The sequence below is a fragment of the Lagenorhynchus albirostris genome, chromosome 6, assembly GCF_949774975.1.
Source record: "Lagenorhynchus albirostris chromosome 6, mLagAlb1.1, whole genome shotgun sequence".
Taxonomy (NCBI): domain Eukaryota; kingdom Metazoa; phylum Chordata; class Mammalia; order Artiodactyla; family Delphinidae; genus Lagenorhynchus; species Lagenorhynchus albirostris.
Window position 1 is genome coordinate 2,623,879 of NC_083100.1, and position 113,685 is coordinate 2,737,563.

Below are 113,685 nucleotides of genomic sequence, written 5' to 3' on the forward strand. Positions count from 1 at the left end.
CAAAACTGTGCACTTAAGGTTAAAATGGTAAAGTTTATTATGTATATCTTAACCACAGTTATTTTTTAAAAAAAAAAAAAAGCAAGCCTGATGCCACCCCACCCCAGAGATCCTGATGCAGGCGATCTGGGATGTGTCCTGGGCATCAGGATTTTTGAGGCTCCCAGGTGATTCGAATGCAGCCAGGCTGAGACACCTGCCCCAGCCAGCTTCAGCTGCACTGCCCCCCATCCCAATATCAGGGCCTTTGCAACCAGGGGTTAAGTGGCCTGAGCAGAGTGTCACTCCCTGCCGGCGCCTGGCTCTGATATTGCCCTGGGGATCCCATCTGTTCTCTAGAAAGACCTGAGGCCCCACTGGGTCAGAGGCATCCCACCCCTCCTCCTAACTGCCCGCTGGGCATGGGTCAATGCTCTCAACACCAGCAGGTACTGGAGGGAGCACTAACGCTCGCCCTGTTGTTTTCAGGACCCTGAGGTCAGGGAGCCTTGGTACCGTGCCCACAACATACAGTGGCCCAGTCAGGACTCAAACCCAGGACCGTCCAGCCGGGCAGCCGCTCTCCTCAGGTCTCACCTTCCCTCCAGGTCCTTTAAGCCCAAAACACCCACCGACAAAGGGCTGTGAGTGAATGGAACAGATGGAATTCATCAGATCACGTGACCGACCCCCTCCCAACAGGAACTCCCTGGTGCTGCCACAGCTCTGGGAGCACCAGCCCCGGACAGACACAGGGCCAGTGCCACCTTCAGGCAGAGTAGGGGGCTGTCCCCGCACCCCTCCAAGTCCCAGGGGCACCCTGGCATTTTCCCATCCCGTCACTTCCTCCTACCCCAAAATCCCCTGTCGCCTCCCGCTGCCATCTGACAGCTCAGGCCTGCCCCACAGCAGCTCACTTATCTGTGTCCCCAAAACAAAACACCCAATGTCCGCAAATGATCCCTCCTTGGAGTCTGGACCAGTCTTTCTGGAGGGCAACTTGGCATAAAATGTTCATAATCCTTGACCAGAAATTGCTCTTCTAAGCGTTTATTCTTGGGAAATAATCAGATGCGTGAGAGATGTTGCTACAGGGTTGCTCATTAAGCATAATGTTTACAGAAAAAAATGTCCAACAATAGCTTTCTGGCTCAGGAGGTCCGGGAAGGGGCAAGGACTCCTCTCTTAACCAGCCCCTCGTCCCCTCCCCCCTGCAGGGAGCCAGGACCTCCTCTGGAAACGCTGCAGGTGCTGGGGCAGCTAGAAGCCAGAGCCCCCAGCTGCGCGAGGGGAGGGCTCCTGCCCCGGGCTTGGGGTGCTGGTGCCGTCGGCAGCTCGACCCCCGGAGCCCAGCCCAGGACGGGGCAGCAGACAGCCACCCCGCAGGGTGGGAAACGGGCAGCTCTCCTGATCCTGGGCCCCTGGGCCTGTGTTTGGGGCGTCTGCTCTCAGGGCCTCGGGCCTCAACCCCCTTTCGGAGATCTCCTTTGCTGCTCCCCTCCCCCCCTGCCCTTGGCCTCCAAGGAGGAAGCAGGGCCACTCACTCCTCGCGTTTACCCAGGAGACCATGAGCGAGGGCAGCCCTCACCCTCGGCTTTGCCCTGGAAACACCTGACCGGCCCTGCTCTGCAGACCCTGCCTCTGCCCTTCAGAGTCCCCGCCGCCGCGGAGCCGAGGTGCCGACCCTCCGAAAGGAGGCGGATCCTGGAGTCCGCCAGGAGCCGGGGGCCAAGTCCTTCTGCCCAGCAACCAGTTCAGGGCGCAGCTCCTCCGGGCCTGCGTCTCCTGTGAAACGGGGCTGATGACCCCTGTCTGCAGGATTACTGTAAAGACACGAAATTCCTCAGGAAGTGCACTTGCTTCCCGGTCCAGAGAGAGCCTCAGAACAAAACGGGCATCAGTGCCACGGCCTGCTCCGTTCTCCACCCAACACCCGCCCGGGGCACCTACTGCGCTGCTGGCCCCTGGGGGTGGGGGGCGGGGTCCAGACGTGGGAGAAGCCTGAACCTGCGTCCCCAGGGAGCAAAAGGGGCAGATTCTCGGAGAATGACTCCCCCATCCCAGGCCAGCCCAGTCTGCCCCAGGCTGAGGGGCTCCCAGAACGCAGGACCCCAGTTTTCAAACCGGAGTGAGCTGGGACCCTCCCCACCCCGCAGGATTGCTCCCAACCACCCTGCCTCACCCTCCCTCCCTCCGGCCCCACCAGGTTGATTCTGTGCCCTGCGACTCAGGCTCTGTCGCTCTGACCCACAAACTCCTAAATGGTCCCCAGAACTCCGGAATGTTCCTTCTCTGGGCATCTGGGGCCCTTTACAATGCAGACTCCAACCTCCCACCTAGAACCCAACCGTCTCCACACACCCGGAGGCCCGTCCACGCCCTCAGCCAGGGGACCTGCCTCCCAGCTCAGCAGGTGCCTCCCCCATCCCCACCCACCCAGCTGGGCGGCGCCTGGGCTCCTTGCCAGCCTCCACCCGTGGTTCTGGGCCCCATCTCCTCTCACCTTGACTTGCAGCTGCGGGAGGAGGTGTCTTATCTCTCCTGGCAGAGGTGCAGCTTCTTCAAAAGCTGCTTCTGCTCACAAAGATATTTAGATTCCCTCACAAGAGCTCGCTCGGGACTTGACATTGAACAGACGGCCAGAAGTGACAGCCACCTCGGCTGGGCACTGAGCCTGGTGCAGGGTGAGCCAAAGTGGACACTTACCATGGAGCCTGTGGTCCAGTAGGTGGGGTGAATAGTGGTTCCCCAAAAAGAAAAGTCCACCTCCTAACCCCTGAAACCTACGAATGGGACGTTATTTGGGAAACGGGGTTTTGCCGATGTAATTAAGTAAACGATCTCCATTATCCTGCATTTAATGACAGATCTTTGGGTTTGAAAGGAAGAGGGAGATCTGAGACTCAGACACAGAGCAAGAAGGCCACGTGAGCAGACAAAGCCTGGAGGGATGCGGCCACAAGCTAAGAGCCACCAGAAGCTGGAAAAGACAGGAAGGGTCCTGCCCGAGAGCCTCCAGAGGGAGCGTGGCCCTGCCGACACGCTGATTTCAGACCTCTGTCCCCTAAACCGAGCACGAGTACGTGTCCGTTGGGTGAAGCCTCCCGTGTGTGCCACTTGTCACGGCAGCCACAGGAAACTCACACCCAGCCATGGACCAGAATCACAGATCACCCGCGGAGCGAGGGCCACGAGGGATGGAGTGGGGCCGGGGAGCAAGAGGACGTCTGCAGGAGTCAGGGAGGGTGAGAAGTTAGCCACAACGAGAGAGGACGCGTCGCAACCGAGGCACCGCACAGTTGGGCAAAGGCCCTTCTGGGGCCTGGGAGGGGAGGGGAGACCCTGTGGACCTGGTGATGCCGGGTCCTGTGCTGTGCCACAGGAGGTCAACAGGGTTTTACCAAGCAGTGTGGTGATCAGACCCAGGTTTGGACAGAGCCACGCTGGCTCCCATGTGTGGGAAATCGAGGGGAAAAGGGCGCAGGACTCCAGAGAGACCCGGGCAACCCCGTCCCCGCACCGGCTGAGGGGACAGAAGACGCTGGCCTTCATGGGGCCGCTGCCCCCGCGTCCGGCGCTGAACAGTCCTGTGCACCCCTGTGAGCTAAGAGTGTGTCCTGTGAGAGACAGTCAGGAGGCAAAACGAACACAGACCAGGCGTCCCCGGAAGCTGGTTCAAGTACCAGGAGCCTTTGGTTTGGTCTGGGGACACGGGGTGGCCAGGGCGTCAGGCCAAGCTGAGCTCGGAAGGCTGGCTGCACAGGACCCAGCAGCCTCTCTGCTCTGTTTCCCTCCTTGACCTGCCATGTGTGTCTCTTTGTGTCGCCAGGTGACAAAGCAGTGGCTTCAATAATCACCAGGTGTCGTCGTACGTCATCCCGCGTGGTTGCTGTGCGGCAGGAACCTGGCCCGGGCACGGCGGGAACGGCTTGGTTCTGATTCATGACTGAGGTCTCAGCCGGGAGACCCCGAGGCTGGGCTGGGCCATCTGAAGGGACACAGGCCGGTGCTGGCTGTTGGCTGCGGCTTAGCTGGGGCTGCGGAAGGAACACCCACGTGTGGCCTCCCCACGTGGTTAGGGCTCCTCACAACGTGGTGGCCGGATTCCACTGGGAGCATCCGGAGAGAAGGGGAGACAAAGAGGAGAGAGGGAGCGAGGGAGGGGGATGCATGTCGTACGACACCTCGGAAGCCGTGAGCATCATTCCCGCTGCGTTCTATTGGTCCAAGAAGTTACAAAGGTCCGCCCGTGTTCAAGATGCCAGCATGGACCCCACCTATCTCTCTGTGGAGGAACATCAATGTCACGTCCAAAGAAAGGATGTGAGATGGGATATATTTTGCTGCAGCTATTCTGAGTAATACAATCTCTTTCTCTCAATCTCTCTCTGTCTCTGCCTTTGTCTCTCACTGTTGCCCTGAACCTTGGTGTTTCTCTGTCCCTCTCTCTCCCTCTGTCTCTTTAGCACCCTCCCTGTCTCTCTCCCTGCCTGTCCTGTGCGTGCGCCCATCCCCTCTCTGCAGATGGACTTCCTCGGCCCGGCCGTCTCTCAGCTTCTGCCCCTGGCAGCCCTCAGTCTCACTGAGTCAGAAACTCCAGCCTGACCCTCGGTGACCAACAGTTCAGGCATCCACCTCCCCCTGGGTCTCTGGATTCATGTTCTGGGGACAGAACCCTGGCCAGCCACTCGGCCATGATCAGCTTCCTCTGGCCCAGGAGCCCCTGCTCCAAGCCTGGAGTCCAAGGACTCCACAGGCTGTGTCGACCGGCAGAGTCTGGCCACCTGGATAATTAAAAGCCTTTGCTGTGGTCTGTAGCTGAGGGGTTGTTGGCAAAAGCTCGGCCTCTGTGCACCGGTGCTGAATCAGATCTTGGAGTTTTGGGTGAAGTAGAAAAGAGCAGCTTTATTGCTTTGCCAGGCAGAGGGCCACATGCCCCTCAGAAACTGTGTGTGACCCAACCCAGGAGGATCTGATGAGGAGTTTATAGCAATGGTTCAAGGGCGGGGTTGCTGATAAGGATTAGGGTGTGTGCAGGGCCTGCGCTCCTTTCATCTGGCCTCAGGTGCTCTCCTCCTAATGAGCTGCTCTGGTTCCTTTAATCTGGCCTCAGGCGGCTTCTCGGGAATGAAGAATGCCAACATCTTCCATTTGTTGGGGGTTTTAGTTCTGTAAAGATCTCAAATACATTGTTATATGTGTCCCTTGAGGAAGGACCAGGACCCTGGCCCAAGGCTGCTCTACTGCTTCCTGGCCGCTCCTCCCTTGTCTCTGCATCCCCTCCCTTCCCTGATTAGCAACTGTTTGAATCTGCGCTTTAGAACTCAGGGAAGGTCATGGAGGCTGGAGTCTTGTCCCTACAAACAAGAAGCAGGGGATATGGAAAGGCATCCGTGCCCAGGAGCCCCACAGGGTCCTGCTCGGTTTCCGAGTTTCCCTCTGAACAGCACAGTGAGCTGACGATTTGTCAGGAGAGGCTCTTCTCGAACCAGTAAAGGAGGAAGGAATCTATTGGCCTGTTGTAGCAGAAGCTCTTGGTGCCCTGGAACCATTGCCAAGAGGTGAGAGAGAAGGACCTGGGAGTGACAGCCCTTACCTGAGGCAGGGCAAACGCTGACTGTAATTCCTACCTCAGAGCCCCCCACAGGATCCAGCTGAGGCCTGAAATCAGATTCCACCTGTTTCCACTCTTCCATGTCCCCCGTTGCCACTCCCTGCCCCCCTCCCCAGGCAGCCACTGCCTTAAGAAATCACTTGCACACAAATCCTTGCCTTAGGGTCTGCCCAGGGAACAAGGAGTTGGCGCATGTAACTGAGAAAGCTGGCAAGTGTGAAATCCAGGCTGGCAGCCTGGAAACTCAGACAAGAGCTGGTGTTGTCACCTTGAGCCCAAAATTTGTAGCGCAGCCGGGCAAGCTGGAAACTCAAGACAGGGTTTCTATGCTGCAGTCTTGAGTCAGAATTCCTTTTTCTCAGGGAAACCTGGTTTTGTTCTTAAGGCTTTCAACTGGCTGAGGCCCACCCGGATTATCCAGGGTAATCTCTTTAAAGTCAAGTCAGTGAATTGTAGATGCTAATTCCATTTATAAAATACCTTCACAGAAGCACCCAGACAGGTGTTTGGCCAATAACCTAGCCAAGATGACCCATAAAATTGAACCATCACACCTACCAAGTCATCTACAGAATGGGATGTCAAAGGTGGGGTGGTCTTCAGGCACAGCTGGATCCAGGAGCTCAAAGTCTGGCCCTAGGTCTCACCCACCTCCAGACTTGCTTTCCTCCGTGTGCAGTCTCCACTGTGACAGTTTCTTCTGTGTTGCATCACCACAGGCCTTCAAGCTCCTCGCTCAGTAACTGCAGGAGAAACCTCTCAGCCCACATCACATGTCCATCCCAAAGAGTATTCTGACTGTCCTGCTGGGCCACGTGCCGACACAAAGGCCGGTGCAAGCCCGTGGCTGGGTCCTCCGCCAGGGCACTGCGGTGAAGGAGGAGTTCCGCAGAGAACTGGAAAAAGGAGAGCCAGAAGGTGACCAAAGGAGCCAACACAGCACAGTAGCGCCTCTAAGCCGCGCTGCTCAAAGCGCCTTGCTTTGGTCACTTTCCTTCTCAGAACTTACGATGTTTGAAGACAACATGAATTTATCTTATTTTCTCACAGGTCGAAAGCCAGAAAACACATGCCATTCAACTGTCAGTGGACACGGAGATGGTCACCTTCATCCAGGTGACACCGCACCACCTGCTCTGCTTTTCCCTGCAGTGGTCGGTCACACCGGGGTCAGGACCAAGGGTGCATGCCCTGCACAAGGGCCCGATGAAAGGCTACTTCTGAGTCCATAAGGTAACGGAAGAACGTCCTAGGTTACAGTTAATAAAGGTCATTGTTACTGGATGTGAACAAAGCCGGCCTTCATTTCTTTATTTGGTGGCCCATTTGGTGAAGCACTTAAGAAACGCCCAGGCCAACATACACATATAATGGTTTTAATTACATCCTGTGAATTTATTCTTCCAGAGAGGAATATTTCTCAGGGAAATGTCCATAAAAGCAACTTTCACAGCAGTGTGATTGTGTGTGTTTCCTAGAGGAAGTCTGTTTAGTTTAAGTCCCACTCTGAGTACAACTTTTTACAAAGACAGGGGCCCGAGAAGGCTGCCAACAGCCCCAGAGATGGTGATGTCATGGCCTGGGACGCCAGGGATACTGGGCGTGAGGCCTGCCCCCCCATGAAAAGAAGGCAGAGTGGGTGAGGGCAGAGTGGTTCCCACTGACTCACTCTCTGGGCAACCTTTAGTGAGTTTGCAGGGTTATTTCCACACTCAAAATAAGCTTGACAGAATGGGCAAATATAGATACAACATCGTATGCAACAATTTGAAAGTACAGATTCTTTTCAAAATAACGCGAGAAGAACAAGTGTAGGCAAGTATGGTGGTTCCTCAACAAATTAAACAGAGAAATACCATATGATCCAGCAATTCCAATTCTGGGTATGTATCCCAAAAAAATGGAAAGCAAGTATGCAAATAGATATTTGCACACCCACACTCATAGCGGCATTATTCACGATAGCCAAAAGGTGAAGGCAGCCCAGGTATCCACTGACAAGTGAGTGGGTGAACAAAGTGGGGTCCATCCACAGCATGGAATGGTATCAGCCTTGAAAAGAAATGGAATTCTGACACAGGCTACGACATGGATGAACCTTGAAGACACCGTGCTGAGTGAAAGGAGCCACTCACAAAACGACAAATAGTGCCTGACTCCACTTATATGAGGTCCCTGGAAGATTCAGATTCATCGACACAGAAAGTAAAATGAGTGTCGCCAGCGCTGGAGGAGGAGGGGTGGGGAGTTAGTGTTTAATGGGGACAGAGTTTCCGTTCGGGAAGATGCAAGAGTTCTGGCGATGGATGGTGGTGACGGTTGCACAACAATGTGAATGTGCTTAACGTCACTGAATATACACTGAAAAATGGTTAAGATAGTGAATTTTATGTTATGTGTATTTTACCACAATAAGAATAAGAGGGGGGATAATGACATGTCACAATGCTGTTTGTTAAGCCCAATAAAGTGATAAATTGTGAAAAAAAGTTACATGGCACTCTACGAAATTGACTACATGCTAGGCCATATGCGGCCTCCACTCAGCTCCAAGGTGTGGCTGGTCCCATTCTCTCCTGTGATGCAATCAAACCAGAAACCAAGAACAAAAAGATAAAACGGGGGAGGGGGAAGTACGTGTCTGACAACAGGCCAAAGAAGAAATGACTATGGAATGAGAAAATATTTGCAGCTGAACCAAAATAAGTCCTCCATTCAATGCAATAGCATTCAGCTACCAAAATGATGGTTAAGAGAACAAAACGACAAGGGGGAAATACACTAAATTCTTCCTGAAGATAAGAAGTCCACATTGCGTAACAACACAAGCCACATTGTCTCAACAGTGTGAACATGCGGCTGATGTGTGCGTGTTGCATATGCATAAAAAATAGATGCGATTGTAAAGAAAAAGGAAATTTAAAGACGGGAAAACAGACACCGGCAACCAGCATATAAATCGTTAACTTTGGAAGATGGGATTATGAGTCATGTTTATTTCCTTCCTGATGCTGTTTTCTAACTGAACAAAAATTAAGTGAGCAGGAAACCGAAACAATGAATGTCACTGGGACAAAAGTAAGAGTAGCTGTGTGGGCGGAGCACAAGGAACCCCCAGCACCCAACTTTTGGTCCCCTGGGTGTTGATCCAGCCACTCAAGCAGGATCGATGGAAGGGCATTGGGTGGTCAGAGAACGACACGAGACCCCCGCTTCCATCCTCTGCCTTCCCAGGTGAGGGGTGCCACTGGCGGGACCCCTGGAGTCAATGAGGCCAGTTCTGCGGTCTTCAATGCCCCCCTAAGTCCTCTGGCTCTCCTCTCAGCCTGGAGCCCCAGCCGACGGTGCCAGACCCCGGGAAGCACCTCAGTACCCTAGAGCCTGCTAAACCAAGGGGCTCAGAACTTTCAGGAGGCCCTCCAGCCCCCAGTCAGAACCAGAGGTCCAAACGGAAGACGTCTCCTCCCCTGATCGGAGGGAAGGGAATTATAGATATCAACGAGACAATACATAATAATATATTCTCGAAATACTAGTGGTATAAATATGTGTAGCACACAACTTACAAACAACAAGATATACAATATTATAAATTCCACAGAGGTCCATAATCGATTCTCACAGAACGCTTTTGTGGATTTTTGCTGAACTTTTGTGTTCATAGTCAACCTATGGCTGTAACGGACAAACAAGTGTAGCTCTGACCTGAATGTCAGTTAACGTTTTCATTTATTTTAACAAGTAAGAGAAAAGAGATACAATTCCTGCAGAGGAACTTCGGTTGTTTGGCAATGAAACGAGTGATGACTTTGCTGAACTGAATAATCATTTTTGAACACTGGAATGAATTGCCTCCGTTTTTTGTGCTATTCACCATGTAATGGCTACAGATATGCACACTTTATTATCACTCTCACTCTATCAAAGTTGCCAGTTTCCATGGTGTAAATACTTCAACCTTGGCCAAAAGGGACTTAACTGAATTTGGATTCAGGGAGAGATGCAACACACAGTAGTATTCCACCATACAGATAGGCCCAAAGGCAGAGCTAAGAGTAGAAAGTGATAAAATAATTAAGAAGCGATGAGTTTTCAGTATCCACTATTTTTGTTTTTTAACACAACAGCTCGCAGAATTCCGGAAAGTTTAACAATCGCTTGTACGAGCAGCTCCAGCTCACCGTGCACCCCTCGACCTGTGCTCTGGCCCTCGGGGTGCCATTGTCTGGGGCATGTGGCCCTGGAGGTCTGGAGGTGCCCCTCAGGCAGGGCCCTACAAGGCTCCTTCTGGGGGGACAACGAGGGGAATGCTCACCCCAGAGACAATTCTTCTCTTTATAAACTGGGACCTTTCCATTCCGTTGCTAAGGAGTCTAATAAGAGTTTTATTTTAAAACCACAAATGGTTGTTCTGGCAGCTGTAAAAATAGGGGAAATACTGAGATGGGCGTGCAGTTTTACAGGCGATAGAAGAGAGGCTTGCGGAGGGCTGGAGGCTGGTCCACAAGCCCTGCCCGCGGAGCTGTGCTGCCAGCGGGACACAGAAGCCACTGCTAAGGGGACAGCTTCCTTCCACAGCACTGCGGGCTGCAAGAGGCACGTCCACGCGCTGACATGAGGTTCTGATTTTGCATCCATCCGAACGAGCTTAATGCCTGCCTAAAAGCCACGGCTTAAGAGCTTCCATTTGCAAGTTCTATTTTTAAATACATCCCAGTGTTTGTACTGAAACTGCCCCAAAGATGCTTTCCTTCAGAACCATAATCCCTGGAAATGGAAAACCCATCGGAAGAATGCAGCTCTGCTCCACTCCCTGGGTGCGTCCGGGTAAAGTGAGGAATGAGGTCACCTTCGAGGTGGGTCCAGCCACACTGGGGACAGGACGGGCGTGAGCCCCAGCGGCCGGGCGGCACTCAGGCTGCACGATGGTCCGTGGCACTTGTGCCTTTGTGGGCCCTTCTTTCACAAAAAATATTAAAAATTCTATTTTACAACCACATTGTTATAAAGGCAGATGTATTAATATTATATATTCAAACATTTACTCTGACCTAAAAGTTAATTTTTTTAATTATAAAAAGTTACAACGCTTTCCCGGGCCCCTCAAAGTGCTGCACCTGCTGTGCCCGGTGGGTTGGTGGGTCCTGCCAATGCGCCCAGTGGCTGTGGCCCTTGGGCTGATGGGCCAGGTATCAAGGTCTTGGCTCAGGTGTGCGGTTTGAGACGGGCAGGGGGTGACCGTCATCCTACAGACTCGGGCGGGGAGGCGTCCTTGCTGGGGCACCAGCCAAAACAACAAACGGGCTTTTAGAAATCACTGGCTCGCCCTTTCTTAGCTGTGTGCTCACCCAGATGACAGAACAAGGAACCCACCCCGGGGACCGGCAAGCGATGTGTTCTCAGCTCAAAGGCCAGCAGCCCTGGACCCGGCCTCCACGCTCTTCAACTCAGCCCAGGTTTGCTCACCTCAAAGGCAGCTGGACAACATGCCTGGGGCTTAGACCTGGCAGAGGCCTGAGACTTGCTAACACAGCCTCGGTTTTCTCATCTGTAAAATGGGTAGCTAAGGCCTGACTCCCAGCCCCAGAGAGGCTCACATGAGAAGGTGGGAGGGAAAGATCTCTGTAAACAATTCCATGCCAGGAGGGCTCTTTCTTTTTCCCTGTATCTCTAACAAAAGAGCGGAAGGGGCTTCCCTGACAGAGGGAATTCCAGGCCCTGACCAAGGTGCCAAGCCCTGGAAACCCGCAGGGCAGCTACAGCCAACCCAGAGAGCCAGTGCCAGGCACGCGATCACAGAAGACAGCTTTCCCCGGGGTTTAAATGAAAACTCTGGAACACCCTGGAAGGGTCTCAGGCTGCTTGAAAGTGAAACAGAAAAATTAGCAAATGCTCTTGTCCCGATCGGTCTCTGTCCTGAGAGGCACATCCTCCTGAAGCTGCCTGCCCGTCGCCCCCAGTTTCCTGGGGCCACGATGAAACCTCCTGAAAGGCGGTTTGTATTCAGGAGAGAACGATGACATCCACCCCTGGCTGGAGGAGGGCAAGGCGAGGCCTCTCCCGGCAAACTTTGAGCAGCGGAGGGGAATGGAGGCTGCAGGTCCATCGGGGGGCAGGAAGCACAGCCGGGCTCAGCCTGCAGGGGCTCCTGAAGACCACATCTGCTGACCTGGCAGAGTCGGCAGGTAGAGCAGGGAGAAGGGTGGGTGGAGATCTGGGCTAGTGGGATGGGTCATTCCTTGTGGTGGGCAAGGCCTGAAGAAGCAGAGGGAGCCTCCAGCGAACCCCCCAAGGCATCCCTGGGAAGTGGCCAACCAGCCTCTGCTTGCACACCTCCTGAGACGGGGAGCTCGCTATCCACACCACCTACGGACAGCTCTGTCTGAATGGAGACTTATTCCTTACACAGGGCCAAGGCCATCTCCCTGTATTTCGCATCCACAGGTCAGTGCTAGGGCCGCAGAGAACCTTTTATCTGAAGGTTCCTCCACCCACCGGACCTTTTATCTGAAGACAGTGGTCATCTCCCTGCTCCAGCTTTTTCTTCAGTCAGCCAAATATTCCTGTTTTTAATTTTGAGAAGTACTTCCAGAACGCCCTCTAAAAATACTGACCGACTTACACACCACATCCTCAACCACACCATGCATTTTTGTTTGTTTGTTTTGCGGTACGCGGGCCTCTCACTGTCGTGGCCTCTCCCGTTGCGGAGCACAGGCTCCGGACGCACAGGCTCGGCGGCCATGGCTCACGGGCCCAGCCGCTCCGCGGCATGTGGGATCTTCCCGGACCGGGGCACGAACCCGCGTCCCCCGCATCGGCAGGCGGACTCTCAGCCACTGCGCCGCCAGGGAGGCCCCACGCCGTGCATTATTGATCCTTCTAACCTCTGCCAGCTGAAAACTTGTGCCAGTGTGGTGCTCACGTTACAGTACGTGAGCACCAGTCGACACCAGTCGACACCAGTCGACACCAGTCGACACCAGTCGACACTTGTATAGCCCGTACTACGTGCCAATGATTGATCTTTGTACTTGATAACCAGTAACATATTTATCCTCTGACGACAAACTATGAAGCCGGTGCCATGTGGATTAACCCAATCAAACACATGGGCAAGTGAGGCAAAAGCTTAGGCCATGTGCCCAAAGCCACCAGCTAACAAAGGAGCCCTCCTCAGGCTGAGGGCTGGGCACCCTGACCTGCTGGGGTCTGAACCCGAGTCACTCTCTCCAGCCTGGACTCCCAAGCTCTCTGCCCCTTTATCCCTTGATGATAAGGCCAAACGCTGGTTTCTGGCTCCTTCCATGAATTGACTGCCTATTTTGTCACTTCCTTCCATCATTCAATTGGACCATAAGTATTTTTCTTATTAATGAGAAAGTCTTTGCCTCTTATGAATATTAACTCTTCGTTAGAGACACGGCAAGTATTTCTCCCAGTGAACCATTTTTCACTTTTGCTTGGCTATACAGAAATTTTTATTTCTTATACAGCCAAGTATATATAATTTTTTTCACTTAAGGCTTCTGAAAATGTCTTTTTTAGGAAGTTCTTCTTCACCTTAAAATATGTTTAGCACTTAGTACCCTCTCTTCTAAGTGCTTTATTCCGATACATTACACTGCCTCTCACAAAATAGAACTATCATAAATAACAAATGTATTAATAGTATAATAAATATATCAATAAATTATATAAACATTTATACATATTATCAATATAAAATATTCTCCAATTATTTTCTTCCGGTATTCTCATATGTTTTGAACTGTTTAATTTCTTGGAATTTATTTTTGTATGTAATAGTTTTGCCGTATGGAAAACCACACGTTCCAATGCCATTTATTTGGACACCAATCCGAAATACTTCTGCTTGGAAGTACATTTATCGGAAATCAGAATTCCTAGACTTATGTGTCTGGAGGGGGGTCCTGTGCTATTTCAGTGGTTCATGTCTTCCTACACCGGTTCCACTCTGTTACAATTACTAGAGCCTCATCGTATGTGATCAGCTTACACTTCTTCAATAACGTCACTGGGATTTGAATTTTTACTGTTCAATTTCCAGGTTTCGGGGAGAAAGGTCTGTTTGCGTCCCTGAGGCCTGCACCCTGCCCATGCTCTGCACCCCCCGGGAACGCAGACTCGCCGTTTCCCTGGCCCTTCCCTGTGCCGCGCCCTTGCCCGCACTCCTGGGCACCCCTCCTCCACCCCCCGGGCAGAGGAAGCTAAGGGTCCACACAGCAGAGCTGGACCCGGGCAGCCCGCCGTGCTGGCTGGAGTGCAGTCCCGTGTCGGGCTGTCCTCCACTTGCCCACCCTCGGGCCTCCTGTCCTGGGGGGAGCCGGCAGCCAGCCCTGCCTGGTCCCGCCCCTCCACACGCCCTGTGGCTCGCGACCAGGACGACAGCCGGAGCCCCGGGGAGACCTGTGCCCACCCAGCCCCGCCTGTCTGTCCCCTGGGCAGGGTGGGCACGTCTGCACTCTGGAAGCTGGGAGTCTGGGAGGGCGGGGCTGGCCCCTCACTGCCCAGGTCAGAGGGCTTCATGTGCTTTACGAAGACAGTGCCTCCCAGAACCGTCAGGGCCCTCAGCCCCAAGGGGCCCCATGCCCGGCTCTGGGACCATATCGCTCCTCGGTGCCCCCAGCCAGGAGGCCCGAGTCCCCTCAGTGGCCACGGGCCGAGGCAAAGCTGCCCCTTTTGTGTCCAGCTCTGGGTGTCCTCAGGCCAAGGCCTCTCCTAAGACCTCAGCTCAGACCACAGTCCGTTCTCTCACAGGAAAACGCTCGTAGCCAGCGATCCAAACACGGACGAGGGGACAGTCCTGGACTTAACTGTGCGTCTGCGGCACATTCTCTCCTCGAGCCAGGAAGGAGATGTGCGACCCTCCAGCAAGATGGGGACACGGCCCACCTGCCCTGAAGGATGAAGGAGCTGAGGAGCCCCCAGGAGCCCCTGTGTGAGCCAGAACGCTCTTGAGAAGCCCCCTGATGCCGAGGGGTTGTGGCGACCCCGTCCACAGGCAGCTACAGCTCAGAGATGGTGTGCGGGGACACCCAGGCCACACAGCCTCCAAGTCCCGAGCTCTCCCCAGGCCACTGGCCTCCTTCCCAACAGGTCTGCCTTTGCCTGTGGGGTTTAAGGGAAAGAAAAGAATCTGTCACCAGAGGAGACCACCTCGGCAAGGGCAGAATTCACCTGGAGAGGTGGGGTCCGGCAGGGAGAGGGACCTGCACTCCCCCGTGGGGCACCTTGGTTCTTCTCTGCCAGCGGAGGAGAAACATGGCTCAAGTCCTGGTTGGGGGGCTGGGGGAAAGGTCCAGGGGTCATGGGGGGCGCATCTCATCTGTAACCCTGGCGGCCAGTGAGACGTGCCCCCAGCCAGCACGCCACCCTCAGCCTTCAGATACTGACCCGTCTGCCCCTTACTGTTGATGATGAACCTTGTTTGGGCTTTGAAACACTGTGGCGTGATCCACGGACACCACAGAGACCAGTGATGGCAGCAAGTCACTATCTGGCCCGACCTTTGATTTTCAGGTCCATCGGGGGCTTTGAGTCTACAGTTCAGAGCAAGACCCAGGAACCAGCCCCCAGGACCGGCAGAGGAGGACGTCCTCCTCCACTTGGGGAAAAAGGCTGCACAAGCCTGAGACTTTTCTTGAGCTGGGAGCTGAGGCCACAGGACAAGCACGTGGCACAGAACCCAAAAGAGGGCAGAGCCCAAGCCAGAAGTGAGAAAGCCTGGAGCGGGGGCCGCCCTCCCGCGGGTGTTCTCCACAACCTCCCAGAAGACGCTGGACAGCTTTTCACCATGTATCCCTCGCGGTGTAGACCTGGGAAAGGGAGCAGCAGCCACTGCAGGGGCAACACCTCCTACTGGAACCTTCTCCCCCTCCCCCTCTGTGGGGCAGCGACAAGCACTGTCCGCTTCAGGGCACTGCAGACAGGGAAGTGTGCTGGGTCCGGAGCTGCAGCCCGGGGCGGGCAGGAGTGCTGGGGGGCCGCACCCCAGGGACAGAGAACCACAGAGGGCTGGGGTAAACGGAACAACAGAGGGCGCCCCTGCAGCCCTGAAAGCCAGGCCACAAGCGTCTGGCAACAGGAAATCCTGGAATAATGACTACGTAACACAACTAATTGGTAGAGCAAAAGAATAATCCATCCCGATGAGGCAGGATCTGATCTACGACTGTAAGGATATTCTGACATCAGGTGACCTGGAATATCACATCAGCAGGCCAAAGGAGAAAAAGGTACACTCTCCCTAACAGAAAAGAACGATGCAACATCCATTCGTGTTGATCACGCTTTGTGAGCCGGGAATAGGACGTGTTTTCAACGTGATAAAAAAGTACCTTAAAGCAGCGGTCAACCCGCTCTGAGCAGTGGCACCAGAGGGACCATCCGTCAAGTCGGTCACAAAATGAGGATGGGGCTTCCCTGGTGGCGCAGTGGTTGAGAGTCCGCCTGCCGATGCAGGGGACGCGGGTTCGTGCCCCGGTCCGGGAAGATCCCACATGCCACGGAGCGGCTGGGCCCGTGAGCCATGGCCACTGAGCCTGCGCTCCGCAACGGGAGAGGCCACAACAGTGAGAGGCCCGCGTACAGAAAAAAAAAAAAAAAAAAAAGAGGATGATTAGCATCGTTATTTGTTTAGCAACATCTTGGGTGAAAGGCAAAGTGGAAAATAATATTTACAACGCAAGACACAAAGGGCTTCTAGAAACAAATCAGAAGAAAAAGGCCAAGAGTCCACCAGAATCGAGGACAGCTGATCAGAAGACTCAGTTCACAGAAAGCAAACAGTCCTTAAACACACAGCCAGATGCCTTGAACCCATTCGAAAAAAGAGAAGTGCAAATTAAACCTCACTGAGATCTGCTTTCTCACCTGTCAGAGTAACAAAAGGCCAAACGTGTGACAATACGCCGCTGGAAAGGCTGTGGCGAAGCAGACACGCCTGCACCTGTACTGGCGGGAGACCAAACAGCACAGCCCACAACCATCGCCTTGAAGCTGAGGTGCCGACATTACGGTGCGTCTACCCAGCAACCCGGCAACCTCGTTTCTGGGTGTCCATCCGCGGACACACCTGCACACGTAAAAAACGAAGCAAAACAAGGTCGGTCACTGCGCAAGGCTGGAAACCACCCGAGGCCAGCGACAGGGAACTGGGCCGCACGCACCGGGCACGTCCTTGGGACACTCCGCACGGCTCTGCAGGGAATGACGACGGCCTCTAGGGACTGGCAGGGCGCAGTCCCCAGGATTTGGGAACATTTTAAAAACCAAGACGCAGAATGGCATATATATAGCGTTCTACCTTTCGCGATACTGTGTGTTGTGGGAGTATAAAAATATGTATTCATATTTCCCTAAAGAAACAGAGAGATAAAGGAGAATCTAATAAAAGAGGCTGCCTACAGGGGCAAGAAGAAACAGGGCAGACGGGGATGAGAAGGGGGAGACCGCTCGGTGCGGACCTTTTGCACCACTTATTGATCCATGTTAATATATAATCTATTTCTTAAAAAAGCACTTTAAATAAAAATATGGAAGGCATATTTTTAAAATTATAGTTATGCCATATATAAAAATGTGGAATGACTAAGAATACGGATACGTGAGAGCAGTGAACGGTCATTTTCTTTTTTAAAAAGACATTTACACTTAACACTGTCATCGGATGTCACGCCGGGCTCCGTGGGAACATGGCCCAGCCCTGCCGTCCACGCGGACCAGCCGGGCCTCGCCTCCACGGGCATCCCCTGAGGTCGCACTGTGCCGGCTTCACCACGGAACGCCCCGGGGCGGGGGGCGTCTCTGCGCGCCCAGCGCATCCTGACGGCGGTGCCAGGAGCCCCGGGGTTCCTCCTGCCGCTCTCCTCCAGGCAGGGTCTGCCTGGCCCCATCTTGCCGCGGCCCGGGGAGGTTCTCCGGGGCCTCTGTCCTGCCCGGTCAAGGCCATGCCAGCTGCACACAGCACAGACCCACCTCCTGCAGCTCCATCCAGATAGCTGGAAGGGCATCCAACAGGCCCCCTGTGATTCCCTTCAGGCAACATCAGCTCAGACGGGAGCGTTGGGGGAAGGCCCTGCAACAGTCATGAAGCCAAGACACACGTCCGCGTCTCGCCCCGGGCAAGCAGAGGCCCTGTCACCTGTCTGCAGTGTGGACGCGTCACGAACGCCCCCTGACCTGCGGCAGAGCTGTGGCGACAGTGGGACCCACAGGGCTCTCCTGTCGCTCAGAGGGGCCCCGTCACCCCTTCACGGCCAAGTGTCACCACTCCTAGATATCAAATAGGGAGAGGGAGAAGGTCATTTGTCATCCAAACCAGAACCCTCCTGCAGGCGGGGAAGGGATGTATTAATAATTATGCCTCAAGAAAAGGCACGGCTGCCACCTTCCTGAGCAGATCAGGGCTATGGCTCCGCTCCCGGGGGTGCGCGTCGCGCCCCAAGTACAGGAGGGCGCAAGAGGCACCGCGCACCCGGCGTTCAGGCCGGGGTCCAGCAAGCGAGGCCCGCGATCGCTGGCCGCCGTCACCCCGCAAAGTGCTGGCTTTGACGGGGACCGTAAACGGCAGACCTAAGTGTTTTTTGGTTTGTTACGTCACGGCGACAGCAACGCTAAGAGCCTTTTCCGAGAATTGAACGGGAAGTCCGAGAGTGCAGTGAGGAACAGGACAGATGCTGTGAATTAGCCGACAGGCTGTGGCTGAAAACCGGTGCGGGCTTAGCATCCTCTGAGCTGCGCTGACTCGCCGGCCGCGCGCCTGCGGGGTGTGCTGAGCCGGCGGGGCGGGGGCAGAGGGCGGGGCTGCCGGGGAACCTCGCACACCGAGCGCACCCACCACACTGGCTCACAAAGCCCTGGTTGCGCCTCGGCTGGCCGGCACAGCCTCCGTGACTCAGGCCTTGACTTCCTTCGGAACCCCGTTTTCGGGGTTTTTTTGGGGGGCGGGGGTCTGCACCACGAAGCTTGTGGGATCTTAGTTCCCCGACCGGGGACTGAACCCGCGCCCTCGGCAGTGCAAGTGCGGGGCCCTAACCACTGGACGGCCAGGGAAGTCCCTGAACCCCATTTTCCCACCAGAAAGACCAACTTGCTTGGTTTAAGAGGCCGATCATCAATCTGGAACTCAGCTCTAAACATGGACGTAAACACTAGTTTTACAGCTTAAAAAGCCATTTAAATGTCTTTTCTCTCACTGAATTAAAAAAATAAAAGTCCTTCCCAAACTCCTTTTATGAAAACACACGTAAGCGGCAGAAGGGGACTCTTCCAGGGGCCTCCTGCCCTCTTGCAGAGCTTGTGTGAACCGTACTCACCCAAACACTTTTTAGGAAAACATGAAGCCTTTCGATTAGTGAAGTGCATCACAGGATAGAGGTGAACACAGCCCCGCCACGGCAAGAGCACACCCCGGGAGTGGACGGGCCTGGGGCTTCCTCCCAGCTCGGGCGGTGGGCTCCTGGGGGCAGGGAGGGCATGAGGAGCGAGGCGCTCTGCCTCTGCCCCCCTGGGAGCAGGCAGAAGACCCCGGAGCTGGGAGGGCGTCTGGGTCTGTGCGGAAACCGGTCCTTCAGGGCAGCCGCCTGAGCACAGGGTCCTGCGTGCGGCCTCATCCTGAACCCGATTCTTGTGGGAACTCAAGCAGACTGGTCGTCCTAAGCCTGTGACTGGTGACACCAAGCTGGTAAAGGTCCAGCCACCTCTCCTCTCGCTCGTGTGCCCCAGGGCTGCGCAAGTCAGCAGAAGACACATCCCGGTCAGTTCAGGGCAGCTTGGAAAAGAAGTCTGGGAATATTTCAGGGGCACTTGTCAACAGACTGAGAATTCCAGACCCCCACCCCCCAATCCTAAACTGCACTTATATTGTCACTAAATAACATCATCTGTCTTTACAGATTCCAGTTATCATTTTTTAAGTTGCTTATTAAGAAAAACAAGCACGAATGTCAAAGTAGAAAGCCTGAATTTTAGTCTTGTTATTTTTTTCTAAGGTTTATGTATTTCCTTTAAATATAAATATGTCGGCTCAACTTTTAATTTCTTTTTTTTTTTTTCTGTGGCCGCACCACACGGCATGCGGGATCTTAGTTCCCCCCACCAGGGATTGAACCCGTGCCCCCTGCGGTGGAAGTGCAGAGTCTTAACCACTGGAACCGCCAGGGAAGTCGCTTAAATTAAAATTTCTGAAGTGTGACTCCAGTACGTCTTGAAAACTCACAAGCCAAAGCAGAGAAAAACATTTAATAACCCCACCTGTGTATTTTATCAAAATAATAAATCACAGGATTTAATTCGTTTGTGATAAGACACAGTAATAACTACATGCAGAGACTTCCTAAAACTTCCTGAACGGTCTTAAAATTTCTGATAAATGCTTACCTGCCATACATAAGACTTCAATTTATACAGAAAAGGGGTGTCACAATGAGTGAAAATATAAATTTCCCTGAACTTTCTTCAAAGAAAAACAAACTGCACACATTTGAAAACTAAAAAAAATCCAAATGCTTATAAATGCTTTTCTCCAGGTGTGAACTGAACCGCACAACCCATACACTGATAGAAAAAAAATCGGATTATTTTTAATGATTTATGTATAAAAGAAAAATAAATTTTATGGTACAATTTGAGAGACTACTTCATACAAAATTTTACTCACAATGTATGTAATTTTTTGCAACACAAAATCTCTAGTCTTATGTACAAATTCATTAAAGGCAGACGCCTTCACTTGAAGCAAAACAGGGTCCCTTTAGGATGGTGGCTGCCATCCAAGTCAGTGGAAAAGAGACTATGAGCATGTGAGGGCTGGGGACTGACACACCTGCCCGCCGGCAGTGCTGCATTAGTGGAGCCTCGCCAAACTGAATTTTACGGTAAACTACGGAAGGGAGAAGAAGACCAATGTTTCATGACGGCAGATCTTAATAAACTGACCTTGAACTTACTCAGCTTCGAAAGTCATAGAACTACCTTTGTAACAGATTTATTTTGGAAATTACACTAAGAAAAACTTAACCGTGCCATTTGTGCTAGTCTTTTAAAGAAACAAAACTTTCTCAGGCAAATTCTAACACTTAAAATGGCCCTCCTTGGGTTACATAATAAATACAGTATCTAGAAATAAAAGTATCAGGACCCAGACCTTAAGACCCGTAAGTATGTCTCCAAACAGTGAAATCCTTTATACACAAATTGAAGACTTTAGTAAGTATTTACAATATTATATGCAGTGAAAAACTAAATAAAAACCATGTTTAAAAAAAACTTTCGCTTTAAAAAAACAATTTCCAAAAAAACGCTAACATTAAAAAATTCTGCAAATCCACGTATCCTTTTAAGTCTTCCTTTTGCAGTTTTCCCTAAGCTACCTGTCTCTCAGGTGCACAGGTGCTTACACCTGTGCAAAGGAAAAGGCATGATGACGATGCCTTGGAGAGCAAGCCCCTCTTCTGGAGAGAACGAGGCAAGTGACACAAGCGTGCACGTGGCGAAAACCCAGGGGCAAAATGTTAAAGAAAGTGAGGAAAGGGCCTGTGACAATCTCATGTCCAGATGAGGTCCATGAAGGCCATACTCAAACCTCCTTTTTAAATGTATGAACTTTAAGGGCTGGAAATATAAGCAAAAGATAAAAGGGACCAGTAAGAAAATTACATAACGTGTATGCAATTACAAAGAGGTTAAAAATTAAAGTTCACGCGTACCTTATAAAGATATGGGCCGAAATTAACCCTTTTCAAGTGGAAATGAGCTAAAAATATAATTCATTCATCTTCAGGCTTCATTGTATTTATGAAGCTCCTATCAAAATGTACAGCCATCTCACTCAGCGCTTGACTCACAGAGGTCCTGACACTAGACTCAGAGTCTGAAATCGCGGACGCCTGCATCCCTGGCTGCGCCGGCACCACCCACCTGCTGGCGGATCTGGCTCAGAACTGAACAGCCTACGGGGGAGATACACAGAACAGGCTTGTAAAGACACTCTTCACACAGGCATTTGCAAGAGTTATTTATAACTAGCAGGTATTCTAGCGGAGGAAGGTAGGAACACATGGTCTTCACACACTGAATATGCCTCACGCTTGTAAAGCTCTGAAAATTAGTTGGATAACACTGTAAACTGTTCACTGTCTTCAAACGGAAACTTAAGGAGTAACGACGTGCAAACAGGATGGCCTTTAGTCTCCGAAACGTCTGCGCTTTCACCTTCTGGAACTCAGATGGATACTGTGCACCATTTTCTGAATTTTCTCTTCATTCCTCAGAATACTGGCCTTCACGGCGCAGATCCTGTCCTGCTGGTCTCTGACCAGCTGCTCCAGCTCCGCCAGCTCCGCCTCCAAGGGCTCCAGGGCACAGTCTGTGATGCTGACGGAAAGCAAAGCCAGGGGCTCATAAGTATCTTTCACATTTTACATTTGCTTCTTAATTAAAACAGTGGAAAACAACAAAAGGGGAATTAGTCATTGCATCCAAAGAAAAAGGGTAAAAACATAAACGTACTCTTTTAGAGTGAAAAATTAAAATACTTTCAAATTACAGTCACAAAGCTTTGGGGATTTTGATAAGATACATGAAAAATATGGTATCCAAACTGCAAAGTTTGCTGTCTGTTTTAATGTCTAAATCTCGTTTTTGAACACTGACTGCAGATCTTCTCTAACTGCTACAAAGAAATGCACGTTATGCTATGAACGAAAAAGAAAAAGAAACGTGTTTCCTTCGGGGGAGGAGGTAAGAAAGAGAGGGTCGAGGGGCCGTGGGCTCTCGGGAGCCCTCCCCCTGGGCTGCGGGCACACGTGGGCCCCGGGCCCCGCCCCGGCTCTCCCCCGCCCCGGCTCCCGCCCCCCCCCCCGGCCCCCACCTCTGCTCCTTCCGCAGGGCCTCAGCATGCTGCCGGTTCTCACTGTGCCACAGCTGCAACTCGTTCTGCATGGCGTCGACATCCTCCTGGATGTAGTCCATGATCTTGCCCAGGGGAAGTGCGCTCCTGCACAGGGTCTGGATGGACACACGGAGCTTCTCTATCTCCTTGGAGACTATGTCCTTCTCCTTCTTCCACGCCGACTCAAAGACGAGCAGTTTCTCCTACGGTCAGTGGGAAGAGAATGAAGAGAGAGCAACAGCCTCACTCCTAAGGCAGGACAGGGACTAATAAGGGCGGAAGGGGCGTGGGCGTGGGGACGGTGCCGGTTCGGGACCCACCGGGCTATGGGACACTGCTTCACGCCTGTGACCGCGAGACTAGGTCAGCAGTGGCCCGGGGTGCCAGGCCCTGTGTGAGCACGTCAGCAGCGCCCCGTAAGGCCCTGTCCCTGGAAGGCTGCCCGAGGGGCACATTTCTGTGGGGTAAGATTTTCATTTCCCAACTGGCCAGAAACTTACTGCCGCTCTTGTTACAAAAGCTCAGGCCGGGCCACTGATGATCTTCCCAAACCGTCTGGCGGGAAGGGGACCTGGCCCTGCATCTCACTCCTTCTGCACCACCCTCCCAGCTCGAACGACTCTGCAACCTGGCCTGCCAGGCCAGCGGAGGGCAGCTGCCAGCTGAGGAGAGGAGGGCCGCGAGGTGGAGAGAGGGAGGTGCGGTGTGCGGACGGAGGGTGCGGCCCTCGGCAGCACGGGGGCAGCAGGTGAGGTCGAGGAGGGCTGGCCTGGGCTGGCCGGTGCAGAGGCGACGGGGCCTGGGGCCCCGGCGGGCATCGAGGGTGCAGGGCTGGCGGGGGAGGGGCTAATGCACAGCAGGCGAAGGAGGTGACGATGGAGGCGACCAGGGAGCTCCATGCAGTTTTGGCCAGGAGTTCTTGGGCTCTTGGACAAGAAATATTTAATTCCCTTCATATGAGGTTTTACCACAGACGTCTCTGAACTGCAAAAACTGATGTAAGAATCAACAAGCAGTTTGGGTCGGGAAACCTTTCCTGGGGAAATGAACAAGGTTTAGCAAGTCCCCCCTGGGTACCCCCACTCCACACAGGCTGACTAAAGGTCCCTGCTTTACCCACTGACACTGAGTCAGATGCATTAGGTTATAATTAATCAACGTCTTGTTTTATCTTTAAACTTCTTGTATTAAGTTAGAGAACCACTTGTGTCACTTCTAATTCCGGTTTCAGACCGTAGGCCCCAGGAGGGCAGGAACCCTGCATCTGGTCCATATAAGTGCTCCTTAAATATTTGCCAAATGAATAGATGAAGTGAATAAGTAATTTCTGAGTCAAGATCCTAGCCTCACTACGTCCTGGCCTTTGGCAAACACACGCAAAGCCTTAACATAATGCCTGGCACACAGACAGTGTTAAGTACACAGGACTACAAATAAAAGGCCAAGCTCATAGAACTAATAAGTGAGCTCTGCAAGGCTGCGGGATACAAGATAAACATACGAAAATCAACTGTGTTTCTATTTACTGGCAGTGAACACACGGATACCAAAATTAAAAATACAATGCCATTTATAATTGCTCAAAAAAAAGGAATACTAGGTGTAAATCTAACCAAATATGTACAGAACTTGTATACTGAAAACTACACAATGTGGATGAAATAAATCAAAGGAGATCTAAAAAGAGAGAGAGCCATACCCTGTTCATCAACTGCAGGATTCAACATAGTAGATAGAGATGGCAATTCTCCCCAAGCTGATATGCAGGTTTAATACAGTTCTTACCAAAATCCCAAATTCTCTGTAGACATGGACAGGATTATCCTAAAACTTATATAGAAAGGCAAAGGAACTAGCATAGCTAAAACATTTTGAAAAAGAAGAAATAAGAGGGAAGAACCAGGCTACCCAATTTCAGGACTTCCCAGATAGCTACAGTAATCAAGACAGGGTGGTACTGGCAGGATGGACACACAGACCAATGGAACAGAACAGAGAACCCAGAAGCAGATCCTCACAAATCTGCCCAGCTGATTTCTGACGAGGGCGCACAGCAATCCAGCGGGGGAAACAGCCAGTCAACAGAAGGCACCGGAGCAACTGGACAGCCACAGGGAAAAGTGAACCTTGACCTAAGTCTCACATCTTGTACAAAAATTAACTCAAAATGGATCACAGACTTAAATGTAAAACAGAAAACTATAAAACTTCTACAAAAAAAGCTAGAAGAAAATCCTTGGGATTTAGGGCCAGGCAAAGAGTTCTGACTTGACACCGAAAGCACCATCAATTAAAGGAAAAACTGATAAACTGGACTTCATCAGAATTAAAAACTGTCGCTGGGCAAGAAACCCTGTTGAGAGCATGCAAGAAAGCCTAGAGAGTGAGAGGACATATGTTCAAACCACAGACCTGGTGAAGGACTAGTACCTAGAATGTAAAAACTCTCAAAAGTCAACAGCAAAAAAAGCAAACAATCAAATTAGAAAACGGACAAAAGAACAGACATTTCACCAAAGATGATATACAGAAGGCCAACGAGCACGTGAAAAGATGTTCAAAATCATTACCTATTAAGGAAATGGAAATTAGAACCACCATGAGATAACACTCCACACCTATCAGAACGTTTAAAACAAAAAACAGCGACCACGCCAAATGCTGGGAAGGGTGCAGAGAAACTGGATGCCCCATTCACGGCTGGTGGGAATGTAAAGTGGTGCAGCTGCTCTGGGAAACCAGTTGGCAGTTTCTTTAAAAGCTAAACGTGCAGCTACCATACGAGCCAGCAATTGTACTCCGGGGCACTGACCCCAGAGAAGGGAAGACATGTTCACACAGAAACCTGTATAGGTATGTTTACAGAAGCTGTATCCAAGGAGCCAAAAACTGGACACAACCCAGATGCCCTTCAAGGAGTGAGTAGTTAAATAAACTATGCTACATGTGTATCGTGGAATACTACTTGGCAATAAAAAAGGAACGAACTGTTGATTCGCACAACAACCTGGACGGACCTTGAGAGAGTTATGCTGAGTGAAAAAAGCCAGTCTCAAAACTTACATGCTGCGGGCTTCCCTAGTGGCGCATTGGTTAAGAATCTGTCTGCCAATGCAGGGGACACGGGTTCGAGCCCTGGTCCGGGAAGATCCAATATGCTGCAGAGCAACTAAGCCCACGCGTCATAATTACTGAGCCTGCGCTCTAGAGCCTGTGAGCCACAATTACTGAGCCCATGTGCTGCAACTACTGAAGCCCGCACGCCTAGAGCCCATGCTCTGCAACAAGAGAAGCCACCACAATGAGTAGCCTGCGCACCGCAACGAAGAGTAGCCCCCGCTCGCCACAACTAGAGAAAGCCCGCGCGCAGCAACGAACACCCAACACAGCCAAAAATAAATACAAATTTTAAAATTAAAAAAAAAACAACTTACATGCTGCATGATTCCATTTATATAACATTCTTAAAATGATAAAACTACAAAAACGGAGAACAGATTAGTGGTTGCCAGGGGTTCAGGACGGGGGGGGTGGAAGGTAGAGAATGGACTGTGGTTATACAAGGGCAACAAGAGGGATCCTTGTGATGCTGGAGATGTTGTATCTTGACTGTATCAAGGTCAGCATCCTGGGTGTCATACTGCACTCAGTTCCGTAAGATGTTATCAGTGGGAAAAACTGAGCAAAGTGTCCCTGGGATCTCTCTATTATTTCTTACAACTGCATTTGAATCTACAGTTATCGCAAAATAAGTTTAATTAAGGAAAAAAGGTAGTAGCTATAAAAATGCTTTTAAATTACAATGCTAAATGACTAAAATGAATCAATACAATGACAAACGACTTCCCAGGAAAAACTGTGTTGTCTTTATTATATTGACTACTTACTTAGTTGAGACATTTAAAATTCTATTTAAACCGACTCATAATGATTATTAAGTAATTCCTATGTATTTGGCATCACGTTGTCTCTAACACAAAACTGTTTAGGGCACAGAACTTAGGATGGAGACTAACAGGCACAACGTCTTGCCAAACTGGCAAGTCCCAACGTGGATGAAGACAATAAGGGGTCATCTGTCAAAATCCTTCATGTTTCTGTGGCACAGAACCAAGCAGGATTGGGAACAGTAATCTTTTTTTTTTTTTTTGGGGTACGCGGGCTTCTCACTGTTGCGGCCTCTCCCGTTGCGGAGCACAGGCTCCGGACGCGCAGGCTCAGCGGCCATGGCTCACGGGCCCAGCCGCTCCGCGGCATGTGGGATCTTCCCGGACCGGGGCACGAACCCGCGTCCCCCGCATCGGCAGGCGGACTCTCAGCCACTGCGCCACCAGGGAAGCCCGGGAACGCTAATCTTAAAGGTCATAATTCTAAGAGCCTCAGAATGTTAAACAAGACACATGTGGGCTTGGACTATGATGGTCGGGAGAGGCTTTGATTATTGCTGCAAAATATCAAAATTCTGGCATTTTTCAAACTTTCACTTAAAGTGGCAGGTGGGGTGGATAAGTCGAGCACTGATCATGTGCTTTGAAAGCACACTCCACTGACGACAGCCTCTGATTTACGCAGAGCTTCTACTGCTATATCAGCAACTTTCCAGACAAATACAACCATTATAAATCCTTGTTTTATAGACTTTTAATATGTACGGTAGAATTGGAGAATCCACCACCATACTCACCATACAGGAATTAGTCACATGAAATATACTTAATTTTTGAAAACAGAAGAGCAAAAAGTAACAAAACTGTATCATGACCCAGAATAGCACCTAAAACCGTCTAGAACACAAGAGGGCCTGTGGATGAGGCACAAGCGGTCTGGAGCGTGTGCTCTGCAGGGCCCCAGCCGGTCCCGGCCCGCCTCACCGCCTCCCATCTTTACGGCCCTGGGAGCTTGACGTGACCTCTCTGTACCTCGGTTTCCTCACCATAAAACAGAAGTAATAATAGTTACCCTGCAGGTCAGATTAAGTGGGGTAATATAAAATAAGCAGCTCAGTGCCTCGCACAGAGTAAGCCCTCAGTAAACGGTAACCATTACAAATTGATCCACCATGAGGGACGAAGCCGCAAGGCCTGCAGGGGGAGCAGGCGAGTCCCTGCTTCAGTGTGGGTGCCGCCGCTCCAGGCAAGGCGACAGGCTGACAGGTACGCTGCTGTACTGTCAACACCAACCGACAAGCTGTGTGCCCAGCTGCAGGCGGACAAGTTCTTTCACCAAAAAATCATTTGCCTTCCTTCCTGACACATCCCCTTCCCCATCGCCACTTCATAAATAACCCAAACCATGAAATTAGCCCTAAAAAATCTTTACCGAAAGACTGCAGTGCTGAGCTCGGAGATCTCCAGCTCCTGCGTGTGGCTTGCCACGGGATCAGCTGCTACAGGTGACACAGAGGGGCGGCAGCTGTGTGTCGCGGGCACACACACCCGCCCGCCCTCCCGCCTGGCCGGCCCTCCGCCTGCCGCAGGCTGCATGCAGACTGTTTGCTCAGCTGGTAGCGTCTGGCCGGCCACTTCGCACGCGCGCTTCAGAAAAAGTGACTTTCCAAGAGTTTTCAGGTGAAGAGTTACTCCTGGGACTTAATATTATTTGCGTTTACCACACACACACTTGTCCCCAGAACTGTGGGCATTTGTGTTTATAGTGCTTTTTAAATTTATAATGATTTATTATTATAAGTCATACACATAAAAACTGCTGACCTCCGAGATTTGTTTCTTTAAATTTCAATTACAATGCTTCAGGGCAAAAAAAGTACTATTGTTAAAATAATGCTTGAAAGCCTGACCCTTAGATTCTGCTAGAAGTCTCTCAGAAGCCGGATCTGTGGTGCGACACTGCCCTCCACTCTGCCGCTGATCTGCGGGGTCACGGACACTCCCGAGCAGAGCTCTACCCTACATGAAGCCAACCCGATAAACAAAGGCCTGATTAATTGAACGGGGGGGGGGTAATAAATCAAAGAGTGTGAGTATTTGCTTTAAGTAACATACTCTCCCACGACTTCAGGAAGCGATTTATATACAACCTGTCAAAAGTTCATTTTCCGAGGAATGCCTGCATCCAAGTTACATGAGAGAAGCAGAGACCCACGGAATAATGATTCCAAGCGTCCTGCTCATCCAGAAATATTCCATCACCAAACTTCTCTGTAAACCACACATTCATTTCTAGTGTGGGTCAAACTGGTATCTTGAACGCACAGTAAAACAGTCTGGAATCAAACCCTTTAACCTTTACACACACACACAGAAAAGCACCTAAGACATAAATAAACGGTTTAACAAAATGATAAAGGGACACCTGCAGCCATCATCTGGGTGAGGAAAGCAAACCCTGCCAGGGTCCCCAAAGCCCAAGGTCACTGTCAGTCTGCCGTCCCTGGTGTTCAAGTCCCAGGTCTGCATGACGGGCTCTGCTGTTTGCTGACCCGTGTGCCTGTCCTATGTGCACGGGACAAATGGAGTCACACATGTATCTGCATGTGTTGGACTCTGTTGCTCAACGCTGTACCTGAGAATCAACCATGTAATTACGAGCACACGCGTTCTGTTCATCTGCATTGCTGAATGGTTATGTCATCATATGAATACACCATGATTTATCCAACCACCCCACTGCTGGTGGACACTTGGGTGATTCTTGGTCTGGGGCCATGACAAACAAGGCCACTCGGAACAACCTTATACATTTGTCCTAATACACACAGGCACACGGGCACAGGATTCTCCACGGCATGCAACAGGAAATGGCACTGCTGGGTCAACGGGTACGTATGTCACACAGTTTTCCAAAGTGCTTGTACCAATTTACATCAAATATTTTTCACAAGCCAGTATTTTACTTCTGTGCATATACAAGAACATCGACTCCGACGGCATTTCCACAATCTGACAGCTGCAGGTGTAACTACTGAACACTGGCAGCAGAGAGAAAACCGCCGGTCCAAGTCAGGGACACGCTGTTAAAAAAAACCTCCCAGCTGGTAAAATCTGCTCGCTGCAGCCACTACGGATAAGAAATAAACACGAGCAGGAAGCTTTTAGAACGTATGTATGAGAAGCTATATAGTGTGAGGTTCACTGATGTCCCACCTGTGCGACTGTCCACATAATCTTGGGCAAGATAACTCTTGTGCCTCAGTTTCCTAACCTAGAAAATGGGGATGACACCTATCTCATAAATTACTGGGAGGATTAAATGAAGTGATGTATGCAACTCCTTAGGGATAGTAAGTGCTCTATCAATGTCAGCTGTTGTTATATTGTCTACGACTGAGACTATCCGATGGGTAAGCTTCTACAGGAGAAGAAATGCATATAAGGAACCACCTAGAACCTGGTGCAGAGAGAAATCAAAAGATCATTAACTGTTAGCTACTTCTACAAACATTAACGTCCTTGGAAAGGAACGAGGAACCCTCTCGGAAGGCCGGTGTGTAAGATAAGAGTACAGAGGCTTGGCGTGGGGTCACTGCGGCTGAAGCCAAGGGTTACTGCACGGAACAGAGAAGACGTACCTTCAGCCTGGCCTTTCAGACTGACGTGAAAATGGAAAGGATTTAAAAAATCATCTTGTCACGTGGAGGACTGACCATAAACCCTAACAAAGCAGGCAACAGGGAAATGCAGAGCTCAGATCCCCAGCCACAGTGATCCCTTCTCTACTTAAAGTAATGAAAGCAAGTTAGGAATGTGACATTACTGGCCTAAACCTGGTCCTTTCACACATTTTTATGGAAGGCTATTCTCATATATTTATGCTTTCAGAAAAATTTCAGAATATTCCCTGCCAAATTCCCAAACATCCATTGAATATTTACTGGAATTGCATTAAACTTACAAGTTGACTTGAGAGAAGTGACATCTCTATAATATTGAGTTTCCACCCAGAAACACAATGTCTCTCTCGACTTTTTCCAGACCTTTTATATTTCTTGGTAAAATTCTGTGGCTTCTCAATACAGTTACTATAAATTCTTATTAAATGCACACATGCCTTGGAAACTTACATTTTTGTTTCCAGTTCTGGATGGGGGACTTGATATACATTGTTTCCAACTGGTTATTGCTGACATATAGGAAAAGTACTGACTTCTGTGTATTTATTTTGTCACTGGCCACCTTATAAATTTTTTAAATAGTTTTAACTTTTAGGGGGTTGATTGACTCGGTAGACTGCTGTCATCTTCAAATGATGGTGACCCTGTCTCCTTTCCAGAATTCAACCTCATTTCTTTTTGTACCAGTTAGACCCTCCAGAATATCTCAGCCAGGTTTCACTTCACATCCTTGTTCCTGAATTCCACGGAAACACCTGCAGCCCCTCCCTGCTGTGTAGGTTGCTGACTGCTTGTTGCAGGAACTCTCCCTCCTGTGGCCAGAGGAACCTTCCTACCCCTCGTTCACTGCAAGCTTGTAGCAATAATGGATGTTGAATTTTATATGTGCCATTTATTCTTGAGAGACAACCCACTCACTAGTGATTTTATTTGGTTCAAGAATAATTTCTTGGTTAAATGTACCGTAAGTAAGCTAAGTTCAAAGGATGCTACAACGGCTGACTTGAATTTTTTTTGACTGAAACAACTGACTCTTTCCTGGATGTGGCAGCCCAAAAGAAGAAGAAACACTGACTATTAAAGAAAATGGACAAAAATATATTTATCCACTAGGGAATAGGGTTTCCATTCCTAGAGTGTATTCTAATTCACTATTAATCATATAATCAAATATATGCTTTAGAAAAAAATAAGATTAGGAATTCGTAACCATGAACCTTTATTTTTGTATTTCTTTATCTTTGTTTAAATCTCTAAAATTCATTCTAGCTAGAGATTTTTAGGATTCTGCAATTCTTTTAAGCTACAGCAAGTAGATTCTGCCCAAATAACAGAACTGAAACCGAACTAGGGAACAACTATAAAACAGAACAAAATGTCAGAGGCAACCATGCTCAGGAGATGAAGAAAGGCAGTGGACGGCTCAGAGCTGGACAGGAGGACGCTCGGGCAGCCAGCCCACTCTTGCTCCGCTCTCCACGTGGGGACAGTCTCCCAACCGCGGCACAGAGTAGGGGGCCACCAAGCTTTGGAGACTCCACCACAAGGCAGCGGCTGTGCTGACTCTGCAGGCAGGGAGCCCTTGGAGAGGTCCAGCACACCACCAGAGCAAAACAAGCCAGTGTGGATGCACTGGAGAAGGAAAGAGAAACAGCCTGACTTCACCCACGGTATCACTCCTCCCCGAGGTGGAGCAGCTTAGGGCCAAGAGAGACCACCATGGCTGACTTCCCCCGAGGGGGACAGTGAGAGCGCCGGGGTGGGCACTCCGCTTCCCCAGCTGTGCGGGAAGCTGCCAAGGAGGCTCCTTTCTCTCTCGCCCCATCCAGAGCCGTGGGCTGCATGCCTGGGGGCTCGGAGTGGCGGGGAGAGTGGCAGGTAGCTAAACTGATGCAGACCCTACTGCCCCCACTGCACACTCCACCAACAAGTCCGCCTATACGAGCCGCTGGGGACGCCTCACCTACGGAGCCCCAGCTGGCCCATGGGTGGCCCCCAGCGCTCAGCGTGCCTCACCCACACGCACTCCCACCCTGCGGCCACTCCTGTGTGTGATCCCCACGTGGTGAGAGCAAGCTCTGACGGACGGCTACTGAGCACGTGCAGAGAGCCAGCCTGAGTCTGTGGAGGGAGAGACCACAACCTTCAGCTTGAGCTCCACTCCTGGGAAAAGAAACAGAGGCTGTCATCACCCAGCCGGGAGCTACGGGGCAGAGAGAAGGCACAGAAGCTGAGGAATTCTGCTGGAGGAGGGAGCAAGAAACGGCAAGAAACATGGGGCGAGCGTACGCATAGGAGATGAGAAAGCCTCAGAATCCCTAGCAGGGCTGGTGGAAATAGTTATCACCCAACGTCAGTCAGTAAAGACTGGAGGAGATGGCTGCCACTTCAAACGTGAAGACAGCAACATAAGACTCAAGCAACAAGGGGCTTCCTGGTGGCGCAGTGGTTGAGAATCCACCTGCCAATGCAGGGGACGTGGGTTCAAGCTCTGGTCTGGAAAGATCCCACATGCTGCAGAGCAGCTAAGCCCATGCGCCGCAACTACTGAGCCTGCGATCTGGAGCCCGCAAGCCACAACTACTGAGCCCACATGCCACAGCTACTGAAGCCCACACGCCTAGAGCCCGAGCTCCACAACAAGAGAAGCCTCCGCAATGAGAAGCTGGCGCACCACAACAGAAGAGCAGCCCCCGCTCGCCACAGCTAGAGAAAGCCTGTGTGCAGCAACAAAGACCCAACACACCAAAAATAAGTAAATAAGATAAATAAATTTAAAAAAAAAGACTCAAGGAACATGAAAAATCAAGAAAACATGACACCACCAATACTCTTCCAGTAACCAATACCAAACACATGGAGAGCTCCAATTTACCTGATAAAGAACCCAAAATAGCTATTTTAAGGAAGTTCGATGAGCTGCAAGGAAACACAGACAGTTCAACAAATCAGGAAAATAACATAGGAAAAAAATGATGTTTAACAAAGAGATAGAAACAGAAGTTCTGGAGCTGAATAACACAACCAATGAAATGAAAAATGTGATGAGAGCATCAACAACAGAACGGTTCAAGCGGAAGAAGAATCTGTGACGTAGAAGACAAGACCTTCAAAATGACCCTGTCTGGGGGGAAAAGCATGAATGAAAAAGAGTGAAGAAAGCCTACATGATCAATGGGCACCATGAAGAGAAGCAATCTACAAACTACTGGAGTCCCAGAAGAAAAGAAGGAGAAAGGGGCAGAAAGCTTATTGAAAGAAATAACGGCTGAGAATTTCCCAGACCTGGAAGAAGATTTGGACATCCAAGTTCACGAAGCTCACAGTTCATCAAACAAACTTCACCTAAGGAGATCCTCTCCAAGACACACAATAATGAAACTGTCAAAAATCAAAGACAAGAAGAGACTCTTAAAGCAGCAAGAGAAAAGCAGCTTGCAACTTCCAGCTATCCCCATAAAGCAATCTGCAGATCTGCCAGCAGAAACCCTATAGGCCAGGAAAGAGGGGGACAAAATATTCAGAGAGATGAAGGAAAAAACTGCCAGCCAAGAATACTCTATCCAGCAAAGCTGTCCTTCAGAAATGAAGGAGAGATAAGACTTTCTTAGATAAACAAAAGCTGAGGGAGTTCATCACCACTAGATCTGCCTTATAAGAAATGCTGAAAGGAGTTCTTCAGGCTGAAACTAAAGGACACTAATAAGTAACATGAAAACATGAAAATATACAATACACTGGTGAAGATAAGTATATGTCAAATTCAAAATACTCTAATACTGGCCTCTTGCCTTCGAAGATGGCCCACACTCTGCCTACGGAGTGTGTATCTCCCTGAATAAACCTGCTTTTGCTTTAAAAATAAATAGATAAATAGGTGCATGTATAAATGCAATTAGTTTTCTTGAAATGTAGTATTAACCAAATTTAAAACATTTCATCTGAAACAAAATGCTGATCTTGAAGGAAGCAATCTCAAGATGGGACCTCATAGTTCTTATGTCATGACATATAGTTACTCTTAGATTTATGGCTGTTAAATAAGAAGCCATAAAGTCTCAAAAATAGCATATTTGTTAACTGTAGACAATCCCGTGTAAATCGTGCCTTCTAAAGTGTCACAGACAGAGAAGAAATGTCACAAAGCCTTATCCATGTTTAGCGTTTCTGCTAAAGCCAAACGAAACAACAACAACAACAAAACTCTAGTACTGTAATGTGATGGAGGTATTAACCACTTAACTCTAGTATAAAGGTTCGAGGAAAAAAGTATTAAAAATAACTAAAGCTACAATAATTTGTTAATAAATACACAATATAAAAAGAGGTAGATCACAATATCAAAAACATAAGGGGGAGTAAAAGGGTAGAGTTTTTGTATGCAATTGAAGTTAAGCTGTTATCAGTGTAAAACAGACTGTTATATCTGTAAGATGTTTTATGTAAGCCTCAGAAAAAAACAAAGCAAAAAAAAAGCAGAGCAAAAACCTACAGTAGATACACAAAAGATAAAGAGAAGAGACTCAAGGCACACCACTATGGAAAATCATGAATTCACAAAGGCAGGCAGGAAGAGAAGAAGAAAGGAACATGGGAATCAGAAAACAGCCAGAAAACAACAGGATGGCATTAGTAAGTCCTTACTTATTGTAATTACTCTACATGTAAATGGATTAAATTCTCCAAGCAAAAAGCACAGAGCGGACCCAGCAATTCCACTTCTGGGAACATATCTGAAGAAAATGAAAGCACCATGTCAAAGAGCCATCTGCAGCCCCACGTTTATTGTAGCTCTATTCACAATAGCAAAGACGTGGAAACAACCTAAGTGTCCATCAACAGATGAATGGATAAAGAAGTTGTGGGATGGATGGATAGATAGTTATACACAGTGGAATATTATTCACCCACACAAAGGGAAGAAATCCTACCATTTGCAACAACACAGGTAGACCCTGGGGCATTATGCTAAGGGAAATACATCAGGCAGAGAAAGACAAATACAGTATGATGGGGGTAAGGAGAGAAGGAACTGGAGGAAGGTGGTCAAAAGGTACGAACTTCCAGTTATAAGACAAGTAAGTACTGGGAATGTGATGTACAACACGATGGTTATAGCTAACACTGCTGTACAGTATATATGAAAGTTGTTAGGAGAATAGATCCTAAGAGTTCTCATCACAATGAAAAAATTCCTTTTTTTTTTATCTATAAGAGATGATGGATGTTAGCTAACTTGTTATGGCAACCATTCCACGATATATTTAAGTCAAATCATTACGCTGTACACCTTAAAAGTACACAGTGCTATATGTCGATTATATTTCAATAAAACTGGGAGCAAGAAGGCATAGAGTGGCTGGAAGGATAAAAAAAAAAAAACAAGACTCAAGTACCTGTTGCCTGCAAGAGACTCACTTCATCTTTAAAGATACACATAGGCTAAAAGTGAAGGGATAGAAAAAGATATTTCACAAAATTAGAAACCAAAAGAGAGCAGGGGTATCTATCCTTGTATCAGACAAAATAGAGTTCAAGCCAAAAACTCTAAGAAGAGACAAAAAAGGTCATTATATATACTGATAAAGGGGTCAATTCATCAAGAGTTTAAAACAACTATAAATATATATGCATATATATGCATTATAAATATATATGCACCCAACATCAGCACACCTAGGTATACTAAGCAAATACTAATAGGAGAGAGGAAGATAAACTCTTGGGCTCAAGCTGCCCCATCTGACCTAGAAGTTCCATGGAAACAGAATTCTGAAAAAGTATCAAGCCTCCTACTGAGTCCCGTCATCAAGGCAAGAAAACCAGTGGCCATTCTGTAAAGAGGACGGATGGCTCTGGGAGTACCCTTAGACGACCAGACCGGAGGCGCCAGCCTCAACAGATGGAGAAAACTGGTATCAAGCACTCAGAGGAACTTAAATCTAAGAAGACATTCCCAGGAAGGACCCTTGCTTTCCATCCAAGGCAACTCCATGGCATCTCCATGGCTATAGCATTCACATTTAAGCATCAACTAATACATCTTCAGGGACATCAAAGTTATTAATATCCTTTTATGTCATTTTTATTACATCTCACATTCCTCTCATCTTTTTACAAGTCTATATTTGTTATTTAGATTTCTCAGGAGCTCAAGATTAAAAAGGTGTGTGCAGGCATTTTTTGTAAAATATTGTTAGGATGATCTCACCTTGGGGAAGGGGGGAGAGCCATGGGGTAAGTGAGTAAGCTTGGAGTGGCTAGGCTCATGCAAGCCAGGGCCAACAAGAAACAGTCCCTGCTCCTGAAACAGCAACCTGGGCAGACGCACCGGCGAGGAACAGGCCCCACTCCCTGCATGTCAGCAAGAGGAAGAAGCTATAACTGGAGCACACAGGCCACCAGGCAGGAGGTAGTGCATGTTCCCTATTGGTTAGGACGATGCTTTTAGATCTGCCTCAAGTCCATAGCTCCATGGCCCCCCCCACCCAAATGAGCCAGGTCCAAGAAGGCCACTGCTACCACTCAGGGATGGAGGGAGTGGACAGGCTCCTTCCTCCCCGAGCACTGACCCCAGGTCTTCTAAGGGTTTAATGGGATCAGCCCTTGTGCACAGGAACCAGAAGTGGAGGCTAAGCAACTCCTACCTCATCCCTCCAGGGGTCAGCGACCACCTGGCGCAGAAGCTTGAAGGCACCGTCTCATTCCTGGCTGTGCATCAGAATCACCTGGGGAAGTTTTTAAACATACGCACACCAGGATCCTGCCCGAAGACTGACCTATGGGTGTGGGGCAGACCCAGCACCAACATTTAACAAGACCCTTTGGACAGGGCTAATGCACAGACTATTTGAGCAGATGTACCTTAAGGAAATTTCAAAGGATACAGGGTTCTAAAGTTCACTTGCTCTGTACTTTATAATCACCTCCCATGATGTAGGCAGTGGAAGCAAATGAATCTAGGTTTAAAAATACACTTTAGAAGTGCTTTTCTCTTTTCACTATCATCTCTGGAAATGCCCATTAGGATCCTTAAATTATTTTGCTTTTCCTTTCCATCCCTTTACTAACTGAATTTGCTACTTTAAATGTCTTGCTAAAATATTTATCATTTTCTATTGAGCCTACTGCTCCAATCTGTGCTTATAATTCTGGCTCCAGTTTTTTGTTTGTTTGTTTGTTTTGTTTTGTTTTGTTTTGTTTTTGCGGTACGCGGGCCTCTCACTGTTGTGGCCTCTCCCGTTGCGGAGCACAGGCTCCGGATGCGCAGGCTCAGCGGCCATGGCTCACGGGCCCAGCCGCTCCGCGGCATGTGGGATCTTCCCAGACTGGGGCATGAACCCACGTCCCCTGCATCGGCAGGCGGACTTTCAACCACTGCACCACCAGGGAAGCCCTGGCTCCGGTTTTATTTTTTCATATTTAGACTTCTAAATTCTTACCATATTTAATGGCTCTAAAAATACCAGATAAAATAATCACACCCAAATTAAGCATTAACCCCCAAAGGCAGTTACTGGGCTATGACCCCAGTGAATTTCACGGCTGCTGGCATGGGAAATGGAGAAGAAATCAACACTCAAACCTGTAACTGGAAGTACCCGGATATCAGAGGTCTTCAGCAGAAAATACATTCCAGAATTCGTGATCAGCATAAGCAGTGTGCCCAAGGCTAGGAGGAGCAAAGGAAATGCAAATAAAGGACGCTGGGTCCCAGACACCCTGAGGGCGCTGAGGACAGTGGCAAGAGTGCTGCAGGTGCCCTGCAGACACAGATGGCACAATTAGCTCTTCTTAAACCGGGACTCATTATTCTTCGCTCCTCCAGCACTCAAGTCAGTCCAAAAACACATTCTACAATTCCAGGTGGCCACCGATGCCATGAAGAGAATAGTCGGGTCGGACTCTCGTGGGTGAGGGGCTGGAGGGAGGACTGGTGTAGCCGGCAGGCAGGGAAGGCCTCTGAAGAGGCGACATGTGAGCGGGGACTTGAGCGGGGGTTTCTGTGACAGGTCCTGATACTGGCCACCGGCCGAGAGGCCAGAAGCCGCTGGCCCACAGCACAACCCAGGGGAGGAGGCGGCTTGCCCCGCAGGAAAGCAATCAGGAAAGCAAGCCGCTAATTACACCCTGACAACAGCCCCGCCCCACCTCCTACAGACAGAAGGAGCACAGAGGGGACAAACCTCAGCTCTGGGATCCCGCCAAGCTCCCACAGGGCAGCTGCACCCAGTGTCCCTCCCAGGGCTTCCCGGTGGGGGGGGGGGGGCAAGCTGACCCACGTGTGTAGGAGAAGGACCCCTACCCAGGCCTCACTACCCGCGACCTATGTGCCCCGCAGGCAAGAGCATGGGAACCTGTGACTGTCAGCAGCTGGGGACCAGGAAACCCTGTGAGCTCCGAGCTACTTGTTCTCAAGCTGTTGTCAGATAAGAAGTGAGCTCCTGCTTCTGATCGCAGCCCTGGGGAGAGGAGCCCCCGAGGGGACCAACCTCTGTCTGAGAGGAAGGAAGGGCACCCAGCCTCAAGGCTCCATGAAACCTCTGTGAACCAGATCAGTCCTCTGACTTAAACTGTCTAGGGCACAGGAAAAAAAACAAATTTTATAAAACCAACATAATCTTGATCGTAACACCTAATGACAATACACAGACACATTCGAACAAACACCCCAGGTTAATTTCACTTGAATAAAGATACAAACTTCTATTTTAAAATAGTAGTAAATTGAATATAGTTCTGCAGTGGACAAATAATAGTCTATGACCAAGCAAAGATTATTTTAGGAATGAAAGAATTGCTCAACATTAGGAATTCTATTAATATGTGATAATCTCAACAGTTGCCAAAAAGATATTTGATAGCATTTAACATCATTTCTGATTTGATGCCTGGAACAGGATATGGCAGGTGATCAATAAACGGCTGGTGAGTGAATGAACACTGACTTGGTTTTTCTTTGGCTGCGCTATGCGCCGTGCGGGATCTTAGCTCCCTGAGCAGGGATGAACCCATGCCCCTTGCAGTGGAATCGCAAAGTCTTAACCACGGGACCACCAGGGAAGTCCCGAATACTGACTTCTGAAACAAAATAATTTATAATCATAAAACAAGTTTATATTAAGGTTTTTTTAAGGGTAAATGAAAACTAGTAACAAGTGTCCAACTTAAGAAATTAAAAAAACAAAACAAAACAGAAAAAACTCAAAGAGTAGAAGGAAGGAAATAAAGAAAACTTGAAATATCAGCAAAAAGTAAAATCAAAGATACAAAGTGAAGATCAGCAAAGCCACAATTCGGTGGTTTTAAGAGAGTGACAAATTTCTGTAAAAAGTGATTTTAAAAAAAGGAAAAAGCACAAATAAGTAATATTATTAATTAAAAAAAAAACCTAAACAACAAATAGAGCAGATGTTTAAGAGTTCTATCAAAAGCTTTTTTGCGGGCTTTCCTGGTGGCGCAGTGGTTGGGAGTCTGCCTGCCAATGCCGGGGGCACAGGTTTGAGCCCTGGTCCAGGAAGATCCCACATGCCGCAGAACAGCTGGGACCGTGCACCACAACTACTGAGCCTGCGCGCCACAACTACTGAGTCCGTGTGCCACAACTACAGCAGCCCGTGTGCGTAGAGCCCGTGCTCCACAACAAGAGAAGCCACCGCAATGAGCCCGCGCACCGCAACAAAGAGTAGCCCCCGCTCGCCCCAACCAGAGAAAAGCCCGTGCGAAGCAACGAAGACCCAACGCAGCTGAAAAATAAATAAATAAAACAATAAAATAAATTTTTTAAAAAATGCTTTTTTGCAATAAGCTTGATAGTTTATTTATTTATTTATTTATTTATTGCGGCACGCGGGCCTCTCACCGTTGTGGCCTCTCCCGCTGCGGAGCACAGGCTCCGGACATGCAGGCTCAGTGGCCATGGCTCACGGGCCCAGCCGCTCCGTGGCATGTGGGATCCTCCCGGACCGGGGCACGAACCCACGTCCCCTGCATCGGCAGGCGGACCCTCAACCACTGCGCCACCAGGGAAGCCCCAAGCTTGATAGTTTAAAAGAAATTAATAACCAGAACTGACTCAGGAAGAAATAGAAGCCTGAATACGCCCATAATTAATACAAAAATAAAAGCAGTAGTTTAAATTTTTCCCACAAAAGAAACACCACACTCGGATGGTTTCACAGGTGAGTCCCACCAAATTGTCAAGAAATATATCATTCCATCATCTACAATCTCTTCCAGAGAGAAGAAAAGGACGCTCCCCAATTCATTCTTAACCTGGGGACAAAAACAAGACGAAGACCACATGAGGAAGAAAATCAGGGGCCCATTTCACCCACGAATATAAGTGGAAAAATACTAATCAGCAACTAGAATCTAGCAGTGGATAAAAAAGATAGGAGATCACAGCAATGCTGGTTGTATACCAGGAACGTAAGAATAGTTAAATATGAGAAAAGCTATAAGTGACATTTATCAAATTAAAAGAAGACAACAGAATCATCTCAATCAATGCGGAAAGAACATTTAATAAAATCAACACCCATTCAAGATAAAAGCCCCATATTGGGAAAAATCGTACTTTCTCAACTTGTTTTTGCTACAACAATATCAGGAAGGGGTAGCTTCTAGAAGCATGTCCATTAAAAATCAGGAAGGAAACAAGATTGCTCACTCTCACGACTACTAGTTCATTACTACCCCAGCCAGAGCAATTAGACCCTAAAAAGAAAACCGTGAGGACAGGAAAGGAGGAGGTGAAGCCGCCTTGACTCGAGGTGGCACATGGGCTGGGGTCAGAAGGCCTGGGTGGGAGTCCCCGCTGCGTGCTGACCAGTCCCTTGGCCTCCTGGAGCACCACCTCCCCCGTCTGCATCTCAATATCATCTACCTTAGTATCCAGTGGCTATTACAGCACAGACCACAAAAGCATCAACAGACGCATTTTGAACGTAATCAGTTTATCGAGGAAACTGGTTATGAATCAACAGCACTCCTACCTACCAGCAACAAACAGGAAACAGTTTTTAAACATACAGCACTTACAATAACTGAACGAACTCTGGAGAACCCAGACAGAATCTAACAAGAGATGTGCACAACCTCTACAGAGAAGATCCTCAACATTCACGGAAAGACCCAAAAGAAGGCTAAGTAAATGCAGCATCTTGTGCGTGAACACGCCGACTGAACCCAAGAAGCTGGTTATAACGTTTACACGGCAGTGGAAAGGGCCAGTAAGAGCCAAACTCCCAGACGTGGGGCCTTATTATAAAGCTACAGGGACTGAAGCAGGGTGGACAGGGCAGGGCCAGCGAGACAGTGCAGCCCACAGCCCACAGCCTGGCCCACCGCCTGCTTTTCATACAGCCCATGAGCTGAGAATGGTGACCTTTCACTTTCTTAAACACTTGAAAAAATATTTAAAGAATAATACTCTGTGACACACACGAAAGTCCTATAAAATTCACATTTCAGTGTCCATAAATAAAAGTTGATTTATGGATACGTTCATGTGCGTGTTGTCTACGGCTGCTTTCACTACAATGGCCACATTGAGTACTGGGCCCAGACTGCACGGCCCTCTACAGAAAAAGTTTGCTAGCCTCTCGTGTAGAGAATCCAGGAAGAGCCTTCATATACAGCAGAGGCAGCATCGCAGATCAGTGTGGAAAGGAGGAAGAACTGGGGGGAAAAATTGTAGCTCTACCTCAAGGAATACAGGAAAATCAACTCCACATGGATCAAGGACTTAAATGTCATAAGAAAGCATTAGTTTTTTAAAGAGAAAAAATACCTTTCTGGCCTTAGAAGAGACAAGGATTTCTTAACGAAGACACAGAAAGCACTAATGACAAGGGACAAGACTGAAGAATTTGACTAGATTAAAATTAAGAACTGAGTAATCAAGAGACACTGAAGAAGGACAAGGAAAAGTGAGTAAATGACGCCGTTCATGCGACTTGACCTCCCTTGACTCTCTACCCCACTACCTGCTACTGTGTTATTTTTCTATAAAACTGATGTTTTGAAAGCTGTCTTAAGGACTTCACATTTAATTCTGTAGCCCATTCAAATTCTCTTTGCTTAACTGGTTTTAATGCTCAATTTTAATTCATTTTGTTCACACCAACGATGCCCACTACAAACATGTGAGCCACATACGTAACTTAACATTTTCTTCTAGTTTCGTTAAAAAAGGGAAAAGAAACAGGTGAAATTAACTTCAATGAATTTTTAATTAACATTGTCCAAAATCTTGTTTCAACATGCAGTCAATATAAAAATTACTAACGAGATGGTTTCTGTCTTCTTTCCTTCTACGTCTTCTATAAACCCGCTGCGTCTGTTAAGCTTACAGCACACTTTTCAGTTCAGACCAGCCGCTTCCGGGTGCCCAAATGCATCTGACCAGTGGCTCCCGCACTGGTCAGGCCTACCTTCCCCTTTCCAGAGGGGTGGGCTTGGGCTGCTTTTTTGACCTCTTAGTTATCTAGACAGACTATATTTTAGGCAATCATTTTTTCCAAGAAGAATCCAAGAGCAATTTTTTTTGAGCCCTCGCATTACCTGGGTATGTCTTTCATTATTTCTGCATACGAGACGCCAACCTGACTAAATAATAAGAATCTTGGGTCAATCTGTTTCTCTCCAAATGCTATAACCACTATTATTATTCCATTTTCTTCGGGCATTTAGGGATGCTGAGAAGTGTAAAAGCAAATCTGACTTTGGTTCCTTTGAAAAGAACCTATTGGGGCTTCCCTGGTGGCGCAGTGGTTGAGAGTCCGCCTGCTGATGCAGGGGACACGGGTTCGTGCCCCGGTCTGGGAAGATCCCACGTGCCGCAGAGCGGCTGGGCCCGTGAGCCATGGCCGCTGAGCCTGCGCGTCCGGAGCCTGTGCTCTGCAACACAGAGGGAGAGTGTTGGGAGAGGCCACAGCAGTGAGAGGCTCGCGTACCGCAAAAAAAAAAAAAAAAAAAAAAAAAGGACCTATTGTTTCTTGCCCTACGGTATACCTATAGAATAGTTAAAAACAAACAAACAAACAAAACCTCAATCCCAACAATACTGCCAATATTGTGAGTTCTCTTTTTACCCAGAACATAACAGCCCTTTTAAGTGCAGGCCCACAGCAGGTTAAGCTTCTTGCTTTTGTGAAAGTACCAAAGCACCTCTTAAAAAGCATACTTTTATGTTTAACATCACATTAATCTAGGTCAGAAAACCATTTAAGCGTCATGCCCATCACACTTTACTTGGAAATCTGAATTACTGTTCAAACTGCAAAATTCCAAGTTGTGGCAGAAAACCGCAGAGCAAGGGGGCTGTGTGCCTGCTCCCCACCACCCGGCAGCCGGCCGCCAGGCCATCCGGGGCTCTGCGCCAGGAGAGCGCCACTGGAGGGGCTGGAAGCACCAGCCAGCAGTTAGTGTGCGGCTCCCGAGGCCGCAGCCCCTCCTGTTCATTTCATCTCTGCCAAGGGCTTCCTCACATGTTAGCATTCCTTCTCCTCCATGTCCCTCTTTCTCTCCTAACTTTTGTTCAGTAGCTCTGAAATTCACCTAGTCAACAGGTAATGATCACTCACTTATGTCCAATACTATGCGAGCCACGGGAGGGGGAAATGAGATGCACGGGTCCTCACCTTATGAGATTCCCTTCCAAGGGAACGCCAGTAAGTGGCCTTTCCTGGCTCCTTTCCCTCCTGAACCATTCAGCCCTGAAGCCATGAGGTGGGCAGAGCAAGGAAAGCATCTGCACGGGTGGGAAGCCTCGGGGGCCCAGGGCGGGGAGGGGAAAGGGAGGAAGCGGGCAGCAGTCAACGCAGGCTGCAGAGAGGGCAGCCGTGCGGGGAGGCTGGCTAGTCCAGGAGCGACGGGGAGCTCGTCCACAGGGCAGCGGTCACACTGTTGTTCTGGCGAGGGCTGTTGGAACCCAAGGTGGGTGAAGAGGGCAGCCACACAGGCCAGGGGTGACAGCAGCAATGGGGACTGGCTACATGCAAGGAGGAGTCATGTATAAGCTCATCTACAAAGGATAACAAGAGCCAGGTTTCACACTGTTGGAAAAGAGAAATACAAATACAGAAGCAGAAAACTGGTGCGCACACACACACTCACTCACACACTTTTTCTCTTTAGCTCTGACCAGCGAGAGGGCCTGAGAGCAGAAACACTTCAAAAGCAGTGAGCACACCTAGTGAGCAGATCGTGGTTTCTAAAGACCCTTCTCCACTGCATGGAACCAGGGCTGAGGCAGGGAAAGTACAGGCAAGTCCTAGAACATCCTGGTGAACCGGCAAGAAAGGAAGAACTCAAAGAATGACAGGGGCAGAATGAAAGGACACAGAAGCCAGTCTGAAGGAGCCCCCACTGGCCAAATCAGAGGCCATCTGAGCGTTAAAATAACGATAAAACTAAATTGGAAACCATGAGCCCATAGTGATAGAAATAATTAAAATGAAAGTTAGTGAAGAACAGGATACTTACGTGGTTCCAAAGCGCTTCCCCACAAAGTATTATTTACTACAAAAAGTAACCTGCCAGTGGAGAAGCCTGGCAGACACCGTGAGATCCGAGGCAGAACGGGACAGATTAAAACACATGCCCCGTGACGGGACCCAGTGAGAAGAGCAGGGCCTTGCTTCTGGGCTATTCCCGCCCAAGACGGTAACAATGGTAACAATGTAGCAGCGCTCATTTCCTGGGGAAGGTGGCCCTGTTGTAGTGCAGAGAATGCCCCTGTTCAGAGAACTTATTCAGGAAAGTATGCGGGAGTGATAACAGCAATTTGTTCTCAGAGAGTTCAGAGGGGAAACTTCTTTGTATTGTACGTGCAACTTTTCTCTAAGTGTAAGATTACTGTGAGAATTAACTGTGGCAACATATCCAGGCACGTGGCTCAGGGCCTGGCCCATAACAGAAGCTCACCAACCCCGGCGCACGATGACTGTTGCTGCCACCCCAGGATGGGCTTCGGAGAAGGCCTTCCTTCCCTAGAAGCTAAGCCGGCTTCACCCAGTCGAGGGCTGAATGTGGAGCCCAGACTAACCCGAGGAGCAGAGCAGGAGCGGCCCTGGAAGGAGGGCCATGACACACACTCCTTTTTCACATTACACATCCCGATCAGTCATCTCTGAAGTATCTGAAAGTGCTCAAAAGTGGTCCTCACAACTTTAAATGTCTTCTAAGTCTGCTTTTCTTCAAAAGTAGCTTTTAAAATTGTTTAAAAGTATTTTCTGTGCCTTGTTTAGCTGTTACTATTACAACATAATTGTCTATCATTTTTCACTGCAAGTGACTCTATCTGTAGTACGGTAAAGCTTTTAAAAGCTACCTGGAAACCTAATCAGTCTCAAAGATATTAATATGCGGAAATTTCTCCTGAGTTTCAAAACCTAATAAATAAAACTTTTATAGCACATCTTGTTTGTAATATGCAGTACACATGGAAGAGTATTAGGATACAGTGTATTTATTTGTAAATAATTTATAAATAGCAATGTCTAAAAAATACACATTTCTACTTTATTTTAAGATCTGTTTTTCTTTAAGGGATTTAAGAATATTCTCTAAAATTTATAGCTTATGTAGAGCAAAACCCTGACATAAAACAAGCCCTTCACTAAGTGGCCATCAGTCCTGGCCTCTGTGACAAGGATTACGGAAAGGCTTTATTCGTCATTAAAGGGTTCCGCCGGCTGGGGAGAGGCCTTCGGCCAGAAGGAACGTTTTAGAGATTTGATCAGAAAACCTTGATAATGCTCCAATATGAAAAATTACACATGCGTCACTGCTATAAGTAGGAAATCAAGTATTTCAATGCCAAGCATTTCAGTTGTCCTCGACTACAGCACCGCTGTGACCCGGACCCCAGGAGAGCGGCAGGGCCGTGCCCTTGGTTCCTCCAGCTCGGTCTCGCTGACATGGCCATGTGGCCCAGATTACATTAGAAGCTCAAGGAAACCTAATTTATTCACCCAGGTCTGGTCCTTCCAGCAACAGAGCTTCCCTGGAAGCTGCTTTTCAAGTCATAAGTAAACACACAGGAACAATAAAGAGAGGGGAACTAGCAAAATAAAATAAACATGTTTCTCACTTAAAACAGTAAGCACAAATGGGTATGTTTCAGGATGGACCAAAATAACTAAGAATAAGAATAGTTACCAGGAAATAAATGTCTTTGTTTAAAGTGAAGACAAAGACATATGGATTTCAGGATTAAACCAGTTCTAGGAACGAGCTGCTCCACACAGCACAGGTTCTGCCCCTGCAAACTGGGGGGTGGGGGAGGGGGCGGTTTCTGGTGAATCTGAGATGTGTCCCCAAGCAGCCCGCGGGCCCTAGTGCGTTAAGACCCTCTGCCCAGGAGCAGAATAAGAGCTGGGCCCCAGGCCTTGGGTGTGAGACCTCGGCAAGGTACGGAGACGCCCGGACCCCAACTTCCTCAGCAGTGCAGTCCTCCCCCAGTATCCGGGGATTGGTTCAGGCCCACCCCCGAACCCCAGACACCAAAATCTTCGGATGCTTAAGTCCCTTATGTAAAATGGCGAAGTGTCTGCATATAACCAAGTCACATCCTCCAGTATACTTTAAATCACCTCTAGATTATTTATAACACCTAATACAGTATAAATGCTACGTAAATAGCTGTAAATTTAATGTAAATGCCATGTAAACAGTTGCCAGCACTGCAAATTTAAGTTTTGCTTTTTGGAACTTTCTGGAATTTTTTTTCTTGAAATATCTTCTGTCTGAGGTTGGTTGAATCTGTGGATTCAGACCCCATGGGTGCAGAGGGCCCACTGTAAATCATCGATGGTACCGGGCGGGGCCCTGAACAAGGTGGTGAGGTTACAGGAGATGCTGCATGGGGAACGTGACTCTCCTACCTCTGTCACCCACGGACCTGCAGTCCACCTGGACCAGCAGAGACAACTGGACACCCGCCCTGCAAGGCTGCTCTGTGCTGGGCTTCAGGGGACCAGGCCAGACCTGCACCAGCAGGCAGCCAATGCAGGCTGAGCTGGCAATGGCTCAGCTAGATCATTTTTACGCCACTCCTTGTAAGCCTTGACTTCTAATGTGTTTTTTTTTTTTCCTTAAAAAACCGTTTCATGACATCTCATGGATATTTTCTAGTCTTCCTACCTGCACAAACTAGCGAGAATTACCCTTCAGTCAGGGCAGCGCACCTGCAGTCTCTTCCTGTCGACTGAGCCCGAGTCTGGCAGCTGGAGCTTCTGTGACGTGGGACGAAATCTCTCTTATTTGTCTACCTTCTGCTCCCAAGACTACCCCCTGCACTTTTCTACAGTCAGTTTGTGTAAACTCACTCTGAATCCTAACCCCAACCAACTGACGTCCACCCTGCGGCTTCCACAGCACAATCCCCTCCTGCCTTCATGAACGCGTCACAGTGAGTACAGTCAACCCCAGGCCCCACACTACTCTGTAACTGGATGTCCACCTACAGGCTCAGGCTGTCAAGATCCGTCAAACTCAAGGTATTTTTTATGCAAAGCACAGACCTTTGGAACTGAGGCCAAAATTACTTAGCGTGACAGAACTAAAATCTAGGAAAGTATAGATACAATATGATATGAATTTTAAGTTGACATTTTGAGTAAAAATATTTGTCACATCATTCACTGAGTAAACATATTAAAGAGATGATGACCATTCAATTTGGAAATGTTTATAGGACTACAGCTAATTCTTATAATCCAAGTTGTTAAGTCACATATATATTTTTTCAGGTAAAGTTTCCTCATCCACATAACAAACCACATCACAGGATATAGAGAGAAGGCCTACGTCCTCATAATTATCTTCACAAAGTTCAGATACATACAATGTTTTGATGGTTCCTAAACCACTTTTGTGGTCTATAATATATCCATGGTATATTATCTGTAAGTATTTTGAAGTGATACTGTTGATAATTCTGTTTTAAGTTTTTTTTTTTTTTTTTTTTTTTTTGCGGTACACGGGCCTCTCACTGCTGTGGCCTCTCCCGTTGCGGAGCACAGGCTCCGGATGCGCAGGCTCAGCAGCCGTGGCTCACGGGCCCAGCCGCTGCGCGGCATGTGGGACTTTCCCGGACCGGGGCACGAACCCGTGTCCCCTGCATCGGCAGGCGGACTCTCAACCACTGCGCCACCAGGGAAGCCCCTGTTTTAATTTTATATCCAAAACTCCAAATCCCCAGCCTCTGTATTGGAAAACACTGCACTACTTGGGAATGTAAAACTATCCCCTTATTTCCAAATAAAGAAAGAAAGAAATACAAAAACCCTGTAACTCTTCATGATTACAATCAATTTCAGTGGTTCCCCAGTTTAGCTATTAAAGTCTCACCAGTGAAGAAATATCGTAGCATACGTTCCCTTTTATTTCTTTCATAGCAATTTAAACAGGAACAATATTCTTAGCAAAAGAACATCCAATAATACTAGGACCATGAACTTCCAAACTAAGAATACATTTATCAGGCGCAGGATTTCAGTTAAGCAGGGATTTGGAATAGCAGTTTTCTAACAGGGTTAAGAAATTTGTAATGAAATTGCACCATCTAGCTACCAAAATAAGAAATAACTTGACGATCTATCCAGATCACCAAAGTAAAAGAGAATACGACCGAAACCCCTGACTTTCATATAAGAATTTAGGTAATTACTATTAGCTGTATTCTACTTATTACAATTAAAATATAACATGTTTGTGATAAGATCATTTTATCCATCAAGAGGCATTTCAAGATACAAGAGGTTCTCATATGCCCAAATAAGTGCTTCTCTAAGGCAGTCATCCATAATCTCTGTGATGTGTGGGTGCTACCTTAGGTCCTTATGACAGCTTTCCTTCAGAAAGGCAGTGAAATACATACATGCAGGTCCAATTCAACACATGCTCAGGTTCTCATCTGAAGCGATGTATGACCTCTAGCAGTCCCAGTACAACACATGGTTTATGTGACTGAGAAGATGAAGAGAGTAAAATCACCAAAACGTTAAATAAACGAAGAGAAAGAAATCTACGAAGAGAAATAGACTCTGAGTCTATTTCAAAATAAAGAATTTAAATGCAAAGAAAAAGCATCTGAACTTTAACATTCACAGAACAGATATAAAATGAAAAAACACCCGAGAGAAGGCTGTATAAAAGGAGACTGAAAAATTAGGAGTGAGAAATCTTTAAATGGTACTTTAAACTGAGTGAACCATCCTTGACACTGCTGGTTATTCTCCAAAGCATCTTCATTTACAAAGCTGAAAAAGCAAGCATTTTTAAAGCATAAGGAACACTGTCATACAACTGCTTTTCTGGTTGTTTTTCAAAAACTTCATAAATCTGAAGGAAAAAAATACTTGGCATGGGCTAATATCGTACTATTAACAAAGTTTATATTTCCTCTTGAAAAGAGAGCAAGTAAGTCAGGATGATGAAGAAAATGCTCAAAGCAATCTGACTCACATATTTATTCTATAATGTATTCCTCAAGTCCATTAGCACAATAAGGAACGGCTTTTCTTCCAACACAACTTCAAAGACAGGCTGGAGAGATGCCCAGATTACAAATATGTACTTCCTTAGCATTGAAAAAAGTGCTCCTTCCAAAAAAATTAAAAGTACCGAAACTAAGGGCACACTACAAGTTACGTGGGAGCAAACACCTACTATTTGAATTTTTGAATAAGGTAGAGAAGATAAGCAATTAATATTATGATTAATACATAAAAATCATAGATAGATACGGTCTGCACATAGTCGTCCAATCACCTCTCCGTGAAATCAGCAGTGTGCACTGAAGTGTGGACACCAAAGAGAGAAAGTAAACATGCTCTGCAAGCACTCTGAAACATTTATAAAAACTGACCACAAACCAGGCCACAAAGAAAGTCTCAATTCCAAATAATCAACATCATACAGACCAAATTCTTTGAACATGCAACTATACTAGATACTGCTAAAAAAAAAAAAAAAAACAACTTTTTAAAAACCGTTATGTTTAAAAACTAAAGACCAGGGCTTCCCTGGTGGCGCAGTGGTTGAGAGTCCGCCTGCTGATGCAGGGGACACGGGTTCGTGCCCCGGTCCGGGGAGATCCCACATGCCGCGGAGCAGCTGGGCCCGTGAGCCATGGCCGCTGAGCCTGCGCGTCCAGAGCCTGTGCTCCTCAATGGGAGAGGCCACAACACTGAGAGGCCCACGTACCGCAAAAAGAAATAAAAAAACAAAAAACTAAAGACCAGACTCCTAAATAGCCCATATGTTAAAGAAGAAATAACAACCAACTACTTCATATTAAAATTCAAGGAGTTTTTAGTATTCAAAAAATTTTAAACTTAAGGATATAAAGCATGCTTAAAGGGAGATGTACAGTCTTAAATATATTTGTTTAAAATTATAAAGACTAAAAATAAATGAGTTGTGTCTTTTACTCAAGAGGCTAGAAAAACTAAACACCCAAAGAAATTAAGAGGAAGAATAAAGAGTAGATATCAATGAAATGAAAATAAAAGTGAATATCTACAAAACCAAAAGTTGATTCTTTGCTAGAGGGTGTCTCCTTCAATAGTTTTTTTCAAAGTCTTATCAAAGGAAAAAAGACGCAAAAATTTTGGAAGAAAAGGAAAACTATAACCGTAGATATATTTTTTAAATCATAAAAGTATCTCGAAACATCTTTTTGCCATGACTCCGTAAAATGTGCATGAAATAAGCAACTTCCTAGAGAAGCTCCGTGGAAGGGACTGCTGGTTGACCCCCGTGTCTGACCTCCCTACTTATAGCAAAGCTTCCTGCCCTGTGTGCAGCCCACATGTGGTAGCCATGCTGGTTCCAGAACCCTCGGCCCCTAGCCAGGCAGGCAGCCTCCGCCACTTACCCAAGTGCCTTGCAAAATCATCATTTTCTGACCATGCCAGGCAATGAGAAAATCTGGCAAGTTGTGGTCTGTAGTAATGGAACCTCTGACTGCTAGCTAAGCAAACGGATGCCTGGAATGAAGGTGTCACTTCACAGACCCCTTCGTGACAAAGATCTGGCCAATATAATGTAAATGGAAGTAGTGTGCATCACTTCCATTAAATAGCCTAAAAGAGAAGAGGTGGGCCCTTCTCCTACTTCCCTTTTCCTTCTTGATGGCTGGAACGCAGTCGCGAAGGCTAGAGCCGACAGCCGTTGTGGCCCACGAGGTGCCCTGAGGAATGGAAGTCACGCATGGAGGAAGGAGGCAGAAGGGTCTGGATCACCACCACCTCCAGACTGACTCGGGACCTTCCAGCTCACTTTAGCCACTGTTGCTTCAGATCTTTCCTGCACCCACAGGTAACCCTAATCCTAACTGATTCAAATATTAATTACCATAATAAACTCAAAAGGAAATAGGAAATGGAATAGACTCGCTTAGGAAAGTGACTTGGTAAAACAAACAGAAAGGACCAGTTTGAGAGAACAGAAGAGCCAGCAACAGAGACGCCAGTACTAAGAAGAGTGAGAGAGGAGGAAGACCCGCAGTGGAGACAGAGAGAGGTGACCGGCACCGAGCAGGGGTGACCGGCACCGAGCAGGGGCGCCAGAGAGGCACGCTGCTGTCCTGGGAGCCAAAGGGAGAGGGCACATCCAGGAAGAGCGCCCAGGTGAACCAGGTGCTGCCGCTAATTCCAGTAAGATGAGGACTGAGCATCACACGAGGAGGATTTACCAACCAGGAAGGCAGGTGACCTTGACAAGAGCAACTCGGAAGAGTCATTCACAAGAGGATGGGAAGGGGTGAACTGCAGCTGGTGAGTACATCCAGTTCCACCGAGGAGCTCCGCTATGTGGGGGGCAAGGCAATGGAGCAAGGGGGAGCAGCCACAGCAAAACCAAGAAGGATGAAAACAGTTCCAACCAACATCACAACAGGACCTTCTAATGGAACCACACAAACTGATTCTAAAGCTCATGCAAAGCCAGAAAGATTTAGGAGTAACAGCCAAGACAACCTGGGGTGTGGGAGGAGTGGAGGGGAACAATTAGAACGTCTTTCCCAGACATAGAAACATAGGACTTAAAACAGCAGAGCCCAGAAATACACCCACACACGAGGGGTCTGGGTTCACTAGAGGGCAGCACCACTTACAAGGAGAAAACAAGCAGATCCCTACCCACGACATAAACAAAAACTCCAGATTAGAGACCTAGATGTAAAAAAGAAAACAAACTATTTTAAGAAAACTATTGAGACCATCTCTACTACCAGGATAGGACAGTTTTTTTTTTAAGGCAAGAGCAGAACAACTTATAAAGAAAAAGGCTGATTAAATTTTATATCAAAATAGAAAAGTTCTGTATATAAAAAGACATTAAGTTAGACAAGTAACAGACTGGGAAGATGTTTACAGCATGAGACACAAGGGATTATTCCATGACACATGTAATATATGCAACCATAACATATACCATATATGATATTTATTATTATAGGATATATGACATATGCAACCATTTTACACACACACACACACACCAACAACAAAAGGAAAAACACCACTAAAGAAAATGGGCAAAGATGTGAACAGGCAACACACGAGAAGAAACCACAGTGTCAATTCCAAAAGCCACAAGTGCTGAAAATGGAAAGATTTTTCATAAACTTGGCACCAAAACTCATGTGAGGTTATTTTTAGCATTCTGCCCACCCCCTCAGTGGGACTCTTAATCCATGCTGTTGTGGAACTGTTCATGCATTTGATTACCTCTGACCTCAGTAGGGATTAGAGGATATACAGTATATGTACCACAGCACATTTCTAAAACCAAACACCTCTGGCATCAGGAGTTCTGCATACAGGACTGTGACTGAACTGACACCAGACGGTTGATATGAGGCCAGAACAATCAATACAAAGCCCCTAGCACAGAGGGAGGCAACAGGTGTGTGTTGCTATTAATATTAAATTAAAGAAACAAGAAGATACAATCGTACATCCTTCAGATTGGGCAAAAAATTTGTTAAGGGTGACAATTTAACAAATGATGCTGGAACATTTGGATACCATATGCAAAAACAAATAAATAAACTTCAATATACCTCGCACTCTATACAAAAATTAACTCAAAATATAAAACCTAAAACTATGAAACCTCTAGAAAATATATGAAGAAACCTCTATGACTGAGGGTTAGGCAAGACTTCTTAGACACAACACCAAAAGCACAACCAACAAAAAGAGCAAAGCCCTACATTTGACTACTTTAAAATCCTAAACTTCTGCTCTTTGAAAGACGCTGTTAAGAGAAGGAAAAGACAAGCCACAGACTGGATGAAAACATTTGCACATCATGTCTGATAAGGGTCTCGTATCCAGAATATAAGAAGAATTCTCAGAACTCAACAGGAAGAAAACAACCAGCCTAATTTTAAAAGGGGCAAAAAAATTTGGACACTTTACCAAAGAAGATATTAGAATGGAAAAATAAGCACAGAAAAGACGTTCAACATCCTTAGCAACTAAGAAAATGCAAATCAAACCCACAGGAAATTAAAAAGACTGGCCACACCGAGTGCTGACGAAGGTGTGGAGGAACTGGAACTCAACTGCTGGCTGGAATGGGAGGTGGTGCAGCCACCCTGGAAGACAGTCTGGCAGTGTTTTAAAAAGGTGAACACACGTTTACCACATGACCCAGCAGTCCCACTCCTAAGTACTTACCCAGTGGGATGAAAGTATTCGTCCACACAAAGACTTGTTCACAGCAGCTCTGTCTGCAACAGTCCCAAACTGGAAACAACCCAGATGTTCCTTGGCTGATACGTGGCTCAGCGCACGGCGGTACACCCACACCACCGACTACTCACTACTCAGCGGTAAAAGAAAAAGTGAACTGTTGATACACGATGCAACGTGGAGATATCGCAAAGCAATCAGGATGGATAAAAGGAGCCAGACCCAATAAAAAGTATATACCGACTGAGTCCATTCATATACGGTTCTAGGAATGCAAACTAAAGTGCGAGAAGGCAGATGAGCAGCTGCTGGGGACTGGGGGAGGGGGGCATGGAGAGAAGGGGGTGGGAGGGATGCCCAAGGCCGCTTCTGAGGGCGGTGGGCACGTCCGTTATCCTGGCTGTGGCTGCGCGTTGCGTGGCAACAGAGGCTTTCATTCCATCTGGAGAACAAATCAGTACAGCCTTGGGCAGCACCCGGTGAAACGGCAGCTCTGCCCGCGCTCTGGCGAGCGAGTCCAGGTCTGGCATGGCCTCTAAGGGACGGGGCTCGCAAATCACAGGCCCGGGCCTGGTTCTGCTGTTGTGAATAACGTCTCACTGGAACGCGGCCACACATCTGTTTACTGGTATCTATGCTACAGCCGTTTGCAAGCTCGGCAGCAGAGATGAGACGTTACAAGGGACACTGTATGGCTCTGAAGCCTTAAATATTTACTGTCTGGCCTTTTACGGAGGACGTTTCCTGACCACTGCTGGAGAGAGACACTGGCTCTTGTGCGCCAGGGCACACGCAAGGGAGCCCGTGGAAGCACTGTTCACAAACAGCGAAAGGCTGAAGAATCCTAAACGTCCATCAGTAAAGGAATTAATTACTGACAAACACTGGAATACCATTCATCAATTAAAATGAATAAACTAGAAACATCACGCTGTCTGAAGAAAGCAACTTGCACAACAAATCAACAACAGGATAAAGTTACAAACTCACAAAGCAATGCAGAGACACGTAAAAGTAAGGAGCACACCAAATGCATCTTAGTGGTTTTGCCCTCGTGAGAACAGGATCAGAGCGAGGACAGAAAGGACTTCAACTTTCCCAATACATTTTAACTTATTTTTGAAAATCTAATTAAAACGTTTTTAGAAGACCCACAGTTAAATTTAAATCTGATGTCTATAACATACCAAAGGAAAAAAAGCAGAGAAACTTGCTGACTTTTCCCACCCAACTGTAATACACATCGCCCCTGACTTCAGAACACTCACAAACTGTACTCCTTTAAAGCCCCAAATGTTCACCAAACGAGGGAATTTCTTCCCTTTTATCTTCTGAAGTCAGAAGATCTACTAATCTGAAATCTACTCTTCAGAGGAAACTGAAACACAGGCCTAGTGTGCTTTGCAGAAAAACATAGCTATAAAATTTAAAGCAACTGAAGCTTCAAAGGTTACCTACAGTAACAGCCCGAGGCCCACACTGGAGTTTCCTGACAGGGTTGCAGAAACACTGCCAGGGACACCGGGACAAGTCCTCAGGCCTATGAAAAGGACTAGGACATATTAAAATTCCACAGCAATAGACAATAAACTGCAGAAAGAGTTTTTCTCTTTTCAGAAGAGCTGGCGGTGGTGCTGCCGGCAGCACTCAGGCTACGCTACTCTCCCGTTACTGCTGTAAAGGGCTCCCTCTAACGGCGGGCTCTACCATGCAGCTCTCCTCAGTAGCTATTAATCCTGCAGGCCGTATCTGCATGCCAACCCAGGACATTTTAAGCAAAATTATCTAAAACAAATAACCGTTCATTCAACTGCAAGGAAAGAAAAGTGTCTGTGGGAGTGTGTGTGTAAAACTTACTGGAACTGCTGGCTGCTGACAGAGCAACTAACCAAGAAACTTCTGATAAAACCCAAAACAGGGCTTCCCTGGCGGCACAGTGGTTGGGAGTCTGCCTGCCGATGCAGGGGACGCGGGTTCGTGCCCCGGTCCGGGAGGATCCCACATGCCGCGGAGCGGCTGGGCCCGTGAGCCATGGCCGCTGAGCCTGCGCGTCCGGAGCCTGTGCTCCGCAACGGGAGAGGCCACAACAGTGAGAGGCCCGCGTACCGCAAAAAAAAACAAACAAAAAAACAAAATGAAGATTTATTCTTATTTTTTTAAGGCGCGATAACGGAAACCTCCCCGTGGCATTTGAGGCACACTACCCGGCCTGCAGGTATTCACCCCAGGTCACGTGCCCAAGGGCAGTGGCTGGTAGGAGGCCGTGGGTTCCAACAAAGCCACATCACACACCTGTAAGGGAGACGGCTGGAGGCCACATACAAATAGCACATGTATTTAAAAGCCAGCCCTGAAAACGTCCCCCGACTCTTACTTTGTCATCAGCCAGGGCCATGCAGACAGCCTGCCCACTCTGTGCAGGGAGAAGGGATGCACCCGGCAGGAAGGGGTCAACAGGGGGTCAGAGCAGAACAGGCCTTGGACCCTGACTCCTGAGCTCCCAAGCAAGGCCACTGCCCCACCCAGGACGGGACTGGATGTGGGTCCAGGGAAGCAACGTCGCCCCCCAAAAGCCCCAAATCTTCTATCCTCCCAACTGGAGGGTGGGGGAGATGGGAAGGGGATTATAAACATGTAAACAGACATCACTGATAATCACAACACTTGAAAGATGCTTTTAGTTTTTAAATGTGAATGTGTGAAACAGACTGCTAAAATGCCACTGTTGACAAAAATCATTTTGTTACCTTCTCTCCAGGTTTGGGTGACTGCTGCAACTTCTCATAATCTTTCTTAGTCTCCAAAATTTTTTTGACAAGTCCTCCTGTTGAAAACCAGTGGTTTTATGTTAAAGTGATTCTCTGCCCTAAGAAGCTATCCTGTTCTAAAGGGGTGGGGGCTGGGGGTGAGGAGGGATACTTAGTTCTTATCCTTTCTCTCTCTATACTGAAACGGCTTCAGATAATCATTGTATGATAAAAGGTCAAAGCAATTCTCTCAGCCTATTGTAGACTAAGTACGAATACTTTTTTTATATTGGGACAAGTCATCAACTTTTTTTTTTTTTTAAAGGATTACTCGTGGCATAAATATCATATGAAAAACCATTTGAATATATCTTGTTTGGTACATTTGACCTTGGAACTATGTGAATATTTTGCATAAGGGAATATTTTACATAGTTAAAACAAAATTAAATCAAAAATTTCAAAGCCTAAAACTTGAAAGCAAAATGAAACTATAAATGTAACAGTATCGAAACCTTGAAGCATCATGAACTGTTAGCTCATATTTGAAATCGTGTATCCACTGAATCAGAAGCTGGAGCAGTGTCACAATCCGTGCTCTGCAGGACTGAGACCCGAGGAAGAAGAGGTTCATCTGAAACCCTGAAATCAGACCTGCCTCCTTCCCCTTGACCCTGTTCCCGCCCCACCCCCCGTTACAGCTATGCAGGCCAAACACACTTATCATCATGTCCACCTTCTCCCATCATGCCTTGCAACCAGAGCCCTAAGACCCTGGAGGTACATCAGAGAAAACCCACAGGAGCAAATGCCTCCCTTTTTCCGGTTCTGAGGGACCATGAAAGAGTCCCTTCTAATTGCTCCTTGAGGACAGAAGTGATGGTGACTTTTTCATTTTGGTTTTTTGCTTTTGTTTCTTAATTTTTTATAAATAAATAAAAAATAAACATAATAGTATCATGCTGGCAAGCATAACCGGACAGAGAAGAATCGGTTGTACGTCCCTAATGGGATGTGCACTAAGAACAAAAAGGCAAGCAGATCTGCCAAAAAACGATCCTCAGGTGTTTCCAGTAATCACGCTGTTGTTAACCACCAGTGGTGTTGCTCTAAATTGCTGTGAGTGCACAATATAGGGTAAAGACACAAACAGCTACTGCTGCTGGGAGCCAGGACTGGGGCACGAGACAGGAACGAACGTACCTGCAAAAATAAAGAACTTAGGAAGAACCCTGCAATCATAAATCTAAGTTGGAAATACCAGTACAAACTCAGGATATATTTTCCTACAAAAAAAATTAGAAAACCCCCAGAAACAATGACCAACCCAGAAGCAAGTTGCAGCCAGGCTCCTTAGAGACACCGGGCAGGAAATACACAAAACGAGCCTGAAACATCTGTCCTACCACAAACAAGGAAGCTACAAAGTCCACTGGGACGTGTCAAAAGGCCCCCAGGTCAAACACTGGACAACAGAACATCAAGGAGAAAACTGAGATGGACTGAAATGGAACACGTCAAGCGTGTTAAAAACCACGACATCATACAGACATCAAGCGCTTGCTGCGGCAGCACATATACTAAAATTGGAACGATACAGAGAAGATGAGCATGACACTTGTGCAAGGATGACATGCAAATTCGTTCCCTATTTTTGCAAATCAGCTACTCCAATAAAAATTTAAAGAAAACAACCCCCCACCACCACCAAAGCCCTCGTTAGTCACCCCTGAAGGTGCCAGGAGGCAAATGCACTATTAAGAAGATCAATGAGGGGGAGCACGGAGCTGGGCCTCGGAGCGGCCAACTCCTGCAGAGGGGAAGCCGCACAGTGTGGAGACTGCCCACCAAAACGTGCTGGAGGGGCGAGGGGGCGGGACGAGAATGGTCACCGTCCCCACAACCCTCAGGAAACAACAGACTGAGACCAACCAACAAGCACAGAGACGGGCAGGTGTGATGAAGAACCAACACCACTTGTCAAGTGTTCTTGCCCGAAAAACCTGAATCTGACCAAGTCCCTAGAACCAATTTACAGGAACCGAAGAACATGGAAGAAACCCACAGCACTGGGGTGTGACAAGCAACACCCAACGGTGAGGAACTCTGCTGGACAACCGACCAGGCTCTTCAACAAATAAACTACAAGGGGGATGGGGTGGTAGGGGACCTAGAGGCTAAGAGCGGATTCAGAGTTAGATCCACCAGCTGCAAACACAGGGAACCTATTTGGATTCTGACTCATACAAACTAGAAAAAAAACACACAAAACCACTGGGGAAAAAAACAGGCATTTGATGATATTAAGGAAGGACTGCTTTTTTTATATATAGTAATGGAGTGACGGTTATGCCTTTTAAAAAAGAACATGTTTATGGCAAAAATGATGCTCTCCAGGACTTGAAAGCAGTCGGTGGAGACTGAGGTCAGACCAGATGACCGCTCACCGCAAAAGCTGCACAACCGTCAGGGGTTCACGAGACTATTCTCTCTGCTTCTATAAATGTTTGAAATCAAGGAAGACATTGTGCTTGGGAAGAAAACAATATGACAGAACTGTCGACCTGGGAAGGACTTCAGGGGTCATCCAATCCCACAGTCTAACCGTGCAGAAAAGAAGTGATGTCATCCCCACAACTGCCTACGGCTGCCCTCTGGGGTCCTGGCCACCCCCCGCCCCCCAGCAGCTTCCATCGCCTCCCAGAATAACCCACACATGGAGGAGGCATCCGTGCCCACGGCATCCCATCTACTGGTACTCAGACCCCTGACCAAACCCTGGCAGACAAAGCTCATTTCACCAGATCCTTTCACAACACACGGAGCAGACACACGTGTGCACACACAACCCCACGACTCACCGTGCTTCTCATCTTCTAATTCCACCGCCTGTACCTGAGCAGGAAAGGAAGGAGAAGAAAAGGAGATTCAGATTTGTTGGAATCTCAAACTCATGCTTGCATGCATCTCAGCAGAGGTGACAGAATTAAAGATGGCAGAGAACTAACTGAAACGCTGGAGGGAAATTCCTTCTACACAAATCTTTAAGTTGGAGAATTAATTCCAGTGCTGTCTGAGTGTGATTATTAAACATACGCTGTGGCTGACCAACCATTTCAAGCTCTGACGTCTCAGAGAGCTGGGGGGCGGCCTCCACCACAAACTGGTCGGCGTCCTCACTGTCAGAATTCTGTGACTCTACGATCACATTTGAGACAGTTTTACCACTTCCTGTCCTAAATGAAAAGAAATCAGATTAAATTAGAAACGTTCTCCAGGTCACACGTCCTCATCAATCCCAGCGTCCGGAACTGTGTCTGAGGTTCCCTGAGAGGAGGCCGGAGCTGAGACGCAGTCTGCGAACGTGCAGTCTGGGGAAAGCCGCCAGGCCCCGCCCCACTGTGCCACCCCGCCCCGCGCCGTGCCCTCCTCCCAGCCGGGCTCGCTGCGGGACCAGCCCTGGGCCTGCAGCCCCTCTCCAGGAGAGGCCCGGTCTCCCAAGTCGCAAATCTCAGGGCAGGGGTGGCACTCACTGGTGGCCCTGCTGGCCAGTGCCACCCCAGACCCCGCTCCTTGGTCTCTCGCGGGAACACAGCAGCCTCCTCGAGGCCCCTCATTTGGCTGCTGGGTGCTGTCCCTGACCTACGGCCCCGCCCAGCACCCTCACTTACACACTGCCTCTCCCCGAGGGCCTGCCATCATTCTGGACCAGTCCGATGTCCACGGGCTCCTGACCTGGTCTCCCTGGTAACCGCCTCCATCCAAGGGCTCTCTCCTGCCTCCAGTGGCCACCGCCGGAACTGCCCCGCCTACTGTCACCCCGCGGCAGACCACCACCAGCTGCCTGCTGCTTAGGCACTGACTTCTGCTGCGCCTGCACTTGGACCACAGCCCCCAGACCCCAACACTCCACGGCTCCCCACCAGCCCCTCCTGCCCTCATTTCTTCCCTACCAACCTGACACAGTTACGCTTCAACAAATACCCTTCAGCCCCTGCCACTATCTCTCCAGCGCACGTACACACGCGTGCACACACACCCTTCAGTGGGATGGGAGGTCCAGAAGCAGGCCCTGCGCTTGGGTGTGAGCTCTCAACACAACACCCACTTCCCACTAACACCTTCGGCTCCACCCCCAGGGTCCTCAGACACTCCCAGCCACCCGTCCTGCCCCACCAGGACCGACCTTGTCTCGTCCTTGGTCTTCCACGCCCTCTGTACACCCCGTCCGGCCTACATCCCACCACTTGCAGCTCCCGAAACCCTCCCCCACATCCTTCCCTTCAGTAAACCCTCCCCAACCTCACCCTCGCCCCCGAACGCTGCCGCCACGTGCCTGCCCTGCGGGGCCTTCCTCCTTCTGGCCTCTGACCGCCAGGTCCCGAGGAGGGTCGAGGTTTCCCTTGGGCTTATGGAGGCTTCCAGATCTCCCTAAAATCTCCCAACACTGAATCTCACGTTGTCAGAGATTCCCCGAGAACCAGAGTCTCGCCCTGAACCCCATTATGAGTGCCGCCACCTGCCAATCCCGGGCCTCACCCCGCACTCCAGGCTCCTGGCTTCACTCTTGAGGATTTCAAGGGCTGAGAAATCACTCCCAGAGTGATGCCTTGTCACTGCCACTGACAGCAAATGCTTAACCGCGGATCCAAACACGCACTCTGTGGCCTCCCCCACCCATCTTCCCAGCTCCGGCTGGAGAACAAAGTCCACGCGATGCTGAGCCATCGCTCCGCCCCACGTGCCCCGGGAGGCACGCCACGGATGGGGTGGGGCTGCCTGTCCTCCACAAGATTTCAGCAGCATCCTTGGCTCCAAGCCCCAACTAGAGGCTAAGGGCCTCCCCTGCACCTCCTCCCCAATCACGGTGCTACGAAACGCCCCCAGACGTGGCCCTGGGCTGGGGCGACCCCCGGGTAGGACCTCTGCCGTCGCCCGTTCACCAGCCCCTCTCGTGGAGGACACTATCCACCACCTCCTCTCTCCTCTGAGCCCTGCCCCTCCTCGCCCAGACTCGCTGTTGGCTCAGGAGAAAGATGAAGAGCCAGGGTCTCACCTCCTGGGATCTCACCCGCCCGCCAGCCCCCCGGCCTTCGCTGAGGCCATTCCCTCCACACGTCCTGGCCCACCCAGGGGCTCTGTTCCCACAGTCCCCTCTCCCCACCCCGCAACGCCGGCATCTCCAGTCTCCCCCTCTCCACTGGACCATCCCCCGCACCACAAAAATGTGCTAGCCGGCTCATCTTAAAAACAGAGACCCCTAACTTCCCTTGACATTGCGCATCCCTCTGCTTCCCCCGGCAACCATACGTAAAATACGTCTATGCTGCCTCCAGGCCCCGCCTCCCGTTCCATCTGAAGCCCACTCCGACCAGCCTGTTTTCATCTTCCTAGTTTTTTGTTTTGATTTTCTGTACTGGATCCACAGGCAGATTTGTAAAATTTATAAAAGCCCTGCCTGAGGCTTGTCTTTATACTGCTGATGACTTTCTGACCACCTTTTGTTTTTTAATTTTTGTGCAATTAAGCCTTTAAATTTTTTTATCCTATTTTTCCCCTAATTGTTTTTATGCTTAGAAAATCCTCTATGTAGAGATGGGGGCAATCCACTTTCCCTGTAACTGTAAAGACATAACTGTACGAGCACGAACACCTGTGTTTTCCCTCACTTCTTTCTGAAGTGTGTGGCACGCACGAGGTTTGAGGTGACGCTCTACCCCGGGTTCTCTTCTACTCAATAGCAGGTGCTCCCTGCGCCGTCTGCTGCCTGCTCCGCCCCCATCTCTCAGCACACGCACCATCCTCACCCGTCCCTGTCCCACCAGCGCCAGGGAAGCCCTGCCCCTCGGTGCCAACGCGGATTCCAGGGCCTCACCTGTCCGTCGTCGGCACCTCCGCACTCTCCGGCCGCCTGACCCGGGGAGGCGCGGGCCGTGCGCTCCCGGGCCGAGGTATCCTCCTGAAAAGGGATACAAAACGCTTGCACGTTTCAAAGTGGACAGATGAAAACCCACATTAATGTTAATGCTAACTTCCAGGCCACCATCAATATGCCAGTTAGGACACAGCCTGCAGAATATTAAGAACGTTCCATTAGCCTGACAAATCTAAAAGTATCCATCTTCTAATCTTACATTCTCGTTAATTTTAAGGTACAAAAAGTAGTAACCTAACTATCAGGAATCAAACCATGACATAATTTAGCCTTAAGTACGAATTTCCCTAAATCTCTAAAACATTCTACGTGAGTTAGTTACACCTCAGGTACAAGAAAATTAAACAGTTTTTGCTTTCTTCGTACACACACTTCCTCACAATTAAGCCCAAGCATTACATGAGCTGTGGAAGGTACGGAGAGGAGCAGGGCAGCTGCCCGGGTGGGAACCAGAGCACACGAACCTGACGGCGGCTGGGAGCTCGCCTGGCAGCTCGGAATTCTCCGGCACCTCACACTTCTCCTGGCCAGAAGGTCCAACGTCTCCTTCTGGACAGGCAGCAAGCCAACCAGCAGTTCACAAAGAAAGAAACAAACAACTAGTAAATATGTGAAGAGACAGCAATCAAACAACTGCAAATATAAATGAGCTTTTTTTCATCTATCATTTTGATGAAGTTCAGACAGACACTTGATATCTAAATTTGGGGGGAGATTTGGGGAAACGGGCACACTCAAACCCTGGGAATACAAACTGGTTTAACTTCTCCAGAAACAGAATTCAAAAGGTAGGTCAATCAAGTCAGCAATTTAACTTAAAGGAAATACAAGCTAAGGAAAGAAGTGGACACGTGTAACCTCGTGTCAAGACGCTCACCCATCAGCATTTACAACAGTGACAGACACTAGGAAACTTCAGGGAGCTGCGGTCTGTGAGACCCTCGTATAAAACAGTCGTCATGTTAATGTACGTATCATCAGTAGAGTAGGGTAATGTATCTGATCATTACACACACAGGTGGGCTCTAGAAGGACACCCATTCGAGTTACGAGCAGGGGCACTGCCGCTGCTTTTCATTTTCTTCTCCATAGTTTTCTGCATTTTTAAGGTTTTTCACTTTGGCTCTGTACCATATTGTTTTTATAATCTGAATAAAGTTTTGTTCATTTTGATAAATATTTAATCAGTAAATAATAAGCCCAAGCTATAATAGTAAGACAATTAAATTTACTCTTACTATTTAAAGTAAAAGGACTTTATACATGAGAAAATAGTAAAATCAGAACTTGATTATTGGAAATACAGTTTACACTCAGGAAGAAATTCTGAAATGTATTCTTTTGAAACATATTTTCATAAAATAGGAAAATTAAATCTTAACTTGGTGTAGTTATGTTTCCTTAAGTTACTTTCACTAATACAATTTGTAAAACATAAACCTGAGAGTACATGTTAATAACTATACACACGTACACAACTTACACCAAACAGATTTACTTACAGCTATTCCTTACCTGCATCACTAGGAGAATCACCTAAAAAAAAAAAAAAAAAAAAAGGTACATCAGAAAATCAACTTCTGTGTTAGGAAACCTCAGTATATTAAATGAGCAGAACAGGATTAGAGAGAAATACATAATTAATAATTTTGGATGTCTATTGGGGAAAAAAGGGGTCATTTCCTCATAGCCTTTTTTCTAGTTTCCTATTGCCACTGCTTTATCTTCAAAGAGAGAAAGACAAAGAACAAACAAAACTATGAATCAGAACATGTTATTACATGGAAACAGGAAGCAGCAATGAGAAGAAAGTGTATCCATCAAAGAGATGAATGAAAGAAACAGAAGATGGAGAAGGTGACAGAGCCTCGAAGCCACGGATGGACCGACTCCATGTGTGTGGGACGAGCCAGGGGTGAACTGGCGAACATACCTTGGGGCATTTTCCAGGCTCTGGATGGAAGCAAACAAGAGCCTGTCTTACATAACTCAGCAGCAAGTGTTTCTCCATCGGCTCCTAAATTAGAAGAAAGTGTCTCTGCTCCACACAGGCCTGCCTTGGCACTCTTCCCCCAGGACCCTTCAAGTGCCACTTTATGGGGACAAATGTGACCGACGCGGCCACAGTCAACGAGTGAAGCATTGCAGGGGTGGGTGGACCCAGGAAGGTCTCTGTGTTACACTCCTAAAATGCATGAACACGTGTGCAGAAGACCCAAAACTCCCTGGATTCAGGTGAGGGCCTGGACAGACACCCCCCGGGGATGGGCCCAGCTTACCCTCAGGACACAAAGACGTGACAGACAAGCGCCCCTCAGACCCCGGAGCTGTGCACCGGCGGGGGGGACCTCGAGCGCTTTGGGTGGCCTGTGGACGCCGTGGTCAGAGCCACAGAAATGCTGCCCCAAAGAGGGCGGCTCTAGGGGTGGGGGGGGCCCGCTTAGGGCATCGGGGGGACCTGGGAGCCCTCCAGGACTCCATTTGTGTGGAACACAGAGCCTCCCGGAGGTCCCGCCCCACAGAGGGACAAGGTGAGGACAGGCCTGGGGAGCGTGGCTCCAGGCAGAGCCTCTGGAAGACGGGGTGACGGGGGCTGCCCGGGAGGACACACAGCGGCCGCAGCCGCCCTCCTTGCTGCCCTGTCGCCTGGTGTGCGGGAAAGAGACCAGCGTGAGAGCCGCTGGGCCCCCGGGGCCCCGACGCCACACCTCCAGACTCTCTCCAAAGCCCATGCCCTCGGTGTCGCTGGGGACAGGCCGTGGGTCCCGGAAAGGTGGCTGAGTCATGAGCTGATGCCCAGGTGGTGAGGGCACACGGCAGCCCCGCCCACAGATCGGCCTGGGCCCTGGGCGCCCCGTCCTCACGGATGCCCAGGTCCTCTGCGGCTCCACCTCCTCCCCAGATCCCGGGGCCGAGGCGGCCCGGACGTGCAGGCGCTCTGTCCCCCTTGGATCCCTCGTCCCAGGTGAGCACACCCTCACAGCCAGCCGCGCCCCCCTCTGAGCTTGGGAGCCTGCCCTCAGGTGTCTGCGCGCCTCGAGACTCTGCCCCCCACCCCCCGCCGCCACTCCACAGCCCAGGCCGCTCTCGCCTCTGGACCACGCGCTGCTCTGCCCACGTGGAGGCCATCTGAGTAGGGCTTAGCCACTCATCGTAAAAATGCCATCAGCTTCCTGCTGCGAAGCTCCCTGATGTGGCCACTGGCCCCAGCTCTCACCCCTGCCCCTGCCCAAAGGCTCTCCCTGACCCTCCCTGAGAGAGTGCAGAGTCCCTCCCCCCAGACCACCCCCAGCACCCCTTAGGGCACCTACTGGCTTCTGCCCACTCGTGCACTCACTGCCTTAGGGCCTAGCACACAGTAGGCCTTCAACCAACATTTTCTACTGGAACAAACTGACAAATGTCGGCCCTCACCTGGCCTTGCCCCTGCTGCCCCGGTCCCAACACCCTGCACCAGGCCCGGCACTGGGGCACGTGCACCCCTCCATGCTCGAAGGAGCTCCAGGGCCTTAAAAAGCAAATGCTGAACGTGGACTTTACCACGACTTTTTTTTTTAACTGCTGAGAAAAATCATGCCAAAAGCAGAACCCCACTGAGGTGGGACTTAAGACACTCAGAGAACGTCACAGCCAGAAAAGTCACAGTCGTGACAGCGCTCTGAGCTGCTTAAAAGTCCTCTTTGGACCTGAAACCTGGGGGATGCAGCTCGGCCTCTGGGACCCCCAGCAGCGACTGAGGCTTGTTCCTGTCGTCCCGACACCCCGGGCTTTCCCACAGTATCTCAGGAGGAACACTGGGGACACAGGACAGTCTGCTGTCATCAGGCAGTGACTAGAAGACGCTTTCTAGTTTCTGTAAAAAGGCAGAAGTGAGCCATTTGCCACGTTCGGTCCTGATGGTGAGAGAACGAGGGCCTGGACTCTCTGGGGTGTCAGAGACTCAGGGTAACTGTGGCTGCAGCCGTGGCCTTGGGCTGAGAGGCTTCCACACAAGCGCGCCACATCTGGGGCGCCGGGTCTCCCTCACGGGACAGGAGTGGTTGACACGGGGCCCCTTTCTCACCTTTCTGCTTTACTGCTGGTTCTGGCTCAGCACTTTCTCGTGGCAGACTAGATGAATTAGCATCTGAAACACTAGCTGAGTTAGTATTAGCTTCCTTTGTTCCTGATGTAAGACAGTTAAATGGGTTATTAAGACGGAACTGGTCATCAGGCACCTTACTTATCTGTGCTTCCCCACCACAAGCTTCCCAAGGATGACCCAGGGCAGCTTCTAGAAAACGCACCTAGAACACTCCTCCCAGGCCTGGCTCTGGGATCAGGAGAGCGCGAAGGGACACCCAGACGTGAGCAGACCCCGCCCACGTGGCCCAGGCAGAGGCCTGGGCTCCCACAGCCAAAGCACCCTGGGCCCCCATTTCCAGGACCACCCGACACTACCAGTCTCCCCTCATCTCCCCACGACAGCCAGGCCTGGGAGTCACAAGCTGCAAATAGGCTGCAACTTCAGGAAAGCAGGAGGAGAAGGAAAAATATTTCTGGCCTCGTGCACAGCCCTAGACGTCTGAAAAGCTCCCAAACGCTTGCCTCCTGATTACTGACTCATATGCGGATGTTCATAAAAATAGAAAAAAACACCAAATACCTGAGAAATAAAACATTTTTTCCTAGTAAAAACAAAAGGATGGGTGCTGGGGGAACAGATTTTGAATTGTGGCAGGACCCAGGGAGGAAACCTGACCCGTTACCAAAGGACCCTCCCACACACTCTCTGAAATGGATCCAGAGGCAAAAATAAAATTAGGAAAATGTTCCCTTTCCTGAAACACGATCTTATAATTTCTTAAAAGTACTCAAAGAAATAGTTTATGTCAGAATTAAACTGTCACTAACTATCAGAGAACTGCTTGATTTTATGTAGTGCAACTACATAAAATAGACAACATATAATTTTCTGAGGAAATTTTTTTTTTTGATCTGCAAAAACGATGCTGACTTAAACAGTCTGATTCATGTCTACAGTTAATTATTTATGATATCTCATAGGACCAACAAGAAATACCATTAAGTTCTAAAACAAACAAATCTAAAAATAAGTGTAAGTTAGGCAGCTGTAGATTTTCAATTTTAGAAGAAAACACCCCAATAACTTTAAGTTGTCATATGTTATTTGAAAGTATCAAATATTTTCTATATTGTACAAAACCACCAGCACAGTAAGTAAATTACAAATGCATTATTTCTGTCCATAGCTTGAGGAGACCAATGACACTCTGCACAATTTTATCTCCTCAAAGCTCTTTCTTTCTTTACTTTTTTGAGAGGCCTATAATGGTTGTTTTAACGTTTCTAGTGGTATTCTTAAGTAAGGTTTACTAAACCCCAAATTCACACAAACAGAAAGAACATAAAAACAGACTATCATTCACTAATAATACTACAATCGATTCTTAATCAGAGGGCGGGTTAACCAACTTGCCAAGCAACAGCTTTTAAAACAATAACGCACCCATAAGAAATTAAAATTACTATGAATTGGAAAAAAAAAAAGTCAGTGCATTAGCACAATCTGCTGAGTTAGCGGCCATTACTGAGCCCTGCAGGTAAGGACGTGGGCGGAGCACCGCGCCTTGAGGGGGTTCTCATCCCAATAAGATCACCCGCGCAAAGCTGGGGGCACCGGCTGGGGCCACGGAGTCTGCACCAGTCACTCTCCCTGAAACTCACCAAGCAGCGCAGAGCCCACAGCACTGCACAAGCAGCTTGCCATTCTGCCAGGCCTCTGTGCAAAGTTCAGCTGCACGGAGGTGCTGACTACATCTGAGGGTAAATGCAAATAACCAGGGTTTAAAATGGGCGGATCTGCCTGGCCCAGTGACCAGCCTTAGCATCATATCATGGGATGCAGAGACACTAAGTGCATCCTGACAGGACATAAGGTAAAGGGCACAGCATCACCTACGTAGGGGTGAGGGAGAAGCAATCTCTTTAACCCAAATCTGATCAGGCCTTTAGATCTAACAGAAATACCGGGGGCGGGGGGTGGCGCCATAAGTTAAATGACAGCACGGGAGCGATGAGACAAACACAGAGGAGGGAGCGCTGCACAGGACAAGCAGCCTCACCTCTCCACAAAGTCAGCGCTCTGGAACGAAGGTAGGGGAAGGGGGGCTGTTCCACATTCAAGAGGTTAAAGACACAAAAAGAATAATAAAAAACATACAGTGTGTTCTGGATCCTGATTTTTTTAAAAATAACATTGTTGAGACAATAAGAATGCAGCCTGGGTTTTAGATGCTCTTGGGGAATGACAAGTCTGTTGGGTGCAACAATAATTTTACGGCTATGTAGGAACATTTTTTTTTTGAGGTGCATGCTGAAGTATTTAAATGGAATTATTTAAAGTATTAAAATATTTTTTAAATACTCTGAAATATTTCATAAAACTACGTCACCATAGATGAAGCAAATGTGTCAGAATGTTAGGACCATTGAATCTACATGAGAGGTACATGGGTGCGAGTCATTCTACTCTTTCTACGTATTTTTCATAATGAAAATGTCTAAACAATAAAACAAAATGAAATGAGCGAACCCGAGCAAAATGAAGACATGGATGCCGTAAGGTTCCGGGAAAACATAAGATGACCAAACAGCTGTAGAAGGAGCAAGTCTCCTCAGACAGCCTGTGTGACAATGTGAGCAGGGGAGGAAGACGTTCATGTTTTGAGAAAGAAATGGATAAATTCCTTGTTGAATTCTTCAATCCACCGGCAAAGGCAAATGAGAACCACCAAGCCCAACCATTGTCCCGGGACACCCCAACAGTAACGCAGGCCGGCCAGGCGCTGGTCTGAAGCGCTGGCCAGGAGAGGAAGGGGGCTGGGAGGACACACCCAGTGGCCTGGATCTGGAAGCCATAATCAATCTGGAAACTTAAGGAACCCTAACGACTGCTGGCAAACCCTGAATTCTGGAAGCAAAATGACTGCCAGTGCAGGACGACACTTGTGATGACAGGGACCCGGGGTGTGTGCAGTGACAGGACTCAAGGGAGTAAGGGTTTGTGGGGAGGGAGGCTCACTAGGGCCACCCAGGGACAGGGAGCGCACAGGACTCTGCTGGCGGCCACCAGGTGGCGCCAGGCTTCCTTCTAATCTCCACAAAGCGCTCAACCGAGAATCGCCTGCTGCAATGTTCTGTGCTTCTTGAACACTGAGCTTTTATTATTTTCACACATGCAGATAAAGATCTATACAGATCCATAAAGTCTAACATATGTCTAAAGAACTACCCCAATTTATTTTAAATCCAGCATACCATCTCAGAACAGCGCTGACTCACCCTGACTTGGGGCTCTCGAGTAAACTTTATATATAAAGTGATGGGTACTAAAGCAATGGTGCACGACATGTCTGTGACAAGCCAGTCACTTCAGGATCATCACCTCATTTACCCTCAAGGCAGGTCTTCTCACACCCGTGTACCCACGAGGAGGCACTGGCTCAGAGAGTACACCTGTGCGGCTCGTTCCAGGGCAGCAGGTACGCAGGTTTGGGTTTGGATGCGAGGTGTGCCCACGTGGGCCGCCCAGGGCCTGCGCAGGGCAAGCCCTCACTCAAGCTTCGCCCCGCCCACTCCCCTCTCCTGCAGTACCAGGACTGCCCTGTGCTGCCCCCCACAGGACCCGCCTGTGGCTGAGAAAAGCTCCTGCAGAAATGAAATAAAACATCACAAGATGCAGCTGAATTGCAACGGGCGTGGCCACTGAGAAAAGCATTTTCATCCGTAAGAACTCATTCTGTCCCAATTTAGGTCGTTCGGTCCTCCCACACTGCTAGAGACGCAGATAAACCACACAGAGCTGACCTACTTGGAACAGAATAACCACAGACCATCACTGCTGAACCAGCGATGGAGCAGACGGCTTGCAAACACACCCCTCTTAGAAAAGCAAAAACTAGTAAAGGGAGAACGCAAGTGCAGAAAGATGGGCTCATTGTTATTCTAGCTACAGTTACAGAATGTTAAAAAAACAGGTAGATCCGAGGCAAGTTCAGCCTAGAAAAATCTTTATCTTTCCCCGGGGGCAAGATTTACACTATTTTTCCCCTCAAATGTCACTCAAGAATTGCCGTATTTCTGAAGAATTTAGTTAAACATCACAGAAGACTCCATACAGTTACAACCTTGGATCATCCCACTGAAATTCCATATCCGTACGTCTAATCAGCCGGTATCAGCAGGGTGAGGATGTGCACACACGTCACACTGCCAGCCTCGAATGTAAAAGGTGTGCCACGGGGACACCTTCCCCGGGTGCTCCGAGCAAGCACTTGAAAATAGTTCTTGTGGAGCATTTTCTTAACAGAACACAGCAGAGCACGCCGCAGAACTGAAAGATAATTTCTCTAACTATCCACAACACTTTTTAAAATTCCAGGAGTAAGATGAAGAAAGCATTTTGACTTAGATGCAAAGATGTTACACATAATAAAGCATGTAAAGGTTAACTTAGAGCTAAGTTCATCTTCTTTATCATAAAACTTAGCAAATTAAAGCAAACAGACTATCAAGTCATTTCTGTTCTTCAGTACACCGTGGGAAAAAAGAAATCTGATGAACATTAAAGTGGTTAGAAAAATAAAGAATAATGATAACCCCACTGAGATGTAAATATTTCATACCAAAGTGGTGAGGAATTTAAACTAAGGAATATATTTTTCTTACCTATTTCTGAAGTTGTAGTTTCCTGATCTGGTTCATTATTTAATCCAGACACTATGGGGTCTAAAATTTTAGCTGAAATATCATCCTCCTTTCTTCCTGACATAAAACAGTGAACAACAGATTAAACTATTGCAAAGGTTTTCGCGTTTGGTTGCTTTGGTTGGGATTTACAAGGCTTTATGCCAAGGTCACCAACTAACTGTCCCATCAACTCAACGGTCAACCCTCAGCCTCCACGGGACCTGTCTCGGAAGCGCTGGATAAGCCCCTCCGCCTCCGGAAGCCCCTGGCTTTCAGGGCGCTGGCTCTCCAACCCCCCAACTTGCTGGCCTCTGTCTCCTCTGCCAGAGCCTCTCCTCCTCTCCGACCCTCGAATCCTGGGCTCCACGCTCCCCGGAGGCCATTACTGCATGAAGGCCCGCGCGCTAATCTGGGAACCCCCAAGTTCTTCATTTTAACGTCAGCTTCTCCAGCTCTGCCCCTGAACCTCAGGCCCACACGCCCGCCCGCTGTCCCAACGCCTCCACCTGCTTGTTTCACAGGCATCTTGAACTTAACGCCTCTAGAACGGATCCGCCAACCAGCTTCTCCCAAAGCCTTCCCCGCTTCAATAAATGACACCACGGAGGTGCCGGACACCCCCAACCGATCCCACCTGTGATTCCTCTCTAACAGGCGCCGTGCAGTCCATCGGCGCCACTGTCATCCCTTCCGTGAGAGCGGCCTACCCCGCCCCACCCCCACCCCCCATCTCCGCAGCAGTGACCTTGGGTCCCAGACGTCGCGGCCTCTCACCTGGACGCCACAGCACCACCTAACTGCTCTCCGGCCTTCATTCCCGCCCCTGCAGTTTTAAGGGGGGCGCCTCTCAAACCTAAGCCAGAGCCTGTCTCTGTCCTGCTGGGCACCCCGGGACTTCGCTCCCACCTACTCCACCGTGCCCCCAGCCTGCCCGCTCACAAGCCCCTTCTCCTGGCACCTGCCCTCTCTCTGCTCCAGCCTCACCACCTGGCTTCCAGTCACTCAAACAGGCAGGCCTGTCCCCAGCTCGGGGCCTCTGGCCATTCCTGGACACCCACAGGTCATGTGCTCTGTGACGCTAGTGGACTCTGTCCAGACACCCCCTCCTCAGTGGCCCTCCCTGCCTACGCACCCCCTCCACCTCTCTCGGCTTCACCTCCCTTCAAAAGACTCATGGTTAACTAACACGAAGGTATACATCCTGAGTTCTCTTTACTATCTGTCTTCTCCTTCTAGATCATACTCTCCACGAGGGCAGGTACTCCACAGATATTTGCAGAATTAAGAAAGGAAGGCTCACATGGACGATTTCGGCCAGTGAGGGGGTCACGGACGGGAATCCATGCACGGCGGGGGCAGCCCCATGGCTCAGACAAGGGGGCTCGCTGGTCCCCTGCCCCTGCTCCCCTTGGGGCCCCGAGAACAGTGCTCTAGCACCCGGGCCACGTCTCTAGCACAGGGCGCATCTCCCCTGCACCACCCACGGGGCTCCATCTGTTCAACGATCAGACGGAAGCAAGGGATCAGGCGGCTAAAGGTTTCGAGTCACAAACCCTCGCTCGCAGCCTCCCTGGGGTTCGCTCAGTCTTACCGAGCTGTTTCCCGGCGTGTTCCTTCTTAGCTTTACTGCAGGAAGAGTTACGTTCTTTTTCAGGGGAGAGACTATTTTCACTGGTTCTAGAATCCCTTCTTCCTAACATGAAATTGCACAATGAAAATACGTATTAAACTTAATTTGCGATGCTGCATATTATCAAACAAATGAAATTAAAATGCACCCACTAACTCAAAGTGATTTGCTCTGCTAGTCTCCACTGGTTAAGAATAAGCAAAAATTATCATATTCTTACGCAGAATGGTTTTTGGATCCTATAGGGATTCTAGTGTGGCCTTAAGATTCTAAGTATGTCTAACAAACGTGATGCCCTCCCTCTCTAGTAAAGGCAAGGCTTCGCTCCTCGGCGGGCACACAGAGGACCTGTGTCTCACACACCTCCTGGGCGCTGGACCCTTCCCCTAATGCTACCCGCTAAAGCGAGGCAGCACGACAGGGCGCAGCGCCAGCTTTGCTGGGCAAGGACCCGGGGTGAGGTCAGTGCCCGACTAGCAGAGGCAGGGAAGAAAGAGTTCACCAATTTGTCAACAGCTCAGTAAACCTTAGTGTCTTAAAGCTGGCAACTCTCTGATAACCAAATCTCTCAAAGATCAAATACAAGGAACCCTACAGTTCAAGCTTACCAGTTAACTCAGATGCTAACATCCTGAGTTAGTAAAAAAGAAAAGCAGATGATACGACCATCAGCTTAGAAAATCAAAACATCAATGGAACAATTATGGGTTAAGATTCAATACAAGCTAGATTTAAGATACATTTACAAAAATCAATGAAGTTTCTATATTCCAACAACGATCACTAAAAATTAATGAGGGGAAGAAAGATACCATTTCCAAAAAAACTGAAAACAAAACAAACAATCGAGCAATCCCTGACTGACAGACACACCCAAGCACCCAACACACATCTTGGGAGAGGAGGAGACCCCTGTCTAACTTGAAAGTAGAGGTATCCAATCTTCCCAGAATAACGAAAGCCTAAGTTTCACCCAAGTCCAATTACATCCTCATCCATTTGTTTTGTGGGATGTGGGATTCTTTGACTCATGAAGTGATTACAAAATACATCTGGAAGAATAGCAAATAAAAGGGCTTAAAACGTCTTTGAAAAGAAAAATGATAGGGAACTAGTAGTGAAACAGAAAACCGTAGAGAAAAAACAAAAACAGAAACACCAGACTCCAGACTCCAAAAGGCATGTGGGGAGATCACAGAGCAGGAGGGAAGGGAACAATTATTTAGTAAGTGACCCTGGAACACCTGATGAGTTATTATGAAAAAATAAATTCAGAGTCTCATTTTATACCATGAATTAAAATAAGAGATAACCAAAAAGATTAAATATTAAAACGTATGACAAAACACAAAAATTCATCTCTCAAATCTCTGGAAAAACTACAGAAAAAAGACTGGTAGCTTCCAGTGCATAAAAATTAAACACCTAGGCTTCCCTGGAGGCGCAGTGGTTGAGAGTCCGCCTGCCGATGCAGGGGACACGGGTTCGTGCCCCGGTCCAGGAGGATCCCACATGCCATGGAGAGGCTAGGCCCGTGAGCCATGGCCGCTGAGCCTGCGCATCAGGAGCCTGTGCTCCGCAATGGGAGAGGCCACAACAGTGAGAGGCCTGCATAACGCAAAAAAAAAAAAAAAAAAAAAAATTAAACACCTAGGCAAGTCAGTAACCAAACAAAATTAGAATTTAAAAAGTGGAAAAAAAAAATAAGAAACAAATACTTATTTAAAAATCGGCAGGGGGGTGGTGGTGGGATGAATTGGGAGATTGGGATTGACATACATACCTAAAATAGATACCTGATAAGAACCTGCTGTTAGCACAGGGAACTCCACTTCCCTGTACAGTAGAAACCAACCCAACATTGTAAAACAACTATACCCCAATTAAAAAAAATAAAACAATAAATACTTTAAAAAAAATTGGCAGATGTCCTTAACATACAGGGAGCTCACACAAATTAAGAACACTCAGACTCTGAGTGTTTTCCATCTATCAAAATCAGCGAGCCTTTCAAACAAATCCCCAGAGAAGGTGTGGGGTAGAGGGTACGGACAGTGTCCACTGTAGCTAAAACCTTACAATGGCCCTAATGGCCCTCTGTGCCAGTAATTATACCCTGGGAACCTGTCCCACAGACATCGCCCAAAAGGAAGAGAAAGCTTCTGTCACAAAGAAGTTTACTAAAGCATTTATCGATGTCAAAGAGTGCAACTTACCACCTAAGTTCAATTTCTCAGTGAAAAATTCCAACTACTACATTCTTGCCATACTTCTTTAAGTTTTACAATTTAGGAAAAGGATGACTTTTCAGGAACTACTACCGCTCATTCAAAGTAACTTCATGCTTCCACTGAAAGCCTCCGACACTGCCAGCCTCCAACTGTACTTCCCTGCATTGGACTGACATTCTTTCCCTACTTATTGGTCTGTCACAAGGAGACACATCTTCGGGCAAACCCAGGCCAGGCCCGTTTGCTTCAGCTTCAGCTTTTAGCATGACTGCCAGTGACATTTTCTGCTATGTTTTAAATGCATAAACATCACCTGTCTAAGGGCAGGACGCTCTTGATGTCCGTCCTGCATCAGGACTAAACTTGCTTACCCATTCAGAAGAGTCAGTGAGACACGGATGACTGATAAATATTTCTGGAAAATTAACATTCAGTCACACCTTTTAGATTGGAACACAGATCACGCAGGTGTACTCTGCCCCTGGTGTCGTGAGCTCACACATGTGTGCGAGGGCATGCACATGCATGTGGGTGTGAAAACCATATATCTTCATCATTTTCACACAGTCTTTGTTCCTTCCAAAGGCAAATCCGCTTTCTAGTCACAGAAGCTTTTTCCTACTAGATGTTGTGACTAAAGCAAAGAATCTAGTATTGGGTTTCCCTGGTGGCGCAGTGGTTAAGAATCCGCCTGCCAATGCAGGGCACATGGGTTCCAGCCCTGGTCCAGGAGGATCCCACATACTGCGGAGCAGCTAAGCCTGCGTGCCACAACTACTGAAGCCGGCGCGCCTAGAGCCCATGCTCCACAACAAGAGAAGCCACCGCAATAAGAAGCCTGCGCACCACAACGAAGAGTAGCCCCCACTCGCCACAACCAGAGAAAAGCCTGTGCGCAGCAACGAAGACCCAACACAGCCAAAAATAAAATAAATTAAGAAAAAAGAATCTAGTATTTTCAGCTACATTGTATGATAAATTTTGCAGTACCTTCCACTGAATTTTTGGATCGCCGTTTTGATGTCTTTGTTGTCACTGACCTGGATGCTCTAGTGGAAATCTCAGTCTTAAAGAAAAGAGAATGAAAAAAATAAATTAATTGATGCACCACAGAGCGACATCATGAGCAGATTTATTATTCAAGCTCAAGGAAGAACAAACAGGAAACACAACAACATCCGTACGCATTCAAAGGGGAACTGACTCCAAGTCAGCGCAGCTAAGCACTTAAGACCTAAGAGTGTGGATTAGAAGGAAGCCGAAAGCTCTTTCACTCTAAATGCAGAATTCCACTTTTTGGTACAGCCCTAAAAAGGTCAGCCGTCCACTGACCATACCTTGAGAATCACTCTCATCAGATGAGTTTATGAGGACTCGACTTCTGTCGCTATATGCTTAATTACCTCAATGCATTTGTGAACAACTCTGAGAGTGAAAACGTACACAGTGTGTTTAAACAGAGCGTAAATCAGAGAAAACAGCACATCCCGTCCCTCCCACCGCTGGCTCAGTTCCCTGGCCCGACCCCTCCCTCAACCTGCCAAGAGGGCCTCTTAACTAGCCTCCCAGCCTCCACTCCACGCCTGTCCATCTTGCCTGTGGCTGCCCGGATATACTTTCTGAAATGCAAACTGGACGATGAAGTTGGGGTGAGTCTAACCTCCCCAAGACAGCCCGGCCTGGCCTGGACCTCACCCACAGGAACTGCACTGCAGGGTCCCACCGGGCCAGGCAGAGCTTGGACGGGTCCCTCCAGCCGGCCCTCTGGTCCCTGCCTGCCTCATGACTTAATCCTCTCCCAGACTCCTCCAAAGTGCCACCTCCATCCTCTCCCAAATGACTGCCTTACCCCTCTGTACTCCGCACATCATACTTGTCACATAAAGGTACGAGGAGACCCAAGAGTCCACCACAGAGAAGCAGAGAATAAACACACCCCACCTACCTTGCAGGCAGTAAACCCTTTAAAGCGGTACTTTTACAACAAAATAAATATGGACCTATTGTGTGTGAGCCTCCGCCACGCCCCACCCCGTGCCTCCGTGGACTGGGGGTGGACCACACACAGCACTTACTATTTCAACACAGCTATGGGTTTATGGGTTTATGTCTCTCAAAATTATTTTTTCAAGTTTACCTCTGTTTCAGCTTTGGAGTCTTTGAAAGATCCATCTGACGACTTTTTAGACATCTCTCCTGAGCTTGAGGACTATAAAAAAAAATTTTTTTTTTCAAACTCTAGAATTACTCAAGTCTGTGACATCTAAAAACGCGCCGAGATGTTTTCTCTAACACTGACCAACAAGATAACCCTTCACACGGGAGCACCACGTCACATCCCAGCCCTGCCCCACTGTGGTCGCTGTGTGGCCTGGACCTCCAAAGGCCTATCCGAGATCTCCGCCCACTGGGGGCTGACCAGGAGGCCAAGGGCAGCAGGGGCAGGGCCTCGCAGGGAACCGCAGGGAGCAGCGTCTCCCAGGCCCACGCAGTCCCTACGCCAGGCCAGACTTCTCGGAGATGTTCCAGGGACACACAGGGAATCTGGAAACGAGGGAGTCGCCCACTCCTATCTTCTGTGAGGGAACCACTCTCACCTCCCAATGGAGCGGTTCTTTTTGAGCAAAGTCTCCAGACGCTACATCAGGAAAGCACTCTCAAAACAAAAATGACATGAAAACTGTAAGCATGTTAAATCAACACCCTAAAAAACCTCACACTTAAATCAACTCTCAGAAAGACATATCTCGACATAAGGAGTAGAAGAGACACGATCACTGAGATTTTCCTCCATGAAAAGCAGTGGATGCCTGTTGAGTACTTCAACAATTAACTGTCCTCACGACTTAACTATGAAGGTAGCAGACTATATCCGAAGTAGTTTCCTGTGCGGGCCGGGCTCTGTGCCTGGGGTCCCCCCAGCCCAGAGTGCTCAGTTCCCTGCAGACATGGGAGGAGGGCAGCACCCACACGTGGCCACTCTGACCTCAGACTCATCCTCCACCGCCACACGGGGACACACCCGTGACTTCTCAGAGTGCCTTCATACCTGCTGTTTCACAGGCTGAGAATGTCTCACCATCGTCTCTTCTAAGTCATGGGATTCGACTGGAGGCTGCAGACTGCCTGGCAGGGCCCAGGTGAGAGCTGAGTCTCCTCTTCCCTGGAGCTGCCCTCCCGGAAGCCTCGAGGCTTGGCTCTCTGGGGGTCCCACCACTCCTGGGGGAGACAGCAGCCTGCCCCCAGAGCCCTGTTCCACAAAGGAGCCCCAGATGGACACAGAAGGGCCAGTCCAGCAAAATCACCACGACAGGTCTATGAACACCTGCCTTCGGCCAACAACGGCCAGCTGGGAGCAGGAACGCAGTCCGTTCACCCTGGTCTCACACATTTAAACAAAAGCACGCCTCGCTCGTGGCTCCAATACGTCCCATATATCCACCTATAAAAGTTCTCTTTGGAACTGTCTCTCTACTTAAAAAACCAGTCATACCACCAGCAACCTCAGTGAACATCACGGGTGGGACACTGGGTCTGAAGGCCTGGAGGGCTGAGAAGGTGCCCCAGGCAGGGGCTGCCTCGTGCACAGTAAAGTGCACGAGAATGTTCGAGCACCACACTAAAACCGGCTCAGCGAAAAAGACTTTTCTTAGACCTCTAGAAAGAAGCAAAAGACGGGGAAGGTCTTTGTTATTTCTAAAACTCCTACGGGAAACCAGGCTTTTATGATACATACGCCGTGGTGGGTTACATGACTCCAGGGTGTCCCTGGGAGACCCCAGGGTCCCAGGTAGCATACCAACAGCCAACAGAACCACCGAGCAGACCAGCTGCCAGGCCTGGCGTGCAGTCCGTCCCACGGAGCCTGCTCACCTCCCGGTGCCAGGGACGCGAGGCCACAAAACCAGAGGCCGGCTCAGCAGGAAAGAGCAAGCTAGCCCCTCACTGCCTGGCCGCCTCACTCAGCAGACCTTGTACTTTCCCAGACCTCAGCTTCCTCCTTTCTAGCAGCTGGAGACCAGAGGATTTCCAGGACCTGCCCAGGACACTTTACAGTTATCTGATGTCCCTGCAAGAACCAGCATTTGCAATGCCAGCCCTGCCAGGAGACTTACCCTATTTACAGTGGGTCCGAAATAACCTGCACCTCTAGAAAACAGTGTCTGAAACCAAAAGAATTTTCTGGAAAACCCTAAATTTACCTGAAAATTTAATTAAACAAGAATTCAGTAAACTGAGGTCTCATTTTACTCATCTGCTAATGCTTCAGAGACTTAGAAAGTATCCCCAATCCTTAATAAACGCAGCCATGCCCACACCCCGGGGACCCCACACACTGAGGCTGCCTGGAAACGCTGCTCACAAAGCCACGGGACCCAGTGATCCCCAGTCTCCAGGAGAACGCCCAAAGGCACACACACACACAGCAGACAGGAAAAGCAAAAACCAGTATCGCTTTAAGGTTCTCCTAGGAATCCACGACTGTCAGAATTTTAAATTGGTGATAAAGAAATCCAGTTTCCTAATCACACTACAACCAAGACCAGAGTCGTTGTGGAGAACACCACGAACCCTTTCTAAGTTAAAGGCAGAGGTTTTCCGACAGGACTTACCTTTCTCCCCGGCTTCTCGCGCTCGTGGCTCCTCTCCCTGTCGGGGTCCCTGGAGCGCTGCCCGTCCCGCACCCTCTGCCGGGCCCGCTCCTGGCCCTTGTGTCGCTCGCGTTCGCTCTCCCGGTCTTTCCACTTCTCCTCCTTTCCGCCCTCATTCTTCCGCTCGCTCTCCCGCTCTGTGCCCTTATCCCTGGCCCTCTCCGGCCGGGCCCTGTTCTTGGCCCGCTCGCTCTCCCCTTCGTGGCACTTGTCTCTCTCGGGATCTTTGTGTCTGTCTCGGTCATTCTCCTTGGCCTTCTCCCTGTCCCTTTCCTTTTCTCTTGGTTTGCTTTCTTCCTTTAATTCCTCTTTCTGTTTTCGACCTCCGCTTGTATTCCTCTCATTTATTTCAGAGTTTCTTCTATCCTAGGAAAAAAAAAGCTGGATGACAACATCACTTATAAATGTCTACCTGAACCACAAAAAGCCTCATTATTTCATTTTCAGATGCACGTAACTTGCATTCACCTCTTTATCCTTATGAACCCTGGATGCTTCCTCCCTCACGTTCTTATTATCCAATTCTTGAGGTTTCGACGTCAGTGAGGACCTTCCTTTTGTTTCCACCTTCTCTCCGGCTAACACTCTCTTCACCGCATCGTCGCTGGAGAGCTTGTCCCAACGTGAGGAAATAAAATGCAAGGTTGCGATGAAAGTAGTACATTTAATAAACATGAATGTCAACATTCAAAGATTGCTCATTAAACGGAATCTTTGTCTCCTAATGGATTTCAAAGGATAAAATATTAAAAGGAAATGAACGTTACCACAGACAACGTACAGCATCTCCTCTAACCGAGCCCTCCAGCACTCCTGCGGTAACCGCACAGTCCACTCAAGCTAAATGAACCCTGGGTCCCTTCTACCCAAGGTGCCAAGCGTGGACGTGTGTGCTGTTCAAGGACGCCAAAGCTGGCCACACGACTCTACGACACCCTTCACTTCTCACGGGGCCACAGAGGCCCAGCACCGAAAGGGCCTAAGGAATGATCTAACCGGAGCCCCATCAAATGCCAAAATCCCTTCTGCAGCATCCCTGACCGCCCCCGAGAGTCTCTGAACACCTCGGGTCAGGAATCCCACTGGCCACACACTCCCGCTTTCCGCAAGCCTGCGCTGAGTGACTGCTACACGCCCGGCACTAGACCGCGGGCCGAGGACACGCTGCACACCAGCGAGGCCGCCAAACACAACAACCAAAAGTCAGTGCGCTGGGGAACACGACGGGGGTTCCAGCAAGAGCAGCCAATCCCACACGGCTCCCGGGAAGCAGCTCCGCACAGAGAAAGCAGCAGCACAAGCGAGGGAGTGAGACCAGGGCAGGAGCCCTCGGGGCGCAGGCACAAGGTGAGAGATGAGAGAAAAGGACCAGAGGAGACGGGCTTCGTGAGCGGTGCACGGAGCTGGGGGCGAGGGATTCAGCAGGAAGGCTAGTCAGATTTGCTTTTTGGAAAGATGAGCAACGAGAAGGATCTGGGGGTGGGGGCGGGGGACAGAGGTCAGCGCACTGGAAGATGAGCCTCTGCGTCTCCATGCCTTGGACCCAGCACACCAGGGCGAGGCTACCCTGAGGCCCTGGGGGCCAGTCTGATCCCACTCTCCATCTCCCACTGCTGCTGTGTGAGCTGAAGCCCACCTTTCCCATCTTGGTAACATGGAAGGTGAGCCCTCAGCCCATCAGGTCCATGAAGGGCTCTGTTAGCCATGCCTTGATAAAGGTCCAACTCTGCTCCCCTGGGGGCTACTCAGATCCCACAAAGAAGGCAGGCCCTGGGGATGACCTGCTCCTACGGCCCAGCTGGACTGTGAGGGAGAAGCCAAGATTCCAGCCCTTGGTGAGGATCTCAGGAAATCCAGTCCCTGCACAAGTGAAACGGGATCTCTTTGAAGGCAGCACAGCTCTGCAAACACCCACCAGGGGAGAGGGAGGGATGGAGGGAAGGAGGGAAAGAGGGAGGGAAGCAGACCCAAGAGGCTGGAAAGGCGGGCAGAGAACAGGGACATCCCACAAGCCCCAAAGATGAAGAAAAGCAGCTCCTCCGGCCACCCGGTTGGAAACAGTCACCTGCCCTGAAAGGAGGCCCAAAAGGAGAAAGGATGCAGGGCTCAGCAGGCCGGGCACGCAGCCTCCAGCCACGTGCCCACGAGCAAAGTGCCTGTGGAGTCCCTATGTGATGCTGACAGCTCGTAGACCCTGTGCGTAGCACTGCCTTATCTGTTTCAGCGTACAGCTTTAAACTACTTCTGCAACTCTGAGGCTCCAGGAGAGGTGGGGTCAGACTGCAAGCACAGGGTTAAAACCCCCTCCTTAAACACCTCGGCTCCGCTGCGTGGCCTGCCCTCCCCGTCTGGTCATCCCTCCCGCGCTGGCAGCTTCCAGCTCGGGGGCGGCGCTACCTTGTTGAGACAGCACTTTCCGATTCTCTGGAGCAGCTCGTTGGTCCTTTCAGGCTCGTGCCCGGCCACGATCCGAGCCGGTTTTGCCAACAGTGGCTCTCCGGAGACCATGACCACCACGTCTATGGCCTTCTGAAGGAAGCTAATTTTGGCGTCTTTATCCTGAAAGATTTCCATTTAAAACACAAATATTAAAATACTTCAAAAAGAGCTTGCATTATCTTCAGTATGTCCAACAGGCACAGTTCCCGTTTAGATAAAAAGCTATTTTTAGATGTGTATTAAATTTAGAAATCCTGACTCTTTATAACAACCACCACCAAAAAAAATCTTCGGTAAAGCTTTTAGTTGTAGGTGGTGGGCTAGCATCACTAACCTTTGGAACACTCATTCCATTTCTCCAGGATAACGTTAGCGTGCTAGGCAGCTGCCGCAAAGACCACGAAGTGAGGAAGGGCACCTGGCAACGCCCAGAGCCACCAGCCTCGCATGCCAGCCACAGGTCAGCCGTGAGCGAGGGGCCACCACAGCGCACCGCTCACAAAAACCCTGTTCACGAAGGCGAGCAGGGACAGTGCCTCAAACCTACCTTAACGTTATCGGACTTCATCTCGGCGTCTGTGTAGAGGCCCTTCATGAAACCGGTCATCCTGATCACCTTCAAAAGATAAAGCGAGGCCATGGTCAGCGCCCCACGGGACAGCCCGTGCCCTGGCCTCGCCCACTGCCCACGCTAAGGGCCGCCTGGATCTGTCTACGCCCAGGACGTCATTCATCCACTGACGCAATGAGCACTGAGCATCTGCCACGTGCCAGGCCTCGTCCCGGCAGGAGCCAGCCTGGTCCTCACAGAACTCAGCCTGGCTGTGACGACAGGTGAACATGATGGACCCGCGGGGCTATAACGGGGGACAGGATCCCTCCTAATCCAGGTGCAGGAGGCCCCAGGGAGTCGGGGAACACTTCCCAGAGCAAATCATATCTAAACTAAGACCAGAAGCTTACGGGAGAAGAATTGGGGGAGCGGGTATTGAGGAAGCACGTGACAGGGAAAAGAAACAGTCCCACAAGGTCCAACTAGGTCCTGTCGAAGGGGCCAGAGGAAGTTCGACAAGAGGAGCCTGAGGCCAGGGAGTCGCACGGGCCTGACTGGACGGCCTTTGAAGCCATCAGGAATATGGACTTAGCCTCACGACCACGAGGAGGCCCCGAGAGGTGCACAGACAGGAAACGGCCTCCTGTGAGGATGGCTCAGGGCAGTGGAGAGCGTGGACTTTGGAAAGAAGAGGGACTTCCCAGCCTGGGTTTCTCCTCACTTCCTGGGACACAGGGGTGCTCTGTGCCACATCACTTTTGTTCTCCCCCCACCCCTTCCTCTCCTCAGTCAACCTGGACCTCCCAGCTACCCCTCAGTCAGGCTTTGGGGGTGGTGATGTGTTCCGTTCCTCCCCACCTCCAGACACACCAGGGCCCTGGCTTCTCTCAGACCAGAGGTTTTCAAAATGCGGCAGGTCACTATAAAGTCAATGTAATGGGTAGCAATAAGCATTTTTTAAATAAAACATATAAGAAAATATCAGACTGCACTGTATGTAGTTAGGATGAATATTGCCTATATGTGTGTGTCCTGGGTCAGACATAAAGAGTATTTATTACCTTAAAAAAAAAAAAAAGACAGTCCCACACTAATATTGGGCTCCTTCTCTGAGACCAAGCTACAACTAGCTAGCTATTAATTAAGCTAGCTTTCATTCCTCAAACTACTTAACAGCTGTGCTGGTTTTCTTCCTGACAAGACAGGCGGAATATTAGGAGTATCCTGCATTTAATATTCCTGGAACTTCTGCATCCTCAAAAGGAAAAACCTTTGGAGCTTTTTCCAGTGTGCTGACAGTTAAACTTGTGAGCAGTCATTTTAACCAACAAGAGACATGAATTTCGCAGGATCAGTGCTTCAATTGATGAAAGAGGCAGAGTTGGTTTAGCAGTAGCTAAAATACTAACAGGGAGATTTGAATACAATACTCAGGGGCAGTGAAGAATTTTCGTACAAGGATCTGCACATATTATCTGAAAATGCTTTCCAGATGTCAACTGTCCTAACATCTTTATTGAGTAGGTGACAATTAACGTATTTATCTTTACACAGGTAGAGAAATTAATTTTGACCTTAGATTAGGAAAAAACTGAGGAAGAAAAGCAGACCAGTGGATCCCGATTGGGAACACGGAACTCCTTCCCCACACCCTGGCTACCTGGCCAACCAAGCCGATTCCTGCCCGAACCTTCCTCCTCCTCCGCCCTTCCAGGAGGTGGGGACAGCAGCCACCATGAGCCCAGGGCCATACCAAGACCCACAGGACGAGGTATGGCCCCCAGCCTCCTTCCTGGCTCTGTTTCAGTGAAGAGATGGGACTAACACAGAAAATGAAAGTGTGAGGCTGGGCGGCAACCGCTGTAGTTGGCCACTCACCTCCTGGCTAAGTGACTTGACCCCTCCTGGGTTAGAGGACGCTACCTGCCTACTTCACAGGGCGGGGGTGATGCAGCTCAAGGCCCGGCTCCCACCAGGCTCTCCACACAGCCAGGTCCCTTCCCCAAACACTGTCCAGGGCAGGTCTAAGTGCTGCACTAGCTTAGGAGGAGGGGGAGGCCAGTCAAGGCAGCCCTTGGGATGTGGGTGGGTTTCAAGAGAGCTGTAAGCACGATTAGGGTTTTTAACAGGGAGAGGCACACATTGTAAGCTAAGCTAAGATAGCAAAAACAAGCAAAGCAAAATTTGTGTAATTTCCAGCACCTGCTGGAAAGAGTGAGACGTGAAGTTTAAGGACAAACATGGGGCAAGAGTGGGAGCCTGAGCCCCTGGACAGCTGCAAGTTCGAGCTCTTAACTCCCCAAGAGCATGCCCGAGTTTCCAAGGTCAACACTGCACTCAGGTGCGCCACGGAAATGGGCGCTGCCACCCTGAGTTACAGGAGCCTTGACTGATTCCATTCAACAATGAATGTTTGTCGTGCACCTTCTGTGTACCGTACCCAGGATATGCCAACAAACAAGCTACCGTCCACGTCACTCAGGAATTCACCAGCCAGTGGGGAAAAGTTTACAGACGACCAATCTCAAGACATGCTCTGTCGTTTATCAGCAAATACTGACCTGCTCTTTTAGAGCGTCTTCTTTTCAGGTCCCCTAAACCACCTTCAATCAATTCACCCACAGGTACTGATTAAGCATCCAGTATGTGGTGACCACAGTGGAGCAGGTGGAGGAAAACTTGGGGAGAGGGAGTTTATACAAAAAAAAAAAAAAAGATTTCTTTCTCCCGGGATTTGTAAGCACTCTCCACATGCTAGACACCGCAGCAAAAAAAATCACAGAAACAGCTTTGCCAGGTAGAGTGGAAGATGTGCTCTAAGAGATACATGGGTAGGATGGGAAGAAATAAGAATGCTCCCCAAGGGGCCGGGAGTCTCCCCGGAAGAGGGGGCTCAGGGGGTTGGCGCGAAGGGGAGCACAGAGGTGAGAGCAGAGGCGCCGCGGAATCCGGCCAAAGCCCGGCTCCTCGGGCAGGGGACGCGCTCAGCGACGCGAGGTCCGACCCTGACGCCAGCCCTGGTCCCGACCCACAACCCGGCAGTGACCCCCGACCCGCATCCCGGCCCTCACCCCGACCCCCACAGGGGCCCTGACCCCCGGTCCGCACCCCGAGCCCCACAAGGGCCCTGACCCCCGGCCTGCACCCAGACAGCGCACCGGGACCCCGGCCCCGACCCCGACGAACCCCGGACTGCACCCCGACCCCCGCCCCGGCCCGGCGCTCACCTCCGTGATGATGTCGTGCAGGTAGCGGAACGGGGGCTTGTTCAGCAGCTTCTCCGTCAGCGGCGGCCTCCGAATCACCTTCCCCAGAGCCTCCTGCGTCCGCTTCACCACCGCCGCGTTCATGGCGGCGCCGCCCGCGTCTCGCCGGCCGCCGAGCCTAAACTCCGCTACCCGGCCGCCGCCTGCCCCGCCGCCGCCGCCAGGTCCGGCCTAGACGCGCCGCTCGGGTTTCCATCCCACAGTGCACCGGAGTCGGCCAAGGCGCGTGCGCGGGGCCGCGGCCCTCGGTCGCCAGGGCGGCGCGGCCTTAGCAACGGACCCGCGGCGGCGCCCCGGGCCCTGTCCGACTGCGCGCGCACGCGGGCGGTGTCTGCGGTGGGGCTGCCTCAGCGTCCCTGCGGTGACAGCGCCGAACCCCTCCACCGCTCAGCAGCCTCGGGAAAAAGCTGTTCGCCCCGCGTTAGAGGAGCCCTCCCGAGGACTGGATAGCAGCAACACAGCTTCCAAGATTCATTTCAGGGGGACTGGACTAAGTTATCTCGAAAGACACATACCTTATCCTGTTGTTACTTAACATGGCTTCTTGGAAGAGTAACTCCTTTTCTCTGAGGCTATGTTTCTGTTCCTATAAAGCAGGGATAATATGTGCCAGCCTCCCTAACTCCCAGGGAGATGAGGAGCAAACGATGCTTCAGGGCTTTGTAACCAGGATGAAGCCGCTCCCTTGTAGTTCTGCCAGGTGTCTGTGGTTCTGTCCCATCTGTCTTCCATCCGCCATGCACAGGCTCACTGCAGATACTTCTATCAATTTTGAAGCTTTGTGGTCTGTTTTTAGTTCTTCTATTGGATACCTTTATAATTTTTATTTACATTCATTTTTACCATTTTCAATGCGCTCCATTCTTTATGTGTTCTTTGCTCGAGATGTATCTGGATGTGGAGTTTTTTAACTTAAAATTTATATTTGACTTTTTAAAATATTTATTTATTTGGCTACGTCAGGCCTTCGTTGCAGCACGCGGAATCTTCGTTGCAGCACGCGGAATCTTCGTTGGCGGTATGTGGGATCTATCGTTGTGGCGCTCCTTGCAGCGCGTGGGCTTCTCTCTAGTTGTGTCGTGCGTGCGGGTTTTCTCTTCTCTAGTTGTGGCCTGGGCTCCAGAGCGCAGGGGCTCTGTACTTTGCGGCACGCAGGCTCTCTAATTGAGGCGTGAGAGCTCGGTAGTGGCGCTCAGGCTTAGTTGACCCGCGGCATGTGGGATGTTAGTTCCCCAACCAGGGATTGCACCCATGTCCCCTGCATTGGAAGGCGGATTCTTTACCACTGGACCACCAGGAAAGCCCCCGATTATTATTGACATTCAATAAAATGCACCCATTTTAAGTGTACAGCCTGATGCGTTTTGGTAATTTTACACAATTATGCTACCATCACCACAATCAAGATACAGAACAGTTCCTGTACCCTAAAACATTTTCTCCTGCTCATTTGCAGTTCATCTCCCCCCTGACCCCAGCCCCAGGCAACTGCAACTGTCATTACAACCATGCCTTTCCTAGAGTTCCATATAAATGGAATCACACAGTACGTAGTCTTTTGTGTTTAATTCTTTCCTTTATAATGTTTTGAGATTCATCCATATGTCATTCCTTTTTGCAGCTAAGTAGTATTCCGTAGTACAATTTGGTTATCTGTTCAACAGTTGATGAATATTTGAGTTGCTTTTATTTCTTATTATTTATGAATAACACTACTAAAACCATTCACATACAAGTCTTTGTATGAACATAAGTTTTCATTTCTCTTGGATAAATACCTAGAAATAGGATTGCTGGATTATATGGTAAGAATATGCTTAACTTTACAAGATACAACCATACTGTTTTTAAAGTGGCTGCATCGGTTTTCATTCCCACTAGCAACGTATGGGATTCCCAGTTGCTCCATGTCCCCTGGCAACACCTGATGTGTCCGTCTTTTTAATTTTAGCCATTCTAATAGGTATGTAATAGTATCTTATTATGGTTTTAATTTGCATTTCTCTGGTAATTACTGATTTCAAGCACTTTTTATGTACATGTACACTTTTCATTTTCATGGGCATTCGTATATATTTGGTGAGGATAGCCTACAAAGTATCATTCAGGCATTTATTGAATCACTGCTGTATGCTGAGTATTGTTTAGGTGCTGGGGATTTCTGTGGAACTACATACCTTCTAGTAAGCAACTTCCACAACAGCAGTTGTTCACTGCTCCTAGGACCATAGCTCTCTCTGCTGCTAACTGCATCCAGGACCATGTGAGCATTGGTTATCTAGCCAGAGGCCAGGTGAACAGCCAGAGCTCATCTCCCTCCAGCAGTGCCAACCTCATTTCTTTCCACACTTCACCATGCAGGTGGGCTGGCTGTAAGAGACTTTACTGAGAGGTTGAGAGAAGCCTAAGAGGTGACAACCTGTGAGGGAAGGCATTTGATAACACTCACTGTGTAGAGCTCTTCCACGGTCCATGAGGAAGAAAGCCCCCGGAGAATCGTGCTCTAAGATTCCCTCCCGGGTGGCCCTCGGCTATTAACCCTGCTTCCCAGCTTCCAAGTCCACCCCTTGGCCAGAGCACCTCCATCCTCTGGCCCCGCCTTATCAAACCTTTCTGACTTTCTGGGAACCCCACTCTACCCATGGGAGCTTTTGTCTTCCCATCCATTCCCTTTCGCCCAGCAGTACACTTCCCAGAGTCTGGGTTCTCCCGTCCAGACTCACAACCCAAGGTCTTGGTAGGACAGTCCCCTGTGGCATTTGGCACCTTGGTCCCTTGGGTGATGGTGGACACTGTGAACCAGGCTCCTTCCAGGGCTCTCAGATTCCTGTTATCCTCCTTGTCGTCCACACACTTATCTTTATCACACATGTATCCTGTTGCCCAAGAGCAAACACTCGTTTTAAACCATCCATCAAACGCCATAAAGAAGCGTAAAACAGTTTCCCAACTGCCTCGCCATTTCTGAGCGTCCTCACCTGCGCGGACGCTAGTACTTCAATCACGATGGAGAATGGTATTCACTCCCTTCCCCCTCCCCGTCCACCACCCGACCCCACCTCAGGCCCCCTGGAAGTCTATTAAAAGGGGGGCCATAATGGGACTGTGTACTTACTTCTTCATGGCTGGGCCCTTAGTTCATGAAGCTTGGCCCAAAGCTCTGCGGTGATTAAGCCCTTAGACGAGGATGCACCAGCTTCCTGCCCTGCAGGCGTTAGGGAGAGAAGGAAGGGGAACTCACTGGCACAGGGCAGCCAGGCCCTCGGGGCCTGCAGCAGACGCAGAAGATGCTGTGGAGTCTGAGAGCTAGAGCGTCCCACCCAGACCTCTTCCTCCACCTGCCCACCGTGGCCAAGCTGGGAGCCCAGAGTCTCCCGTCAGGGGCACCCACCTGTGAGCTTTGAACACTGGCTGGGCTTGACCTGAGCAGGGGCAGAGGGGGAACTCAGGGAGGTCAGTGACCTTGGCCTCTGACCCCCAAGTACCCGGCCTTCTCAACAGAGGCTCCCCAACCTCCTGCCCAGAAAGTTCATGCCAGGCAGAATCCTCCTCTGGGCCCGGAGCAGCCAGGGCAGCTGTGGCCAGTAACCAGCTTGTCTGTGAGCAGTGGGGGAGGGCGTATGGCTGTGGAGAGTCCTCTGGCCCCGAGGGTCCACCGAGGACCCCAGCCAGTGCCGCACGAGGAGGAATTGTGTTTCTCCCACAGCTGTGGAGAGTAGGGGGACTTCTAGGCTGAGGAGGCCCTGTGGAGGCCGGAGGGCACAGGCCTGGCCCCTCTCTGTGGGACCGTGAGAGAGGGTGTGAGATCTGAGATCTGGGACAAGGGAGCAGGGTCACCACCCCGCACTGAGGGCCTGTCTGGGCGGAGGTGACTGTCGAGTGGACATGAGTCCCTGTAGGTCACGTCCTTAACACTGTCCCTAGGTGAGTCCTCACCTCCCACCCGGAAGGCAGGTGGGCAGGCATTCTGGGGCCTGGGAAAGCAGGGCTAGTGCATGCAGCTAAGGATTCCTGCCTCCAGGAAAGAGACCTGGCACCAGGGCCTCAGGAGTCGGGACGGGAGGAGGGCGCCAGCCTGGGGCCTCCAGTTCTGGGGGCTGGCTGCAGGGAGTGGGGGCTCTGTACCCTGAATGCCCCTAAGTTCCTCAGAGTCATGAAAGGATTAGAGAAAAAGGCAGAGCACATTAAAAAAGTGTCATTCATAAAAAAAGATAATTGATTGAATAACTAGAGAAAATCACAGCAAAGAAAGTGTTTGAAACATAAAAGCCTGGCAGGAGATGCTTTTGAAATCGGCAGTTTCTGAATGAATGAATGAACCAAGTAACCGTGGCCAGGACTCACCCCAGGAGGGAAAGTCCACAAAGCAAGGTGGCTTCCAGGCCCTACCTTCCCTTGCCTGAGAGGCGAACATTCCTAGAGACAAAGGCCCACAGAGGCTGGGGAGGCCCAATCCTGAGCTCCACATCTGAGAAGAGCCCAGAATGTAGGTCAGCCAGAGGGACGGGCTGGGAAGCAGGCACCAGGAGAGGGAGAAGTGGCCAGAGCCTGGGGACAGCGTCAGAAGGGCAGGTATCAGTCTGTATGGCCAGTAAAGTGCCTTGCTGTATACTCCATCATCTAAGCCACGAGGTAACTGACATCATTTTGTGAAATCTGAGGGGTCTGCCTAGAAGGCTGTGTCCCCTCCTCTCCAAGTGAGCCCAGAAGACAAAACCTTCTATCTGTTCCTGAACTTGCTAAGATCATTTCTGCCCCAGGACCTTTGAACTTGCTGGTCCTTTCAGCTGAATAACACTGGTCCCCCAGATCTTCATATGGCTGCATCCTTCCCATTATTTGGGTCTCAAATCACATGTGACATCTTCAGAGATGTCAAAAGTAAACCACATCTGAACTCTCCAGCCTGTTATCTTTACTTTCTTCAAAGTACTTATCACTCTCTGGAAGTAATTTTTAAAATTCATATCTGTCTTTTCATTTTCTGTCTCCTCTCCCACCCCAGTTGCCCCCCAGAAAGTGAGTTCCATGAGTACAGGTTGATTTGCTCACCTCTGAATCCCCCATACCTTCAACATTGTCAGATGCATACGATACTCAATACCTATATGCCAAACGCTGACTAGCTTATGCAGTTTGTAGAATTGCTCTTTACTAAGGACTCTTAGTAACATGGTTCACTTATACCGCAAGTTTAAATGAAAAAATCAAACTATGATGTTATGTGGACAATATGATCTCAGTCATGTTAAATGTGTACTTGTGTGAGTGTGTTTGAGAGTGTGAATAAGTCCAGCAGTCCCAAGGTTTCAGAGATGATCTTGGAGTTGGGATAATGGGACATTTCTCTGCTTCTTTATACCTCATTGTAATTTAGATTTATTTCTCAATAAATAATAACTTTTCAATCAAAAACAAAAGTTAAAGGTTGTCAGAGGAAGCCCCCACTTAGGAAAAACCACAGTATTGATGCCTTGTTGGTGAATGTTCTGGGTGCCCATTTATACCCCATTCAAATATAACTGCATCTGGGCTTCCCTGGTAGCGCAGTGGTTGAGAGTCCACCTGCCGATGCAGGGGACGCGGGTTCGTGCCCCGGTCCGGGGAGATCCCACATGCCGCAGAGTGGCTGGGCCCGTGAGCCATGGCCGCTGAGCCTGCGCGTGCGGAGCCTGTGCCCTGCAACAGGAGAGGCCACAACAGTGAGAGGCCTGCGTACAGCCAAAAAAAAAAATATATATATATATATATGTGTGTGTGTGTGTGTGTATATATATATATAAAACTGCATCTAACAGGATCATTTAGGAGACTGAAGTTTACCTGGTACTGTTGTGAGTTCCCCAAATTAGCAGTGACCAGCTGTCACTTTACCTGTAACCAGCTGTGTGACTTTTTGGTCAATTCTGGCCTTTTTAGTCCTCATCTATTTCACCAGGAAAGTGAGGGATTTGAATTAGATAAGCTCAGACGCCTCCTCCAATAATTATCCCTAAAGACAAGCCCTTGGAGCAACGCCCCGCAGAAGAATCCGGGCCGAGCCAGATTCCCAGGACTTTCTTAAACCGGGATCTCCCGGGACCTAGAGATCTGATGGAGGGCCCTTACATCCGTGAAAACACAGACAGAATAATTGTTCAGGGCACCTTCCTGGAGTGGAGGAGGGGGGCGTCCACGGCTTTCCTCTTATTTGAACAGAGGGGCAGTTTCTCAAACAAAGGGCAAGAATCATCTGCTGTCAGAGACCCAAGCAAGCCCTTTCCAGGAAAGCCTGGTTAACTAGTGTCCAAAGTCAGTCAGGGTTTGCCCGAAAGCACGAGGACAAGGTACACACGTGGACTTGGCGCTTTCTGCCAGAGTAGGTGTCACAGGAGGGCAGGCGGGCGGGTTCCGAGGCCTCAGCTCTGCCTGGCGCTGCCCCTCCGCCTCGCTGGGCCCAGCCCCTCCCTCCGGAGTGCCTACCACACACCGTCCACGTGAGCCACACACCGTGAGCCACACACCGTCCACGCCTCAGAGCGGAGTTTCAGAGCACAGCTTCTGTCTGAATCATGTAAAAACTGAGTTTTGCACCCAAACTACGCCAGCCTGCCACCCCTGCAAGCCCAGTAGGCTTGTGGGTCATTCCTCGCGGAGCTTCCCCTGACCTGCACCTCCGGGTGCCTCGCCAGGTGGCCCACGGCCGCCCATCAGCTTCCTCCGGGCTGCACCTAAACGAGAAATTGTGTAAAGGGATGTACAGTGTCTCCTCCCCGCTAGAACGCAAGCTCCAGGAAGACAGGAGCCTGCTCTGCTGTCTCCTCGGTACACACGGTGCACCTTGGCTAAATGAGCCAAAGTCTGAAACCACTGTCAAGGATGCTGTGGACGGCCACCCCGATGCTTCTCGGACCAAAGCCCACTCCACAAGGAGTACTGGTCCTTGTTGGCTCCCAGCTAAGCTCCTCTCTGGGGAAATTCAACCAAAGCGGCTTACTTCCCCCCTCTTCCCCCCGGGGAGGCCCCATTCGAGTTGGGGCTACAAACCCACTTTCTCAGGGACCTCCACCTAATATAGTTGCTATCAGGAGTGGTCTGGGGAAGCAGCCTCTAACCTTTGAAGCGGAATCACCCACTGGCCAGCTGAACTGAAATCCCCATGATTAATATAAGAGTGGGAGAACTGAGCACCTGGTGCAGTAGGGATGCAACTGTGAAAAATCTCCCCAGCGCTGGAGGGAAGGGAGTCCAGCAAGAGGGCACTATCTTCAGCATCTGAAAGAACCATGGGGTCAGTTGGTGGCTGTGGGGTTGCCAGGGCAGTGGATAAAGACAATGAAGGCCGAGGCTGAGAGTCAGAGGACCTCCTTGGCAGGTCGTAAAGAAACCCTTGTCTCTTGCAGCCAAAGATCAGAAATAGCTGAGGATCAGGTCCAACATTAATTTTTTTTTTTTTTTTTTTGGCGGTACGCGGGCCTCTCACTGTTGTGGCCTCTCCCGTTGCGGAGCACAGGCTCCAGACGCGCAGGCTCAGCGGCCATGGCTCACGGGCCCAGCCGCTCCGTGGCCTGTGGGATCTTCCCGGACCGGGGCACGAACCCGTGTCCGCCGCATCAGCAGGCGGACTCTCAACCACTGCGCCACCAGGGAAGCCTCAACATTAATTTTAAGGGCAGTGGAGCTCCAGAGAAGGTTTATTTCTCAACTCCAGGAGGTCTGTTCTGCCAAGATGAGACGTGTGATTGGGAAGCCCTGGGACTGAGATTTGAACAGGACATCTGGATTGATGTACTCAAAAATCTAGAATCCCCACATTCCCCTGGGCTTACAGAAGTGGTCCACTCCTCCCCGTAAAGGGCTTCTCGAAGACAACACAGAGGTCATTGCATGCAAGACAGCACGCACCTTTCTCGGGATCCTCCCCATTAGCCCCCTCCTGTCCCCAGAGTTGTCACCAGGGTCAAGTCACGACATGACCTGCTGGGAAGAAGGCACTAGACCCACAGGAGCTGTAGGGCCCAGCAGAGCCTGGAGGCCGTATTTGGGACGGCATCCCAACGTGCTGGATCAGCAGGGGATAGAATGAAAAGTTGGATGAGAGAGAGTCAGTCAGTGCGGCAGGACTTCTGCCATACAGTATAGGATTTACGACCCTGGCAAGGACCCAGGGACACGGGACTAATCATCTTAGTTGTTAGTATGGTTCTTGAAAGCCTGCAAAACGCTGTGGCCTTCACTAAATGAAGGAAAACTGCCGTCCCTGCCACGGGATGTGGTGGAGAAAAGGGTCAAAGGCTCAGAGAAGTAGTCCTGCTAGAGTAGATGCAGTATGTAACGCCAGCAAACCCACCAGCCGACTTGCTTCCATGGGGGGTCCTGGTGGATCACTTCTTTTACCAAAGCAGTGACTGGTGAGAAGTGCGCCCGGCGGGGGCTCATGGTAGGGAGATGCTGTTGTGAGTCTGAGCTCCCTGGTAACAATGGGGACGACAGGATCTCAGAATAATAGAGGCCAAGCAGCGGTGCCTAATGATCAGAAACAGGGTAGATACAGTTACAGTAAAGAGTGGCAAGGTTGGCGTGGTAGCCAGCAGGAGGTGACATGCAGACAGCCATGAAGATGGTGGATAGAACACAGTGTTCCTAGGGGCCAGATGCACAGGCAGTGAGTGAGGTTTAACCAAAGAAATCAAAGATAATCCAGAGGCTGAGGGTTTCTGCCCCCCGTAAAATGCCTCCACCCCTTACTCACTGTTCAGACCTGGACCCCACTGACTGAAGGAAAGCCCAGATTCCCGACATCACCGCCATTGTATACAGTCATAATCTCCCCCAGTCTTTCTCCAAAGAGACCTAAGGTCACTCATCCGGGTAACCCTACACTGGGGGGACAGGGGCGGGGTACACACAACCATTTCAAGGAATATTGGACGCAGGGTCCTGGGGACCTGAAGCGTCATCATGGCCCCTGTTAGAGGGAGGGCATTCGGGGTCGAGTGATAAATAAAGTCCTGGCCAAGATTTGCTTCAGTTAGCTGTAGGTTTGTTTAGCTTTTGTTAGGTCCCCTGAGTGTACGGACCCACCTGGTAGTCATTTCCCAAGCCCTTAAACGCACAGTTGAAATGGACATACTTAGCAGGTGGGATTAGCCCCATGTTGCCCAGGTCCTTGGACTGTGGAATAAGAGCTATAGAAGTGGGGGAGCCTGTGTGGGAGCCCCTGCTCACCTCCGCTGGGACAGTAAACCAAAACGGTACTGAATACTGCTGAGAATGACAGTAGCGACAGTGTGGGATCTGCCCCACACTTAACATAGTTTGCCCCATCATATAGCCATTTAATTCATCAGTCTAACTCCTATAAAATTCATCTGGGTCCTGGAAAATGACAGTGGAGTACTGCAAACCCAAACAAGTAGTAGCCCCAATTATTGTATGTTTTCCAGAGCAGGTCAACACAGCCTCAAGTCCGTGGGAGGCAGCCAATACATTCTTTTCCATCCCTACTAAAAAGGAGGACGAGAGGCAGTTTACACTCATCTAGGATGGACAGAGGGCACATTGATGGTCTTGCCCCAGGGTTATGTTAACTCTTTTCCCTCTGTCCTAACATAGTCTGGACTGTCTGGGTGCTCTGCATGACACCATATTGGTCCAGCATATTAACGGTATCATATTAATTAAACTGGATGAACAAGAGGAAAACACATCAGAGGCTTTAGTAAGATACATGCTGCAGAGGCTGGAGAGAAATCCTATGAAGACTCCGGGGTCTGCAGGAGTCCAGTGGTTTGGAGCATAACAGACACCTGCTCCAAAGGAAAGGACAAAAAAAAAAAAAAAAGGAGAGGACAAATACTGCATTTTGCACTTCCCACCACTAAGAAAGACCCACGGCGCCTCGTAGCTTCTTCGGATGCTGGTGGCAGAGTGGGCCACACTTGGGAATAATGCCCCGATGTACTTACCAAGTGGCTCTGGGAAAAGTCCCAGAACAGCAAAGAACTCTCGCAGGTGCAGAGGCTGTGGTACAAGCATCCCTGCCCCTTAGACCATGTGATCTGGAAGATTCTGTGGTTCTAGAGGTGCCTATGCTGGGAAACGATGCCATATCCCTTTAAACCACTAAGCCTGTGGTGATTTTATGGCAAGCCCCAGGAGGAGAATCACAACGTAGACCCTAGGTTTCTGGAGCAAGGCCACACACTACCCGCAGCGAAGACCCGTAGCTGCTGGTGCGCCTCTGTGTCCTAGAGAAGGAGTGCCTGACCGCGAGACGCCAAGTGGTCACCACGCCACTAGAGCTGGGTTCCACCAGACCCTCCAAGTTGCGAGGTCAGGCACAGCCAACTGCGACCCACTGGAAGAAAGTCGTATGTCAGGATCGGACACGCGCAGGGCCAGAGGACGCAAGCAAACCTCGTAAGCCCAGACCCTCGTATCACCGACTGCTGTTGCCCCCGTTGCCTGTCCCTCACCTCCACCTACTGCTGTGTTGGGTTAGGGTGGCACTTATGACCAGCCGGCAGAGGAAGAAGGGAGCCGAGCTTCCTACGTGGATGGGTTGGCTCAGGGTGGGGCGCAAAGTGTGCCTACGAACAGCAGCGCTACCCTACAGCCTCACTCGGCGTCCCTGAAAGGCAGAGGTGAAATGAAATCTTCCCAAGCTCCCAGGGAGGAGAAACTTGGTGTGTTAGTTTCACTGTTGCTGCTACAACAAATTTCCACACACTTAGGAGTTTAAAACAATATACATTTAATATCATACAATCCTGGAGGTCAGAAATCCAAAATGGGTCTCCCTGGGCTAAAATCACGGTGATGGCAGGGCTGTGTTCTTTCTGGAGATTCTTGGGGAGAATCCACTTCCTTGATTTTTCCAGCTTCTAGAAGCCACCTGAGTTCGTTGGCTCGTGGCTTCTTTCCAGCAATGACATCACTTCAACATCTGCTTGTATCGCCACATCTCCCTCTCTGACTCTGACCCTCCTGCCTCCCTTTTTCACTAGTTAAATTGAGCCTGCCCAGATAATCCAAGATCACCTTCTCATCTAAAACTCCTCAACTTGATGACATCCACAAACTCCCTTTAGCCATGTACTGTTACCTATTCATAGGTTCTAGGGATCTGGACGTGAAGATCTCTGGGGGCCATCATTCTGCCCACCGCCCTTGGGCAGCACACTTGGCTATTCGTTTTACGTAGAAAGGGATGTGACCTGAATGTATTCAAGCCCATGGACGGTGACTAAAGGACCTGGAAGGATCCAAAGATTGAGGACCCCAGGAATTCTGTGGAGGGGCACGTGGGTGGATCGACCTGGGGGTGGGCGTGGTGCGAAGACCTTTGTCTTCCACGGTGACACCCACAAGAAAACACCCACCAGGGAACAGGCAATAACCAACCAAGCAGGCAAATGGTTTGACTAGTTGAAATCAACATGCCTCAGCCATGGGCCACTCAGCGATCAGCCCTGGTGGTGGGATAACAGGACGGCACGGGCCCAGCCTGAGATCCTACCCACCGAGGCTGAGCCAGTTATGGCCTCTGCTGAAGTTCAACCCGACAGCACCAGGAAGCAGAGCTACCCCCATCCTAGCACCGCCCCTTGAGGAATCCCACAGGCTACTTTGTGGAAAGTTGATCACTTTGGACTTTTCCACCCTAAAGGGGGCAATGATGCATGTTGGTTGAATCAACGCATAGTCCGAGTGTGGATTTGTTCTTCCTGCCTTTATGGTCACTCTCTGGGGCTTATAAGAATGTTCGATCGTCACGTATAGAACAGCACATGATACTGCTCCAGACCAAAGGGCCCACTTGACAGCAAAGGGGGTGTGGCATTAGGCCCATGAGCGCGGGGTCCACAGGATCTCTCATTTACCTCTCCACCCAGAAGCGGCGCGCCCAGGTGAGTGACGGAGCGCTCCTCTTGGAGGCTCAGCTGAGGTCCCAGGTGGGAGAAAATACCCTATAAGGATGCGACTCCATCCTTTAGGACACGGAATGTACCCTAAATCATTATAAATTGCTGTCTCCAATTGATAAAATGCATAGGTCCGGGAACCAAGGAGTAAAACTAGAAGCAGTGCCCTTTCCTTCACTTCCAGGCATTCACTGGGAGAATTTGTGCTTCTCCTCCAGAGGGAGACCACTTCCACCAGCGTACCCAGTAAGAGTGCCACTGAGCTGTGTCATGGCTGTCAGCAGTCACTTGGGGCTCTTTGTGCCCAGAGACCGGCAGGCAGGAAAAGGAGTCACCACCGGAAGGTGGGGTACAAATGTAAGGTCGGACCTCCTCAAGCACAAACAAATGGGAATGTGGTTGAATTTTTAAATAACCTTTTAAATAACTGTAAATCCGGCTACATGAATTATGAAACCCAAGCCACTGTTCTGCACACTATACACAACATACGTTTTTTTGGATAAGATTAAAAAATAAAAACTAACCAAAGGACGCCCAAGGTTGCATCTCCTGTGAGACCTTCAACTCCCACCTCAGCTGGTCCCCAGGGCCCATCCACCCAACCCCTTTCTCAGGCCATGTCCTGGGGATCATTTTGATGGTCAGACCCCAGATGTCTTTCGACCCTCCCCTACCATGTCCCGCAAGGCCTGCACTGTCTCCTCCCCACCAACCCCACTCCTTTTCCTTTACTTTGTCCATCAAGTTGGTCTCTGATCCCCCAAACAAGCCTGTTTACCACCTTCTGAACAAGATTTGACATTCATTTCCCTCTGATGCACTCGCCTTCAAATCAAATCAACATTGTAAAAACAAAAATAACACAAGCCAGAGAAACAGGAAAATAACGTTTATATCAATTCCCACAATGTTCACTGTACGCAAACAAAAAGCTGAGGCAGAGGTCCAGGCGTGATGTGTTTCTTCAAAAGGCAGTATTTGGCTAACAATTTAAATGTTAGTCTTGCCCATTCACTCTGTGCAGTCCAAACAGATGAATTTTATATGTGCCCAGCAATTGTTACAAATTTAGGACAGCTAACACTAGGCATGATGCCAGCTTCTGGAAGAAGGCAGGGCTGCATCATTGTACGGAGCCATTAAGTGAGGCCAGGCCCACCCCTGAGACTCCTGGGGGTCCACACGCAGGAGGAGCACGGAATAGTTTAAGAGTTAAAACAGGGCTTCCCTGGTGGCGCAGTGGTTGGGAATCTGCCTGCCAATGCAGGGGACACGGTTTCGAGCCCTGGTCTGGGAAGATTCCCACATGCCGCGGGGCAACTAAGCCCGTGAGCCACAACTATTGAGTCTGCGCGTCTGGAGCCTGTGCTCTGCAACGGGAGAGGCCGCAACAGTGAGAGGCCCGCGCACCGCAATGAAGAGTGGTCCCCGCTTGCCGCAACTGGAGAAAGCCCTCGCACAGAAACGAAGACCCAACACAGCCAAAAATAGATAAATACATTTTTTTAAAAAAGAGTTAAAGCAATTGGTTTTATTGTAAGTGCAATGAAATTTTACAAACAAACCAAAACCAATTCCACTTGCTGGGACTTAGCGGGCTCTCAGCAAATGCTTAGTGCACTCGGCTTGCCCTTCACTGAAGCTCTCTGCAAACTCAGGGCTCAGCCGTGTGCCAGGGCTGAGCCTGGCGCCTGTGAGGCGCTCATCACCCCGGGGTTTCACGGGCCTGAATCCCAGGTACCAACAGGGGGTGATGTTTGCAGGGTATTTCCATTGCCCCCTGTTGACTTTATGCCTAAAGAGAGGCTTCCATTATGACTGAGCAAAAGGAAACCAGAGTCTTGTAAATTTTCCAGAAAGAAAGGAGGTGAGATTTCACAGGAGAGCCACGGCCAGGCTTCCTTCCCACCTGCTAAGCCGCTACTACGTCTCTTAAAAACAACCTGGCCCAACTGGAGATACATTTCCGCTCTCCCATACAAACTGAACAAAGGCTTCGTCGGCTGCAAGAAGGTGGCTGCAGAAAGTGGGTCAGTCTTTTGATGCCGGTGAAAGATGCTAGTCCCTGATGATAGGCATTCACGCACACACATGTGCACACACACACACACACACACACACACACATCCCTCACTGGGCCATGCAGCCAGAGCCCCAGAGCCCCCAGGGACAGACATGGCTCTCCCAGATATCACACGCAGCCTTGGCCTGAGCACCCTCCAAAGACCTGGAGGGACAATTCCCAGTCAGAAGCTCCACGTACAAGCATGCCAGGAGCTCCTTTGCTGGCCGGCAAAGGGTGTCTCAGAGGAGAGTTCATCTCTGGAGTGACACAGATGTGGCCTGAAATCTTGGGGACCTGAACAACGAGGGGGAGAGAAGAGAATATTGAGGGAAAGGTAGGGGACAAAAGAGTTAAACAACAACAAGGCAAAGGACTTCCCTGGTGGCGCAGTGGTTAAGAATCCACCTGCCAAGGCAGGGGACATGGGTTCGAGCCCTGGTCCAGGAAGATCCCACATGCCGCAGAGCAACCAAGCCCATGTGCCTCAACTACTGAGCCCTCGTGCCACAACTACTGAAGCCCGTGCGGCTAGATCCTGTGCTCCGCAACAAGAGAAGCCACCGCAATGAGAAGCCCACACACCGCAACGAAGAGTAGCCCCGCCTCGCTGCAACTAGAGAAAGCCCCAGCTTGGCAGCTAAGACCCAACGCAGCCAAAAATAAAATTAATTAATTACTTATTTTTAAAAAGGCAAAAACATTTGGATAGGATGAGGTGAAGCTTGTCCTTGGAAAAAAGAGTGAGTTCCAAACAGATTTGGAGAAGAGCACTCTTAAACCTAGAGCCCAGGGTGGCGAGAACTTACCCCCTCAGAATAAAAAAGCCTCCATGATCCCGGGCAGGGACGCCATCAGACGTTTCCCGAAAGCGGCAGTTGGATGAGGAGTTCCGAGTGTTAGAAGAACGCTGGAGTCCCGAGGGTGAGGACAGAGAGGAGGGCAGGAGAGGAAGTCGGGGACGGGTGGCAAGGCATGGATGCACAGTGTCCTTGCGTCAGGGCCGGCGGAAGGTGAGAGCCGGGGACAGATTCTGCACGAGGCGGCTTCCAGGATGCAAATCCGCCCGCACCCAGCGCTGACCGACGCTGTCGTTTTGGGGCCTGATGTCTTCACCCAGATGACACCCAGGGCCACGTCCAGTCTTCGTGGACGGAGGAGCACGAGCAGGCAACCCGCGTTCCAACCCGGAGCCTGAGGGAGTCGGAGGAGGAAGGGGCTGCAAAGTGACCTGGAGGTGCGCTAAAGCCTCGTGGGTCCAGCTGTAAGCAGGTGGCGGGCAGGGGCAGGGTGAGCCCCCCGCCCGCCCCCAGGGCTCCCCCGCACTGCCCTGAACCGCTCCAGGAAGAGCCTCTTGCCACATCTCTGCCTTAGCGCCCCAAAATCCCACTCTTGAGAGATGCCTGGTCTTTTTTTTTTTTTGAAGTAGAGTTGATTTACAATGTCATGTTAGTTTCAGGTGTACAGCAAAGTGATATATATATATATATATTTATATATGTGCATAACTGAATATATATATATTCTTTTTCAGTTTTCTTTTCCATTAAAGGTTATTACAAGATATTGAATGTAGTTCACTGTGCTACACAGTAGGTCCTTGTTGGTTATCTATTTTATATATAGTAGTGTGTATCTGTTAATCCCGAACTCCTAATTTATCCCTTCCCCCTTTCCCCTTTGGTAACCATAAGTTTGTTTTCTCTATCTCCGTTTTATTAATAAGTTCATTTGTATCATTTTTTTAGATTCCATATGTAAGTGACATCATAGGATATCTGTCTTTCTCTGTCTGACTTACTTCACTCAGTATAATGATCTCTAGGTCCATCCATGTTGCTGCAAATGGCATCATTTCATTCTTTTCGTGGCTGAGTAATATTCCACTGTATATATGTACCACATCTTCTGTATCCATTCGTCTGTTGATGGACACTAAGGTTGTGTCCATGTCTTGGCTGTTATAAATTGTGCTAGATGTATGGTCTTTAAGCAAACATGCTTAGAAAGTTTTGTTTTGTTTTGTTTTGTTTAAAAGCTAGCTGAGAAAGCACAGGAATTAGCATCCCCTGTTTGTTTGTACAAGCAAAACAGAGCTTGGAAAACAAGTGAGGAAGCCACTTCCACTCCACCCACCCGACAGAAGTGTATTCCTTTCACGTTTTCCCTCCCCGCACTCCCCATTGGCACGTACGCTTCATATGGTTGTACATGTAAGATACGTACAGCCAAAAGCACAAATTTTGCTTTGTCTTTCCGCAATGTTGCCACATCTACATTCTTTGGTTTCACAGATACAGCCAAGCTCATCATTTTATTTATTTTATTATTTTACCTTTCTGTAGCATTTGTGTCTTGGCATCTTAAAAGCCCCCCAATATTGGGTGTTTTCTGTCCCACCTGAAAGCCCACTGCTCTTACTTCCATTGTTTGTTTGCTGCACTCATGGCTGTGCCTGACCTATGTCTGTCACATTATTTTCTGTGGTTTGTTTATTGTTCTATCATCTGACTTTGGCTCTGTAGAATATTTTATTTGTTTATCATTTCTGCAAAGGTGTGGACAATAAATATATGCTTGGTAAATCTCTAGCAGTGGTTGTTCAAAACAGCATGAAACTCATATTCATGTAATTACTGAAGACAAAAACTGGGAAATGAAGAGAAGTCAAACAAAAATAGTAACTTCACAATATGAAGAATTCAGCGTCTTTGCTTTTCACTGCTCTGGTCCCAATTCTTCATCTCTATTGGGGTTACAAAGCCAACCATTTTAAACTGATACTAAGCACCCTATTCAAAATTAATTTTTTAGTTCAACATATGCAAATCAATGTGATACCCCACATCAACAAAAGAAAAGATAAAAACCACACGATCATCTCAATAGATGCAGAAAAAGCACTTGATAAAATTCACCATCCATTCATGGTAAAAACTCAAAATTAATTTTTGATCTATATTTAGTAGTTTATAACATTTAAAACTACATTTTTCTAATTATAAAAATTCTTATATAAATGTAGATTATCTAGAATTTATACAAATATATAGAACATGTAACGAATGCTTATTATAGAATATATGACAGACACTGAAAATTATGGTATAAAAAAGAAAACTAAGGCCACCCATATTCCACAACTCAGGGAAAAATCACTGTAAGAGGTTTTTTTTTGGTTTTTTTTGCAGTACGCAGGCCTCTCACTGTTGCGACCTCTCCCGCTGCGGAGCACAGGCTCCGGACGCGCAGGCTCAGCGGCCATGGCTCACGGGCCCAGCCGTTTCGCGGCATGTGGGATCTTTCCGGACCGGGGCACGAACCCACGTCCCCTGCATCGGCAGGCGGACCCTCAACCACTGCGCCACTAGGGAAGCCCTCTGTAAGAGTTTTGATGTTCCTTTTTGGTTTTCTTCTATGTACACGTTCACACAAACACACTCCCCTAAAAACATAGGCTGTTAACTGTGCACCTCATCTGGAAGGGAAGTCCATACTCTTTCAATAAAGTGCACGTCAGGCTCTCTCAGGCCAACATTCGACATCAAGGGCGGGGGGTTTGGGCACAGCTCATCCCCTGCTGACCCTGCTCCCCCCCCTGCCACTGAGGAACAATCTGTCAGGGACACTGAGACTTTCTGGTGACCTCCTCCTGACCTTTGACCCTGAGGGCTGGCTCAGATGTGAGAGGCAGGGGCGGGAGGAAGCATCCCAGAGGGCAGGGGTCATTCCCAGGGGATGAGACAGGGTTGCCTGGCAGCCATTTCTCCTTCACTGGAGCCCTAATGACTCACACCGATACCTGGGCCCTCATTCAGGACGGAACCTTGAGCCGCCTCCTCTGTGCCGACAGCAGATTGTACAGCCGTGACGAGCAGGAGCGCTGTGGCTGTGGACTGGCCTGTCCTTGTCCCGAACAGCTTCTCAGGAGCCATGATTCCAAGCCCAGCGTGAACTGACTTCAGCAGAATCCTCCTACAAGAGGCCTCAAGAACCCTGAGAAATGCTTGTACGATGAACACTTAATTCGGATTATTCGGTAACACTTGCCTCTTTTTAAATCTCCTAAACAAAGAGTCGTGAAAAAGAGTCTTTTAGGTGTTGAACTTCGGAAGACCCATTTCTCCTTGCAACTGAGTGAATTCACTCTATTTTCTAAAGAAACGCTTCTGTCAGCCGTACTGGACTGAGTCCGGTGCGGATCTTTTCTCTTCACGGTGTGGCCTTGGTGGGCATTGCCACTTTCCTAAGAGAGTCACATTGGTAGCTGGAAATTGGCCACAGTGGGGACACTTACACCATGACAAACATTTTCTCCCTCCAGAGACCCAGCTGTTAAACTTTTACCAGCACACCACTGGACTCACCCCCAAGAAATGATTAGAACAAGTTCCCGGTGTTCTTGCCAAAACGTTAAGTTCTAAATCACAGAAGAGTGCCCCACGCCAGTGAATCCTTCTCTAGCCACCGACCTAGCCTTGTAGTCCCCCCCCGCCCCCACTGCAGCATTCTGAAGACCCACCATCACACATGTACTTCAGGTCCTGTGGGTACAGGTCAGCCAGGCTTGCAATTCCTTTGGCGTGTGGGCTGTTTCTTACCAGGGCAGGGCTTATCTTCCCTGCTCCAGCTATGCTGAAACCCGATCCCCCTCATAGGCCTGGAGTCAGAGAGGCGTGCTGAGAGTAGGTCTTGAGGAGAACAGGCATCGTTCTGCAGGGCACCTGCTCCAGGTGAGGCAACCAGCAAGGACACTCAGTTCTCTGGAAGGGGGAAGTGATCGTTTCTGCCGACGAGAAGACTCCTGGGAACTTGGGGCTTTGAAAATTTCAGTTCATCCATGGCCCAGGATCATTCCCTATCTGACTCCTGACCTTGACATAAGGGACCTGTCAAGCCTGTGACTTGGTCTCCTTTGTAGCTCTGGGAACCTCACAATCAGAGTCTAGGCCTGATTTCCACCAGTCTACCCAGTGGCCGTGGGAGATGTGAATCTGCTGGGCTGCAAAGGGGCCCTCAGGCTTACAGACTTGGTCAAGTTGGCAGTGAGCTGTCCTAAGCCTACCATTTTCTTTTGCCAAGGTCTCCAGCCCCAACGTTAGGAGCCACCCTTCTCCATGATCAATATCATTACCGTTGTCCCCTCTGATGAAGTACCACCTCTGCTTGACTTCCCAGTACCTTGCTCTCTACCTGTGCCCCATCATAACCGACCACCTGTGAAAACCTAAGGAATTGCAATGCTACTGCGTGGTAAGTTATTACCAGCGGTCAGCAAACTTCTTCTGTAAATGGCCAGACAGTAAATAATCCAGGCTTTGTGGGCCTAGTGTGATCTCTGTAGCATATTCTTTGACTTTTTTTTTATTATTATTTTTATTTTTTATTTTTTTTGCGGTACGCGGGCCTCTCACTGTTGTGGCCTCCCCCGTTGCGGAGCACAGGCTCCGGACGCGCAGGCTCAGCGGCCATGGCTCACGGGCCCAGCCGCTCCGCGGCATGTGGGATCCTCCCGGACCGGGGCACGAACCCGCGTCCCCTGCATCAGCAGGCGGACTCTCAACCACTGCGCCACCAGGGAAGCCCTCTTTGACTTTTTTATTCCTCCTTTTTCCCTTTAAAAAATAAAAACCAGGGAAGCCCTCTTTGACTTTTTTATTCCTCCTTTTTCCCTTTAAAAAATAAAAACCAGGGAAGCCCTCTTTGACTTTTTTATTCCTCCTTTTTCCCTTTAAAAAATAAAAACCAGGGCTTCCCTGGTGGCGCAGTGGTTGAGAGTCCGCCTGCCGATGCAGGGGACGCGGGTTCGTGCCCCGGTCCGGGAGGATCCCACATGCCGCGGAGCGGCTGGGCCCGTGAGCCATGGCCGCTGAGCCTGCGCGTCCGGAGCCTGTGCTCCGCAACGGGGGAGGCCACAACAGTGAGAGGCCCGCGTACCGCAAAAAAAAAATAAAATAAAATAAAAAAATAAATAAAAACCATTCTTGGGACTTCCCTGGTGGTCCAGGGGTTAAGACTCCGCGCTCCCAATACAGGGGCCCCAGGTTCGATCGCTGGTCAGAGAACTAGATCCTGCATGCCACAACTAAGACCCGGCACAGTCAAATAAATAAATACTAAAAAATAAAATAAAATAAAAATTAGAAAGAAAATAAAAACCATTCTTAGATCAAGGACCACACAAAACAAGCCACGGCCGAACCCTGGTTGTTACAATCCCGCTTCCCCCTAGGAATGGATAAAGCGGTGGCTTTAAGACAAGTGGGCAGTTCAATCCCAGAATGAAACCCTGAGGGTCTGCTTTCTAAAACCATTTTCAGTCTCCAGTGTCTTCGTTTAGATTCCCTGGAAAACAGAGCCCGAGGAAAAGCTTAAGAACCCACACTTTACCAGGAGGCGCAGTCCCAGGGCAGTGAGCGCAAAGGAATATGGAGGAAAATGCGAGATGCAGCATTTCCGTGGCCACCTCTGCTCCCCAATGAACCACGTGAGACACCCAGACAGTCAGCAGGTTCACGTGCTCAGCCCAGGAGTTTCTCTGGAACAGCTGGGAATTTTGCCCCCTGGAGGGCGAAGGGTGAGGCACTGGTGAGCTGGCCCTCTCCAGCCTCTTACTGGAGAAGTGCAAGGCCGGCTCCACAGTCCCACCAGGACAGCAGTTACCACGGTGACCTTTCCTGGGCTCCACCTGGGACCCCAGGCCTAGGATCCTTCCCCTTTCCAGTGTATATGACACAGAGTCTTCAATCCCCACCCAGGCCCAAGGGAGCAGAGGGCCAGGACCTCGGTCCTCATCTTCTGGTTTGAAGGACTCCGGGTGTAGGGAGGCCCGAGCAGGACTGGTCTGGCTGCGTGGACCCTCCAGCCACAAGCCTTCCCTTCAGGAATGCATTTCAGTGTTGTCAGAAGCGGCATGCCAGCTCTTCGGCCGCACTCCCAAGTCCTTCAGAGGGGTAGGAGCTTTGCAGGGTCAGAGGTGAGGGTGATGGGCTCTTCTCTCCTAGGGAACCCCCGGCCCCAGGCTTCCTCTTGCCCTCCCTTCCTAGTTTTCACATTACTCTCCCTTCACCATCTCCCCACCCCTGTCCACACACTTCCTTACAAACGGTCCCTTCCCTACTCTCACCATGGGCCCCTTAGTCCTCCTTCCTGATCTACCAGCCTTCCACGGTGTAGGATTAGGCAGGCCACCATTTCCCTACTCAGCACCCTTTGTTCCCAAGCCATGGCCACACCGTTTGGGAGGGGGGCAAGTCCTCCCCGTCTTTGCTCCCCTTTCCTATCTCAGGCAGAGATCTGGGAGGACCGTTCCATCCCTGACACCGCCTCGGGACTGGAGGAGCAAAGCCGAGGACATCCCTCCTTGGAGGCCTCACAACGTTAAATCACTTGGCATTTTCTGACTCCAGAAATTGTAGTCAGGGGTTCTTCCTGGTTTCCCACAAGTTCCCTCAGTAATGCCATGGCCTCAGTGGGGTGTCCTAGTTTATCCCAAGGTCTCAGGAGCTCCCCCAGGTAGAGCTGGGGGGGTATGACGGATGCCCTTGAGCACCCACTCCAAGACACAAGTGGGAATGCTAGTCTGTCCAGACCACAGGCTCCGAGGCAGGGGTCCTGGGTTGGCCCCCCACCTGCCCTTTGCTTCTCTCGGCAGCAGCATTGCTGGCTCTCATTGTGCAGACGAACCCTCCCGGCTTCCTGAGAGTCCGGAGTGCTGGTGGCAGCAACGCCAGGGGGAGCCCATCTCTTTAATGAGCACCCACACATATCCCACCAACACGTGGTCTTCTCCCTGCACCACGGGGCCCCAGAAGCTTCAGTAGTGCCCTGTGGGTGGGGGTCTCCTATTTTCCCTTCCTCCTCCCTCGCAGGGCTTGATCTGTTGAAGAGGAGTGGGGGTATGGGCCCACAGCAGCCTTCTCCCCGCAACGGTCTCTTTCACGATGGGACCACCATGTGCCCCAAGGCTGCTGCCTTCCACAGCTAAGTCACCTGGGCTCCTGCCTTGGCAACTCAGCCAGGTGACCTGTCACCATCCCCAGAGGCGATGCTGCCCATCCTGAGAGTGGTCTACTCAGACCCCTTTGTTGCTTCCAAAAAGGCGTGGTCCGGGCACAAGTGGTATACTTTCCACGCTGGACAGCAAGGAGAAGCAGGTGAGCAAGGACCAACATGGCAGGTAACGCAGGTGAGACATATGCCGCAGTTTACTGGAGGGAAAACTTAGAGGTTCAGGCAGAAGGCAAGGGCCCTGCCATCCAGGGAGGCCCTGCGGGCGGCAGGGCCAGTGGTGGGTGGTGGTCCACGAGGGGGACCTGTGCTCCAGACACTCCCACAGCCCATTCCCCACCACCGTGAGCCTCTATATATTTAAAGGCGAGTGAGGAAGGGGCAGGCACCTGGCCAGCCACATCACAGAGGGAGATTTCGGGTGGGGTTAATGTTCTGGGGATGAGAGAGACATTGGAGTTTGGACTCTGGTCGCCTTGTTCCCAGGCTCTGCAGGAGCAAGCGGCCACGAGATCGCTCTGCAGACAAAGACCGTCTCTCCTTGATGACATGAGACACGGCTCTGCACGATTCCTTAGTGTGTCCTGACATCGAGGGTGTCTTTTGCAAAGGGACCGTGGGGATCTGGATACACGCCTCACAGAGCTGTGAGGATGAAAGAAGAGAATTCACGTAAAGCGCTGCCAGTGGTGAGCATGTGCGAAGTCGTAGCTCGTCCACAGGGTGAGAGGCGTCCTGAGGTTCAGGCCGTGCATGAACGTGGAGCTCATCTCAGCGTCCTGAAGGATCACACGCCCTGACGGGGAGGGCCCCTCTTCGCCTCCCGAAGCACGCAGTGTTCCAATTCCAGACACTGCCCCAGGATATGGATGTTTGCGGGGGTACCGGCTGGGCTACACTTCAGCACCAACCCCAGCAATGCTAGCAGAACCAGCCTTGGGGACACACACCAGGCAGAGTGTGACAGGGCGAGAGACTCTGCCCCAGGGGCCTGCCTCGTCCAGTCCATGGCCCCAAAGACCAGCTGGATGGCATGCCAACCAGTGAGAGACCTTCTGCCCTCTGAAGAAAGGGGCACCTCGGACATGGGGGTCACCTTGGACATGGGGGCCTTGTTGGTAAGCTGTCTTTATTTGGGCCGTCCCAGGAGAGTGAGGGATATTAGTGGCCCAGAAACTCTAGGAAGGGGGCTCAAGCTTCCAGAGACCAGAAAATCTGACGCACAAATCAGCCATCAAAGTCACGAGGCAAAAATCTTTTTTTTTTTAACATCTTTACTGGAGTATAATTGCTTTACAATGGTGTGTTGGTTTCTGCTTTATAACAAAGTGAATCAGTTATACATATACATATGTTCCCATATCTCTTCCCTCTTGCGTCTCCCTCCCTCCTACCCTCCCTATCCCACCCCTCCAGGCGGTCACAAAGCACCGAGCTGATCTCCCTGTGCTATGCGGCTGCTTCCCACTAGCTATCTACCTTACGTTTGGTAGTGTATATATGTCCATGGCGAGGCAAAAATCTGACCAGCAAACTCAACCTCCCCACTGCCACATCCCTCTCCCTTACCAAAGGGCACAGGTTTCACCTCAGGGAAACCCTCAGGTTACCTTTTAATGGCCTTGTGATTAGGAAGTTTGAAGTTTTAATCCCCTCTCAAGTGACACAATAACAAACAGTTTTTTGACTTCGCTAAAACCATGCCTTTTATTTGCAAAACTGATAATAAGAGAATTCTGTTGGGTACACATTTAATCATTGGGTTCTGAGAGCAAAAAGAAGAAACTGACAACATGAAAAAGGCAGAGTCTTAGGCACTAATTTTTTTATTCATTAATATTTTTTGTTTTAAGACACAATCATGAAGTAAGCAAGTCTATACACAGTGTTGCATAGTAAAGACAAAGGTATGGTGATTTTTAAAAAAAGTTATGGTGACTTAAATTATTTGCAGATCTAAAACAATAGATTAGATTTATTTGGGAGAGATTTTTAAAATAATAATAATTGCCATGGATTAAAAGTCATTGAACCAATGTATGAGTTTAAAAAAAACTCTCAAAGGGATTTCCCTAGCAGTCCAGTGGTTAGGACTCCCCACTGCCGCTGCCAGCGGCCCGGGTTCGATCCCTGGTCTGGGAACAAAGATCCCACCCGCTGCGCAGCGTGGCCAAAAAAAAAGAGAAAAGAAAAATACTCTCAGCAAACTATACTAATAGAGAATAATATTTACATTAGTGCTATAATAGGTAATATGATTATATTAATAATAATATAATAGAAGGACACTTTCTCTATGTGACAAAGGACATGTGTAAAAAACTAAACACCTAAGGCTCACATCATACTTCGTGGAGAAACACTGAGCACTTTTTCTCCAGCTGGGGCCTGGGCATGATGTCCACCGTCACCGCTTCTATTCTACGTTGTACTGGAGGTCCTAGCCTGTGCCATCAGGACTGTGATGCTGGGGATGTCGCTTGCAAAGGGGCCATGGGGACGCGGGGCCAACACTCCTGGCCAGGTAGTACTGTGCAGACTCGCTCAGTCATTTTCAAAGTCTCTTATCCGGGGTGAGGTGAAGAAAGATGTTGGCTGCACACTCACTGCCGATGGCTCAGTCTACAACTTCCCGGGGGAGTACTATGAACACACACATGCGCACACACGTGTGTCGTGCACACGCAACACAGACACACGGCTCCCCAAAACAAAGAACAGACTTCCCTGCATCTATATTTAGTTTTAAAAAAACAAAACAACAACTTTCTCAGTAGGTGGCTAGAACAATAAAGACACCTTCTTTACACTGGTCCCCAGAGCACCTCACAGCCACAGAGGAGCACCAACCCTCTGGTCACTGCCTGATTCAGGAGACTTCCCAACCATGAGGCGCAGGTAGGCCTTGTCTCACCCATGTCTTCAGACCCTGGACACAGCTGCCCATGCCTTTGGACCCACCTCTGGGAGATGGCTGAGGGTGTGTCCCCGACAGGAGCTGCCTCTGTGCCCAGTGCCCAGCATGAGGGAGGCTGGAGAGGGAGGGTCAGGGTCCGGTGTTCTCATCTCCAACGTCCCTAGAGCCAGAAAGATGCACAGTGTCCCCTCCATCTCCTTAGAGAGGACATGAGAGCTCCCTCCCCGTTCACAGACCTAATTCTCTTCCCGGCCCCTGTCCTTTGCCTCCCCAGCTCACGCCCCAGCTTGCCAACTCACAACCCACGTGATCCAGGAGGAGAGGAAGCAGTGGCCAGCACCGTGCCTGTCACATAGTAGTTTCCCAGTAAACAGCTGGCCGACTGAGTGCAGGAGCAAACGAGAGAGCCAGTGCCCTGGCAAGGGCACAGGGGCCCAGGTGCAGAGGGGCCCTCCAGGCAGGGCCCCGCAGGAGTGGGCAGGGCTGACCTGGGCCAGGCCCCCTGGAAGAAGCGGGCTGCTGGGAATAGACTGGGCGTCCGGGGAGAGCAGCTTGGCTGGGAGGTGGGGTGAAGGCTGAGACCAGAGGCCAGCTCCTTCCACAGACAGCACTCCCCAGGCACCTGGGGACCCTGGCTCAACACCCCTGCACCCAGGCTTCCTTCTCGCCAGCATGCCTCCCCCACTGCCCAGAGCTCTGCACTAGAGGTGATGGCTAATCTGAACACATTTCCAGGTCAGCGTAAACTGACCAGGAAAAGATATATCCCCCCCGGCCCCTCCAAGCTGAAAGCACTAATGTGTGTACCTGAGTGCACACACACACAATCTCTCATACACACACACACACACACACACACACACATGCTCACACACCATCTTGGTTCAGTGAGAATGTCATCATGGACTTGGTACTAGGAGTTTGCGCCCTATTGGAGCTGCAGTGGACACTTCCACCCAGGTCTATGCAGTTCTCCCAGGACTTACAACCCATCTTAGATGAAATTGCCTCCAGACCTGCCTCATCACCCCTTCTATGTTGCAAACTCCTTACAAGCAAAGGATCCAATGAGATGCATTTTTCCACACCCCCCAATACTCAGGTGTCAACAAATATTTGTGGAGTGAATGAAAATTTCCAGAAACAAGAATAAAGAAACCAGCTGTGAGACATTGAAAATAGATTCAATTCCAAAGAGTTCTCGAGGTCCATAATGTTTGATAATTTCTAAAATAATGGATTTCACTTTTTACCAGATTTTTGGGTGGAAATACAAATGGCTAAATTTAAGGAGGAAATGTGACATTAAGCTGAAGGCTGAATATGGAGCAAAAGACCAAAGAAAAGTGGAGCAGGGGGAGAATCTCTGTGTGATGTGAATGAGCTGTCTGTTTCCTCTCGCTTCCAGAACAATGGAGCTCACCATTGATGTCAATGTATGTGAAGAAACAAAAGGTCTTTGGGGGCTTCCCTGGTGGCGCAGTGGTTGAGAGTCCACCTGCCGATGCAGGGGACGTGGGTTCGTGCCCCGGTTCGAGAAGATCTCACATGCCGCGGAGCGGCTGGGCCCGTGAGCCATGGCCGCTGAGCCTGCCCGTCCAGAGCCTGTGCTCCACAACGGGAGAGGCCACGGCAGTGAGAGGCCCGCGTACCGCCAAAAAAAAAAAAAAAAAAAAAAAAAGGCTTTGGGTGTGTTCAGGGTGCAGCTGAGCCTGGATTTGGTTGGGTTTGTGTATGTGTATTTAGGGAGGGGGACGGGGAGGACGCCAATGTCAGAGAAACAGGAGGGGCCGCTCTCACCAAGGAGTGTGCGGCACGCAGCAGGCCTGCTAGGACTTATGTGGGAAGGATTGTCCTGATGAACTTGGCATTGCTCCGCTTTGCATCTGTGTGTGATGAAGTTGCACACACACCTTGCCCAGGAGAGGGAAAGAAGTGACGTGCACATAGGAAATACTGAACGTGCATTTGGCTTTGGGAACAAGCAGCTTGGTTTGTTGCAGGCCACCAGATCATAACTCTTCCCTCCCTCCCATCCCTCGTCCCCAGGAAAGCCCAGGAAGAAGAATGGACAAATGGAGGGAGATTCTACAGGTCCCTTCAGCCCTTCAGAGCCCAACCAGCCTCGCCCATCAGACCCTGCAGTTTCAGTGGTTAAGAATACGCCTGCCAATGCAGGGGACACGGGTTCGAGCCCTGGTCCAGGAAGATCCCACATGCCACGAGCAACTAAGCCCTTGCGCCACAACTACTGAGCCTGAGCTCTAGAGCCCACATGCCACAACTACTGAGCCCGTGCGCCTAGAGCCTGTACTCTGCAACGAGAAGCCACCGCAGTGAGAAGCCTGCGCAGAGCAACCAAGAGGGGCCCCCCGCTCGCCGCAACTAGAGAAAGCCCACGCGCAGCAACGAAGACCCAACGCAGCCAAAAATAAATAAATTAATTTTTAAAAAAAGAAAACCCTCCTTTTCCAAAGGCCTTTCCCACTCTTCAAGCGCTGCCTCCTCCATGGAGCCTCGGGCATGACTCTAGCCCCGGTTAATTTATGATCCATACCGCCCAATTTAGTATTTGATTAAGTTCCCTTTTCATGAGACGTCCTTTCTCCCTAATGACGTGGTTGGGGGCAGAGACAACATCATTTATTTCTTTTGTACATCCTTCCAGTAACAAGGACCCTATTTGCTGAACCAAACCTTGCGACACATGATCTGAAAAATAAGAAAGGCCACCTGGAGGCTAACTGTCCTGGCAGATCTGGGACAAGTGTCAATCTCAGTGGCCTGG

The 113,685-nt window shown here is 49.5% G+C and overlaps 1 protein-coding gene and 1 pseudogene across 5 annotated transcripts; one reads left to right on the top strand and one right to left on the bottom strand.

Annotated features, from left to right (window-relative positions):
• Nucleotides 1–20,180: 20,180 nt before the first annotated feature.
• Nucleotides 20,181–86,193, bottom strand: TRAF3IP1 (TRAF3 interacting protein 1). Of its 5 annotated transcripts, XM_060151676.1 has the most exons (18): nt 85,961–86,193; nt 82,728–82,796; nt 82,139–82,300; nt 80,210–80,353; nt 79,703–80,107; nt 77,227–77,298; nt 76,080–76,155; nt 72,820–72,921; nt 71,208–71,303; nt 66,541–66,642; nt 63,993–64,013; nt 62,942–63,026; nt 62,418–62,501; nt 59,655–59,778; nt 59,404–59,437; nt 56,543–56,619; nt 22,488–22,711; nt 20,181–21,991 (listed from the first exon to the last, which is right to left on the bottom strand). In XM_060151676.1, the coding sequence occupies exons 1-18, from the start codon at nt 86,081–86,083 to the stop codon at nt 21,826–21,828; spliced, it is 2,166 nt and encodes a 721-aa protein (XP_060007659.1). In that variant the 5' UTR covers nt 86,084–86,193; the 3' UTR covers nt 20,181–21,825. The 5 variants fall into 5 exon arrangements, with proteins under 5 accessions (XP_060007659.1, XP_060007660.1, XP_060007662.1 ...); XM_060151677.1 differs by lacking the exon at nt 66,541–66,642; XM_060151679.1 differs by lacking the exons at nt 71,208–71,303; nt 72,820–72,921.
• Nucleotides 58,099–58,198, top strand: LOC132522557 (U6 spliceosomal RNA; annotated as a pseudogene).
• Nucleotides 86,194–113,685: the final 27,492 nt, after the last annotated feature.

What these genes read in the sequence shown, in the direction of transcription:
- TRAF3IP1 (XM_060151676.1), bottom strand. Translation starts at nt 86,083, where the DNA reads ATGAACGCGGCGGTGGTGAAGCGGACGCAGGAGGCTCTGGGGAAGGTG. An exon ending in TGAAGTCCGATAACGTTAAG is followed by an intron (nt 82,301 to 82,727) that starts GTAGGTTTGAGG and finishes GAAATCTTTCAG; the next exon opens with GATAAAGACGCCAAAATTAG. An exon ending in GCCCTGCGGAAGGAGCAGAG is followed by an intron (nt 21,992 to 22,487) that starts GTGGGGGCCGGG and finishes GCTTTCCGTCAG; the next exon opens with CATCACAGACTGTGCCCTGG.